Here is a 144179-nt window from a genome sequence, read left to right as displayed (position 1 = left end):
GTTCAAAATTAACATGGCAGAATAATGCATTTCTATTTACTTATTTCTTCATTATGTATGATTAGACAGGCATAAAAGAGTTCATGGAAGAAACAATTATTCATGTAAAGGTATTATCCATAGGAAATTCTCTTGAACAATCTTTATTTTTCTCTTTTGATAAGGTTTATCTTTCAAGATTATTTGATTAAGAGGACAGAAATTGTTCTTTGTTGAGCCTTGTGTTACCTCAGATAAAGCACTCTAACATATAGGTCAAAAGACTGCCAGCCATTTTGATTTGAGGGGACTTTTAAGGCCATTGGATTTAATTCATTTATTTCAGCTTCCTTGGAGTTGCAATCATTTCTACAAGTGATTCATAAATCAACAAGCAGAACACATTGAAACCAAGGTTTGTAGGTTATAAGAATGGCATTTCCAAAGTTCCTGCTTTTTACCTGCATCATAGTCATTGTTGGGCAAGGAAATACACCTATATCATCATGAGAAATAAAGTGAATTATGAGAAAAAAGATTACAGATGCAATTCAGTAACATGCTGATGCAGTCGCTCATTTGGAGTATATCTTCATCCTATATTTGATGATTTCTTTTTGAATAGTCAGATCATAATGCACTTTGCCCAGATTTCTTAGGTGTTTTTCTGACAATTCAAATCTAACATGTCTGAAACAAAATCTGGAAAAAATATGCTCTTTTAGATGCAAGACCCAAGTTGAAATCTCACTTCATTTATACATAAGCCAGCTTTGGGTTAGTTAATAGATTTGAAAACTTAGCTCAAATGAGAATATTAACAAATATAGCTCAAAGGGCTGTCATGAGAATTAATAAGACCCAATATGTAGAATTGCACAGTGCTGGCTATGTTTGCATTCAAGAAATAATAGCTCCCTTCACTTCCATTTTCTACACTTGACCAAGTTGTTCATCCATTCTCAGTGGAAAAAAATTTGAATTAATTCCAGAATTGAGGAATAACCCTTACAGCCTCCCTTCTCCTCACTCTCCTATATCAATCGATTCACAGAGATCTGTTTTCCTGCCTCGTATGATTTCTTGATTTAGTCTTCTTTTCTCTATCTCCAGTGTCACTAAAGAACCATCTTCCAAGTGAACATTTCACTAATCATTAACTGATCTACCCACGTCTACTTTTATTACTTCCTCCTGCCTATCCATTTTGGGGGCTTATTTTGGTATTAGTTTTCTAACTTCAAAAAATGTTAGCTCAATAAATATTAGCCATTTTTCTTTTCTAATAAATGCTGTAAAATTATATCTATTACTTTAACCACAAGCCACATGTTTTGATATGAACTGTTTATTGAGTTCTAAATATTTCTAATTTTCATTATGATTTCATCTAGACATATGAGCTATTTGGATGTATGTTTCTTACTTTCCAAACATACAGAGTTTATTTAACTATCTTTTTGTCATTCTTTCCAACTTAATTTTATTGATTCCAGAAAAAAATGTCTGTGGTCCCTTTTCTTTGAAATATGTCTTGTTTTATCATCCAGTCTGCAGTCTGTTTTTGTAAGTGTTCTATGTAGGCTAGACAAAACAAATGTATATCCTGTTGTTTTGTGGTTCCATGTTCTATATGTTGTGTCTGTTAAATTTAGCTTATTATTTTATTCAGATCTTCTTTACCTCACTGATTTTTATCTGCTCAATCTATCAGTTTGTTAGGAAAATATACAATTATATACTCAACATACAAAGAGGAAAAATTCACAGAACAGGGGAAATAAATATGTGTGTAAAAATCTTCCCCTGTTTTAAGTGACTACATTTTTAAAATAGTTAATTCTTCCTGGTGAATTGAACTTGCAATTTTTATTGTTATCATCTTTATTTCTATGAATATCTTTGCCTCCAAGCCCATGTTATCTAATACTTACATAATCTTTTAATAGTTTTCTTTTGGTTAATATTTGACTAAAATATCATTTTTCATTCTTTTACTTTTAACCTTTTTGTATCCTTATCTTTTTTCTTATCTTTTAAATGGTTTTTGTGTGTGTGTGTATATATGTATGTAGAACTTATATCTAGGTTTTGTTTTTATATTATTTAATCTATATTTTTTTTTGGTTTTCAACTGGGGAATTTAAGTTATTCATATTTTTTGTAATTACTGATATGTTTTGCTTTATAGGTACCATATAATTTTATGTTGTTATTTGTTCTGTCTTTTCTGTGTTTTATTCCCTTTTGTCACTAGTTTTCCTTTGGACTGATTGAATTATTATTATTATTTTTTTTTCCCAAGTCATTATGCTGTACATCTTTTTTTTTTTTTTTAATTTTTTGTTTATTACAGTAACATTGGTTTATGACATTGTAAAAATTTCAGGTGTACATCATTGTATTAGTATTTTGGTGGTGAACATGATGAATTATTTTTTTTATATTTTCCTTCACTAGTTTGGAAGTTTTATACCTTTTTTTTTTACTCTGAAGAGGCTAGCATATGAATTATTACATGCATCTTAACTTTTCAAAAGCTAAAATTAATCAATGTCCTACTAGCTTCCTAAACAATACAAGAATTCAGAACACTTTAATTCCGTTTAAACCCACTCTCAAATCTCTTTCCTTCTAAGTGAAGTACACCCTTTAGAACTTCCTTTAGTGAGGGTCTGCTGTAACAAGCTCTAAGCTATGTTATATTTGTCCGAAAAGGTCTTTACTGTGCCCTCATTTTTGAAAGATATTTTCACTGTGTATCAACTTTTAAAATAATTTTCATTGAAATATGACATACATGCAGATGATTAATATTTATAAGTATTCAGTTTGGTGAATTATCACAAACTGAACCCTCCTGAGTAACCACTACTCAGATTAAGACAGAGAACATTGTGGAGCCCCCTAATGACCTTCCCTTCTCCCTTCTCCTTTCTCCCAGAGGTAACTTCTATCCTGATATCTAACACCATAGATTAGTGATACCTGTTTTCAAACTTTATATAAATAATTTTATACAGTATGTATTCTTTGGTTTCTACCTTATTTTGATCAACATTATGTTGGTGAAATTCATCCATGTGTGTAGCAGTAATTTTGTCATTTTCATTGTTTACAGTATTCCATTGTATGAATATACCAGAAATTATCCTTTCTATGGTCGATAGACATTTGGATTGTTCTAGTTTGAGACTATTCCAAATAATACTGCATGACAGGCTTGTACATGTTCTTTTGTGTATGTATACTGCTCCGTTGGTTATATACCTAGGAGTGGAATTGCTTGGGCGTAAACTATGTGCATGTTCTGCAATTTAATAGATTCTGCCAGTTTCCCAAAGTGTTAGCACCAGTTTGTACTCCCGCTGACAAGATGTGACAGTTTCATGTCCTTGCCAACGCTTGAAATTGTCAGTCTCCTTAATTTTTGGTATTCTGATGGTTATGTAGTGGTATCACATTGTGGTTTTCGTTTACATTTCCCTGATGACTAATCTTTTTCTTTTTTTATTGAAGAAAAATCTTGCCGCATAGAGGATTTACTTTGCTTCTGTCAGGCAATTATAGTTGCGACAGATTGTTTCAACTTAATTAGGGATTAAAACTGTTTACAAGCTGGGCTTCAGGGTTTGTATTTGTTTCTAATTTACCCCTATTCCCAGAGCGTAGCCTTTTGGGAGGTCCAACTGACAGCCTGGAGTATTTATCAGGCCCCAAACTCCTTCCAGCGCTGAGCTCTATTTTTCCTCCAGCCCTATTAGACCACTGAAGGCTCTGCTCATCTTCTCAGTCTCTAAGCATCTGCTTCCAAATCAGTAAATGCCTCAGTGAGAAGTGACAGCGAGTGTCAAGATCACTTCTCTGTGCTTGGTGCCTTAATTCCTTGCTGCCTGGGTAGGTCTCTAATGCCTTCAAATAGATTTTTGTTTTGCTTTGTATTTTGTTCACCCTTTCTAGCCGTTTGTGGAAGAAATATTGATTTACAAGCTGATTTGCAATTACCCAAAACATCTGGTAAAATATTTCAGATTGCTATTTTCTTTCAACACATTGAAGATTTTATTTCACTGTATCTTCGCTCCCATTGTATTGCTAAGTCAATTCTCAATTGAACTACTATCGTTCGAAAAACTATTATTTTGTAAACTTTTAATATATTATCCTTATATTTGGTGTTCAGTACTTTCATTATGAGTGCCTAAATATGGACTTGTTTTTATCCTGTCAGGGAATTATTGAACTTTTTGGATTTGAGAATTGGTGTGTTCTATGAGATTTGGAAAATTCTCAGAAATTATTGCTTCAAATATTGCCTCCATCCTATTCCTTTTCTGGGAGTCTGGATTGATATATATTGGGCTTTCTTAATCTATTTTCCATGTATGTTAATCTCTCTTTCATATTTTTCATATATTTGGCTTTTTTGCTACGTTGTATATTTCTTTTCCTGATGTGTTTTCCAGTTCACAAATTCCTTAGATTTGTCCAAGCTGTTGTTAAAATCATCTATTGATTATTTTAAATATTAGTTATTGATTTTTTTCTTGAATTCTACTTGATACTTTAAATTTTTTCTAGCTCATTTTAGTTTCATGTTCTCTGCATTGATATTTATGTTTGGTTTTTATTACCTTAAATATAGTAAACATAACTATTATATATTCTCTGCTGGTCTGTTTCAACTGTTTATTCTTTCTGCTGGTTTTCACTCATGATGCTTCGTTTTATTTAACACTTAGTGATTTATTTTTATCATAATTTTACTGTGAGCTGCTCATTTTCCTTGTAAGTTCATTTGTGGGAATTCTTTGATGCCTAGGATAAAGGCAATTTCCTTCACTACAGATTTGCTTTACTTCTCTGGCAGCTAGAGGCACTACCTGTGTGGGACCACTTTAACTAAACTCACCACATAATGTATTTTGCTTTACCCGCACAGTGTAAATTTTTTTTTTTTTGTGAGGAAGATCAGCCCTGAGCTAACATCCATGCTAATCCTCCTCTTTTTGCTGAGGAAGACCGGCTCTGAGCTAACATCTATTGCCAATCCTCCTCCTTTTATTTTCCCCAAAGCCCCAGTAGATAGTTGTATGTCATAGTTGCACATCCTTCTAGTTGCTGTATGTGGGACACCGCTTCAGCATGGCTGGAGAAGTGGTGCATCGGTGCACGCCCGGGATCCGAACCCGGGCCGCCAGTAGCAGAGCGCGTGCACTTAACCGCTAAGCCCCGGGGCCGGCCCCGCAGTGTAAATTTGAGGTGCAAATCCATGAGACAGCCAGCTTATGTCACACTTCATAGTGGTGTTCTCCTCTTTCGCTCAGTGCCATGGTTGAAACAGGCAGTTTTCCTTGAAAAGAGTTGGATTAGGAGGTGATGAGTTTATTTCTAATTCACTCTAATACTGAGAGTGTGACTTTTGAGGTCCCAGCTTTATGAAGGTAGTGTCTCTTGTTATCTTCCTTACTTTGGTTGGCCCTGGACTGTGTCTTATTTTGCCTGTACTGAAAAAGAACAAAGAACGAAGCTCAAGTTCTGTAGGTTTAGCTCGACTCGGGCCAAAAGCTGGTTTTTGTGTTTGTTTACCTACCTGGGTTCCTGACTTCATGTGGATTTGACCTCAATGTTCCATATTCCTTCTGATTGATTGATGACTTTTATATTTTATCTAGCCCTTTTAGTTGTTTTTAGTGGAAAGTTTAGTTTGGTTACTAAGTCTATCAAAACTAGACATGGAAAGTCCCTCCAAACTAGTTTCTATTGGCAGCCATATGATCTGTTTTGTTTTGTTTTTTAATTTGTTACGTTAAATCAAACCTGAAAACCCTTTAATGGATTTCTGTTTCCCTTAGGATAAAGTTAAAATGTTTACTTGGCTCACAAAGCCCTGCATGATCTACTTTCCTGACACTTCAGTGTCATCCCATGCCACATTATCCCTTGACATTCTGTTCTTTAGTCAAACTGCTCTTTTTACAGATCCTTGCATGCCTGTTCAAACAGTTGGTGATTTTGATTGTGATTTTTTCTCTGAATTTAAGAATTTCTGTTTTCCTTTTGGTAGGTGCTGGTTATGTGATTGTGATAAAGTATGCAACATGCCACTAAGTGTGGTGTCCCTCAACTTGACTTCTAGGAGTGTGTGATCCCTACCTCTCCAAGAGTCAGAACCTACCTAGGGGTTCTGTGCTCCTCCCACGCCTGTGCCTATGCAGAGCTGTAACCTATGAGCTAATGTTGCTGCTCCCCATTGCTCAGCTTAAGTCAGGAAGGGCAAGGAGCCAACTTGTCCACCTACTTTGAACACAGTGACCATGTTAATAATCCTAACCATTGTACAAGGGCCTCCCTCTGTTTATTGTACCTCTTGGTGCTGTTGTGGAGAAGAAAATGGATTCTGGGAAAAAACTCAGTCTTACTTTTTTCCTCCATATGCTTTGGACCATCTTTCCCTATTTTCCGAGTAAATCTGATTACTTTTATTATTACTACTTTTAGGAATTTCTCAAATATCATCTGTGATGGTTAATTTTATGTGTCAACTTGGCTATACCAAAGTACCAAGATATTTGGTCAAATATTCTAGAAGTTTCTGTGAAGGTGTTTTTCAGATGAGATTATGAGTAAAGAAGATTACCCTCCATTATATGAGTGGATCTCATCCAATCATTTGAAGGCCTTGATGGAAAAAGACTGACATTTCCTAAAAAAGAGGGAATTCCGCCAGCAGACTTGCCTTCAAACTTGAACTACAGCATCAACTCTTCCTGAGTCTCCAGCCTATTGATCTACTCTGCAGATTTTGGACTTGCCAGCCTCCACAACCACATGAGGCAATTCCTTATAATAAATCTCTCTCTGTGTACATAAGTGTGTGTGTTGGTGTGTGTGTGTATACACATACATACATCATACATCCTATTGGTTATGTTTCTTTAGAAAACCTTGACTAATAATACATCATCCCACTTAGTGGCATCCATTCTTGTTTGTTATAGTTTTATTCTTCTTTCTTTTTTTATTGACAAATAAAATTGTATATATTTAAAGTGTACACTGTGATGATTTGATACATGTATACATTGTGAAATGATTACCACAATCAAGTTAATTAACACATCCATCACTTCACATAGTTACCTTTTTGTGTGTGTGTGTGTATGTGTGGTGAGAATGCTCAAGATATACTTTCTTAGCAAATTTCAAGTATAAAATACAGTATTGTTAACTATAGTCACCATGCTCTACATTAGATCTCCAGAACTTATTCATCTTACAACTCAAAGTTAGTACCCTTTAACAAATATCTCCTCATTTCCCCCACCTCCTAGCCCCTGGCAACCAATGTTGTACTTTCTGCTTCTATGAATTTGACTTTTTTAGATTCCACATATGAATGAGATCATACAGAATTTGCCTTTTTTTGTGTCTGGCTTATTTCACTTAGTATAATGATCTTAAGTTTCATCCATGTTGTTGCAAATGGCAAGATTTCCTTCTTATTATGGTTGAATAATATTCCATTGTGTGTGTGTGTGTGTGTGTGTATCACATTTTCTTTATCCATTCATCTGTTGACAGACACATTGTTTCCATATCTTGGCTGTTGGGAATACTGATGCAATGAATATGGGAGTGCAGACACTTCCTTGGAGATACTAATTTCATTTCCTTCAGATATATACCCAGAAATGGGATTGCTGGATGATATGGTAGTTCTATTTTTAATTTTCTGAGGAACCTCCGTACTGTTCTCCATAGTGGCTGCACAAATTTACATTCCCACCAATGGTGTACAAGAGCTCCCTTTTCTCCACTCTTTACCAACACTTTTTACCTCTTTTCTCTTTTTACCTCTCTTGATAATAGCCATCCTAACAGATATTGGGTGATATCTCATTGTGGTTTTGATTTACTTTTCCCTGATGATTGGTGATCTGAGCACCTTTTCATGTAACTGTGGCATTAGTATGTCTTCTTTGGAAAAATATCTATTCATGTCCTTTGCTCATTTTAAAATTGGATTATTTATTTTTTGCTATTTAGTTATATGAGTTCTTTATACATTTTAGACATTACCTGCTTATTTGATATATGATTTGCATATATTTTCTCCCATTCTGTTGGTCACCACTTCATTTTGTTCATTGTTTCTTTTGCTGTGCAGAAGCTTTTTATTTTGATGCAGTCCTACTTGTTTATTTTTGCCTTTGTCACCTGTGCTTTTAGTGTCGTGGCCAAACAATTGCTGCCAAGACCAATAAAGAAGTCTTCAGTATTCTTTTATAAATAATTAAATCTATGCTTTACAGGCATTCATTCCCTGTCATTAATCCATTTGCCATTCTGGATGATTTTTCTTCCCTCTGGATTCACAGTTTTACAAGTCCTCTCACTTTGAGGTTGCATACTGACTTTTCTCCCTGTTTGGTGGAGTCTTCTTGTGAAAGGTAGGCTAGAAGAGTATGAAAAATCCACTTAGCTCTCCATGTAAGCTTCCAATCTAAGTGTATCTGTGGAAATATTCACTTGTCTTTTCAGACTAGCCACAAATCAGTTGCTACTTTCAATGCTATGCTATCACAAAGCCAACGCACAGTACTCACACAGCCTGGTTTCCTTCTTGTGCTGATTAAATACAAAATGACTATCAGAGTTTCTAGCCTGCCCCAAACTTGAAATGTGATAGACAAGAACACAGTGGACTTTTTTCAAATTGCTATACTGGTGACAGCATGATTTTTCTTCTAAGGGAAAGAATGATTCTTATTCCATTTGTTTTAGTGAAGCTAACAGAGAGTAAGTTAGCACAACAGTCTCTTGCTAAGATTGAGTGATAAATGGTAAGAAAAATGTTTAGACTATACACAGGTGGATTATAAAATAAAAAATATGCCCTTGCTCTGGTTTTTTCAAAAAAAGGAATACCTAGAAGAAAAGATTCTTCTTTAAAGTAAAATAATAACTAAAAGGAAACATTTTCTTTAAATTGAGAAAAAAGTAAAAGAAATTAATTCAACAAACATTTATTAAGTGTTTCTCAAGTGCTAGGCATCACACTAAGCACTGAGAATACCAAAATAACAAAATCCAATCTCTGTCCTCAAAAAGCTTATGGCCCATCAAAGGAGACATGACACTTAATTTCTTTTCACTTGGTACATGTACACTCAGATATGTAAATGAAAAATGAGGAAATGCAGAAGAAAGAGAGTTCATCTTTATTTGTTGAGATGGGGTCCAGAAGGATGTTCCAGAAGATGTTATATCTGAGCTACAATTGAAAGGCTGAATTGGAGTTCATCCAGTTGCTATGGTGGGGCATATATAGTGGTTGAACCAGCATTTCAGGCAAAAAAATAGATATGTGCAAAGGCTCAGAATCATGAAATAGCCTGGTGCCCTCAGGAATTTAGAAACAGGTTGATACCTTTAGAGTATAGACCCTCAAGAGGACCAGGTTGAGGGACAAGAGACTCATTGGTGACACAGGCAGGAGGGATCAAGTCATGATGAGTTTTATGTTTCAAGATAGAAGCTTAAATTTTATTTTTAGGACTATGATTCAAATCTTGGCTGCATATTTATCACCTGGGGGAGCTTTTAAAAAATTCTATATCACATTTCCAAAGATTTTCATTTAGTTTGTATGAGATAGGGCATGGGCACAAGTATTTTTTAAAAGCTCCCCAGTGTTTTTGTTTATTTGCTTGTTTTATTTTGCTTTGTTTTTGTTTTAATGAGCAGCCAGGATTGAGAACCACTGCTTTAGAAACTGGTTAATCAATAAAGAGTAGGAAAATATATACTTACATGTGTATTTTCGACAATTCATTCTGGCTGGAGAGTTGAAGAGAGAATTTGAGTTCAGGGGTGATGTCTGAAAACAAGGGGAACAACTCTATAATCAGCTACTAATCCATGCCCATTTCTTTTTAGTGGAAAGAACATGTACTTCAGGCCTAGTTCATTGTGTTAGCAATTTCACTATGGACAGACACTTACCCTCTCTGGCCTCAGTTTCTCCATCTGTAGAACTGGGAATCTAGTAATATCCATCTAACAGCATTGTTATGAAATCACATATGTGAGAGCAATGGTTAAGTGTGAATCATTTCCTGGGTCAAAGCAGTATACAAGTTGAAGTTGACAATGTTCTTGATTGCCCAACATCCATTACATCCATCAATGTAGAGAGATGGTTTCTTTTCTTCCACTAGACCCTGTTATTTCTGGAAGTGACTCCTGGAACTGCTACAGCCGTTTTGCTACTGAGAGGAAAAGGTATAAAGAGCCTGTGTACTTGAAGACGTTGATGAGGATGAAGGGGCCAACTCGGGAGCCCATATTACTTCTGGGTTTATTGTTATGTGAGATAATACATTTCCTTATTGTTTCGCCAATTTGGATAGGGCATCTTGCAGCAAAAAGATGTGCAAACTATGGATCGAAAACTAAGAGTATTCATGAAGCAAGTACTCAACTTGTTGAAAGCAGACTTAATTTTATCTTGAGCTTGAACAGTTTGGACTGAATGAAAACAGACCTGAGGAGTCTGCCTTGAATCTAATTTTTACTTACTAAGGATAGAAAATTGATTCCAGTTAGATGGGAGAAGTTCCAGGACTACAATATGGCATTAAGAACGCATGGGAAAAGCTGTGAAATCCATTTAATCCTAGGCCCCTGGAGCCAATATGGCTTTACTTTTCTGAGTTCCTTGGTATCCTTGGAATACCAGCCTCCAGGGAAATAATATGACATAATGCAAAGCACAACTTTTGGGGGATCACTGACTTAGTTTGACTCTATTTCTTTCTATGTGACCTCTGACAGGTTACTTAATCTCTCTCAGCCTCATTTTCCTTAACTTTAACGTAAAGAAAATACTAACTACCTCAAAGAGTCTTCTGTGAATATTAAATGAGGCATTATAAATTACTTAGTACAGTACATGATACATAATAATAATAATAACAGCTTCGGTGGGCAATATCCATTTGTTGAATACTTAAATGGAGAGAGAGGAGCCATGTTTGGCAGTGGTGGCTCCACTAGGGTTGTTCCAGACTAAAACTAATGTCGAAAACTTTGTCTAAACAGACTTAGTCCCAGGAAGAGATGGTAGGGAGCATGAGCTGTCTTTTCTTTTTTTAAAAATTGTGGGTAGCTTAAATATAGGAGCACCTCTTTATTCAGTGTAGAATTTCTACAGGGAGCTTGAGAATTCCACTATTTATATAAAAAACAGAAATTACAGTAAGCAGTGTGATAACTTCAGGCAGGAAAATATTGGTATATACTTAAAATGCATGAATGATTACCTTTCAGCTTGATTTTTGGCCTCTTTCCTTAGACTAGCAGTGTAAATTTCAGGAATTAAGGAGTTACCTTATAGTGATTAATGTGCCACATGCTTAAAATATGTTCAGACTCTGAGAATTCAGACACAGAAAGATGAGATTTCCCTGGGAAAATGGAACATAATTTTCTTTAGGATAGATGACAAAACTGTACAATTTGGAAGGATGTTAGCACAGAAAATTGAAAGAAATATAAAATAAGAATACTCTTTGGAGTAAGAAAAGATGTTTCGATCTAAGTACTATTACTTAGAGATTAGGCTAGATGATAAATCTTTCAAGAAGGGATGAAATTGAGCTCCAAGTCAAAATGAAGCAAAGTTTCATGAACAGAAGAGTCTGGAATGAGGGAGATCGATGAACTGTTAAGAGGAAAAGGTCAACGTAGCGGATTTAAGGAATGAGCTTCTTCCTTTCAGGATTATTCCCAACCTTCTTTTTCACTGTCATCACAAATCTAATCTGGTCAAAATCCTGACTCAATTTAACTCCTGGGTCATGCTATTCAGCCAACTCTATAAAAATTCTCAAATTACATTAGAATTGTCCTCAGAGCTCTGCCACTGCCTGGCTGTGGACATGGCACTGCATAAACTCTATCCAGCTTCTGCTGAATGTGTTTTCAACTGTACTCTGTAGCATAATCTCACTGTATAAAATGAAAGAAACTGATGTGGTGTTTTGTCTTTCAAATACAAAGCAAATAAAAAATACAAGAATTAGAAAATATGTATTTGGTAAACAATTTAATGATTATATTATGAGGTTTTTTTTACTGCTCTCCTATTAAAAATAATATTTTCCTTGTTGGCATAAAGTTCAGGCATCCTTTAGTAGAACAATTATACACTGTAGAATAATAACATTTTCAACTGATGATAAGAAGTATGCTGTGGTGAAGATGAGTATCTGTTGAATGACTTTGTATAAAAAGAAGCCTAGGGTGGTGAACATGATGTAATCAATGCAGAAATAGAAGTATAATGATGTATGCCTGAAATGTATACAATGTTACAAACTAATGTTACTACAATAAAAAATTAATTAAAATAAAAAAAGAAGCCTATATGATTTAGCTAATGCATTTTTTAAAATATAGGTATTTTATGAACTCACAAGTAATACAGATGAGACATTCCTGTAATCCCCAAAATTGTATATCTAGTTCAACCCCATCATTTTACTGATGAGGAAGAAGACTCAGAGAATAAATACTCAAACAGGATCATACAGATCCTGAGTGAATCAATGGCCCACATTTTCTTTCTCTTTTTTTTTTTTGTGAATATATCTATTTATTTATTTTTTAATTTTTTGTTTATTGCAGTAACATTGGTTTATAACATTGTATAAATTTCAGGTGTACATCATTATTCTTCTATTTCTGCATAGATTACATCCTGTTCACCACCCCAATACTAATTACAACCCATCACCACACCCATGTGCTCAATTATCACTTTCACCCTCCTCCCTCCCCCCTTCCCCTCTGGTAACCACCAATCCAATCTCTGTCTCTATGTGTTTGTTTATTGTTGTTATTATCTACTACTTAATGAAGGAAATCATACAGTATTTGACCTTCTCGCTCTGACTTATTTCACTTTACATAATACCCTCAATGTCCATCCATGTTGTCACAAATGGCTGGGATAGATCATCCAAACAGAAGATCAATAAGGAAACATTGGCCTTAAATGACACACTAGAACAGATGGACCTAGTAGATATATACAGAGCATTCCATCCAAAAACTGAAGAATACACGTTCTTTTCAAATGCACAGGAAACGGCCCACATTTTCTAATGCTTAAAAAACCTTTCCAAAATTTTACAGTAGTTATACAAATGTGTCCGGTTATTTCCTAGAAGCAAGCTAGGCATTTAGCTTAAGAACTAACTTTATTTCATTAAGTTCATCTCTATCCAAAAGGAAGGTTTTATCCAAATTTTGTTTTAGATTTAAAACATTAGATAATGTTTTATCTAAATTTAGATCAGTGATTTTGAGAAGAGAAAATAGGATCAAAATTTAGGTGAGTTCTTGAAATATCATCAGTAGTTCTTAATCTTTGACTGAACCCAGCTAAGTTTAACAGACACAAAATTAAGCTTACCTTTTCTAGAATTCTACCATCAGGGAATTATTATTTTGTGAGTTATTGGACTATTCTCCAAAAATGGAAATGTCTTTGGGAGGTATTAAGTAGAATCTCAGTTAGTTATTTATATCTCAGTGTGATGTATTTTAATGATCCATTTCCCCACTCCTACCCCAACATCAACCATAAGCTAAAATTATCTTTTCTTTTGGGGAAAGAGATTTGATAGTAATGTGGCCATTAGGGATGGATGATTGTAGATTATTGAAAATTGCCCAGTAATGTCATATTTGAGCCAGTAGCTGAGAGTAATCACAGAGTAGATAGGGGAATTGGGGCACATGGACAGGAGGAAAGAACTTCAGGAAGAGGAAAGGGACAGCTTGGTCTCCTTTACAAGTTTACAAAAATGGTCCTTAATCCCCTCATTCTAATAAATTAGACCCCAATGTTCCTTCTAAGCCATACTGGTGAATAGTTGCTCAACACCAAAACATTCCAGTATCAACACTCATTTCCCTAGACTAAGTGTCAGCTGTGGCAAAGCCCTAGTGGGCTGAACAGAAGCATCTTCAAGGGCTCAGGCCAGGTCTTGGAGATGAAGGGCCTCCTTCAGGGAATTGAGTGAGGAGTCAAGACAACTTATCTCATCCTACTTGCCCTCTGGCATCTTCAGGGGAAACTGATGTGGCAGATGGCACTGGAGACCTTTCCTCTCTGAAACCCAACCTTGAGACAAGAACCAGGTGTCCTGACACGAGGTTCATGTGAAGATATCCTCATCTAGTCTGTTCAATGAAGAAGGGGAAGAAGGCTATACGATACATTTTTCTCTCCCCTAGCTTCTATTTCCAAACCACCGCTCAGTCTCCTTCCCCAAATGCTATTCTCTCAGACTACCCACAATCCCTTTGGATTTCCTCTAAATGCACCAAGCTCTTTTCTTCCTCAGGGCCTGGAACCCATTGGCTCCTCCACCTGAATTGCTCTTTCTCCAGCCCTTTGCAGGACTTGCTCTTTCGAGGCTGAAATATCATTTTCCCTGACTGCCTTATTTAGAAAATGTCTTCTCATTATTTTCTTTCTCAGCCCTCTTTTAATTGTTTAAATGCCTTAAAAAAAATAATTCCAAGTTCTAATGTTTTCTTGTTTATTCTCTGGCTGTCTCTCACTAGAAGGAAAGCTACCTGTACAGTAGGCTATGTCTACTATAAGCTATACTACTATTTCTGTCATACCTGCCACATGATTGAATTTCTTAAAGCACAGATGCTCTGTTGGTTAAGTGTTTGTTAGTTAAGAGTTAAGTGGTGTAGTTCTCAGCTCTGGAAAGGGCCAGGCCGCCACCATGCTGTGAAAGATTGAGGGCAGGATTATAGACTTGCCTTGACAGAGGGGTGGGCAGGATGCCCCATCACAGCATGAGGTGGGGGGAAGCTGGAAGCAGTGCTGTCAGTAGGAGGACACTATTTCCTATTTTCTTTAGGAAAGAGCTTTACCTCCTCTCCAACGTTTGCTCATTTGCACAAGCCCTTTGTTCAGGCTCCAGAATTTTGTACTGTGTGGAGTGAGAAACTTTAGTCCGAAAAATAGAGGAAAACATGGTTTGGTTAGATGTTACCTGCTGATTGTTATGTCCATAAAAAACAAACAAACCAGAAACCTTGTATAGCCTGTGTGAAACCAGAAATTTTAAAGATTGCTATCTCAAGAGTATAATCTCCTTGAAGGAAGGTATTCTGCCTCATTTATCTCTATAGCATAAAGCCCTAGACAAAAATTAAAAGGTGATCCATTGTTTAAAAATACTAACTGCTTCTAAATACTAACTGCTAATACTAACTTACTGAAATACCAAAGTTAACTGAATACTAACTGCTCCCTCCGGTGTGAGAAGGTTGCCAAGAATACTCTTAATAGCTGGAGTTATAACCCGAGGGAGAAGATGTTAGTAAAATTTAGGTATAGCTGACATGACTATTCCTAAGGTGATAGCCATTTCTAGCTCCCTACTTTTCATTTTTCTCTGGTCTCCCAGCGTTGAAATTGAATAATCATGGGGAATAAAGGTGAGGGAGGGGAGTGGGTGGAACAATTTACCAAATGCTTGCTATATAGCAAACCCAGATCTATATGCATTCCCTCGAGTATGTAGTACGGATTACATGAAATAGTCTACAATGTAGTTATTATTTTTACTGTTACATAGAGGAATAAATAGAGATACAAAGTGGTTACGTTAACTTGCTTATAATCCCTAAGCTAGAAAGTGGCAAGCCTGAAATTTGAGATGAAGTCAGGTGTGTTTGACTTAGAAACAAGTTCTATTTCCGTTACAAGACGCTATCAGTGAAATAATCTGAGAAACTAAAGAAATCACTCACATGTTAGTAGCACCCTGGGGCTCCCCTCCATGACAGTTTCCCTTTTAAAAGAGAAGGACAGATTTTTGGGAGGAGAATCCTTCTGTGTCTATAAAATGGCACTCACACGATCCTTACATAGGCCGGCCCTCAAGCTACATCATTTCTTTTCAACCACTCTTATTTTATATCTTATTTCCCTTAGCGGTTGGTCATCCAACATTTCCACTGCCTGGTGGTTTTGCAGAATCACTGTAGCACTCAAAAAGCAGTACTATCCAATTTCTTGAAATGCTATTAAATAGCGTTAGTTTGAGTTCTTTCTGCAAATACAAACCTTGACTAAAGCTCCAAGTTTGTTTTTACCATATGACTGCCCAGGATAAGCATGCCAGATGTTGTCCCAGCCTTTGCTGTTTCCTCTTTGAGGTTCAGAGTGACAAACTCACTATTAATCCAGGCTGGCAAAGCCCATATCAAGGTGTTTTGTTTGAAACTTAACTCTGTGACAAAATAATATGTAACTCTAATTGAATTTCTAAAAAGATCAGAGCATAAAAATAGACACACTCTTTTAAATTCAGTTTTGAAAAACATCTCTTAAAAGCCACTCCACTCCACAGCACTACCGTAAGTTCAAAATGCACCACATCCTGTTATAACAGGGACAAATCCTAAATTCTAAATATTTTCATTTCCACATCCTTTGTCTGTCTCTTTTCACAAAGGTCTTCTGAGGTAAGTGTTGTCATACCCTTTAAATGAGTGACGTAACTGAGGCAAAGCAAGATGAAGTAACAGCTCAATTCCAGAACAAGGACTTATATGAATCTAGGTAATCTGGAGCAGGAGAGCCCAGGGGTGGAGAATGCAGACGTTGGAATCAGACAGAGCTACATTTGAATCATGCCTCCATTATTTATTAGATGTCAAACAGTGGGCACGTTTCTTAACCACTTCATGCTTTGGTTGCAATAGGGATAATAATTATACCTATTTCAAAGGATTATGTGAGGATTAAAAAAGCCATTATGTATGGGATTATTAATTATTATTACTAATCTGTCACCAAGTTCATCATTCTTTCCAGTTCATTTCAGCTGCATGTGAACAGTCTTGCAGCAGAAGGTAGCTTCAGTCCAGCTGCTAGCAAGAGAATATCTTGCTATTTCCCAGGGTGCCTGGTGCAGACTTCTCTATTGTTACTGTAGAAAACATTGACAAGGAACAGCACTGTTTTTCTCCAAAACTGCATCTCAAAATGAGAATGGTATTTGGTTCTATCTTTAAGCTTAGAACACGGTGAACACAACTTCCAGTACCGATGATATAAAAGCGAGGCATTAGGTCCTCACTGACTGCTAAGAATGGTATATATTCCTTAAGCATGCAAGCCCCACTGTAAGTATCACAATACTTACAAATACCTCCTTCCAAAGGAGTAAATGCTCAACCATGGGCAATTGTGGGCACTGTGCATACAGAAAAAGGAAACTAGGCTTCTTTATAACAGCTGCCATGAGAAGCAAGAAGTCACAATCATGGGTCCGGCAGATAGCAGGGACCAGACCTGAAGCAGTGTCTGGCACAGTGGGAAGAGCACAAGCTTGTGGAAGGTCCGTGAGGAAGGAAGAAGGAGACATTTTTAAGGCACCTGCAGCAAGGCAAGAGCTGGAGGGCTGGGGGAAAAGGAGGCTGGGGTGGTGGTGGAGAGTCAAGACCTGAACACTCAGGTGACACCTGTGCAGGAGTGGGTAGCTGCCTTTTAGCTTGTGTATGGCTCCTGTCTCAAATATCTCAAACGCTTCTCAGACTCACAGAGCAGTCCCAGAGTGGTAAGACTTCCAGGCCTCTGTGTGGGCTGCTTCCAAAACCAGGAAGAATGCAGCAGACTTGCCAAGAGATGAGCTGCCCTTGCCTGAAAGCGGGAGAGAACAGTTCTTTATTCTTTCTTTCTCCCACAGCAAAATGAAAGTACACCAAAGGCCATGGAGACCAGTTCTGCAGGACGATGTGACCTTTCATGTTCAAGCCTGGGCCAAGAAATGGGGCAGAATCTGCCACTTAAGCTGTATATCCAGTTTGGGAAATTATTTTGCATTCAGATTTCTAGAAAATGCTGTGTTGCACACTTGTGTATTTTTTTTCAAGCTTCTCCTTGTTTAAGATTTAAATAATGCAAACATTTGGATATGAGACAAAGGGACAGATTTTGAAAGATGAAATTTAAAGGACAGTGTTCCTTTGTTTAATAATTTAGTATTTTCTTCAATGACCTGTTAACAAACATATGTAGAATTAGGTTTAATTCCTCTCCCTAATTCCATTTTTATGTCAAAACTAAAGATGGCTAAATCTTTCTAGAGGATGTAATGTATTTAGGTTAATGTAATGACTTTGGTCAAATGTTGATTTTGGTAATAGTGACTCCATTTATGTCAAAATGAATCTTAATAGGACAATGCCTAAATTAAAATTTTGACCAAAGTAAACAATTACATTAAAAATAATTAAGGCTATCATTCTATTTGCTATAAACGTAACTCAAGATAAAGAAGAGAGAGAATCCCAAACACTAAAGATAGACCATTTCATTCTTTCATTCTGCATTGCCAAGAATGTTCTGTATTGATATAAATAGTATAATTCTTCCTTTGGAAATTGCTCTAAAGATGAAGTCTGTCATGGCGGTCTTACTTTATTTCCAAGAGGAACTTAAAAAACATTTTTCAGGGGCTGGCCTGGTGGCGCAAGCGGTTAAGTGCGCGCGCTCCTCTACGGCGGCCTGGGGTCCGCCCGTTCGGATCCCGGGCGCGCACTAATGCACCGCTTGTTAAACCATGCTGTGGCGGTGTCCCATATAAAGTGGAGGAAGATGGGCACGGATGTTAGCCCAGGGCCAGTCTTCCTCAAGCAAAAAGAGGAGGATTGTCAGATGTTAGCTCAGGGCTGATCTTCCTCACTAAAAACAAAACAAACAAACAAACAAAAAACATTATTCACACGTTGATGTAGCCATGTTATCACAGACATTGTAAGTTGTAATGAAATGCTTACATTGCTAATGGGCATCTCTCCCTTGCTGCATGCAGGAAGTTTACCTGGGCACACTGATAGACAAGCTGCGATTTCTGCATGGGTTACTTATGCAGCAACTGGAGTGGGACATCCAAGAAAAGATTCAGAGGATGGAAATTAGAAATATAGGAACATCAAAACCACCAATAAAGCAGCTGAACACGCTCACAGCATGTCTTGTGTTGCCAGTTAGCTTTTGCTAAATTTCAAATCTTTCCAAAGCCACCCTACATCAGCATTCAGATTCCACAAGGGCTTCCCAAGACCGATACGGGCCAAGAACTATGTCAGGCATGCTTTCATATTTCCTCAAATGTAATTCTCACCACAAGCCTTTAGCATAGGCTTCATTCCCATCATAACCCAACTGAGGATTGGGTTCTGGCTCTCTCACTTTTGAGTCATGTAATCTTGTACAGGCCAATTGACCTGTCTTAGACAAGGGTTTGGTTTTGTTTTGCTTTGTTTTGTTTTCCTTACCCCTTTGTACTGTAAAATCTCAGGCAGATATAAGCAGTGCTTCTCAAACTGGGGTGATTTTACCCCACAGAGGACATTTGGCAGTGTCTGGAGACATTTTTGATTGTCACAACAATGAGGATGCTACTGGCATCTGTGGGTAAGGCCGAGGATGCTGCCAAACAACATATAATGCACAGGGAAGCCCCCACAACAAAGAAATGTCCAGCCCAAAATGTTTATGATGCTGATATTGAGAAACTCTGGATGAAAGGTAGAAATTAGGTGGCTAAGTCATGAAACAGTAAGTCTTAAATTAGCAGTAGCTCGTGGTAAAAAAAAGAGAAGCGTTTTTAAACTGCTTATCTCTTTCAACTCATCCATTCTTTTGACAATCCAAAGATATTTGGGGGAGAGAGCAGTGAACACAGAGTTCTATTTATTCAATATTTATAAACATTGGTTGTGTGCCAAATACTATCCATGAGGACATGAAAATAAATAAGACATGGTTTCTGTCCTTAGAAGTTCAGTTTCAAATGAAGGGAGGCTGGCTGAAAATCCAATCATTTTTATGTAACGTGTAAGTGCTGTGAGAGAGTCTCACATGGAAGGTCAAGGAACCCTGTCTGGGGCAGTAGTGAAGGCTTTTAGTTATGAAAATTAAAAAAAAAAAACATTTTGAATATTTAGGAATTCTGACTACCAAATTGGACTTGAGATTTTATTGTATGCTGGTAGAATCTCAGTCTATTGGATTTTTAATGTGCTTAGTCATTATGTACTTTCAAATATGCTTTTAAAAGCCCAAATTCATTTCAAATTCATTCATTTATCAAGCATGGGCAAACTAAAAGATGTTCTCTACTGTCTTTGTGAATAGGGTCGTAAGTCTGAATTAATAGTCTTTCTCTGTGGAAAATGGCCATCCCAATGTCACCTACACCATCCAAGTTCTTAGAATTCTGATAATGCATTCACCACAGGCCTTTTTAATGAAAATTATGAGTCACGATCTGTTTATTCACATCTTTTCATTTCCTTAGCAATTTTTACATCTAGATAATTTTTTTTGTAACCTTTTGTACCGTCTAGGTAACAACATCCAGAAAATAAATCAGTATCTCTTCAGTGTTATTTGAGAATAAATATGTGTTGAGTGAACGAATAAATAGTTCACAGAATATCTATTTTGTGATAGATGTTATGCTAGGTACTGGGGCTATGAAGACAATTAAGGGAAAGAGACAAGTGACGGAATAAATATGATCAGTTTGCTGTGTTCAATTCCCATCCCTTCCTTCATCCACTCAATCACCAATCATGTTGATTCTGCTCAGCATCTTTAGAATCTGTGCACATCTCTTTAACTTCACTGTCACTACCCCAGTCAAAGCCATCAACATCCTTCTTTGGTGTCTTGCAATAGCTTCTTAACAATCTGCCAACATTCTCTCTGGCTACACAATAAGGAATGGCCAGGATGGAGGGTGGGAGTGATCTCGTATATGGGACTGTAATCACTTCACTCCTCTACTTAAAAACGTTTAATGGCTACCGAGGCCTTTCATGAGAAATTTACTCTTAGAAAACCTAAACAGATCAATAATCTTGCAAGAAATCAAAAAGTTATCAAAGTAACCTAACACAAGGTAGATAATTTATATTTCTGTATGGATTCATCCATCTCGTTTAGCTATTCAAAATTGTTTGTATATTTCTCAAGGTACTCTTAATAATTTCTGATAGAATCCATTTTTTCTTTTAGTGTTCAATTTTTGTCTTTGTGCCTTCTTTCTTTCTTTCTTGATTAGGTTACCTGGTGTCCTACCTATTTTATTGTCTGTACCTTTAAAGCACATCACACTTGTATTAGGGATCCTTCTGTTTTTCTCTTTTCTAACTCATTAGTTTCTAAGATGCTGTCATTACTTCCTTTCTTCTTATTAATTAGATTCATTTTGTTGTTCTTTTCTGGCTTCTTTAGCTGAATACTTACATCACTAAAATTATGTAAACAGTTTTTAAACTTTCTTCTGGTCATAGATTTAGTCATATTTAGTAGATTTTTATATATAGTATATTCATTATTGTGTCTTACATATTCTGAAATTTTTTTTTTATTTCTTTGAAACAGTTACTTAAAAGAGTCTTTTTAAAATGAAATTGATGGGAATTTTTTATTTGTCTTTATACTTTTCTTTGGAATTATTTTTCTATTGTGTTGCATTTGTGTCACTTAATTTCTAGTCTGGAAAATTGATCAAGTTTTTTTAGTGTCTTAATTTTGTTCAATTTTTGTGGAACGTTCCATGGGCACTTAACCATCAGTCTGATGAAAAGAAAGTCTATTTTGTTAAGAGACGTTAAGTTATGGTAATGAAGAGAAGCTGTAGTAGTTGTAAGCTTATGAGAGGATTGTAAAAATGATGTCTCAGAGGAATATTCAACATTTAAAATTTCTGGGTGGAACAATTTCAGACAAGACTAAGTTCTAATGTATAACCATGGGAGTAGTTAGTGATGGACGAGACGACAAGAAGGTACTAAAGTCAGATGTGTGAGCCTCAAGTAGCAATGGAATTATACCATGAAAACATCATTGAGGAATTAGGAGGATGCTGGCTACACTTCTGACCTTCGGACCTTCTTTTATATAAAATTTAAGAGAATAAGCAGACCTCTTATTCTCTTCAGAGGAAGTTTGTCTGAAGAGGTCTTCAGAGGAAGTTGTATCCACTAGGGACAGCTATGATTTAGCTAGGTCAAGGAGGTTTAGAGAAAGTTCTTTAAAAATAGTGAGTATATAGATAAGATTGGTTCTACATCCCTGTTTGGCCAGGACAGACCCAGTTCAAATTCTGTTGCCTGGTTTAATTATTTTTTCTTTTCACTCTCAAAAGTGTCTTAGTTTGGAAAATAAATTATATGGTCACCCTAGAAAAAGGGGATATTGTTTTTGAAATCCATACAAAATCATAAAGGATTCAATGTAAATATTGGGAAAAGGAGAAAGATGGGAATAATGATCAAGGGATAGGAGGCACAGAATGGTTTGGGAATAAGAATTTTCCCTTGTCTCCAATTTTAAAGTGAAAGTTAAAGCCAATAGATGGTAACTCCTTAAACACTCTCCCACCAGACTCACACAGTTATGGAATCTACACTTGTATCCTTCCTCTTTCTGGCCCATTAAATAAAGAGGCACTGCCTTCCTGCTAAGGATAAGCTCTCCATCTGTACTTCCGCGTATCCTCTTATTGCCACAGGTATCTTGCTTTCCTGCTTTACCCATCTCTCCACCTCCTCAACTTGTGGCTCATCAGCATTTAAATATGCTTAAACGTCTCCAATCTTAACAATAATAACCTCTCTCCAAAATAATAAACTTCCAGCTACTATACTGTGGTTTTCTACACCTATTATCACTTCTTCTTCACCTTCCATTCACTCATCAACCCTCTGTAATCTGGCCCAGTTTCTTCAGCTCCATTGAAACTATACTTTTCAAGGTCACCAATGATTTCCTTTTTGCTAAATCCAAAGTCGTTTTTACATTCAAATGTTACGTGATCATAGACTGAAAGTGCTGAGCACTCTTTCTGCCTTCTTGAAACCATTGCTTCCCTTGGGAACAGCACATCCCCTGATGTTCTTCCTAATTCTCTCACACTCCTTGTTAGAGTTTCCTTGTCAGTTGCTTTTTCGCTGTCCACCCTTTCAGTACTGGTGTGCATTAGAGTTCTGTCAAGGTACCTCTTACTTTCTCACTCTTCCTGGTTACTCCTATCCATGTCAATTGTTTTAACTATTATATATAAGCTGATGACCCTAATGTGTCTATCTCCCACCCAAATCCTGCTCTTCTCTCCTGAAGTCCAGATCAGTGTAGACAGCTGCTTACTGAGTATCATCTTTCATTTGACTTTCCCACAAATACCACATATCAGCATGTTTACAACTAAAATCATTGTCTTGTCCTCAAACATGCTATTTCCCATGTTCCTCATCTACGTGAATGGCACTGCCATCCACTCAGTTGCTCAAGCTGGAAAAATGGAAGTTATTCTGACCACTCCCACTCCCCTACTCCCAATATTCTGTTAATTTCAAAGGACTTTACTTCAATTCGCTTTTCAAAATTCATCTACTTGTCTCTATTTCCACTGACACTGCTCCACCTTCTAACTGATCTGCCTCCTTATATCTTGATTTCCAAACCTCTCTCCTCCTGCCACGTGTGCACACACAGACATATTCCCCCACAACCCATTCTCCATATTGTGCCAAGTGATCTCTCTAAACGTTTTCAGACCACCCTCTTCCTTAAAAAAATTTGATGTCTCCTCATTGCCCTGAGGAAAACTTAAAATTCTTATAACTAACTACTTAGAGTGTCTCATTTGGTGGTGTATAATCTTGAAATGGTTTTAATTTTCCCCGTTCACTGCTGGTCGTCAGTATTGACTCTCCCTACCCTGCTCAGAGGCAGGGTCCTTCACGACATATTGGGCAGATTCTTTAACAACCAGGTCACTTTTGTCTGTGAAAAGTCTATTGAGTTTAAAACTCCAATCTCCTAGTAGACATTAATCTAACCTCCTCCTCTGTTCCTTGTGTTAGTCAGGTGCGTGGAGTAGGAGGAATCCCCTTTCTTGACCTTTGACCTTGGGTGGGACTGGGAGAAGCATGACCTGCCTCCGAGACACTTCCTTTTCCTCTCTTTTTAAAGTTCTAACTCCCAAACTATGCCAAGGCAGAGCAGGGGCAGGCTGCATTTGTCCTTCCCTACACTGTGCTGGTGGTGGCTGCCATCTTCTCCCTGTGATTGTTGCTGCTTCTCTGGCTGACACTGACTTAGCCCTTCTTCATTTTCTGGCTTCTACTTTGTTTTTGGATTTTCGTTTTGGCAGAGAAGAGACACTACTCCATCCTTTAGTTTTGGTTTCCTTCTTCTTTCACCACTTTTTCCTACATTCTCCTCCTCTTGACTCTCTCCCATCTTTTATTTGGAGAGTAGTTGGTAGGAGTCAGCCATGGGGATAATTTGTTGTCTGCAGAATAGGCCTCTTCAGGGTGTGCACAGACTTCTCCAGAATGCCACTTCAACGTCAGGCAGGTCTTAAGAGCAGCTACACAGTACCAGGGAGGAGGTGATGCCATGAAAATGGGCCACTCAGATCTCTTGCTGAAGGGAACATAATTGATTGGTGGCCTCAGCTGCTGCCCTTCTGAGCAGCATGCTAGGACCATGCTTCCCATGGGTTCCTTCCAGCTAACAAATGAGCACGGCCAGGGAACTAATGCAGGGCTATTCCAGCAAAACACAAGACTCCTTTAATAGGTGACTTTGCTTGAGAACTTCCAATTGGCTGACATTTTCATAGAATCATGCGGCAGTCTGACACTCTTACTACTTAATCCCCTTTACTTTCTCCTTGCCTTCACAGGTTTAAGACCTGTATCATAGACTAAATTCTCTCCCTGCCTTCTCTAGTGTCTTCCCTTTAACTCTTACTTGATGTCTCCCCCAGTAAATCAAATTCCATCTTGACATCTGCTTTTCTCATAGGAACTGGATTAACACAAGTGGAGCCTGAGGTGATTTAAGAAAAAGGCAATCAGATGGCAGTTTGGGACTGGCTTACTTATTGTCCAGTGACCAAGGAAGATACTGTCCCGAGTGGTACATGGTGAATGGGTGGTCTCTGGCATAAGGTGGCATCTCAGATGCTAAAGATTTTACAGGTAGTGACTTGGAGAAACTCCTCAGTGGAGGGGAACGTCATTGCAGGTACAATGATTCAAGCTTCTGAAAGACATGGAAGTACAATACCTGTAGGACAGTGGAGTTGGTCAGAGACCGCTAAGCTATACTGACACTCTGCAGATGGATAATAAAAAAAAAATGAGGGCCTTCAACAAGCATTTAAAAGTTAAGTGTGAGAGCCAGAAGGCTTCTTTAGAGCTTATCTCCTGCAGTGGAAAAGCTGACACAGCTGAGTAGCTGACTGGAGATCTGTATGTTCAAGTCAGAGCTCCTAAGATGTTTAAATGTTGAGCGAGCTTGGAAAAGGTTGAGAAAACTTGGGACCCTGAAAAATGGGATGAGAGCATCTGGATGGATATCCTGAGAATGTTGGCTCTGCACACACACCCTAGCGCCCTTGATAATCCTCAGATTTTGCACCAGTCAGCTCCCTTCGCTAGTAAGAAAGAACTAACACTTCCCCTGTACTGGAAGATGCAGCAGACACTTCTTCCTAACAAGGCAAGAGGTACCCCCCTCAAGAGCTACCCCTACCTCATCTCCTGCATTCCAGACTGATAGCCAGCTGAAGATATCCTGGGCCTCATAAGGGAAGGAAGAGATTATATAGTGAGAGGAGCTATAAAAACTAGCCAGCCTATATCAGTATTGGATTTTGAGGGCTTTTGATCAGTGGTGCTGGAATGTAAGAGTGGATAAGCAAGAATTCATTGACTTGGGGGAACTTTCTCAAGACATTGAATTTAACACCCTGGCAAGGACCCTAGATGAGGCAAACTCACTACTAGGGTGGCTGTTGGAAGTCCAGAAGAAGTGACGGCCCAGTTTGAGTCAAGTGTAAATGCTCAAGTTACCCTGGAAGACAGTAAAGGGAGGAATAAAGAGGCTGAAGGATGTGTACGTGCCAGCATGGATATATTATGTGAGGTCAGAAGATCCAGCAGAGGATTCTGTTTCACAGGAAGGTCCAGGGGACACACCATTCACCAAGGCCATCAATAATGCACTGATGACAGGCACAGCAGAATCACTAAAAAGTTTAGTGGTTGCTCTCCGCTGCAGACCATGGCTGACAGCGGGAGAGGCAGTCACAGAGCTGACAGAGCTGGGCTTGTTAGTATCCCTGGGGATGATGGAGCCTTGAAGTATTCGAGGTTAGGTGGCAGCACTTAACTGCCAGAAGCCAGAAGACCATAATTACCATAATAACTGGCAGGGACAGAGGGCAGCCAAGGGGGCTTGATCTGCAGGGAGTTTTGGAGATGGTTAATTGAGCATATCATTCCTAGGAGCAAAATAGATGGCAGCCAAAAAGGGTGCTATAAAAATCTACAGCCAGAAAAGGGAGGAATAGAGGAGGAGGCTGAGAACAGTTACTCCAACAAAAAGTCTAGATTCTTTGCTCAGTTCCCAGACCTAAGAAAAATTTCACATGTGGAACTGATTGGCATAGCTCATCCTGGGAGGGATGGTGCCACCATTAAATGCCTAAAGGATGGAAGGGTAGTGGTCCCTATTATATCTCTATTTAATTCTCCAGTCTGGCCTCTACAGAAATAAGATGGATCCTGGAGATAGACTGCAGAGTGCCACAAGCTCAGCTGAGTAGAGACCTCATCACATCAATCCATTACACTGATGACAACAGGTTGGTCAGACAGGACAAGAAAGAGATGGCTAATACAGTGGAGACACATGTACTCCAGAGGGGGGGAGATAAACCCTATGAAGATTCAGGGACCTGCCATTTCAGTGACATTTTTAGGAGTCTAGGGCCAGGAGTACACTGAGATATCCCTTCCAAAGTATAAGACAAATTGCTGCGTCTTGCATCTCCTGCCGCAAAGAAGGAAGCACAGTGCCTGGTAGGCCTTTTGGGGTCTAGAGGCAACACATTCCACCATAGGAGTGCTGATTTGTCCCAAGGGCCAGGTGACATAGAAGACTGCCAGCTTTGAGAGAGGCTTAGAGCAGCAGGTCCAGGCTACAGTGTAAGCAGCTCTGCCCATTGGGTCATACAATCCAGCTGACTCTGTGGGTGGTGCAATCTGGCCAGTGGTGGGAAAGGATTCACAGATGTGGAGCTTGAGGTGAACCCCAGTAGAAGAATCACAATTCAGGCCCTTGGCATTCTGGAGCAAGGCTATGGCTTCTACAGCAGAGAATTAATTACACAGCTTTGGAGAAATAGCTCTCGGTATGAAACACTTGACCATGGGATGCCGAGTGACCAGGCACCCCAAATTGCCCAACAGGAGTTGGGTTCTATCAGAGCTACCAAATAATAAAGTTGGACAGGCGACACTTGCTGAGGCTGGGACAGTGCAATGACTGAGCACAGTGGGGCTAACTGCAGGTCCATTCTTCTGAGGAACGGGACCCCTTCAATAGGCAGCTTTGGCTGGAGCTCCCCATTGCCTGGCCTGAACATTCCATAGAGCTGCACTGCAGTCCGCTGCAGGCAGTCTTCTCCCACCCACTGCCCTGTTTTCCTTTCCTTCACATGTACCTTCTCAACTTCCCTCCCCTTTATTCTTACAGATATTTCCTCCAATACATCTCTTGCACATCTAATCCCAACTCAAGTCTGCTTTTAGGAGGGTCCGAACTAATATGGAGGAGCCTTTTGGTACTAGTCATGAGGAAAAAGCCAGTAAGAGTAAAAAACTCTCTAAAGACTTGTTTCTCTTGAGAAATCTTTTTTCCCTGGATATTTTCCCCAAACCTCTGGTAAACAACTTCAAGTAATGCGTTGTTTGTCCCCAAGCTATCCCTATACTTGTAGACTAAGAATTCTATTTCCCAAGGCTACCCACCTCCACAGCAGTGTTATAAATTATAACCCTGACCACAGCAGGGATTGAAGAATGTGAGCTCCAAATCAGGCCTCCCAGGCCAGAGGGCTCTCATTTTATCCTCCGGGCTCCCATTCCAAATCAGCTTTGACTGGTGATCATTAAAACAAAAGGATGCTTGCTGATCTTAATCTTGTGTGGTCTCTCCCTCCCTTTACTTTTATTCTTAATAGTGTTGTAGGTGGTCCATTGGGGAGCCACAAGGCCTGTTCCCATATATGGCCCACCCTAGACGAATCACTGTGTGGTTCTGATAAGGTTTCAGGATCCACCCTGCCCAGGGCTTTTGTGATCTGACAGAAAGAGCCCCCTTGAGGTTTGATGGAAATACCAAGAAGTGAGAGCCCCCCGCTGTGCCAATCAACTTCCATTTGAGCTGAAATTAGCAATCACTTCCACCAAGTGCACCCTCACTTGTAAGCAAGGAATCACCTGACTGGTATTGACAGCCTTCATCACAGTATCTGGGAGGCTCTGAGGGCATGGATTTATACAATATTCTTCAGCACCCCTCCCCACCCGCGAGTAGTTGTGTACCATGTTAATTTGCTATATGAGGTGCATGTTCTTTTGTGCACCCAAAATGTGTATCATCAAACACCGATTCCTTGAGATGTCAATAACTGCTCTGCAAAAATGGTTCCATGATATTAACTTAATTAAACAAGGAGGTGGCTCTAGCGTTATGGTGCCATGTAAGCAAACCAAAATCTAAGCCCACATGTAAATACCTCAAGGACAACCAAGTACAGTAGCTAACTAGGCTTTAAGTTAGAGCCAATCAAATAATTTTTTTTTTGCTTCCTCACTTTCTCTGTATAAGTCTTTCTCCTAGCTTCTGTTGCAGCACTCCTAACCACTTCAGTTTGCCACTGCCCAATTCAAATTGATTTTTGCTCAAACAAGCTCTTAAAATTTGTACTATGTCTCAGTTTATCTTTCAACAATGGCTAAATAAATTCTGAAAATGCTGGACTGAAAAAATATGTAAAGGAATACAAAAAAACTAAAACATTTGACTTTAGGACTTCTCAGAGTCTTTAACATGCCTAAGAACGTCGTGAATGTTCAAGAGGAAAACAGAGTATATAACATTTCTCGAAATTATTTACCACAAAAGCCTTGGAGTCCATCCTGATTTCTGCAGGGTAACTTTCCACAAGTAGTGCCTCAGGGACTGGCATGTGCACAATTCAAGACTGAGTGAGGAAAAGGCTCTAGGGTGCTGTCCTCTGTCTAATAAGTCACAACGTGAGGTTCCAGTCTCAAGTGGAATGAGACTGATCCCTGTCATCCCTCTCCATGGAGCTTTCTGCAGCCAGAGCCATCAAGACTGGGAACAACTTGATTTTAAAGTCCTGGGTGTGTCTCTGGTAACATGAGAATGTTTAACTCTAGTCTTTGACTTCAACTTGAAACATTGCCAGATCCAGACTTTGAGGTGTAGAGTTCATTATTTTAGTCCCTTTTTTCCCAGATTCACCTGGGTCCCATCTGAAAACAAGCTGATGGTAGCTGAGAAAAACAAGTCACAGTTTGAATTCATTTGGCAAGGAAGGGTAATGGATTACTGTGTGCCCCTGAATATCTCTTTTGGCAACACTAAACCTCTAAGCTTTCGCTAAATAAACTGCCCCTGTTTATGTGACACACCGTAATAGCCATGAGTCTACACCACCCTTCTGTTTGAAGGCCTCTTAACTTGTGGTTTGATTTCAAACCTATTGCACATCTTCATCCAAAGTTTAGCAAAGCCCTCCAGGAGGTATATACATTCAGAGGCCTCCTGGTAAGTGCTGTGGTCTAAACATCACTTGGATTGCCTTAGAGCGAACATCTTTACCAATTCTTCTCCGGAGTGAGGGACTCACCTCCACGTAAATGAGCATGACAGACCCAAGTAGAGAAGACAGCCTAAATCAAATGGAGAAGATTTAAGTGCTTGACAGATACTCACGGCAAATCCCAGGGATCTAGGATTTGGGAGGAGTGCCCTTGTAGGAGCATTTGTTGTTGGTTTTCCTATAGTCTTGAAGCTCAGTCTGACAGTTGGCTATAACTTATAGCTCAGGATGACTAGCCTCAGGAGACTGCCCAAGAATGTAAAGGGAATTGCTGCCGCACAGTGGAATATTCAGTTGTTACATGCAATTCCTTAAAAGTAATCTCCATAAACTTTTTTCATGTAACATTGAGGATTTATTTCAATATTTGTTTATATTTATGTATTTATTACTCACTTCCTTCCACTAAGGATCTGAGGGCATGGATTTATTCCAAGAATATGAGATTTTTGCAGACACAGAGTTCTTTTCCATCCCTACGTTGCCTATTCTGCATCAGTGCCCTAAAAGTGCATGGCATTGCCACTCCTACAGCAATAGGACATCACAACTTTCCTCTTTCCGCTTTGCCAATTTCCTTTTCTGGAGAAGTGTCAGGTGTTGATAAAGTTAGTTTGTACATCATGATCCACAAAATGGAGGCCGCTCCAGTGGCCCGGCCCAGGTCACAAATCTAAACCTAAGTCAGCCTGCGCTTACCGGAAACAGCTGTCAAGGAAGCCTAACCAACACCAATCACAATCCTGCAACTCAGATGTAGCAAGCTCACCTTACCCTGGAAAACAGGACCTGCTGCCTTATCAGGAAATCCCCACCTCCTGGCCAATCGTGCCCTGTTTCAGCGTTGCCTCTTCTAACAGTCCATAAAACTCGCTCTTGCCCAAAATCCCTCAGGAGGAGTGCTCCGCGGCTTTCCTCCTCCGCTGTGGGGCTCTGTACTCCCCCAGGCCATGGATTGTTTTCCCTTGAATAATCGACATCATACTTGTTACTCAATTGTTTTATTTTGTCATTGCACAGTTTATACGAGGTGACCTGTTTGTTGAGGAATAACAGGCAGGCAGGGGCAGGGCCTGTAAAATGAGGGTTGTGGAAAGTGTCCTCAAGAAGGGATTAGGGGACATGAGGACAGATTTAATGAGCATATTAGGAACAACTGGAAGACGTCAGGAAACCCTGTGTATTTGACTGTCTAAGTATCCGAATTAATTACGTGCATTCACCTTGTGGCTTAACTACATGGAGCTTTGACAATGCCCTTCTCCTAAGGGAAACATAGGCACTTCCGGCATCCAAAAGACAAGAACACTCTAGGTAAATACATTTTCCAGGATCTTCTTTTTTTTTTTTCTTTTATGTCTAAAGGAAATAAAATGAAGATCACAGACCATTTTGTAGGAGAAAAAAGATAATGAAATGAAGTTGGATGCACTGACCCTAATGGTACCCTCCTGGGGACTTGAGTGGAGCAGCTAGAAGGCAGATAGCCAGAGCAAGGAGGCTTAGCCCTTGGCATCACAGAGGGGCATGCTGGAAGGAATCTAACCTATGTAGATGAGACAGTCCTTTCACCCATCAGCTCTTTTCTAATCAATTTACAGGAGGGAAAAATTAGGATCATGTGCTGGAAAGCAATTTGCGTCCTTAGTATGGTATTCTTATTTCCACGAACTGTGCAGTTTTCTACAATTCTCCTTATGCTACAGCAATAGAGTAAATTGCTCCCTTATCTGTACCGCATCTTGTAGATCTGTTATCACAATTACCACCCCATTTGGTTACTTGTCTGCCTTCTGTATTGACTACTCCTGGAGGCACAGGCAGCCGGCCATATTCCTCTCACTTCCTCAGTGGCTAGCACAGGGCCAAGTGTTTCATAAGAGCTCTGATGACGTTTGTTAGACTTAATTGAACCGAAGGTGGCCACAGTGGGAGTGGAGAGGGGAGAGAGAGAGGTGTAAAACCTACTTTCTTTTCATACTCAGAAGGAAATTAAGGACAGAGTTCTTAGAATAATTAAGCTTCATTTTCCCACCTGCAGCCAGAAATCTGTTAACTTGGGTTCAAGTTTTTGCAGACATACAAGCATTAACCACATACCCTACCTCCTTTGTGGCTCAGACTGAAAACTGAGGCTCTGTCTCCACAGTTCACAGCCTGAACAAGCCTGTCTGGGTTTGTACCAGCTCCTCATCCTTGTCAGACAGAAAAATAGATACATGACCTATAGCTGTCACAAATTATAGTGCTCATGCTCCCCAGAATAGTACAAGCTGTTCTTTCTTTTCTCAACAGTCGATCAACCTAGATGTGGAAAACCCATTAGGGCATTTTTGCTTTGCTCCCCTGCCTCTCTCATCCTCTCATTGCGTCCCTGCAAGAAGGCTCTGGGCCTAACTATTTCTTTTTCTAAGTTAATGAAGGTGGGGACAGCCACTGCTACTGATGGGAGGCGATTACACACATGAGCAGATTTTATCATTAATCTCTCCCACTTAAACTGTTCCATACTCAGTTTTCCAGGCTCAGTTTCATCTGTTACTCCTAATTAGAGCCAGCTCCTACTTACTCAATTCATCAGGTATTTATGAAGCATCTACCGTGAGCGTAAGTCTGTGTCTGTCGCCACTGGCGGGAAAAGAACCAATCTACATGTCGCCCGTGCTTGAGCCTCACCATGATCTCTACTGATACGCGGAAGCGGGACAGCTCTGGACCAGGGCATGAGGAGTAGCTGGGGAAGGCGGTGATCACCTTGTTACTGTGGTGGGTGTTTAAGCAGAGATTTCACTCATTCACTCATTCATTCATTCAACTAGTAGTTATCAAGTGCTCACTGTGAACAGAAGTCCCTATATTCTCCACTGTTTTACTCCCATGTCCAGTAAGGGGGCTGGATTGGGGTTTAGAGTTGGTGGTGAGTGGGGTTGGGGAAGGGCGTTAGAGATCGTTCTCTCTCAAAGTTTAAACTCTAGGACTCTCCTGACAGAACCGGGCAAAGCTGATTAATCACAGACTAATCCTCTCTGCCTAAAAGAGGAAATTAAAGTTATTCCAAGAAAGACAACGTGAGCTATTGTTTTCCTCCTGGATCTCATTTAGTAATTTTAAAATATTTTCTAGTGTATTAAAAAAGTCCTTCGAAGACCATTTCAAAGATGTCAAGTTATCTGTATCCATAAAGCTCAGCTGCCTATTTGCTTAAAGGAAAATTTTCTTACTAATCTCCTGAATTTCTTGGAAAGCAGAGGCAGAGGCCTATATCCTCAGAAGTTTGGGGACCTCTCTCCTGGACCTATTCCTTTAGGCCAGCTGGGCAGGCATCCCAGCAGTGCATTACCTCATGTGCAGAGAGGGGCAATGGCACCCTCTAGTGGCTGACTTGTCTCAAGATGCTTTTTGTTCCTACCCTTGAAAGACAACTTGTTCTTCTTTACCTAACTTCTCTGCGGATGGGCAAGAGCAACTTGACCTGACTTTGATGATTGCTTCAACACTCTTCCTCTCAGAGATAGTATCTTCTTTCATCATTATATAAATGCACGCATAAAGTAGCGGCCTTGCCACTGAAAGAGCTGGGATTAGAATCCTGGTCTCGAGCAAGAATAATGGTTGCTCCTTCTTTTCTCTAAACCTCAATATCGGGACTGCTGTGAGGATTAAAATAAGCACATGTGTAAGATATCACATGAGGCATGCCCAGAGAAAGATAGTACACGTTAAGAAAGTGTTCTCCAAGGGGACTGCTCACCTGTTTTTTCTTACTCTGGGCATCAGAAATTCTAGTCAAATGGGATCCAAATACATGAAAATAACCAGAGGCGCACAGTGGTTCTTAACAAATATTTTGGTCATCTTTATAAAGTATTGAGTTAAATGCTCTGCAAGGAGAATTAAACAAAACTTACTCTATACACTTATCAGGACTTTCTGTGTGTATCTTTGATCTTCCTAAAGGGCTGGGGTTTGTTTTAACCCACAGGATAAGCAAATGGAAGGGATTTCAGATTGGACGAGCAGTGAAACTACGAGTCTCATCTGAACAGACCATGCTTTGTATGTTAGCTTCATGTTTTGGGACCTTTGGAAATAACCAAAATAAGTATTTTGTCTTTGTTAACTCTGGACATGGCAGTGCACAGCGGGAGCTCTCTCTGTGACCTGGGATTCTGCAGACCTCTACTGTCACAACTCCCCTGAGGAGCCAGTGTTCTTGACAGGCTGTGACAGTGTGTGGAGTGGGAACTGAAGTGGGAGCTGAAAATATATTCTTCCATTTGTGCAAAACTATCACACACCCTGTGCAACACCATTCAACGTGTGCAGACCACCCTCCGTCCACAAAAGCGACGACAGCTTGGGCATTTTAACTCCGACACCTTCCAATTCACTGTAGTTTTAAAATAGACTTGTATTTCATTCCTGATTCTACCACATCCTCGCTGTATGGCTTTGGGCAAATTAATTGATCTAACTGAGCTTGAATGTTCTTATTTCTGATAAAACAGTAGTATCTACTTCATAGGGTTGTCATGAAGGTTACACGTGATAATGCAGATAGAGACCTAGCATAGGATCTGGCATTTGTGTGTGTTTAATGGATAACAACTATTTTTGATTAATATTTCTAAATCTTCTACAAGTAATAAGGATTTTTAAATGATAAAAATTTTAAATGATAGAATAAAGATGTTATCATTAAAAAAAACTTCCTAATTTTAGATGTGCTTCATGTTATATTTGAACACATTTATTCGAAAAACCCAAATACCACAGCACAGTCCCACTCGTTCCTTAGGAATATAATATAATGGAAAAGTTTGTGTGTGGCCTTTGGCCTGGCAGGCTGTTCCAGAAGCTGGAACACACGCTGCTGCTTGGAGCCAGGCCAGCCAACGGAAGAACTGCGCGCGTCCCCCCTTCTCTGCCACTGAGTGGCGCTAGACAGTGACTCCGGGAATATGGCTCTTACTGGCCCTGCTTGCTTCAGAGTTACGAAGTGCATTTCTATGCCCTGAAATGGTGGCTCAAGTTAGTCAATTTCAAGAAGAAAGAAAATGAGATTTTTTATTTCTCTCGCTCTTTTATTTTTGATCAATTCTACTCTTGGCCTATAATTCCTGAGGCAAGCATTATGCTGCTTTTATTGTCATTTTTGTGACACTATGCTGTCATTATTGTCATTGATAGAAATGGGGAGAGAATCTTCCTGCTAATCACCAGGCAGCTTGGTATCTGTCACGTCTACCAGCTTCTGGTAGGTATTTAGAAAACCCTGAGGCTGGTTCCAGTTTCTTGGCATGTTAGGGGCAAAATAGTCCATGTCAAGGAAATTATGGGGAAAGGATGGGGGGAAAGAGGAGAGAGAAAGATTCAGCTAGAAGCTTGCAGGAATGAGGAGGGAGTAGGGGAGTGAACGCTGTGATCAGAGTGTAAAGAGGGATGTGACTGATACAGCTCAGTTCCTGCAGGTGTCAAGAGTGAAGGTCTGCAGAGAACATCAGCATGTGGGTCTTTGACCCACCCAGTTCTGATGCTCCCAACATCTCCACACCAAACTGCCATTCAGGTGATGATGGCAACACAAGATGAAGAAAGACAGGGCTCAGCTTCTAGAAATGAGCATAAGATGTTGGCCCCAGACAGATTACTAGAGAACAATGTTGCTTGCTTTCACTGACTTCAACATCCTGCTATGGTTTCCGATTCCACTCAGAGTAAAGCCTAGCCTTCTGTGGTCTTCAAGGATCTCCAAGACGTGGCTAGCTTGTTTCTTGTCTGATCTCATCTCCTCTTGCTCGACCTCCCATCGCCCTTCCTCCAATCCCACTCTCCTCCTCACTCTTCCTCAAACACACCAGGCATGCTCCTGCCTCAACATCTTTGTATTCAGGTTCACCCTACCTAGAATGTTCTCCTCACAGATGTCTGTAGCTCCCTCCCTTACCTCCTTCAGTTCTTTCCTCGCGAGGCCTTTTCTGGCCACTCTATTTAAAATTGCAACTCCCTCACCTCTTTATTTTTCTTCATAGCACATATCACCTTTTAACACACTATATCCTTCACTTATTTATTTTGTTTATAGTCTACTTTCTTCTCCCTGAATGTAAGTTCAGTGAGGAGGCAAGGTTTTCTCTGTGGTCGTCATCACCCAGAACAGTGCCTCGCACACATTAGGATTCAGTGCAAATTCGTGTACAACAAATAAATGTTGGACTTGCTGTTCTCAGCACCTCCTCTCTGGTGGGGCACAGAAATCCCTGGAGCCGTAAGTCCTGAGCACAAGGGCTCACTCAGACCTATCAAGGTGGGGTTCTAATCCAGTGGGGTTTGGGAATGCCAATGTGTTTAAGACTCAGCAACAGAGCCCATCCAGTCTGTGGGGTGGTAACCCAGTTGACTTTGAGGAATAGGTGTAGGATCGCGGTTGCCAATGATTAAGCCCCTGTCATCAGGACCCCGGGGGTGTCAGAAAATAAAGCCCAGGATGAAGTATCCCCATCTGAGAGGGCAGCCATATGTTGAAGGCAACATATGTGTGAAGTTTGGAGGCAAAACTCAGGATCCAGGTTACCCAAAGACTATAGACAAGATTAGGGTGTGTGCGCCTGGATGTGGCTCTGGACCATTCCCCTCTCCCAACTCCCTGGCAGAAGTCAGCTCATCTCTCAGCCTGGTCTTGATTGCCCCAGATACACATCCTAAGGCTTGTCCCGGGATTATCTTACAGGCACAGATGGCATCTCAAAATTGAGTTGAGTGTCCGGGAAAAACTCGAGGTAGATGTCAGAGGATTGTATCATCCAATTTCTGACAGAGACGTTCAGTCGTAAGATCCTTAAAGGCCAAGTGCTTCTTGTACATGTTCTTATTTCATCCTCAAGCTGACCTCATCAGAGAGGCATTTTTAAACAACTGAGGAAAATGAAACTCAGAAAAGTTCACCGTTGGTCCAAACTCACAGAGGAGGTGGTAAGTGGCAGCGAGGGGTTCCTTGCAGTTCTGTCTCTGAAGCTATGTATGTTCTCTGAGCCACATTGCCACAAAACATCAGTGCCAGCAGGCTGGGGCCCTTCCTGCCTGGTTCCTCACCAGTCTGCCTGAACTGTGTCAATGTGACCTCCCAGGTCCAGATAGAACACCATGTGGTTTGGCCAGGAGCCAGGCATAATGGGAACAAAAAGAGCCCAGGTGGATGTAATGTACAGCATGGTGACTATAGTTAACAATACTGTATTGTATATTTGAAAGTTGCTAAGAGAGTAGCTCTTAAAAGTTCTCATCACGATTAAAAAAAATGTGTAACTATGTAAGGTGATGGATGTTGACTAGGCTTATTGTGGTGACCATTTCACAATATATGCATATGTCAAATTATTATGTTGTACACCTGAAACTAATATAATGTTATATGTCAACTATATCTCAATAATTAAAAAAAAAAAAATAAAGGAGGAATTCTGAAAGGAAAAAGCCCAAGTGGTCATAGGACTCCACAGACCCACAGAATATTTCCTTCCAAGAAACCCGTCAAAGGCTGGGTTGATTTTTGCTCTCTACCCATTAGTTGTAAATGAGATTTTGGTAGAAGATAGTCTTAATTATTCTAAGCAAATGACAACCCTTAAGGGGTGGAATGCGATCACTTGAATTCTATCGCTGGGCTTGTGTGCAGGGAGGCTGCCTTGCTCTGTGGAGCAATTTTAAAACACTTTAAAGACATCATTTTTTTGGACTTCACTATAACGTCAAGATGTCAAGTGTACAGAAAGATTACTCCCCCCTCCCCCACCGCCCCGCTTATAATCAAGGAAACCGAGGTAGCAGAGATAAAGGCTGCTTCCTGCTGCCTCTTTCACCCCAGCAATTCCTATCATGCAGTGTCAGCCAGGCAGACCTCTTCTCATCTCTAATCTCTCTCCCGGTGTGGATGAAAGGAGATACCCAGAAGACTGGGCCCAGAATAAAGTCCTCACAAAGTGAAAAAAAAAAAAAAAAGAGCCCAAGTCAAGCAAGATGTGTGTGTTCTTTCTGTCAGTCTATGGGTGGATCCTATGGTGGCCAGACAGAGATGGCTTCCCCGAGCATTAGAGATCATGTCCTTAACTCGGCTTTGATGCTGACTGAGGCTGGAGAAGGTTACTGAGACACTCACGTCAGTGTTTGACCAGCAAGTCTTGAAATGGTCTCCCTCAGTTTTCTCTGCCTGGGGCCTGTTCTGTGTTTCTTCACCCAGGATGTGGCTGCCAGCACTACTGGGGTGGCAAGTGGCACCAAACACAGAATTCATCCAACAAATGTATTCATTCAGCAAATATTTTTTCAGCACCCAGTATCTGCGGGGAATTCTGAAAGTGCCTGTGAAATGAATCCTTGGGTTATGGGTCTCTAAGGGTCATGAGAAGTCTTTTTTGATGGTGTTAAGATCATGACTAATGTGAACTCAGGCCATGGAAGGGAAAATTAGTCATTGGTGTTCCTCTACGCGTTTTATTGAGGCTGCCCTTGGCTCTTGCCTTCCCCACAGCTATCTATTACATTTCTGCTACACTTTAGGCCAGGGACACTGCTATGGTGTTCTTGGTTGTAAAGTGGCCTAATTGAATGGCCCCATATTCTGGGTTTTTTCTTAGACCCACCCTCATCTAAAGTTACCAATTCTAGGTCTCATTCTTTAGAGGTCTGGATAAATTCATTCAGGTTAACGTTCATAATTGGTTAATGTATTACCCTTATTAAAGTTACTTTTCAAAGGAACATATTGTACCTCCACTAAAAGGAATGGCAATTGGTGGACAATTTGAAGGGCCTAGCTGCCTCAGGAGGTATGTTTGTCCAGGATGTATGTGTAACTTCCAAAACATATCATTTAGTTTAATGGAGTGAGCAGCCACCTGTGGAATAGCCTGTTTCTAGAGGGTACAGACATCACCTGGTGTAACCCCAAGTGACCCAGATGCTCCTTGATTTCCAGAGGATCCCATCCATCTCCTCTGCAGACTCAAAAACAGATATGATCTTTCAAATTTCCAAAGTTCCATGAGAAACCAAATAGCGTTTTAGAATTCTGAAGTCATCTATGGTTACAAAGAGCTCAGTCCTTGGCACTGTACGTCGGGTGTGTGATGGACTCTGTTGGTGCTTCTCCAGATGCCAGCTGGCCCCTTTACAGCATATCCCTCCCTGATGTTAGCGTGCTTTTGCTTCTAAGTGCCTGCACCAGCCGCTCTTTCTGGAGGGCTGCCCTCAGGCTACAGGAGCCGTTGCTGAAAGTGACTGGGAGTTCGCATCCCCCTGGGGCAGCCCTGGGCCAACGACTGACGTGCGAGGGGCATGAAAGTCCAGCTCAGGGGCAGAACTTCAGAACTCCTCCGCTGGATCAGACTGAAGGGACCTCAGCAGGATTTTGCCTGCATCGCGCAGCTGTTGGGCTTTCTCCTTCCCTGTCCTGCTGCCCCCAGCTCTGCATCAGTTTTTCCTGGGCCTGGGAGCACTTTCTGCATAAATCACTTGCACGTCCTCATTCCAGGGCTCCTTCTGGGGAACTCTATTTAAGACAGGGTTCGTGAAAACAAGCAACATGCCAAGCAACACACATATTTCTGACACCGTCGTCCCCAGGGCGTGAAAGCAACCATGCTTCTTCAGCCCGAGTGCAGGCTTCTTCGAAATGTGCTACTTCCAACCAGAAGCCTCTTTGACCTGAAATACACATGGCCTTCCCTCCCCCCACTTTAATGCTCTTCCTGGGGGCTTTCACAGCATTTAACGTGCTGCATGTCTGACTAAGAATTCCTTGAGGGCAGAAACTGTGTCTTTATTATTGTTTGAATTTTAGGTGAAATGATTGAATAAACCACGTATTGCTGAGCACCCACAAAGTCCCAGGAGCTCCTCTGGGCGTGGAGATGCGTACAAGTCATTGGATGAAAAGCGGTATTGATACCTCTTGTAAAGCACACTGAGTACTGCATTATTTTAATTTTCTGATAATGCAGTTGGTATTACTATTTTTGCAATTTTCATGATATTTTGTAAAATACTGGCAGGTGCACTCCTGGCCCCTGCATGGAGGAGGAGGATGACTGGGATGATGAGGATTATCTCCTTGGTTACTGTCAGCTGCAGATAGGTTACAGTCAATGTCTAGATTCTCTCTCTAAACTGGGCATTAGTGAATTGGGGGAAAAATCATTATTCTCCCATAATGTCACAACCTCAGCCCAGATTGCTTAGAGGAGAAAGTTTAAATAAAAAATGTACGCATCCTGTGACTTATTAAATGCTTTTACCAACCACAAACAATATTTCAGGACTTGTGATTCATCCTGAGGGATGGCCATTCCAAAGGGTGTAAAGGGCCTTAACTGCTCCTCACACCAAAGTGTTCTTTATAAAGCCTCCCTGAGCTCTTAAACCATCAGCTGGATGTCATCGATTTAAGAGAGAAAAGCTGAAATGTACCCCAGGGTCAGACCTACTGAGCTGGGGGTCTGTGAGGGAAGGCAATGAGGTCCAGAATGGACGGCATCAGGCAGATGCAACAAGCTGAGACTGTCTGTTTGCGTCCTCCTCACTAGAGAGGCTAAGTGCTGAATGAATAATGACAGCAGCCAAGGGTTAACCGTATCCTGTTAGCCAATCACGAAAGATGACCAGATCACGCGTCTGAGGCAACTCGATAGGCCAGACCCATAAATGAATTCACAAGAAAAAGCTGGCATGCAATTAATTCATTACTTCCTACTACTTCTTGAGCCAAAGGATAACTTTCTTATTAAATAAAAGTATGAAGTGAATGAGTCTAGTTGCTAACCCTCCAAGAGGGAGATGGAAATCAGTCAGGAACTACCCACTGACCAGACAATGGCAGCATTTTCTTACATGGGTTTGGTACGTCCTCTGAGAAATACAATGAAACCACCAACTGTAGCCGGTAAACTAAACCTAACATTGAGTCCAGGCTTCATTTTCTCCTTGGTGGATGTTGAAGAATTTCTTCTAAAGCACTGTAAGGCTATGTAGGATGAATAAATTAAAATAGGCTTCATGAGACTAGCTTGCATTAATTAGGTCTGTTGCTTATAAATCAACTACCTACATTCTGTTTTTAGTACTGCTACTGGCAATAGCACCCAGTACATTGCAATGAATATAATAGGCTTTAAATAAAAGTTTTATGACTGGGATCTAACATGGTACCTGCTCTAAGCCATCTTATGATACTGTTATAACATGACACAAAATTATTACAATAAAAAATAACGTGCCTTGAAATTTTCCCAAATATTGTTCCAATATAATTCATTTTTATCAAGGATGGCAAATATGTGGCATGAGGGCCAACCTCCAATGTCCATGGCAAGCATAATTAATTGTCTTTATGTCATTTTTTCCTATGGGAAATCGTAAGGGGCCTCAGAATCCTTCTTAGCACAATGCTCCAGACACTACGTACCTGCTGATCAGAGAAACATGAGTTGAAACCTAAATTTCATTAGATTTTGTGAGGTTTAAGAGGGGGTGATTTAAGATAGGATGGAAAGGGGAATTTGAAAGCCACATCCTTTTTCTAAAATTGCTAACATTAACTGAATGCTTATATGTGCCAAGTAATGTTTTCTGAACCTAAGATGTATTAACTCATTTCATCCTCACAAAAACTCTATGTAGGAGATGATGTTAGTTTTTTTTATCATAGAAATGGGAAAATGAGGCCCAGAGAGGTTAAGAAACTTAGTGAAAAATGCACAGCAGGTAATTGTCAGAGTTGGGATTCAAACCCTCATGATCTGGCTCTAGATCCCATACTCTGAACTACCAGGCTGAAAAGAATTCAGTAGAAGAGGTAGATTACATACAGAGACTAGAAAAACGTTGAAATCATTGAAATTTAAAAAAAAGAAAGAAAAAAAGGACAAGTGAGAAAAGAAATAAAAACAAAATCCATATTTGTAACCATAATTTTTTTTCTAGGATCATAACTATGCTTTGAAAAATGTCTGATCATATATATATTACATGCATATATTATGTATGCATTATATGGTTATATATTATATATCATGACAAACTATATATATGTATATGTGTGTATATATATTCTTCTACATATTAACAAACAGTAGCAACAATATGACAACATGTTAACATTATTCTGAAGTACAGATTTCCCCTGCTATTCAAAGGATCGCTTAACTCCACTTCGCTTTTATGAAAGGCCTACATTAGTACCTGTTTTTGCTAACTAAAAGAAATATGAAGAGGATTTTCACTTTTACAAAAAAACACAAAAAGTGAAAACAGCATTCAGCGTTTGTTTCGTAGTGAGGCTTTACAGGTGCACCACGCACCCCGCCAGTGTGAGTGACGCCACCAAGCTCCTTCCCTGGGAACTACACTCAGCATCAAGCCGCCATAGCTTTGACCCATGTCTGTAAGCATCAGTGCTTTATCTCCATTTATTCGGTAAGTTATTTTCGGGGTCTGGGAATGCTCAAAAAATTTTCCCATATAAATTAATGCTAATTGCTTCTTTGCTTTATGCCATTTCGGCTTACAAAAGGTTTCATAGGAACACTCTACTTTCAGATAGTGGGGGTAACCTGTATAAAGTAACACTAAAATTTGACCTTTTCCAATTATTCTGAGAGATAGTCCATTTTCTGAAGAAGAGTGAAGGGTAAATGTCAGATGGCTGAATCACAGAATACTGAAAAGGTTAAGGCAAAAGCAGAGTATTGCCATAGTTCTTTTAGTCTGAGACATAATAAGTAAACTTACTTTATTCTGAGAGTGTTCTTATGGTGCTGTGAAAGTCCATTTTGATGGACAATGATTAGGACAAAAATTCAGGGCAGTGAAGTTCAAGACTTGCTTCCCGAATGTCATCATCAAGGTTTTCTCTAACGATTTAGAGAAAAAAACATCATAATGTTCTGTGCATTTCCTAGAGGACGTGCCTATCTGTCTACCCTTTACACACTGTTCCTGCAGTTTATCAGTGGACAATGACAAAAGCCTATGGCTTGCAGGGTGGGAGTTAGAAAAAGAATAAAGGTGAAAAATTCTTAGATTCTGTACATACCAATTTTTCTCCTGTTTTTTACTTCAATGTCCTAGATAACATTATACTTATGGAGTACTACAACTGTTATGAATATGTGATCTCCCTACCATTGAATAAGATGGCTATTCGATATGCCATTTTCATGAGAGTTTGAAAAACATGAATCAATATCCCTATGATCCACTTATACTGGATAAATTGATTATCCATCAAATGGCACTAATATATTAAAAAAAACCAAAGTGTCATATAGTTGGTCAGTGTCTCTAGCTATTTACTCAGATGTACAAAAATCTCTGCAAAAATTTACTGCAAAATGAAAACTTTTCGTGGCTTGTGAATAGGTGTTATCATCAAATTCATCCTGGGGACATGTCTTAAAAAGTGTCTGTGGAAACTTTTATGGCTGTAGCTGTAAAAATAAAGAAGAAAATTCAAGCAATCCTTCTAATGATTCAAGAAAAAATAATACATTTGACTTAATTACCCAGGTCTTTCAGAGAGTTCATGGTGTCTTTCTCACCTCAGCTAGTCACATATAAAAGTAAAGACACAGACCACGAGTCAATGTTTTGTACAATAACAGATGGTTAGCTGACTTTTCAACTTCCATCCATGATAAGATGCTGGGCTGCACTCCTACACAACCTTTGATGAACTTGCTCACTTGGGAAGCTAATTAGATAAGTTTCCTGAGTACAACACAAAAGGTCTGGGTCAGAAATTTACATCCTTTTCTGCTTCTCCAGTGATACAACCTACACACTCTGCATCAAAGGGCAGAGATTCTGACTACAGCGTAGAAATTCGTATCCAGCACTATTCAACAGCTGCGAGGACCACGGGCATGACTCTCATAAACCCTGCCTGGCTCACCATGATGAAGGAAGGTTTCAGAGTGAAGAAGGAGGCTGTATCTGCTTGTTAGAGAATCAGATCAGATGCAGCCAATACTTAAATGTGCCACATGGGAAAACATCTCTTCCTTGGCCTGAAGTGGAAAATCCGTCCTGAGAGTGATTCTCTTAGGGGACTCGTTGGTCAGTCTGCCAGGTTGGCAAATACTGCCATTAGTCTCTCCATTTTAATTGAAATTTGGTTTGTTTTTATTATTCACATGGTGATAAGATTCTTTTATACTGGAACAGTCCTGGATAGATGGGATTGACTACCCAAATAAAGTCAATCTGTTCTCACCAGTCACAGCCATTGAATTATTGTTTCTCTCTGAAGACATCCTGTGGTGCCCCACACTCGTGCTCAGCTCTTGGCCTTGCTCACACTGTCCCCACCTCTTAATATACAGCCCCATCTTTTATTCTTTTTTAAATCTACAAACCTTTTGAAGCCAAATCTCTTTATCAATTAATGCTATTACCTGTCTTTGGACTGGGTATGTAATGGAACTGAGGGCTTTCAGGTATGGCCCATTTTTCCTCACCTAGCGATTGAAATATAAGTTTCACATTGAGACAACCACACTCTAGTATAGTCGGTCAAGCCCACAGGTAAGTGTGAGGCCTCTGCGGGGAGGCAGGCCTGGGTTTTGTTCCTGGCTTGGACACTCTCTGTACAAGCTACTTAGCCTCTAGAAGCCTCAGTTTTCTCATTTCTAAAATGAGGATAATAATAGTATTTACCTCATATAGTTGTTGTAAGCATTAAGTTAGATTAAATTTGATAACTCATGGAAAGCATTTCTTCACAGTGCCTGGCACACAGTCGGTGCTCGGCAAGTGCTTCTTATAGTTGTATTAAGTCCCATTTCTTTACTTGAGTACAAGCTCCTTGAGGTCAGACACTCATTTGCTATTCCTTTCAATCCCTGGCAAAGTTTTAAGCAGACATTATTTGCTGGTAATTCATTTTATATGCGTAGTAAAATCATACTGAATTTGTGTTCTTTTTCAGTTTCAGAGTAATGAGAACAGCAAAGAGTAAAACTAAGCATTGATGTACAAAAACAGGGACTTCCTCATGTTCATTGCTGGTGGTTCTGCCATGAGGAGCGAACAGGGCTTGGCCCTTGGGGAGCAGCTGTGTGGTCAGTGTCAGACATCACTGATGTGTCCTTTTTATGCACCCAAACCTCCAGAAAGCACCAAATCTGAGAGGAGAAATACGACAGAGAGAAAGCACAGTTTAGATAAATACATTTCAACTTACTAGTCACTTTATTTTAAAAGGTTAAGCTGACTGCAACGTGAATATAGGATTCCAAGCCAGTGGCCTTGAGCCTTACGAAAGATGGTCATGCTTAATGACCACCCTCTGACAATATACCTTTAATTAAGCTCTTGTTGGAATTTTTAAAGCCCTTCTTAAAATATACTTTATTTCTCTTTTCGTCTTCCAATGAAAAGGAAATTAGAAGAGGTGCCAATTTGGCTGCACTTTGATGAAAATCTGCTGACTTCAGGACATATTAACTTTGAACAATAAGAAGTGGCACTTGATGGTAATGCCTTTTACTGGGGAACCCATAGTCACGCCTGTGATATTTCCCAACACTTATATCTTGTCAAGTCAACCCATCTTAAAAGACATTGAGGAATCTGAATATCTTTTCTAGAGTCTTCTGGAGTCAAGCCCATTGGCTGTCCCAGAGCCCTCCTTAGCATAGAGGCCAAACTCTTGCATGGCACAGCACACAAGCTTTGTGGATGTTAGGTTATATTAATTTGTTGATAGTGTATTTGGTATGAGGTTAAGTTTTACAACTTTTAATTCAAATATCGTCACAAAACATTTGAAAACAGACCTTTGCTGTGTCACTAAATAACTTCTCAATAAATAATAGCCACAAATATAAAATCACTGAATGTAAAATTTCAGCTGTATTTTCTGACCTGGTTACATAAAGGTTCTTGGATTTAAATTACATCAAAGTTGGGACTAACCAGATTTTCTGTGACCATTTTATCTTTAAAAGAAGTTAAAAATTTGCTTTTGAAGCCTCTCTTTATTGAATTTAAAGCAGCACTTCCAGTTAATGTCCAGCATCATTTAAATGTTGTCAGTCTTTGAGTAGTTGGACGGATGAACCTTCATTTCTCTCTTTTAGTTGTTTTAGGTCTTGCCTCACATCATCAGCAAGTCCTAACCACCTCCTGGGGAGTGCTCATGAATGCAAATTCCTGTTTCATATATTCTGAGAGGATGGTAGAACTTATCTACAATTCCAGGTAAGTATTAGCAAGTTCCCTCAACACTTTTTTTCCTTTACATTCAATGCCAAATGTGGGAATTTCCCTGTAATTGCCTTCAAAAATGGCACAAAATTATGCTATAATTGAACCAAATAACCACAATTATTTATGGCCTTGATACTTCTCCAATAAAGGGTTCTTATTTGGTCAATAATTTTTCAGTCACAATAAAAAATTATAACAAGGAGCTTCTGAGTGTCAATACCGGCTGCAAAAGAAAATAGGGCAAGCATTTCACACGCATGTGTGCATGTGCGTGTACGCGCGCACACACACACAACTGAACCATGTTTCCAGGATTCAGTGGAGGAAGCACTTTTTCACTGTTAGGTGTAACATTTTCAAAGAGATGAATCAGAAAATTTAGGAAAGATTTAACTTCACTTTGCAGGGACATTACCAATTGTATTCTGGGGGTGCTAAGCAGGGCACATGATTAAACAGCATTCTGTAAATGGCCATAGATTGTTTTTCTCTAGATTTCAGGGGTGGGAAGTCACCATCAGGGGAAATACCACAGTATGGCATGTTTGCCCCTGCCAGCTGAGATGATTCCCAGGCAGATACTACATGACAACCACATCAGCACAACAGTTATACTCAAGAAAGCAGTTTATAAAACAAGCACCAAACAACTGGGCGTAATTTTCATCATAATCTGAAACCTTTAGCTAAACAATGAAATTTAATCACCAAAAATATTAAATATCAGGGTTCTGGATGATAGGGTGACCCAAGTCATCTTTGAACTTTTTCTTATTTAAAAGGTGGTCACATCGGCACTTAAAAAAATAAATCGAAAAATAATATGGCTTCAAGTGGACAAATAAATATGGATTATTAAGGAAGTCTTTGCATTATCTATTGCTTTCCTCTCGATTTGGTTCCATTGATAATTTCTCCCCAAGTTTTCTAATAAGTTGTGCTAGGTCTTCTGAATTCTGAGTTTTTTCTTCAAGGAGTTCATAGCGGAGACTTGATATGTCCTGTTTAATTTCCTTCAGTTCCCCTTTTGGAAAACAAGAGTGATAAGAAGTTAACTGTAAATACGTAATGCACAGAAACTAGTGACACAGGGATAGACTGAAATCTGTCCTAATTCCACACACATCTGTATTTTGAATCCTTTCAAAGGAAATAACTTCCTCACGGAGAGCCTTTCTATTTTCTCAGCTAAGTATTTTGGTTAATGAAAAGATTATAGAGAAAAATTATAACAAAAGTCCTTTTAAAGTAAGTTAAAGGGAAATGTTGGTAGCAAATGTTGCCTGGGTTGGGAACAACAACCCCTCACTTTTCCCAACCACTTCCTCCTCATTCCAAGCCCCCCACAAAAACAATAGTTACTTATCTAGCAAGTGGCATCTGCCCCCAACCGTGGAGAAATAGCCTATTTCCCCAGTATTTAACAGTATTGATGGTTGGTGAGATCCTGTCTTCTCTTCCCCTTGAAGCTCACCCTTCCCATGCCCATCTCTCCCACTCTCCCTCAGCTCTGCATCGGGCCCCACGGCCTAGCTCACACTCAGGGGCCGACTTGTCCCCGTGTTCAACTCACCTTCATTCACTTCGTCACACTCCTTATCTATCTGGGCTTTGAGTACATATCTTTTAATGAGCCTCTTCATTATTTTCTACACAGAGAAAGGAGAAATCTATCTCAGTTTTTGTTCATGACAAATCTCTCATTTGGAATAAGTTTCTAGTCTTTCTCCCTTTAGTAAGTACTTTAGAAGTGATGGCTATCAAAGATTAAGATGAATCATCTGGCAGGGAACGCACACTATCTCCAGATTTTTACAGCAATTTTCACATCACTGGGCTAATGACTCAAAAGCTAATTCTTGAGAAAAGAATAAATTTAGAGCAAACATTTAATCCTTGATGTTCATTGCTTGTGTTTTATTTGAAAAGTATTAGAGCAAGACCCAGCCTTTCAGTTGGGCAGATTAGAGGTGTGCAGAACTGCACGTGGAAATGGAAAATTAAGCAAATGTACACTCGTTTATGTTTTTTCACCTCTTACCAAAATATGTAGCCAGTTTTGATTTTATACTTGCTAATAATTTAGGAATGGCTAATTTCAATGTAATAAAGTTTCTCCAGTACCTGGGCTTCTACCATGAGGATGCTGCTTTTACTATATACCATTCATGAAAGTAGGAGGTTCAGCATGTGTGCAGGAAGTCCTGGGTGGATATACAGCTAAACCAAACAGACTACCTAAGCCCCAAATTCAAGAACTTATTCTAAGGAAATATTTGGGTACATAGATAAGTATATTCATAGTAGTACTACTTGTAATAGCAGAAAAAATAAACTCGCAAATGTCCATCCTTAGGGGATTATTTTAACAAATTATATATGTGTACAAAGGAATACTACATATCCATTAAATTTAATATGAATATATGTTTTGTAGAATGAAAAACTATTACTCATTATATAAGTATTATTGACTCATTTATATAACATATACATTTATATAATATTAAAATATATGTAAAACTAGACATATACATATAATCATCTGGCAGAATATTCGCCAAAAGTAAGTAGTCTTTATTTCTCATTGATGGGATTTGAGGTGACTTCTACTCTCTTTATGTTTTTGTAAGGATAGACTTTTAAAAAATGAACGTGTAGACTCTAAAGCTCCATGCCGAGACTCGATCTATTTTGTTTACTTAAGTATCTCCAGCACTTAGAAAGTGCCTAGCACATAGTAGTTACTCAATAAATATTTATTGAATTAATATATTATTTTGATACTGAGAAAAATATCATAATAGTTCATTTTCATTTTAAAAAATTGCGTAGTTTGAGATTCTGAACATTGCAAACAACTAGCCTTATTTCTTAAAAAATTTGTGCTTACCTGATACTGTCTTGGAGGATTACTGAAACTATTTAACTGGAAATCTTCTGAGCTCCTTATACTTGATTGTTTACTGTGCCCAAGCTGTAATGTGAAAAAAATTAGAAATCCTTATTTAGTTTTTCTTTTAAATAATGTGATGAGATTTATTTGTTACATATATAAACTATAGTCTCATATATATATAAATAATCTTATCTATATGTATAGTGCAATTTTAACTTAATTTGCTTAATTTTCTGTCTTCCAAGACAAATCATAGGCACTTTAGGTGTGCTCAGTCTCTCAACGGCTGTTAGCAGTTGTCGGAGAGTCTCTTAGACCTCGTGGCTATCAATCATGCTGTCATGAGAGTCATGCTTTAACCTTCCCACAGATACATCTACGTTAGAGGAAGAGGCAAACGAGTTGGGAAAAGAATAGTGGTGATCTTAGAAGTCCACTGATGATGGATCAACAGCCCAGCATGATTAACTACAACATCCATGCCTGTAGCAGGGTCTGTCGGGGATCCTGAAGAAACACCAGCAAAAGACTTTGCTGTGAGATAGAATTCAGTGCCAAGAAAGCACTACTTAATCCATTCGAATTTTACGATCTGTATAGTATCCCATTTGGGCAGTACTTTTCAAATAATATATTTGCTTGAACAGGCAAATAACAAAGAACTAAAGCAATCTGCAACAAAGGTGGTAATATACCATACTAATATGTTAAGAGGATGATTAAAAAATTCTTTAAGACATTTTCTAAAGGGAAAAAGTAGTTTTACAGAGAAACAAGTAGGAGAATCTGGGTGAAACAACGCAATTCCAAATTTGTACGTTTTTGGTGCACAACTGTTTTCTAGGGGATGAGAAACTTTAAGACTGTCTTCAAAGACAGCCATGGGTTATATTTCCCAGTGACATCTAACTTGCTACAAGTAAAGCTCAATTAAAATTCTTAACTCAAAAGTTAATTCTTCAGTGCTTTCATACTTTAAATGGCCACATGCTGATTTATAACAGCTAGGTACACATTCATCCATTGAACAAATATGTATTGAGTATTCTCTATATGTAAGGTGCTGTGCTATATTCAATGAACACAAACAATTATGGTCTAGCTGGGTCATAATAATAGGAAAAATATGGAAAGGCTGATAAGATCCATAAAAAACAATGTACAATTTTGAAAATATTGTTTAGATAGCATCCTTTTTCATGTAACTATTTCCCTTTTTCTTTTACCCTCTCTAAAAATGTCAGCAAAATATCCATATTGTTTTACTTTATGTTGACTTTAAAAACCATTAAGACAAAAGTATACAATCGACCAAATTAACCAAAGAGAGGCAGCTTGGGTTCTCAAGAGGAGCACTTGATGGAAACCTGCAGACTAAAGTCTGGCTCTGCCACAAGTTAGCTGTGGAATGTGAGGTAAGAGGCTGAAACTTTCTACAATCTCTTCTGACAATGAAGGGAGTGGTCTAGTTGACCTCTAGAGTCCTTCAAGTTCTACTAATTTATGAATTCGTGAAACGAATGCAAACTTCAACATATTTTTAATTTAATTTTAATATTTAATTTATTTTTAAATATAATTATTCATTTATTTTTATAATGATATAATTATTCCTGGCTTTAAAACTATGATTTATGCCTAAAGGACATCATCAAATGTGGTGACCAGGTTCAAGCTCACTTGCATCCCCCGGTTTTTACGATAAAGCATGGAGGGTGAGGACAGGTTCATAATCAAAGGGAAAGGATCCAGACAAAGGGAATCTTTGTGCATCACGCCTTTGATTTATTAACTATCTATTCATGAACTTACAGCATCATGGTTGCAAATCATCAATCTGACGTCTCCTTCTTTCATTAGTACAACCTATGGTGTTTATGGAAATAGGAAAGTGGAAATTTATGCTTCTTTGGGGTTTTTTTGAAAGCAAATGAGTGGCCCTTAATACTCAATATGCCAGTCATCCCCAATTAAGGCAGCTCCTTAGCACACCATGCCTATGGAAATAATCCTTTTCTTATTGAAACTTAATGTCATACAGGCCTTCTTTCATTCACTCTTTTCTAATTTAAGGCCTTTGTGTTTGCTGTTCCCACTTCCTGAAATCCTCTTTTCCTGGCACATTACCTGGCTGACTTGCTCTGTCTGATCCTTTGGATTTTAGCTTAAAACATAAGCTCCTCAGAGAAGATTTCCCTGCCTACCCTGCGAAAAATAGATCTTGATCACGTTAGGCCTTCTCTTTCCTTCAGAATGTGCTTCACGATTGACAACTATTTTATTCACTAGCTTGGTTACATGTTTATTGTCTACATTCTCTAGGCTCTACAGAAGGAGGGACTCTGCTTAGTTCATCTCAGTGTCCCTGGTGCCAACATTGCCTGGCATATGACAAGCGCTCAAAAATTGTTGGTTGGTGAAATGAGTAAAGTAAGAAGAGCTTCTGGTCACTAATGGACTGCATTTGGTTTCTGGACACCTTGCTATAAAAGACGTGTACAATATAGGTTCATAAACCAGTTGGTTGCAGCTCAACTGCACGGTAAAGATACATCTGAAACATGGGGAATTGGTTTGAAGCCATGAGGCAGATGCCTTACAAAGTAACACAGTGAATGGCACAGAAGAGGTAACAGTTTCAGGAAAGCCAGAGAATGGTATTCTGTTAATTTGAGAATGGGTATGATTGTGGATTTTTCAGAGTAGATCTTGAAGTGTCAATGAACACAGCTACAGAGTGTTCATACAGTTTCAGCACAACATGCAGCTCTCCCCTGCGTGCACTCAGTGCATAGAGTGCAGGGTCTCTCAGTCACAACATTTTTGACACTTTGGGCTAGATAATTCTTTACTGTGGGGAGATTTTTGTGCATTGTAGAATGTTTAGCAGCATCCATGGCCTCTACCTACTAGAGGCCAATAAGAGCTCCCCTCTCTTGTGTGACAACCAAAAATATCTCCAAGTATTACACATGCACCCTGGGGATGCTGGAGAGGTTGGGCAAAATCACCCCTAGTTAAGAACCACTGGTATAGTTAAATGATATATGACTAAACTGTTGTAAATTCATTTGGATTATTTTTATGTGACTAGTTCTGCTCTAAATCTGAAATATGAATTTGGATGCAAATATAATATTTTTTTCAGAAAATTTCTAATCAGTTCTTAATACATAGTAGGTATTCAATAAATACATGTTAAAAATTAAATACAAGAAATAGTACATAATGTACAGTAGTACATAAGGACTATTAAACTTACCCAATGATGCAAAGAAGCATTATTACCACTTGGTGGCAGAAAATTCTAATATATAATTGTTCCCATGTACAGCTACTAAAATAGACTGGAAATTCAAGGGAATTCAATTTGCAATATGAATAGTATTTAAACCTTAGGGATTTGGGTATTTATAGATCGTAATGACACGTATATTGTGATGGGAATGGGAAGGGGGAGCTGGTTGAATGGAGGCAGGATGGACCGGGTATCAGTTTTGCTCCTGACTAATGTGCTAATATACACTCTCTGTTCTGAAGGAACCATTGCCTAACGTTTTTTTTTTTACCTGCTCCCACATTTCCTGCATTCTTCATGTTTTCTCTTTTTCATTTCCTAGTAGTTAGTTTATTAGGATTTCTTACCCCATTATAGCTTCATTGTAGGGTTAGAGTGAGGAACACTAAACAACTTGTTTGTTATTCATTAAGAGGAACAAATAAGCTTCAGTCTTGGGAATTTATGTTATTTATATTGTTGGACATAGCAACAGTTCTGGGAGTCTCCATTCCTTCCAAGCATTAAACGGCCTGAGGCAAGGAACAAAGCAATGAACTGAGAAGGTATAGGCAATATATATATTCATTCTGCAGGAAATGCAGATATCAAATGAAGCCATGTGGTACAGTGCTTGTAAACTTCATGCTTTGAAATCAAGTAGATGTGGATTTGAATTCTGGCTCTGTCACTCTGAAATGGGACTTACAGTAAGTCATTTCACCTCTACTATCCTCAGGTTACTCATGTATAAAATAGGGAAAATAAAATTACCTACCTTCTAGAGCTCATGTGAGGATTAAAGAGATAAGATATGTAGAATACATAGTTGGACATACAGCAGGCGTACTACAAGTGTCAATAACTGTTATTACTGTACAGAAGGATAAAGATCTACTATGTGGCTTTAGGCTTATTTCATGGCTAGTTTTAATCTAGTCTATTTATTCTGGAGATACTTTGACAAATATTGCTTTTTACTGATGTGTCCAAGCTCATGACTAAGTCATTCAGGGAATGGAGTATTCAGTGATTCCCACACCCAGATGAGCATTAGACTACCCTAAAGTCTTATTAAAATATACATTTCCAGGATCCATTGCCAGAGATTTTAACTCAATAGAGCTGGAGAAGAGGATTGAGAATTTGTACAAAATCACCTGGAGAAGTGGCCCTGGGGACAGTGACGAATTGGAATCACTACTTTATGTAATTGTTTCATCAGATGATTAAAAAGATAGTCTCCGACCTAATTAAAAGCTAAAGGATATAGTTCCTGGATATGTAATTGGTTAAAAAAAATCTCCATGTCTCACTCAATTCAGTGCAGAACAGACCAAAAATAATGAAATAATATGTCTGTTACTGGCTTACTATATAGGGTGCAAAAACCTGCTCTAAAACTGACAACTTAAAAGTGATCTGTTCTGGAGCTGGAATAGAGCAGTTATTCAAGAAGTTACTTGGCATTTTCAGATTTACACATGTAATACAGTATGGCACATTGACTCAATTTATGTTATCCTTTCAGACTGTAAATCTGAAAAGCTAACGCTAGCAACCATCAAAGTCAGTGACCTTCAGAGCTGAAGGATATGATCGCAGATAATAAATAGGTCTGCTTACTTTGTTTCAAAAAGTACTTTTATATGGCTTATCCTACCAATTTGTACAGAATACCTGGAGCAGATGTGAAGGAAGGTGTGTGCAACCCAACCACTTTAACCTTCAAGGAGTCAGAGAGAAGACTCAAATGAAATAGAAATTTAACTGTGTTGTTTTAGACATAGACTTTATGAAAAAGAATGAGCAAAAGCCATGTGAATTGAGTAAGGAATAACAAACCATGAGAGTTTTTTTCTCCATATCAGGGCCAAACGTGTCCCAGGAGGAGTCTATCTCAGTAACAATAGGCAAAAATGATTGGAAATATAAATAGTTGCTTTAAAAAGCATTTTCTCAGGAATATAGTTAATACATTAAGCAATATAAACCAATGTTACCGCAGTAAAAAAAAAAAAATCAAAACAAAACCAAAATACATTAAGCGAAAGCAAGCTGTGTGAAATGTGCCTCAATTTTTGATCATCACAAGCTTACATGGCAAGGAAAATAGACACTCTGTTGATTTGGTCCTCTAGGAATCAAATGCCAAGACAAAGTTAGAAGGATGAGATGTATTCAGAATTATGCCTATGAAGGATAACAATGAGTGGAATCAAGAGAAGGCAGAAAAAGCTTCCAGACTGTGAGGCTCGGCTCACTTGTCAAAGAGGGAAAGCTAAGATGATTGTGTGAGAAAGTCAGCCAGCCCAATGGGGAGTTCCAGTGCAAAGACTGCCCAGAGAGGGGTCCTGCGCTGGCAAGAAATGCCCATAACCTAAAGAGCATCGCCATGGCAGAAAAGCTGAGGGGGATCCCAACAGTGCTGTGGCAGAAAGCTGTCAGCTGACCACACTCCTTGAAGCAGGCTGTCTCTTGAAAGCAGATACGAGAAGGCCGCCATAATAAACAATTACACAGAAAGGTCTCTAGATGGTTAAACTGACATTGGAATCAACATTTTATTGATCCACAACTAGAGTCAGATAACTACAGGCTTAGTATTGCTCTTAGTTTGTTTAATCTAGGATTAAAATATGTGCTATTGAAAAAGCGTAAGGTAATCCAAGCCTTGTTTAAATGATATAGAATGTATTTTTCAGATGATTAAAACAAATATTAATTCTCTACATTTTCGGAAAAACTACAAAGAAAATTAAATTATTTGATTTGAGAGATACTATGGTTTCTGTCATTAAGAAAAAAAGGAATTTTGATTCTCCTTGAATTTTTCTCATATTTGTCCAATATTTATTGTTATCATGCATTCATCATAGTTTCAGCACAAGTAGTTTCTTACTGGAAAACTATAAAATTCAACTTACACTGACCTACTTTTGCAGAATTTTTATTGAGTTATTTATAACCGATAACAAAAAAAGCCGCTTCTCTAAACAAGTACTTTACATTTGTATGGTGTTTGTAATTTACAAAGCATCAATTTAATCCTCCCAACAATCTGTGTAAGGGCTGTACAACTTGATCATCCGTATTTTACAGAGGAGGAGATTGAGGTTCAAAGAAGTTCAATGAATTGCTAAAGGGGCAGTGATGAGATGAGATCCCAATCTTCTGAGTACTTAGTTCAATGCTCTTACTATATCAACACTATATCAATACTATATCAATAGTATTCCTATTTTGTTGGGGGAGGAACATACTTAGCTTAAAAACAAAACAAAATAGCATCCTTCCTTGTCATTTGTGTCCCATGGGGTGGCCCTGTAGCATAGTGCTGGCTAATGAGATCTAATAACAGAAATTGTTGGGCGGACTTCTGAGAGTGGTGGCAGATTCAGCTAGCATGCCCACTTTTCCTTCACTCTCCTTCCTTCTTCATACCTGAAAAGTGGGTGTAATGGCTGGAGATGCAGCTGTCATCTTGCATCTGACTATGACAAAAAATCCAGGTGAATCACAGAGACTCACCCCTGACAACAGTCCTCTACTGCCTAACTCTGGAGAGATTAATGAGAGGGGAAAAACAACTGTCTTGTTTAAAACACCGTGAATAGTTTTTTTATTATGTGCAACTGAAAGCAAGTCTTACCTGATACACTGCCCTTCTCCTAATTAATTTATTTATAATTTCCCTTAGCAACAAGCATTTATTGCATCCCTACTATGTGCAAGCTGCACCTCATCATTGGGGATTTTGCCACTCCAAATAAGGGAGCTGATGCATCTCCAGGGCACAGTGCTCGTTATGAACCGTGCTGACTACAATAGCTATTGAATTCTCAAGGTGCCTTTTTTTGACAGCTTCTTGATTGCAAATAAGGAGGCTCTGCTAGGTGTGTATACTCTCCACCTGAGCTGCTGAGTTAAGTTAATCATCTCTAACAGGTCCCTGATGAATTCCTCTATTATTTTAATTTTTCCTTCTTTACATGACTATTCATATATTCCATCACCCATAAGCACTCAAAAACATGTTTAATATCTGTCTTAAATATACACATAATTCTTTTTGCTGTTAATTGGATACAGGCTTATTTCCACCTCTCAATAACAGATTCTTTGAGCATTGTTAAGATAGTTAAATTCTTTAATGTGTCTATTACCTATTTCTTGAAATTGCTTCTGAACATCTGTCCTCTTCTCTGAAAAGATAAGCCTGATAATATGCATGATTTCTTATTTTCAAATATGATCTTACCTGTTTTTTGTCAAGTGATAATTTTGAAAGATTTTCATGACTTCCCAAAATTCCAAATTTCTTTTCTTCATTTCTCTTTTAAAGAGAGAGTAAAATGAGTACCATTGCTAATTGTACATTTGGAATTGTAAAAACAATTTCACTCTTTCTTTATTCTACATTTTAAAGGCCATCTGGTCTAATTCTCCAGCAAGTTTCAATAAGAGAAACATACTCTTATTGGGTTCTTCCCATTGGTAGGCACTTAGACATTTCCTTTGCACACTGAATTGCCTCAGGTTGCACTTCTAATTAGACCTGTAAACTACGCTCTTAACATTAAGTAAAGTGAGGAAAATTTTTGCTACTCAACCCACTGAGTTCTATAAGTTATACATCTGGAAGAATGGTGTAGATGGTATATTTTTATAAAATTCCTACACAAAATAATCATAATAACTACATTTATAGAGGACTTTAGTATTCTCAAAGTACATTTACCTATTTATTTGATCTGATCTTCATGGTATAGATATACTTTTTATTCCCATATTACAGTTGAGGAAATTAGAGCTGAGAGAGTTTATTACTTATTCGAGAACCCCAAGTCGTAAGTGGCAAACACAGCGGGAACTAGAATATTTCCCTTGTATTCAATAATAGAATCTTATAACTGCAAGGAAGCTTTACAATCATTTGGTTCAACTGCCCACCCAGCGTAGGAAGATCTTCTATAAATTTCTAATGTTGGTCATCCAGCGTTTATTGATTACTTGCAGTGATGGGGAGCTCACTACTTCATAAGACAGCCCACCACTTTCTTGGGCAGATTTTGTTACAAATTTGTTTTTACATAGAACTAAAATTGAACTATTTGCAACTTTTACCCATTGCCTCTCTTCCTTTTTTTGAAGAGACAAAAAACAAGTGTGCTCCCTAGCCAAAAGTGGGAATTCTAAAGATATTCATCTTATTCCCCTTTGATCTTCCTCTTCAAATGAAACAGCTAGCTTCTCCAATTCCCTATCATACGACACTGTATCCACACTGTCCCCTTCCTGGCCCTCCCCTCTGAATGCATCTAGTCTCTCAATGACCCTCTTGGATGTAGAATTCTCCACCCAGCAGAGTACCTTGCATAGAGTAACCACCCCCCCCACACACACACAGTTATATACAACATTCCACATACACTCTAAACTTTTCTGAACATACTGCGATCATCCTACTACCTCATCTAAGCACTATACCTCTTTTATGGTTTCTTGAGATTGCATTGCCTCATGAGATTGTTGTTTCCAATCAGTACCCTTAGATCTTTCCTTCTTGAACTACTTAATGCCAAACCTAGTCTCCCATATTGCATGTGAGCAATTGATTTCTGAACTTTTTAATGTAAAAGTTACTTAAAAGTCTTTCAAATTCCCCCAAGTCATAATCAGCTACTGATGCTTTACCTAGCTGTGTAAATTGAAGGTGAGGGACGGGTAGCCACAACAGTGAAAATGGGGCCATTCAGAATAGCTCTTCCTTTCAGTACCCACTTCAGATAATGTAATACATTATTTTAGTTACACTTCATGAATTTTTCTTATATTCTTTTAAGTAGGAGACGTCCAATGTGCTCCTGCTAGACAGACACAAGCCAAAGGACTGTGTTCAGCTAAATGACTGCATTTGAGAATGGATGGACATGTTATCACAGACTGCTTCTTTTTAAAGGGATGTGGTACAGTGATTATAATGGTTGCAGCATCTAAAAATATAATTATAAATATTAAGTCAAATTACCTTGTTCATCTCTGCATCTTCCTGGAAACCTTTTTTATGACTCTGGAACAGCTCAGAAATCCACTTTTTAAGCCTCAGTAAGAGATAAAACAGGGACTTTGGACTTGGCACCAGGTTGAAGGGAACAGGAAGAGTTCTTCCCTCCTCAAAGTAGGAAAACCAAAGCTTGGCCCTTGCAAATTTCCATTCCACATCAGCATCATCCTATACAAACACACGTGACAGTTCAGCAAGCAAATGCATAAACAGAGTTACTGCGATGCTTCTAAGATGGTGTGGCTAGATGGATGTAATGATGTCTGCAAACACTCTCAGACCCCAAAGACCACTCCAAGATTTTTTCAAAATGTTAAGGTTCTATTCACACACCCTTTCCTAATCTGTCTAAAATTTTATAAGGCTTATAGAACTATAGATCTCAAAACTTCCGTATGTTTATAAATACACTGAAAGATACAAGTGTATTTTCCTACATTCTGAAAAACACTATGAAAAATTATTCACTCTTTTATTCTGCACTAGATCACTAATTTGATTAATTCGGGACACAGACCAAGATTTCTGGAATAAAAATTACACCATCACTCTAAATTTCAGAAAGTGTCACTTTTGAACACCACTCAGAAAAGATTTGGAGAATAGTGGTATTCCTAAGCAATAATTTTTTTGAATAAAATATAAATTCATGCTGATAATAGTATTTCTAAAGTGTTTTTTTTTTTAAAAATAACAATCACGAATCAGACATTTCTCTTCCTTACGCCTTACTATCCCACTACACCCACTGATGTTGCATTTGGAAGAAAAACATTAAAATTTTCTAGATTTCTAGTCAAACAAGTATACAAAACAGGGAAAGAACAGAGGGAAAGTAGTCTATATTTTCACCACCACTGCTGAGTTGATCCCTGGAATAGTTAAAACATGTAGGTACAGAGTATATAAACATATAGAGATTGTACCTCAATTTCCTGGAATGAACTGTTGATCATTGCAATTAACATATTTAGCAAAACAATGACCATTGTAACATTATAGACTCCATAAAGAACATAACCGATATTTTCAATGAATTTGTGATTATAGTTGATGACCACTGACTTCACTTCGGACAGTCCAAATATAGCCCAGAACAGTGTCTTAAAACTCTCCTCCACCCTGGGGAAAAATAAAGAGAGAAAGGAAATAATAAAGTGTATAAATAAATGACAATGGTACCATAATAAAAGTGAGTTGATTTAGTGTCCTTGCAAATTATTAGATATTCATGAGAAAATTCTTTACTTCCCTGAACCTCAGTTTTCTCTTCTGGAAATGGCTACAATAAATACTTCTTTCCAGGATTGTTTCAAGGATGAGGTAATATTGTACATATGAAGCAGAAAGCTCAATATCTGGGACATAATAAGCACTCAGTAAGTGCTATTAACATAACTACATAACCGCAGATGTTAACATTTAAATAACCCATAACTTTGGCAATGAAAGTTTTAAACGTATTACTTAGTAAAAATAATATGTTAGAGTCCTTTTGGGTCTCCTGCTCATTTATACTTCCACTCATATCCAATAAATAGATAATAATAGTATGTGTCTTAAGGAAAACATGACAATATAAACATAGCCAATGTTACCAAAATCACTGACATATCTTAGGTAGGAATTTCAATGCTTTAGGCATAATTATTGACCAAAGCTAAGCCCTTCTGCTTAACCCAGGTGGTTTCATTTCTCTGATAAACTGAACTTTACAGGAATATGGATAACAATAGGTTATGCTTCAGTCGATGCTTCTCATTGTAACACTGAAGACCTAATATTTGAGTAATCTATTCCAAACATACTTTATAAAAGAACACGTATCCATGACGAACATAAGTCAAAACTCCTGTCACTATTGATAACTCGGATATTCTCAATGATAAGATCCAATGACTTGAATTAGAAAAGCAGCTGTTCTCACGGCCCGTGCCCCAGAAGTCTCTAGGAAGCAGAAGGGCACAGATGCTGAAGTCAATGGACAAACGGTTACGTCCTGACTTTTCCACACACTAGCAGCTAGGCAGCATTCAGCAAGTTACTTAACTTTTCTGAACTTCAGCTTCCTCTTTTTGTGAAATAGAGATAATAAAATGATGCATGTGAGGTATTTACTGCAATATCTGTCTCTAAAAATGTTAGCTATTATTGCTTAATATTAGGAAGGTGCCTCCAATTTTGAGTTCTTCCTACTCATTTTAAAATCCTCTCATTTTGCTAAAGAGGAAGTGGAGATGAACTTTTTACCCAAACATGATTTATCCCATGGACATATATGAATATTGTTAAGCTAACATTTATTTAATCTGCAATCTCTGTGATCAAAACATCTGAGAGCACGTACGTGGTGAAGGCTTCATTTTGTTTTGCACCAATGTAGTAGGAGTAGAGGTTGAACATTCCGATCATAAAGGCCACAAACACCATGATGAATATGACCATGAACTTGAAGATGTCTTTCACTGTTCTTCCCAGTGATATCTGCAGAGGTCCAAAGCTTTCATTTGCTGGTAAAATATAAGCTATTCTAGAGAAACTTAAAACTACAGCAATTGCATAAAGACCTTCAGATATAATTTGAGGATCAGAGGGGTCCCACTTTATCCTGGCTAGGAAAAAGGAAAGACAAGAGTTATGGTGAGTTTAAGTTGTTTATTTAGGTAACTTCTTTTTTGGGAAAGAAATATAATTATATTAGCAATCTAGTTCCCGATGGAAGTCTCTGATCTTAAAGGGCTTCTTTAAGTGTCAGCTATATTTGAACGTCTGAATTTATTGAGAAAATGGCCCTCTTGGTTTGCTGGTAATTTTTCATAAGGGTATAAGGGTATAGTATAATGATTAGGAGCTCAAACTATAGAGTCAGTATATGCAAAAATTCCAGTATTTGTGTGTGTGTGTGTGTGTGTATTCAACTGGAAAAACTGGTACAGATTACTTAACTTCTCTTAGCTTTTTATTTTCCTGTCTTTAAAAATGAGATAATATCACTCCTACCTCTCTCATCTGTTGTGAGAATTCAATAAGCCAACATACATTCAGTTTAGAAAGTGCTTGGCACTAAATAAATGGTAGCATTTATTATTTAATCTTAAACTGTAATTACACTATAATGTAATTTTGGGCTTGTGGAATACTTATAGTTATTTAAACTTACTAAAGTAATTTTTATTGGTCACCTAAGTATATTTTTATCATAAAAATGTAGCAATTATTCACTTATGAATTTTCCTGGCATATTTATATCAGGTCATCAAAAACCCAATTAAGAAACCATTAATGAAGAAAAATGCAAAACAATGTGTAAGAAAGAGGAAAAATATGATTATAAATTTGTATTTGCTTATTTGCTGAAAAGTGGAATTAGGAAAGGATGCAAGAAACTAATGAAAGCAGTTTCCTTTTTTAGAGTGCTTTGAATACAAGTACAAAATATAAATAGATAGCTTTGACTTTTAAAAATTCTGTTTATTGAAAAATTTGTTGAACATTAAAATAAATATTAAAAATTAATAATAAAAAAGAAATGCCTATATGATATAGCCAATACACTCATAGAGATGCCAACTGAATGTTAACTGATTTCTTATTAGAGGGTTTGAAATAAGTATTCAAAGGGAATCTATTTTCTCCACTCCAAGATTCTACAAGGAGGGATTTTCCCTAAGCAAGTAACCGAACTATTTCCATTCCTTAGTCAGTTTCCTACTGAGGAGGTGGAATGACTTAGCTGATTGCTAAATTGGGAAGTATAACTGAGCATACTTGGTTAGGCTCTGCCCTCTTTTTCCTGAGAATTCTCCTCTGGTCCCCCATGGAGCAATCTCATATGATCAGGCACTTGCTGCCATACCCATCTGGGGAAAACTGCCCTGTCCACTGCTGTCTTAAAATTGGAGGATAAGTCTGCCTAATTCTGGTGTTCAATGTTACAGAGCCCATTGGCTAATAGATTCAGAACTGTCTCATCCACCCTGAACTTTATCAATATTAGAGATGATGATCTGGCCTCCATATTAGCTTTTTGTTTTATTTCTCATCTAGTTCAAAGCCTGGGTGAGAAAAAATGGTGTTATTTATCAAGGCCTTCCAGAAACTCCAACAACTTCCTTGCTTTCAAATAGTTTGTATGTCTTAGATGGAAACAATACTCAAATGTGTACTATTTTTAATAGACAAGAGAGAAAAAATAAATCCAAGATATAAGAGGCTTTCTCAATGGAGTTTTGTAGTTAGCTAATTGATCCAGGAGATCAAGTGCAATGATTTTTGTGATTAAGAGAGGTTTCCAGCCAGTAAAAAAACCAAAGGAAGAGGCAGAAAGCATGCCTCTTCAGATACAGATACTCTGAAGAAGCTGGAAACTAACCAACAATTATATGAGAACTGAGTAGTAACCAAACTACTACTGACATGTACTTTTACTAGAAATTTCTTCGTTTTTATTAACTTATTGACTGTGTGCTGTAAACTCACCCAAATTGTAGTATTTCACATTGTCTCCCAATGTGACTTTTGTCAAGTCCTTCAAAGTATCATTTGCATCAATGATGCTCTGGGCTTTGGAAGCATGCCAAAATGCCATGAATCTTGCAATGAAAGATGCTGCAAAGATCGCTAACATACCAAAATCAAGCATATTCCACAACTCAAACAAGTATTCTTTGGGGCCTTCAGTCCAAATTTCTTTACATTCAGCCCATATCATGCCTGCATTGGAAAAAGGTTAAAATATCAATGCAATTTCATTCCATCCTTAGCTCTTCAATAAAACAAAATATTCAAAAGGTCTCAGTGTGACACTCAAAACTCTTCAAAATTTGGCCCCATCCCACCCATCTAGCCATAATTCCCATGTCTCCACAAATCCCACAGTCCAGAAATATCAGTGCATTATCTGAAAGCAATTTGAAAAAGTTCATTAAGAGTCTTCAAAAAACAAACATTCTTTGATCCATTAATTCTATACATAAAAAATATATTTAAAAGACGTTCATTGTAGGATTCTTTATAATAACCAAAACACACACATGCACCCACACTCACACACTCAAAATAGAAGTAATCATGGGACTTCCACAGATGGAGTATTATGCAGCCATTTAATATAATATTTTAATTACCATGGGGTAGTGGCCAGGACAATGTACGTCACAGACTTCCAACTACAGGAATTTAATTAGCTGTGGGCCTTAGCTAGCACATTCTGAAACCTATTGCCACTTTTGCCCAAAGGCCATGCTTCCCATGGGCTGCTGCCAGCCAATGACTGAGGGCACCCCTTCTTGGGAGACATGGGACTCCTCTAATGGCCTACTGTGGCTCACGGATTTCCTGATGGCCTTGCAGAACTTTCCTTAGACTACATGGAGATCTAGGATGCTTCTACCTAACTCTCCTTCCCTCCATCCTTTCCTCAGGGTCAGACTTGCATCCCAGTGTGACAGCCCTTGCAACCTTCTTCAGCTCCCTACCCATTTTTTCTCACATGAAATTTCCCTTAATAAAATTGTTTTACATTTAATCCTGTCTTTAAACGTGCTTCTTGGAGGAGCTGGACTAACACACATTGGAAAATGTTTGTCATCAATATTTAAACATGTTAAGAGCCAGCCCTAATGGTCTAGTGGTTAAAGTTCGGTGCACTCCACTTCAGTAGCCTGGATTCAGTTCCTGGGCAAGGAACCCCTGACACCACTCATCTGTCAATAGCCATGCTGTGGTGGTGCCTCACACAGGAGAACTAGAAGGACTTACAACTAGGATACACAACTATGTACTGGGACTTTGGGGAGGAAAAAAAGAAAGAGAGGAAAATTGGCAACAGGTGTTAGTTCAGGGTGAATCTTTCCCAGCAAAAAAAAAACAAAAACACATTTAAAACAAACAAACAAAAAAAACCATGTTAAGTAAAACAGTTAAAACTGTTACGTATTCTACAACTTTATGTTTAAAACAAGACTAGTAAAAGACTAGAAGCAATTATAGGAACATATTAATAGTAATTGTCTCTTGATGGAATTATTAATAATATTGCATATTCTCTCTAAAATTTAGTGCAATATTTAGGAGCATAGGTTTTGGGATCAGACTGCCATGGATTTGAGACCTTGTTCTTCCACTTATCAGCTATGTAATCTTTAGCAAGTTACTTCAACTTTCTAAAACTCATTTTGTAAAATGGGGATGACACTAGTTTGTTCCTACTTCATAGGATTGTCATAAGATAGTAAAATAATATAGGTAAAATTCACAGCACAGTATCTGGCACTTGGGGAAAAAAACGACTAACATTTACTGAGCACTTACTATTTTAAGTTTTCTATGATTAGCACACACTTTTTTTTTTTTCTTCTTTGTAAGGAAGATTAGCCCTGAGATAACATCCATTGCCAATCCTCCTCTTTTTGCTGGAGAAGATTTGCCCTGGGCTAACATCTGTGCCCATCTTCCCCTACCTTACATGGGACGCCGCCACAGCATGGCTTGACAAGTGGTGCGTCAGTGCGCACCCAGGTTCTGAACCCCAGAACCCCAGGCCGCCGAAGCAGAGCACGTTAACTTAACTGCTAAGCCACCGGGCAGGCCCAACATATTTTCTTTCTTAATTTGAAGAATCATACTTTACTAAAGAGAAGTTACTTTACCCCTATTACCTTTAAGACACCCTACTCTCTGACATCCTGCCTTCTCCTAGAGCCATCTGGAGAAATACAATCCAAACTCCAACAATCAATCAAAACCTACCTCCAACCAAGAAGCTTTTCATAGTCCCCTAGTTGAAATTAATCTTTTCCCTTTCCCCCAGTGATCACCTGCCCCAAATTCTCACATTTGTCATGAACCTCTATCACGGAACCTGCCACATGATGGCTGTGGAGCTCTGCAGGGATTAAGAAAATGCCATAGTCTATGCTCTCCAGCAGCTTACCATGTGCTTTTCTCAAAACCGGCATTCAATGCAGCACAGAGGATGTGATCTTAAGAGAAGACAACCTCATTATTTATTTTCAATTACTCCAAGTTAAGAAGACACTAGGATGGAACTCATATATATTTTAGTGGATCAAATTTAAAACAGGAAATACTGCTTGTGTACACTCACACATGCACACACCCATACACACGCAAACCACGAGCAGGGGTGAAAAAGTCTGAAGGCAGCCTTCTTTTTGCGGTCCCTGGGTTCCTGCCAGCCTCCTCAACAGGAGACAAGGATAGCTTAGAGTAACTGAAGCATGGGCTGAAAGGGACATTTAAACTCATGTCGTATAGTCCAGTTGTTTCCAAAGCTGCCTTTCCTTCCTCCCGCTTCTCCTCCATCTTATTCTCTCCCTCGCTTTAAGAAGTAGAATTCTTGGTAAAAACGATATCTTAACAAAGCTTAAAAACAAAACAAGTACAGTGGACTATTCTGTCTGAAAGAAGAGCTCCTGCCTTATTTCCCTGAGGCTCCCCAGGAGCTGCCAAGCTTAGTTTGAAATCCCCCATCTAGTCCAACTTCTCTCGCAAGCAAGGGACTTCTCCACGGGGATCAAGCCTCTGCTTGAATGCGTCTGGAGATGAGGTGCTTACTGCTTCTGAAGGCTGCTCACCCCGTTGTTGAGTTTTCAGGAAGTACCCCTTTAGTGTGGATCCAATGGTGCTAATTCTGCCCTCTAGAGCAGTACAGCATGAGTCTGCTCCCTCTGCCTTTACATTTCTTAAAACAACATAAAACAAAACAAAAACACCTGTGTGCTCATTAAATCTACTCTTCTCCAGCAGAGGCAGGTTAACCACGGAGCTAATGAAACTTAAGCTTCAAGACGCCTTATTTGCCCAGGCTTCTTCAAGGGCCCTGTTTTGTCTTCTTTTTCTGTAAATGGGGTCCTACAAATAAACAAACTACAGGATCCACAATCCTTGGGTTCCACCCCCCACCCCATCCTCCAGAGTGAGCTTCCCTAGTCCCCTCAAGTGCTGTCCTGTGGAGGGCCACTCACTCTTCTGGCTGCTTTCCTTGGGTTGCTCCCTATTGGCCCATTGCCTGCATGCGGCACCTACAGCCATGCACAGTCCTGAGGACGTGGACTAGCCAGTGCATGGAACAGTGGGGTAATTACAGCCCTTGACTGCAGTCTCTCCTTTTGTGGAAGAGTCAACCAGGAATTGCATTTGCTTCCTCAGCAGCTCACACTGGACATTAAGTTAAGAGTTCTCCTTGGGACCTCTTCACGTGAAGTGTCATCAAGCCTGTCTCCCTTCTCTGTGTTCCCGCTACACCTTCTCTCGTTGGTCTGAGCTCACCATTCAGCCTTGTCAAGATCTCCTGGAACGTCAATTCCGTCATTCAGCCTTTCAACTTTTTGTCAACTAAAAATTAGATAATTTTCTTTCTGTGACGAATATTGTGAGTCTTTTCTCTCAAACCAACAAGCGTCTGACCTAAGTAGGCCACTTCTTATTAATATTTCCAGAAGTACAACAACTTACTTTCAAGAATAACTTCAAAAAGAAAAATAAATACCAGTGTCAGAAACTGAACCAGGCGTCTAACATATGCCGTAAAGTATTAGCTGTCTGTTCTGAGTCATTGTTTTTGCTTTAAACAAACACTGTGAGGTAATCTCTGAATCTCAAATACAAAGTTTAGTGGACCAATAGTTCCACGGAAAATGTTTTTATTCATAAAATTAAAAGTTAATGTAATATTTTTGGTTTAGGTTTCTAAGTGAAAAAGGAAAACTTCTAATGTTTATTAAGAACATAGTATGAGGAGAGTGAATTATGTTTGATAAAGAATAAAGTGAACATTCATCATATCTAATCTCCTTCACAAAATTTAATGTTTTCAAAGTTTCATCTTGAACTAAAGAGAGGTGACTTCATCATCATGGCAGCATGAAAGGATCCTTTTGTCTATCTCCTTCAATCTATAGTGAGTAAAGCATTGATAACCCAATAAAGGCTACATTGCCTAACACACCAGGATGCCAGAGACATCCACACATAGGTACATATGAAGGTGGGTAGATTGGAGCACATAGAGGAGGCAAACTGGGGCAACAGTGAAAGTGGTTCCTAGCATTCTGGCCCCCGAGCTGTGGCAGCTGAGCCAGCCACCCTCAGCCCCAGAACCTGGTGGGCAGCAGCAGAGGTGCCCATGTGACTCTGGCTTCGCAGCCACTCTGGCACCTGAGGCCATGGGGAATGGAGATGCAGCGGAGGCAGAATCCCACAATCCTAGGCTCTGGCTGCAGCTCAGAGCCTGGTAGCAGCAGTAGAAGGGCACGTACAACTTGGACCTCCCAAACACAGTGGCACCTGCAGCCACAAGGAAAGGGGCAACAGCAGAGGCAGTGCCCCATGAAACCACTCCCTCTTCTTTGTCCCCCTCCCCACTCCATGACAGCAAGGCTTCCAACCGAGGTGATCCTGGACGGTGCAGAGGTGTTAGCCATCCCTGTACCTCAGGCAGGGAAGCCAGCTACTGCAGCTATACCAGTAACAATAAGACATCAGTGACCCCCAGAGGCTCGGGCACAGGGGATGAGAGTACCCTGTGACACCCCTAATAGAGGTAGTGGAGGGTAGAACACACGGATCCTCAAATACAGCCAGAGGCAGCTCAGGTAAGAGAAACAAAAACTAGTGCTATAGACCACCTACTGAAAAACAAAGGAAAGCCTTCTAATCTCCAGTAGGTTGAATAGTCAGAATCAAAGCTATACCTAAATAAGAAAAGTATTTGCTATGACACGTGTACCAGCAGAAGAACAACTCACCAAGCACCACGAAAAACCATGGTAACATGGCATCACAAAAAGAAAATCAACAATTCTCCAGAAACCAAACATCAAGTCATGGAAGATTGCGATCTAACTGATAGATAATGCAAAATAGCTGTTATGAAGAAACTCAGTGAGCTACAAGAAAACTCAGAGAGGCAGTTCAAAGAACTCACGAATAAAATCATTAAACTAAGGAGTCATATCTTGCTTAATATGTTTCAGTAGGAAATACCACTTCTAAATAAAAGTAACATATGAACTCTCAGTGATGAGGTTAATAATAATCATAATTATATGAAATTTATTGGACACTTCCTATGTGCCAAGACCTGTATTATGTACTTTGGATACACTAATACACAAAACACTATGGCACATGAGCACTTAGTTTAACAAGATAAATGCAGTGTCCAAATGATTGTTTGTTCTTATTTTAAATCAAGTATTCAAAGTGAAATATAATTTATTTCTTATAGTTTTTCAGTGTTAGGTAAATATCAATTAAACTAGAAAGAGTGGAAAATTAAAGTCCTCTTCTTTATTTAAGGCTTATCATTACTTTAATGATGCTATCCACGTGTTAGCCACTGTCCATATTTCTCCTTGGTACATATCCAAGAAATGAAGTGATTCAGAAGTTTTAAGTAACTCTCAACACTGTTGAATTACCTCATAAGCATTTAAAATTATCATATGGTAATTTGTATAGGGCTTCATAATATTTCAATTGATCATCCTATGGGGCCCCAGTGTGAAGAAGCCAAGAAGACATCCCCTGCCCTAGAAGTGAAATAAAACTGACTGTAGATGCTTCTCCAGATCACTGGCAGAGAACCAAGCTTAGGGACTACTAAAGGTTTTGTGTAAAGATTCCTTGAGTCCTCTTCTCTTTACACTCTTCACATAACCACCCTAGGTGATCTCATGCATAGTCAGGGCCTTAAGTACCATCTGGGAAATGAAGATTGCTGAAACTTTATCCACATCTCAGGGTTCCTTCAGGGGTTCTATTGTCTGTTATTTAGCAGACATCTTCACTTGGAAATCCCGTGGGCACTTCAAAGTCAATCAGAACCCACACTTCATTAACAGCTTTCCATTCTCCAGACCCAAGCATGATCTTCCTTCTATATTCTCCCTCTTAGAGTTACCACCTAGTAATCCAAGACAGAATTCCCAGCTCTCCCTTTCCATGTACAATAAATCACCAAGTTCTCTGAAGAGTATCTTTTAAGAAGCTCTCAAGTCCTTTCCCCCATCCCCTGAGTTCTTGTCCTTATCCTCCTCACAGGGATCACTTCAATTGTCTCTCAGTCTCCAGACTCACTCCTCCGCTAAGCCTCCCTTTACCTCACAACCCTGTGAGCTTTCTAAAATGTGACCGGATCACATCACCAACAGCTGAAAACCATCCTCTAGCCATCTCACCACCCTTATCTCCCATTACACACATCCACAAATGCACCTGCGCTCCAGCTGGGTCTAACTCTTAATAACATTGCAAGTGTGCCAGCTGTTGTCCTAATTCCACACCATTGCATCTAATGTTTCCACACCTTGTAGTGTTCTTACTGCCCATAAACACTCGGTCTGGTTAACATTTCCTTATCTTCAAAGTCTCCGATTGAAGGTACACTCCAGGGAGGCCTTCTCTGCCCCTTCCACTCAGATTTAGATGCCCAATTGGTGTATGTTCATAACACTCTAACAGCTCCTCGATTATAGTATTTGTCATATAGCTTTAATTACTGATTTACTCACTGACCTACTCCCTAGACTTAACCTCCTTGACTGCAAGGCCTGTGTCTCATTCACCTCAGTATCCTCATTACCTAACAAAGGTACTTAATAGCTATTGTATTTATTCATTCATAAATATCCAATTGAAATATCGTTCTCACTTGCATTATATTTAATGACAAGCCACATGTATGATTGATTCCAAAGACAAATAGTGTAGCAGTTAAGACTGCATTCCCTCTGTTTCACTTCCCATCTGGAAAATCTAAAGCAAATTGCTTAATCCTCACATAATGCTGCAAGGTAGATGTCATTATTATGTTAAGTGTTATTATTATGTTAGATTAGAAAACAGGCACAGAGAGTGTGTGATTTGATGTACGTAAAGTGCTTTGAACAGGTCCTGGTACACAATAAATGTTCAGTAAACACGAGTGTCTATTAGCTTCAGTTCCTATTAAATTTCAGCATAACATCATGTGGTTGTTTTGAAGCTTGAAGTCACAGCTCTCCCACAAGATGAATGGCAGTTTTTCGTCACTGGCAGAGTATGATTAATACGATCATGTTCATTTTCTTCCTGGCTGTTTCTTGGAAATTCAAAAAGCACATAGCACGTGAGAAGACTATGGCACCGGTAATGAACCCAAGATAACTGTGCTTTAAAAACACACAAAAATATCACGGTGTGTAGTGCATTGTATCATGCTGTATACATTTGTATAATGATGTGCGAAGGAATCAGTGTCATTCAGTCCAACTGCTAAGGCTGCAAAAATAAATGATGACGGAAAATCAGTCTTTACCTATTACCCAGGATATAATGAGCATCTCCATCCACGAGAAGCAGGATGTTTTCATCCTGAACAGCTGTTTTGCATTATCTGTGCTGGTTTCATTAGGAAGGAGTTTGGTGCCTTCAAATCTGTCAGCTGCATTCATGACTAGTAGTCCCAGAAAAATGGTGAAGGAGGCTGCGTGTGCTACGAACTTCATGAATGGTCCACGCATTATCTTCCCCATCTGCCACAACACACACCAAAAGAAAATCTTAACTTTGTTTTGTACACTTTGCAAAACACACATGCATATACACAAGAATAAACATCTGTGTACTACAACGTGCTCCTAAGATAATTATGTATATTTATATAACTAATGACGGAGTAATAACTCTTTATGCTGTTAAAAAAATTTTGGTCACATTCCTCATCTACCTATGCTGATGTTCTTGATTGATAATTAAATAAATTACCTTTTCTATTAAATGATATTTAAGTTCCTAAATATTATATTACATTGACAAAATAACATCTTATTAATAATGACAAAAGGCAGAGCATAGTATCAACGTTATTCATAAAAAGCAAACTAATTTAGCAGGCATGAAGTATTGAGGAAGCAGCAATGATAATATCAAAGTGAGTTTACTTTGCAACGTATAAATCCTTGGTTGATATTTGCCCATACGTATATTTCATTGACATAGGTGCAAGTCAGGCCTCAAGTGATCTTGTTATGCTGCTGATGTTGTAAATGGAGTAACATCATGAGTACCAAGAAGAGAACTCCCAACTGAGGACAAGACAGCAGGCAGTTCCCATAACGTATTGGAACGATGTCCTGGAATGACACTGGATTTCAAGTCCAACATTTTTAGGTTTGAGTTCCAGTTTCATTCCCTCATTAGCTGAGTGGCAATGAGTGAATTTCCTAAATTATGGGAAAATCAGATTCTTCATAGGGAATATGGAGACAATAAAAGCTCTCATGTCTCTACAGTACAGGATTCATTTCTGCTCGAGATGCATGAATCCTAGCTGGGGCAGAGGGAGGGTATGTGTCCAGGATGTGTCTCAAGGGTTCTGTGCATCCCCTGAAATGGTAAGCAAAACTCAGTATGTGTGTGCAGGATTTCTTCTTAGGAAAGGGCCCATAGCTTTCAACAGCTTTTCAAATGAGTTGATTATTATAGAAAAATTTCTAAATTAATAATCATACCACTGACACTTAGCCTGTACTTAGATGTACCAAATACTGTTTTAAGTGTATTACTCTGTTAACTTATGTAATCATTACAACAATCCAAAGGAGTAGGTGCTACTAAAATGCCCATTTTACAGATGAAGAAACTAAGGAAGTGAGGTCCAGAAACTCACTTAAAGGTCACATAGCTCATAAGTAGTAGAGGTGGAATTTGAACCAGGCATTCTTATTTCAGAGTTAATGCTTCTATTTAGTTTACAAAACAATTTCATATTTTCTCATTAAAGTACCTATGCATGTAAATTCTTAGAGCAATCGAAGAAAGTTCTTCTAAGATTTAAAAAAGTTAAATGCTGTAATGGAAGAAATGCGATCAATGTTCTCTGTTCCCATAAACTTTGTCTATATGGTTTTCAAAATCATAAAAGTTAGAGCTGGAATGAATCATATAGTTTAGTTCCTTCTCTCTTGATCTTTAGAATCTTAGGCTGGGAGATTATCAGAACATGTGTGTGTGTGTATCTATCTATCTATCTATCTATCTATCTATCTATCTATCTATCTATCTATCTCAATCTATCATCTATCTATCTATCCATCTATCCATCTGTCTATCATCTATCCAGTTTTAAGCCAATGGATCCATATAGTTAGATATATTGCAAAGCCAATCCAAAGTTACTTTGTAAAAATCTGCTGTAAAAATGATGCCTAAAAACCATACTTCCATAAGAATGCTCATTAGATGCTCATTAGATTCAGAGTATTTTTTGTTTGTGTTTTTTTAGATCCTGTTTAAATAGAACTAAATCTGCTGTAAAAATCATGTCTAAAGACCATATTTTCATAAGAATGCTCATTAGATTGAATCAAAGAGTATTTTTTGTGGTTTTTTAGATCCTGTTTAAATAGAACCCTCAAATCAAATGAGGGAAAGGTAAAACATGTGGGAGACAAAGTAAGTTTAATTTTCTTTTGCCTGTTGTCCTTAGCTATGTTTTTTAAAAAATATGGACTGTTAGAAAATGAACATTAATGCATCTTTAATTTTTTTGCCGTGGTATGATGCATATACAATTTTAATTCTACAATGTTTTAAATATGATTTATTTTAACCATGTATTATAGCAAATGAAAATTTATTGCAAGATTCAATATCTTCCTTGTGGAAAAAGCTATTATTATAAATCTTAAATCACTTTTTAATAATTCTTAATTTATTTGACTGTTGTGGAAAACTGGGATTGGGGCAATGCCTGGTAGTAGTGAAATCCATGGAAAACTTTTTTATTTCCCACCTTGTTCCAGAAAGAATCAGAGGTGACCTTCAAAATACAAAATTACCAAAAACACAAGAGAGCACAAATTAAAATAGGAGAAGGAGAAGAAGAATAGAAAAAGTTGGGAATTTAGAATGGGGTTGAGAATAAAGCTACCCACATTGGAGTGGGCCACAGATCTGAGATCCCTGGACCTGGAGTTTAGCTGTGTTTAACTGTGTGCTGGACACATCTCAAGTCAATGCTTGTGACCCAGGGCAGGGTGTCTGATCTGTGTCTCACACCTGACCTGCTTGCCTTCCTTCTTCAGTGAGTTACTGGCCCTTATGTAATATTACAACTTCTTTATTTTATTCAGAAAGGAAAGAGGAGAATCAAACCAGGCATTTTTGTTGCTTATTAAACATTCTAGTGTAAAGAAAAAAAATCAGGCAAATAAACAAACAAACAAAAAAATAAAAAAATCTTGGTTGTCAGGAAACTAAAATGGTGTCTTTGGATATTCACAGCCTCTATTTCTTATTACAAATCATCGAGAGTTGTGTTTCTCTTTAAACTAGGGGAGATTTTGGCACCATTCAACAGCTTTTAGGAATTAAAGGGAGTTATACATTTTAGTAAAATGTGTCATCTATATATTCTGGAATGTAAACAAATTTCTAAAAAAATAACTATCAAGAAGAAGACTTATTAATTGAACAAGGTGAGCAATTGATGTAGCTGGCAAATTATTGAGGGAAAGCATTAAAAGAAATATTTACGTTTAAATATTATATGTCATACTCTTTTCAAGTATTTATTGATGATCAAATATCTAAGTAACAAATACCAATGGAAATAGAAAAAGTTGAAACTAGCTTAAACTAAAATAATTTAAAATCAGAGCATGACCTATTTTTATTGTAACGAACATAAAATATATTTGGATTACGGTGGAAAAAGAGCACAAGTAAGAACAAAAGAAGTTTCTGAAAGGAGAAGCGAGCAGATTTTAGGAGAGAAAACCAACTTTAAACACAAACAGGGACTCTGTCAAGGTGCATAGGCCTGCAATTTGATCTCACTTAATTTTCATGGATGTGTTAGAAAATTTTAAATATTTAAAACAGTATTTTAAATAAAGTGTCAATATAGCTTGAGCAATCTCCACCCATAAAAAAAAAAATTAATTCTGTAACCTGTAATGATGTTTATGTTCATTGCTAAAGAGAAAAATTGTAAAATAAGATTTTATCATCACGTTTCAAAGACTAAGTAACAGTAAAATAGATTTTATTTTATTTTATTTTTATTTTTATTTTTTTTGTGAGGAAGGTCAGCCCTGAGCTAACATCCGTGCCGATCTTCCTCTTTTTTGCTGAGGAAGACCGGCTCTGAGCTAACATCAAAATAGATTTTAGATATGAAAAAAAATACCTTGACAGTGTCCTTTTAATTTGATGATTTGCCTCAGTGTTCATAAATGAGGATGGAAAACAGATGCCAGAAAGAAACATGGCCAGGGAAGAAGAAATAGTGAAGGAAATCAGGTTAATTAGGATTCAATCAAAATTTAAGAAATGTGTAACTCATAGAACTGCCAAAAATAGTCTCTGTCAAAACCCCAAACATTCTGGAAGGCATTACGCTTTTGAACTCACTGGATATGGCAAAAGACAATTATTCAGTTTAGAAAAGATATTATAATTTAACTGATCACAGAGTGATAACGAGGATAACTCAGAAACTCCCTTCCCCTCCTTTAACTCAGCTTAAATCTCTGAAGAGTCAGGAAATGTGAGTAGAAGCAGAATACACACTACATACACAGATGTAGTCTATGTTCCAGTAAGGACAATTTAGAATTTGTTTTCAAAGTGAAATGTGTCATCTTTATGAAAAATGTAAAAAAAGAAAAATTATAACTTTCTAGAAGAAAATCTGTGCTATAAATGTCTAATTCTAGTAAATCTCACTATTTGCATTTTATTTTCCTTATTTATATTTTATTTGTAAGAGATCAATTTTAGGAGGAAAAAACAATCTAGAATGATAGATTTTACCCTCATGAGAAAATGCCCAGTATCTAGCAATTCCTATCATTATCACTAGAAGTAATTATGAAGTTTCCACTGTGTAAAAGGTTTTGCACCAGCTTTCTACCATAAGCGACTTAAAAACATCCCTATAAGGCTAAAGTACCACATATGTGACTAAGTAATAAGAAGACAGTATGTTGGTAATGGCGATATATATGTTTGCACCTATGTGTTTGAAAATGAGTCATGCCCATGTTTAAGAGCAGCAAGTGATTCAACTGACATTTCTACATAGCACATAAATAGATGGTCCAGCACACATTTTAGCCACATAGCTTTAGAATTATTTCAGTCTGACCGTCAGAGTTGAAACTTAAACAGTTCCAGAAACGTGTCTTCAAAAACATGAAGAATAAGATTGTTGGCAATGCAAGACAGACAAATATCTGGGCCTGTTAACAGAATGACAGGTCAACATTTTTCAAACTTGTTCTGTCACACTAATGAAAGGCTAGGTCCATTTAAACATATTTTTTCAAATATTATTTGGTGACAAAGCCTGGGCAGATGGATTCTGCTACGAAAACAGGTTTGCTATCCTGTTACAGTGCACTCTGGCCCTGACATAAATATTCTTCACTGAAACAAGCATTACATTAGTATTTACATGATTGTCCTTTGTTTAAATTAAGATTTATGTGGTCAAATTAGCAAAATAAATACAAAACAAAAACTTTCATCTCAAACTTTGCCAGAAGAGGAAGAAAGAGAGGAAAAAATGTTCATCTTTTAGGATGATATTTGAAATATCTGCTTAATGCATACTACAACCTCATTAAAATATATAAAAATATACGTGTGGACATGTCTAGAGAGAAGAAACGGAAATAAGCTAACATAGTGACTAGATTTCCTTTTACACATTAATAGTGGTGCTATTACAGGTGAATTTTCTCTTCTTTCCATTTTTTTTCTTTATTTCCTACAGCAAATATATGTTATTTTTGTAATATTAAAACAATAATATTATTTAAACTCAACTCTGACTTCCCTGAAATTGGAAATAGAATTTTTCCTGCTTCGCTGACTCTGATATACACAACTAGCCATACTTCTAGGAGATAATAGAAGTCCAGGCTTCACAGACATACCTTACTGCACGGAGCAAGCCAGTAAATGAGAGCCAGGAAGGGCAGTCCGATGGCAACAGCGAGGACCACGAGAAACTTGACTGCCATGGTCTGCTGCCGCAAACCGGAGAGGTTCTCGTACCAGATGGACAGAAGCTGCTGTTGACAGTTTGGATGAGCTACAAACTAGCAAGGAAGTGACAAAACATTTAACAGCTTGATTAAAGAAAGGTTCAGCATAAACTATTTTCTTGAGTTCTGATATTTTGTTCTGTGCTTTCCCATCAAAAATACTGTTAGAATTAAAGAACAAAAAACTTCTTGACAGGCATCAAGCAAGATGGTAGAGGTTCTAATACATATTATATAAATTCAAAGATTCCAATTTATCAAACTTTTCCTTTATGAGTAAGGGGCTTTCTTTCAAAGCAAAGAAACATCTTTGAAGTTTGATATTATAAAAATATTCATCAATGTTTTACACAAGGACTTTGATGATTATATGTTTTTTTTTCCTTCTAGCAAGAGTGATATAAAGATCCTGCTAGCCCAGATGTCTAAATACTTTTTCTAAAAAGTATACCACCTTTCCTGCACTGACCTAACATGCTAAACTTATTTTATACTAAATTCTCATTTATATATGGGTCTATTTCTGGACTGCCTATTCTAATCCATTGATATCTCTTTTTATTCCTATGTCATAAACTCTTTCAATTAAGAAAACTTTATAATTAAATTTTACTTTTTATTTTTCAGAATTTTTTTATTCTCATATATTAATTTTTTACAAATGAACCCTACATACGACAGAGAGCAGCGTTATTTAATATATAAAAAGCAACAACCTAAAATATAAATTGGTAAAGAATATTAAAAGGTTAGATAAAGAACAGTTTACATAAAGGAACTACAAATGAGTCTTAAGGTTGGTTAAACTCAACAAGGTACGATGTTTATCTTCTCAAAATGGTGATGTTTAATAATACCCATTGAGAGTGGAAGAAATAAGCCCTCTCATACACTGTTGGTGTATGTGTAAACTGGCGCACCTTTTCTGAAGGGGAAATTAGCAAATGTTTTGAAGTTAAAAAATAAAAATTTGCCATATTAATTCCACATCTAGGAATTTTGTCTACAGATAAAACTCATGCAAGTAAGCAAGCTATATAAACAAGTATGTTTACTGTAGCATCTTGTAATAACAAAAACCTAAAGAAAATAGTGAAACCCTTAAATAGTAAACAGATTAAATAAACATAATGATATAACAATGCAGACTTTGCAAAGATGAAGTGAATGTTTATTTACTGATATGTGAAGATATCCAAGATATAAATTTGTGGAGAGAAATATAATAGTGATTAACTACTCTCCAGAAGAATTGAGAACATAGAAAGGGGGTATGCCTATACTGTTTGAAAACTTACCATAAGCATATATTACTTTTATTATAAGACCCAGCTTTAAAAACTGTTTTTTTTTTAAGATATATAACCTAAGAAAGCAGTCATGGTTGGGGAGGTGGGTACCGCATGAAGACAGAGACTAAAATATTCCACAAATAAAGCTACAGTTGGAGGAGATTCAAATGCACTAGAGAAGGAATTGGCAGATATCAACAGATGGGCAAATGGAGTTGGGTCTTAAATAATGATGTTTCTGTCATATAACAAATGCCTTATAATCTGGGTGCACGTAGTCATTGTTATGTCATTAGTTAAGTAAAGGAAAGTGACAATCGATGCATAAACAAGTCTAGATTTTAAAGACTGGCATTCAGTGTAGGTTAAAGGCCTTACAACTAGGCTCTTATGAATCATTAGAAAATCTGCCTAGTGCGACTGTTAATTGGAAAAACCCAGCTTAATCTAACTATGCCAACCCTTCATCCTCATTTAGCACCAATAAAAACAGAAATAACGTAAACGGGGCTTCACATCTGACCTTACTTTTTTTACTTCATATTTAATGGCAAGTTTTAAACGGCTGAGATTTGGACGACCGTGATCTCCACCACTGTGGCGTGTGTCAACATCCCCATTCAGAATGGCCTCTACTTCTTCAGTGTTTCTGCACAGATCAAGAAGTCCAACGACAAAATCTTTGCACTGCATTGACAGTTTTTTGTAGTCATTCTAGGAAAGACAAAGCAAAACAAAAAAACCAATCATGTAGAAATAGCTCATTTTACTATGCTACTCAGTGGAATTTATCAGTGATTTGACAGTTTCTAGCAAAAACAAAGAGAAAAATTCTATTTTTAGGTTTACTGTTCTTGGGCATGTTTTAATTGCTGGGTGATTTCTGAAACATCTTAGCACCATAAAGATTTTCTTCATATCCTAGAAAAGCAAATTCGTCTATAGCATAATCAAAGCTATTAAAAAGTAGTGTACTGTGCCAAACTCACCTGTTAATTCAGGAGAAATATAAAATAAGCAACTTTTCCCACTACTTTGCGTTCAGCATATCTCTTATGTTCATAACTTCATCAGCTAGGCACATAATATACATTTTATAGATTCTTTGGAAGACTTTGTAAACTGTGTTGGTTAACTTGAGAAACAGGACATTTGGAGCAGTTCCAGAGAAAAGCAAACACATATCACTTATTTAATAAATTGTTATTGAGGAACTTTATGTGACAAGTACAGGATCAAAAGGCGAAATCTAATATAAAGTCTGCAAATTGAGTTTCTTCTCTTTGGAGAAGAGAATGCTTTCATTGTAATTTATCACTGATGACCTAGTATTATGCTGGGAAGATTTAGAGAGTGTAGATCATATTCAAACACCAAAAACTCATGTCCAACTTATAGACAGCATGTATTCACATCTTCATTCAGGTCTTTCTAATATTTCCCTCCTCTTTATTCTCTTACATTGAAATAAAACCATTTATAATGTTCATCAAGAAAACCTATTAGCTAGAGTTTGTTGCATTGCAAGTGGATTATATTATCCCATTTAATCCTCACAGTCATCTTGCTCTGTTAGGTTAAATGATGTGTCCAAGATCATGCAGCCACTAAGTCTCAAAATCAGGCTTTAAACCTAATTCTGTTTGGCCTGAAACTCTTTGCCTTTAAGAATTATGCCACTTACTCTTTTCTTTGTAGAATGCTTTTCTATTTTGATCTTGAAGAACTGGGAGGCAAGCAGGGCAAATACTATTCCCATTTTGCACATGAAAAAACTAAGGTTCCCTGAGGTCACACAGCTTCAGTGGTTGAGTTTATTCGTGTAGCCAGCTTTGTAGATTCAAAGTTAATTGTCTCCTCCATCCTGAAGCGACCGGTGTGTTATAGGATGAAAAGATCTCTTGGAAAGATCAAGAGAGGAAGGTATTGGAGAAATATGATTGGCTCTGGATGTCAGTCAATAAGGTCATATTTGGGGGAAGTTTATATGGAAAATAGCTTTGTCCTGGGTATGTATAAAGCACACCTGCATGGGCTCCTGTCTGGAAATCACGCCAAGTGACCTTTCAATACAGTTTAGTAACTTCTAAACAGGCTACACTTTGCTAACTGCAGATCCAAACAGATTCTATAAAAGCAAATTGATAAAACAAATTATATCTTAGCTGATAATGGCCCAAATTACTTCTAAACAGCTATCTGGTCAGACAGCATAAGCAGAGTCACAAGGAAACAGCTCTACCTCTTTCATGAAATAGTCAATTAGAGTGGGGACAAACTGAGACATGGAAGTGCATGTGTTGTGCATGTCCACTATACTAGAGTGCAGTGTTAGCAGCCTGGGCTCTTAGAGCTAGACATGCCTGTCATCAAATCCCAGCTCTTCCATTTTTCAGCCATGTGATCTTAAATAAGTTAAAACCACTCTATGAGGTCAGTGCTATTATTACTCTCACCTTGCAGATGAGAGAACTGAGGCTTAGTGAAATTAAATGTGTTCAACGATCACACGTGCAAAGTACAAAGCATGGTGCTAAGCATTTAGCAAGCATTCAATAAAACATAAGTATTTTATTTTATATCATCAAAGGCAAGATCTGAAAACAGTCCATTTCTTGACATTCATAAGAACCCATGGAGCTATGACAAAATTTAATGCACCTAGACTCTCTTGTATGTAGCCCTCCATTCTAAATGTATCCTTAGTACTTTTAAAGACAAAAATGTAATGGTCAAAATCAGTGCTCCCTAGAATTCTAAAAAGGCTCATAGTGAAAATAGATATTTAAAAAGAGAATATGATCCTTCAAGTGTGGGGTAGCACTTTTTAGTAGAAACTACACGGACTGAAAAAGTAAAGCGCAGGAGCTTTGTGCTGTTTAATACCTTGTTTTCAATCCACTGCTAATTCTCAGAACATATTCTCAAGCGAGAAAAAAAAAAATCCATTTTTTAAAAGAAGAAAGAATAAAACTCTGCTTTCAGAAATACATGCTTTTTTTTTCACCTTGGGAGTCCATTTACAAATGTTTTCATAGTTTAAGTTCTCTCAAATTAACAAGTAAATTCACTTAAAATGAAATGTCGGCAGTATAGTTCATTAGCCAGACGCAGCTCTGTGATTTTGGTTCCTTGAAAGGAAAAGTGAAGCTGGTGGGTTGATTTAATTCTGGGTCATGTCTTTGGGTCACACACCCACACTGTACATTATAAATTAGAAGTGGATGCTCGCCTATTAACCTTTGAGTTGAAAAGAGATGACTGATAGTGAGCTAATAGAACAGAGTTTAGAGACTACGAAACATAAAAACGTCACTGTTAAAATTATCCTTTCAGAGGGTTATCTTAGTTGGATTTTACATAGTAAAAGAGATGTTATGGTCTATAATTTTAATGTCCAGCTCTTCTTTCTATATAAAGAATGAGGTTTGCTTCATAGACATTAACAGGGTGGGGAAAAATACATGCCTTAATTCTCACTAAGTGACTGTGTGGGCTTTGGAGAGCAGTAGACCTGGGTTTGAAATAAGGTGCGACCAATTAAAGCTGCATGACTTTGGGCAAATAACTTAATCCCTTAAAGCCTCAAAATCCTCATCTGTAAAATGGGGATAATACGAAGACCTACTTTCTAGGTTTGTTGTGAAGATTATCGGTGCAAGATAACCAATGCCAACTTCCTGGCATAGGGTAGTGCTGAATCAACAGTATTTATTATTATCATTTTTTTCATTATTTCATAAACAATATCCAAGTGTTCTCAGTCCCTCATCACAAAGTTGGGCTAACAAATATAAAGACATGTTGGGATTCCTGGGTATCATCTGAACAGATATTGGAAATAAAACAATTATTTACTCATGCATTCTTTCAACAAATATTCTATGCACCAATTCTGTGACACACACCACAGTCTTTGATGGGAGTTATGTAAAATGAGATTACAGACTTGAAGATTAAGGTAAGTATAGAATATTATTATCTATATAGTGATGAATTAGCCAACCATGCTTCTTGGGGCCACATGTAACTCTAGGGCTTTCCTTTTCTTCAGAATAATTGTCACCAAATAATTGTCACATTCATCATTGAGCTCTGTCACAGCTGATGTGATGATTAGCAAGTGTTTATACAGCACCTACTATGTGGGGTCATGAGGGACATAAAAGTTAATCAGACACTACCCTAGAGACAAGATACAATGAGATGAGACACAATTTCAAACAAGAACTGAAGAAAAACTTTTTCCTAGATATGTCAGATGCTACTGACTTTTCTGTTGATTGTTGCCGTCAGCAGTGGCTACTTATTTAACTTAAAAAGCAATGTTTGATAACGAGCTTTTATTCTTCCCTTTGCACAGAAATTCTCAGGTCCCATTAAAGCTGGGAAGCTTGAAGAGCAGCAATGAAGGTAAACATGCAGGTGGTTCAGGGCCCTGCGGCCTCTTATGATGCAAGTTGCTGTACTGAACTTCCTTCCCTAACTGTTGACTTGCCTTCAATCTAAAATTCTGCCAAAATGCGATTTTCTCTGCCCATCTATTTCAGACTCCGATAGGAAATTCAAGGCACGAACACACTCATTCATGCATTTTACTGCATTTATTTATTTACGTATCTTTCTCTCTTGAACAGACTCAAATGTCCTTCAGAACAAGAACTGTAGCTTACTCATCTTTGAGTCCTCACATCTTAGCACGGTGTGTAGCACATAGTAGGTAATCAAAAGTTTTGTTGAATGATGTAAGAAAGGAACATGGTTGGTACAAAACATAACTGGATTTTAATTCTTGCTCTGCTACTTAACTATGTGATCTTGGAAAGGTTAATTTATTTTCTGGCCTTCTGCTAATTTCTCCTAATTACAGAGAACTTAAATGATGCTATATCATAAAGTTAGAGTGTAAATTACCTAGAATAATTCATAAAGCTCAACAAAGGTACATTTCCTCCTTCCTCTTTGATCTAGATCCCAGCCTTGTGCTTCTGATGCAGTGATTTGGTCTTGCAGACTATGTAGCTTGTACCCTTTGTCACCCTGATAACATCACACTGCCTTTCTGCCAACAAAAACTACCTTTCACCTAAGTCAGTCTCTTGGACGATATTTCCCTTTCAAACAATGCCAGACATTTTTGAACACCAGAACATAGCAACGGTTTAAAAACAGCACGGCGTAGTTTCTCTACATTCCCCTTTCTCAAAGTCAACAGCAGAGGCATCTGAGGGCCATGTGCATGTTTAGGCACAGACACCTAGGAAGACACAAAGGATCTGGAAAAGCTCCAGAAAAGCTACTTATCCAGAATGACAGGGAAGAGGACAATCTCTGATGTATAAAAGAGGTGATTTTAGGGTAATTAAAGGAAACATTGTTTGTTACCACAAACAACCTAAAGTATAAATAGGTTCATAAAAGGGTTTAGGGATGTAAGACATAGGTACTCATTGAAATACTAAAAGGAAATTAGAAATTTGGGAGAGTGCATTTGCTAACAAAACCATCCCTCGTATTGATCCTCCAGTCTTTAAGATCATTCATCCTTATCTGAGCTTAGTCTTGAGTCAGGAGAGAAGCCAGGAGTTACACTCTCCTTCACCAGTATCAAAAACAGTCAAACTCCAGGTTTTCTTTTTTTTTTTAATTTTGTGTTTGTTGCCAAAATTAGGCTTAGCTCAAGTTTAAGTATAAGATGGCTGAGGTCTCATGCCACCAAAGCAAATAAATTGTTGATAAAAATTCAATATAAAAATTGAATTTGAATGGGTGAAAAACTTTTGAATCTGATTTCTTCCCATTCTCTTTAAAGACCTGCAATTCCTCAGGCCTATTGGTTTTATGTTTGTTGCTGTGGCTCTATCTAATTGTCAGATTTCTCTGCTATGGTCTGGTTGTCATCCTGGCATGAAGCCAACTACAGACCTGGTGATATGGGTAATAAATGCAATTTATTTGATTTAGAAATATCAAGGCACAAGACTAAAATTGCCTGAGGAACTCAGTAGCAACTCCTCTGGCCTCTTTTGTTAATGGACTATGGGCTATTTTATGGGTGGGGAGAATTTGGGAGGAGCTTAGAGGAGCTACATACTGGAGCTTACAAAACCTTTGTGAAAGTTCTCATCCTCTGAGTCTCATAAAACAGCTGCCTTCAAACAAAATATGTGAAGACTTTCCAAGGGGCCATAGAACATTGATAGTTTTAAGGCAATCAATTTCCAGATCCTCAACTTTCCTAAAACTGATTTCCTTGAAAACATATCTCTTGCCCCTCTGCAAAATAATTCCCGACTCTCACCTACCTGTGTAGAAACAATAGGGAATCCTCCTTTAACGATTAATCCACGTACCATAGACCCCGGGACGTTCCTGAATTTCCCTGCCCTAATACATATTTCTGATGAAGATGAAGCTTAGTGATAGAAATACAACACGTTAGTTCAATGTTGGGATGTTCTGAATTTAGATGTATGGTGCAGTATGGTGATAGGACTAACGATAATTTTTGTTTAATGTACTTTGCCCCTTCCTTCTCCAACAATTGTCAAAGAATGCATCCTTCTTGAATGAGAGTCCAGTGAGAAGATGGCAAAGAAGGCATCAGTAGGGAATAGGGAGCAAAAGAATTTGAAGACCGTGAGCAGAGAGGATTCCTTGTGGCCACTACAATCTCTCAAGTCCCTGTGAGGCAGCCCAGGTCTGACCTGGTCCAGCCTCTGTGATCTCTGTTCCCTGAGACTCTAAGGGACTTGACTACTAAAAACAAGATTAGAAGGATATGTACTGGTGTATTTGCAGTGTATCAATGTTTATTTCTTGGTGGCAAAATTAGGAATGATTTTTTTTTTAATTTTCTTCATTTTTATTTTCTAACATGACCATAAATTCTTTTAAAACAAGAAAAAAGGAAGTTATTTTTGAAGAGTAGAAGCAGCAGACCTAGCAAGAAAGCTCACCAGAGTTCCCAGTTTCTCTAGTCCTGCCAAGTTCCGTCTTGTTGTAAACTGAGGCTGGGACTCTGGGAACTGGTTTAGTGTGACAGTACCCGTGGGTGGGGGGAGCGTGTGGTTTCCCTAAGAGTTTACACACAAGGGCAATGCGCTCACCCTCAAATGAGGCTGTTCTTACCTCTGTGGACCAAACTAGTCTTGGCGAATAGAATATCTGTTTCAGTGCTTGATATCTAGAGAGGAAAAAAAGTATAATGCTTTTCTGTTTTGTGTTTGCAAAAGGTTTAAAAAAAAGGCCAAGCACTGCCCTTTCTCCTTGTGCAATGCAAAGGCTTTCCAAGTCAGGTTTCTTATTAGAAAAAATGCTGACTTCCAAGTTCTAGGATATACTTTTTAAAATGTTTTTTTAATTTCTACTTTCTTTCAACAGTAAACTAATTTTTGAAAATGAGGTCTTTCCTCTACCATTAGATTATAAACTAACTGAGGGCAGGATTACTGATTAATTGTCTTTGTGTTTTGTACACCTCCACCCCCATTCTCAGCTCTCCCCAAATACAGTATTTGGTGCAAAACATGGGCTCAAAAGATGTACACAAGTGAATGAATGAATGAATAAAGAATGTAATATTCTTCAGTGGTTTACACAAAGTGCATAAACAAAGATTCAATAATGGAAACAGAAATGTTGAAACTTAAGCAGTGAAATTCCATAAAAATTAAATATAAATTTAAAAAATAATCAACATCAATGAGTTGTCAAAGAGACTGTTTTAATTTGCATATGGCAAAGTTCTCTGAATCACTGAGTCCTGGGAGTTAAGTGAAAAGTGGGAAAGTATGAGACAGGGTTGTAAAGATCATTTGCTTGTCCAGCACTCTCAACGACCAGGTGGCTAGAGGTAAAGCACCTTCCTCCATCCTGGGAGCAGTTGGAGGGTTCCAGTCACTATTTACCCTCTCCTCCGTGCCTGGATAGATAGGACCTGAGGATAGATGGACACATGATGTGCCATACTGGGCTGTAACAGTGTTTTTTCAGTGATAGCTGCACCAAGAAACTGCACAGGAGAGTGTAAAGACAAGCTTTCTCATGGCATATAGAATAGAGAAAACAAAACCAATATTTATCTTTGCAAAACACTGCACTTGATGAATCAGACCTGATTCCAAGCAGCATATAGCTGAGTGAGGGAGAAAAGCACATCATAAATAACAATAAGGCAGGGCAGAACGTGATGAGGGGTATAAGACAGGTCAGATAACCTGTGGAGGGAGTTTAGAGGTATGGGTGTGTATGACCTGGGGCTAGGAATCTGAGCTTTCATCCTTTCCAAATGCAGCACAAACCACGCAGGCAACGGCAGCATCTGCCATATCTCTCCACATACTTTTCATTAAAAGACTGCTCAAAGTTCCTTCTAAGTGACTACTTATTACATATCTACGAGTGTTTGCTTTTGCTGTTATCTTGGCCTAAAATACCTTTTCCTCATTTTCTGCCTCCCCAAATCCTACTCATTCTGCTACATATAGCTGAAATGCCTTCTTACACGTGACTTCTCCGAAACCTAAACTGAATTAAATACTGCTTTCTCTGAACTTCTACAGCACATGGCTTACAGCTCTAGCTAGTAATTTCATTCTTCTTTATATCATAGTTAGTTATGTATGCATCTGTCTATCAGGTCAAGCTGTGACTTCCTTCAGTTTATTCATCTTTCTGACCTCAAGAGCATCTGTCAACATGCTCTGAATATGGAACCAGTGTTTTATAGGAGAAAGAACCTGGGTTTTAAAGTGCAGCCTACCTGGATTCTGATCCCAGCTCTGTCATTTACCAGTTGTTGATCTTAGGCCTTACTTAACCTTGCTATACCTTCATTTCTCCATCTGAAAAGGAACTAACATCTTCTCAAGGTTGGGATAAGGATTAGACATAATAAATATAAAATGTCTAGTATATAGTAGAAGATATCTAAATTGCAGTGATCATAAATTTTACTACATACAATTACAACAAAGAGCTTGTTGAAAAAACATATAAAATTTCCTCCTGTCCACAGTAACTAGTACAGCACTGAACACATTGTGGAAGCTTGTGAATACCTTGACTTTGACTTGTGGAGGGTGAAGTTTCTATTGTTAAAGACCTACCTTGAACTCTTTCTCAATGTTGGCCAGCACTGCCAGCTCATTGCTAAGTTCTAAAGCTGTCATCACTGGATCTTCACTAGACAATGACAGGTAAGCTGGACTTGCCAGGCCTTTATACGCATTAATCCTAGATCTGGAGTGGCTAAAGGAGTCATGCTTCTGTTTCTGGTTACATTCACTACACTTGCAGAAATAATCATGGGGCCGTTCAATCCGAGCACCCTTCCGCAAGAGGGTGTGCACAATTTCATATTCCTGGCAGTGCGCAGCCAGAATGATTGGAGTCACATCATGGGAGAACCGTGTCCCATCTTCATCATAGGCATAAAAATCATCTTGCTGGAGTTCAGACTGGCTGGGGCTGGTTGCTAACCTCTTGCCTTCAGCAAAAGCTGGATGACTGAGAATGGCTTCCACAATCCGAACATAACCTTTACTAATAGCTAGGAGCAAGGCATCCCCAACACGAGAGAGGTTTTCTTTCTTGAGAAGAAGTTCTGTAATTTCTAGATGCTCGTTGGCCACTGCCAATTGCAGGGCATTCTGGCCCATGTAATCCACACAGTTAACGTTGAGTGAGAGACATTCTTCTAACATCTTCCTCACCACAGGGACATTGCCATATTCAGCTGCATCTAGAAAGCGTTCCTCCTCAGCAGATAAGCTTGTTGAGCGATCATTAAACATGTATGCTGGTCCTCGATTAGCTAACCTTCTCCCCTTCTCACGGAGAATTGTCTGCCGCCGGTGGGCCAGTCTGTTGTCAGCACTCCGGCTGTAATAAAACAGAGAGATTGTGAACAAATCATATTAAGAGGATTTTAGTGTGCCAAATGACCTGCCATTCATCTAATGCAATCCTCAACTGTATTAGATGTTGTCTCATTGTCTCTAGACCAACTATAATATAAAATGAAGATGTATTTACTTGTTAATGGATTCAAAGAACTTTTCCTTTAAGAAAGGCAGACATTTTGCAGATTTTAACATTCTAATTTGGAGTGGAGACACTGGCAATTCTCATAATCTCTCTTTTCCATTCACATAGAGATTAATATGTATGTTTCAATCACAGATGGTATAGACATAAGAAAGACCCATAATCAGTCACCAATATAATATAGAGTGTGAAAATATAAAAAAAAAAGTAGAGGAAATAGCAAATCTATTCAAGTCAACACATATTTATCAAGTCCCTCCTATGCCAGGGCCAGGCACTGTATAAGGTTCAGGAAAACCAATGATGAAAAAAAGTAGAAAATTTTCTGCCCTTGTAAATCTTATATACTAAAGGGAGAAATTGGGAATTAGCACAAGGCCTAGTTATCAACTGTCATAAAAAACCTGTAGCAGGGGTATCTAACCTAGTTTCTGGGAGAAAGTTACATGCTAAAAATGGAAGAATGAGGAATCAGGTGAGACTACATTTTGGGAGAATGAGACAGGGGTTGGGTGCAGGTAGAGAGCTTTCTCCAGCAGAGGGATCAACTAGATGCTATAGCATAGGTTTCATTAACAGGAACAATTAATGCTTGGACTCTGTTAGGTATTGTTCTAAAAATCATTGGAAACTTGAGAAAATTGTGATCAAGGTGGCAAGTGGGAAGGAATGCGTCTGTGATGGAGATGGTGGTCAAAGAGGTGGCCAACATTCAATGCTGGCCTTCGATCTGTGATAAGAAGAGAAAGTGATTCATCCTCTGATCAAAATATGTATAATGGGGAATTTTTCCTTATTGATTCATAACTTTATGTCTTAAGGTCTTTTTGATCTTGAAGGGCTCAAACCTTATCGCTATCACTAAATGTTCTTTATAAATGTTCTAAGAGCCAACTCTCTTTAAAGACTGTCACAAACTTCCCAGTATGAAGAGAATTTAAATAGATCCAAAGACCCCATAAGACATCCTGCCCTCCAATGTGGCCAGGCCTAGAGAACCTAAATCTCTTTCCCTACTAGCCCTTATCCGTCTTGTTACCAAATTTCCAGGCAATGTTGTCTACGGCAGTGTAATGCCCAAAGAAGTTAGCAAAATGTCAGCAACTCAGAAATAGATTATGGTTCTCCAAGAAGCTGGAAGAGTATGCTGCCATATTCACACATGTTTTTCATTGATTTTCATTCAACAGTGAATCCTTTAGCCATCCAAGCTCTCTTCAAAACCAAACAGGCAGATGTTTTATAAAAGAGATAACTTTGTAAACTTAAAAAATGATGTCAAGGGCCAATGGCCAAACATACATTATAATACTAATAATTTCTAAGGTGGATCTCTAGATAATGTCTATGTAACTTTTATTAGGTAATAAGGGAATGATTTCTACAAGCATTTTGTTTTCTATAGCTATTGTTTTGTTTTCAATTCCATTTTTAATTTTATCAAAGTTATGCATGTACATATTTTAAGGATTCTATAAGCTTGTTACAAGAAACAGTACTCCCTTGTTCTTCATTTTCCCCATTTCCTGATCCCCAGAGGCAATAAATTTCAACCATTGTAGCTGATTGTTTTATAATTTAAATCCTTATATTCATATAACTTGGTAATATTACTATTTCTTGATTTTCCAAGTTTGGCATTATCTGTGGACTTCTCATTACAAAAGTAGAGGATTTAGCTCACTTTCACAGTCTCTCACCACACTTTCACACCTTTCTTATACACATACACACCCACATGGACACACACAAACATGCTTCATAGTCCCTTATGGGTCCAGTATAGTTATATCATAACTTTTGTTAGATAACTATTTACATTATGACAATGCAAGTGCTAGTCATAGGAATGACAAGTAGTAACTCTGGTGTCTTTTCTGGTATGGCTTCTCTATATCCTGAAACTCAGTTGTTAAAAATTCTTTTTCTGGAGTAAAAAGGCACATGTGTACAGTGATGGATGGTAATTAGTCTTTGGGTGGTGAACATAGAAACTGAACTATAAGGATGTACACTTGAAATTTATATAATGTTATAAACCAATGTTATCTCAATAAAAAAATAATAATAAAATTTAAAAAATTCTCTTTCTTTATTCATATGCTTAATGCTCCATGTACTTATGACTAATCCAACAAAACTCTCTTGTTCAATGTAAACCTTCTTTTAATACACCCAACACACTATGGGCTTTTTCAATTTTGGCTTCTTGAAGAATCTCTTCTTAGCTAATCAGGACCAGTTGCTGTCTAGACTTGATGAAATATGTCGTCTTTGAATCTTCCTTTTAGCATCATCCCAAGGATTCTCTTTGCTTTGCTTTTGTGTTGGGTTCCTTATCATCTATATCCCAGATCCTCTTCTTTTTTGCTTTACCCTCATGTTCTAGTACAGCACATCCTACAGTAGCTGACTGAGACGGCATGCATAGGAGGTAAATTTCTTGAGATTTTGCAGGTCTAAAAATGACTTTGTACTGTCTCCAATCTTAATTGGTAGTTTGGCTGGGTAGAGAATTCTAGGTTGACAATAATTTTGAAAGCCTTGTTCTGTCAGATTTTGTTTTTTATAGTTGCTATTGAGAAATATAGTTCTGGATATTCTCTTTGTCTCTGGTGCCTTAAAATTACATTTTTTTTAAAGAAGGAATCTCTTTTCCTCCATAGTTCTGGGGACTCAATAAACCTTTTAATCTGGAAAAACGTGTCCTTTTCTGAGAAATATTTTTGACTTATTTCTTTGATAATCTTGTTTCCTGCTTTCTGTGTTGTTTCTGCAACTCCTTTTTGGATGTTGGACATTCTGGAATTAACCTTTAATTTTCTTATCTTGTCTCTTCTATTTTCCAATTATTTATAATTTTGCATTACACTCTGGGATATTTCTTTAGCTTTATGCTCTAATATATCTTTTGAATTTATTTTCTGCTATTATGCTTTTAATTTTCAAGAACATCTTTTTGTTTGTCAAATGTTTCTTTTTATAACACCTTTTCTGCTTTCAAAAACACATATCTTCCCTTATCTAATTCTGGAGATATTAGTGATAAAGACTCTATGCAGATCAGAACACTTCAGAGAATTTACTCTTAAGTTGCTTTATTATGTTTGTGTGCTTTGTTCTCTATATTTTATACGAGAGTTTTTCCTCAAATTGCTAGTGATCCTTAATGGATATTCTTTTCCATTTTTAAAATAAATATTAATTCTAATGTCTTTTCTAAGAGACTGTAACTTCCCCTCATAAGAATTAGCCAGAATATAATGTTTGTTTTGGCCAAAGGTGATTCTTAGAAGTGAGCTTTTAGAAGAGCAGCAGTATTTCTGAGTTAACAGGATGGATGAGGTAGAAGAGACGAGAGGTCATCAAGGTTTGTTACATGAGCAACCATCCATCATCTTCCTTCCAAAATTCTGAGCCCTCTTCCCTTCTCTCCGACACTTTTCTGGCTTCTAATAACCTCTTAGCCTTTCACTTCTTCTCTTGTCTTCTGTATATATTCCTTTCCATAGTTTCTGTTGTAGACAAGAGAAAGTTCAATGATTGGGGGATAGGAGGTGTCTGCTGAACGTGGATAATGTTTTGAAAAATAAAAACTGTAAGATTAAAGGAGAAAAGAGCTAGGATCAGGGGATTTATAAAAATGAGATGAAAGTACCAGGAGTGAGAACTTGCAAGAAAAGTTCTCATGTATCTAAAAAAAAAAAAAAAAGACAAAAAATAGTACCAAGTACCAAAAGACCATGAACCAAGCCTCTTTTTTGTTCTTTTTCTTCCATAAGAATGGGAGAAATAATTATTCTAATCTATGTCACAGGATTATTTCCAGGGTCAACTGAAATTATGAATGTGGAAAGCACTTAAATTTGGGTTTCATTGTTTTTTACAGCCACAGGAATATGCATTTATATGAACAAGAAATTTTCAGCTGTTATTCAATTAGAAGGCCTGTGAAAAGGCAAAGATTGCAATGGTAATTGATGTAAATGGTTTTTGTCTTTTTGCAGAAAGAAAAAATATAATCAGTAACTTTACTCATATCTCAACTTGTACTCTGGTTTCCAAAGTTTTATTTGTTTATATAACACCTCTAAATTTACATTGAGGTAGAATAAGCTTGAGTTGTGACATCTTTAACTCTAAAATTTTAAGATAATGATTTTAACGCCTATTTATTTGAATAATGGTAAGTTCCATTTTAGCAAGCCACTAGTCCTAAGGATATATCCTATTTCCTTCTAAACTATCATGGCTTTCAAACCTATAACTTCCATCCTTTGAAGGAACAGCAAAGACATTTCCATAACAGTCTTTTCTTTAGTTTTAAAGCATTTCCTGTCTCTGTCATTGCCACCACAAATATTAATCATATGCAGTGGCGTAAATTTCAGATATGTTTGTACAAAAAAAGCTGGATTATCTCATCTCTTTAGCACTCTGTCAACAGAAAAGCCAGATACAGAATGTTTATAGAGCCGTTTGAGATTGCTTTAGGAAGATAACTATTGCAAGCACAATGAAGGCAGTACTCCTTGCCCGGGTAATGAGATAAAGGGAAAGCTGCTTTGCATGCTGACAGAACAAAATGCATGCTTTGCTGCCTCCTTATCTTCCCTAACTGCAGTTTAAAGAACAAAAGGTTCTATGTATATTAATTTGTCACAAGTGGTGTTGCTTAATCACTGACTTTCAAATGCAAAAGCAAAATGTGTAAAACAACTTTTTAGGTAACAAACATTTGAAGCCTTTCAAGAAAGATACTAGATATTGCTAGATTATATTACCTCTCTGAGAATGGATTTTATAAGGCTATATGGTAGAAATGTGCATTAATTGCAAATGTAAACTAGAAAAATTATCTACTAGAAAGAGGAACAACAGCCCAAAGCACTATGGCAACAGAAGTGATATTTTCATTCCAGCTAAAGGGTTCACTTTTGCAAGGTCAGCTCTTCTATTTAAGAAAAATATTTATCAAGAATTTTGCTTCATCCATTTAGCCATATTTAGCATGGTTAAGCGTTTAGTAAACTATATTTTCATGTCTGTATTTTTAAAATTTGTTTTATCACACTATATAAACCAGTACTAGGAAGGAGTGTAACTAGCCACTGCCCCCTTGGTACTCAAATATTGATTAGGTCATGAAAAATAGGTCATGAGTTTTCACATACCTTATTTTCCCAATTCTTTTTGCTGGCAAAATAGTGTCTGTTGTCCCAGATAGTGAGAGATGGAATAATCCATCTCTATTGAAAGTGCCAGCAACGAAAATTAGCTTCTAAGTTGAATTGGACTGTCTGCTTGAGTCCAGAGCACGTGCAGTAATTTCCTCTACTTCCTGTTCAACTATGATGCACTTTCACCAAATGGAACTGTGGCTCCACAAACTAAGCTCCATATTAAGTATCTAGCATTTTATTTTTTGCTTCAAAATCCTTGAAAATACTTGAATTAAACCACAATTCTACTAAAGCAGAAGTGTTAAAAATGTAAATGGCGTGTAACTATTCCAGGAAGCACGGAAGAGCCACAGAGTAGATTTTTAGATTCCTCCTCAGAAGGTAAAAATAAAGGAAATTCCAGAATATATATTTTAAAATGTGCACAATTTTCCATGGGAAAAATTGGACTTGGGTATTTAGAGTTTAACAATCAACACAACTAGCAATTTTGCAGATTACTTTAGGAGGATGAATGATAAAAGCAGTTTTATTTTAATTTTATAACAATGAGATGGTTTTTACTTTGTCTACTTAATCTCTGGCCACACACCCCTGGTCGTTCCTCTGGGGTTGAGGGAGCAGTAAACAATCAGAGTGGTTTTCTTTCATCCCATGAGAGCAAGGACTATATTGCCTCATTCACCACCGGATTCCCAGTGCTTGGCAGAAAGGCACACAGTAAGCACTTTGTTCATAACTGTCGAATGCATGAATGTCTCTTGTCAAAGGAATAGAGTTCAAAGCCTATTTGTTCCCTGTTAAACCAACAGCGAATCACTAGGATATACAACCCTACAAGCAAAAAAGGAACAAAAAGTATAGGTTAAACCACAGTGTGTCCTGGTGTATATACAATATTTTATATTCACTTCAAATAAGCAGCAAACTTGATAGGGAATGAGGAGATTGAAAGGCATATATATTTTATGGCATCCTTGTGACTTGTCATTGATCCAGAACTGGAGATTTTCTTGTCCTTAAAGGCAGAACGAATATTCTCCCATCTTTCCTGCTCTCTGCCTACCCTTTACATCGCACACAGAGCATAACCACCTATCTTCAGAATGCATTACCAAATCCCTTTAACTTCCAGATAGTTTTCAAGATAGCAATTCTTTATTTTGATTCAGTTAGCTTCGGTTTGCCCCATGGACTCCTCTCATTTCATCAAATACTAGCTTTCTGTTTGATCAGTCACACTACATCACACCACTGCCTTATTACTCACCCAGCGAAATGACAGAAGCCCGAACTGTTTGTCACTTTTAGCTGGGAGCCAGCAAAAGAGTGACTGAAAAATGTCTTGTGCATGTTACATATTTTTTGTTTGTTTATTTTTATCACCAATTGATGTCTTGTTTGTAAAATTTAGAGAACTATGTGAGAGAATGAAAACATGAATAGATAATAGAACAGTTATAGAAATTTGGCTTTTTATAAAACAACTAATTCTGAAATGTCATTGTTTCTTTTCAGCCTCCAGTTTGTGGTTTAATTTATTTCATGTGTCATGTCTTCCTTCTTTACAACGCTCTTGGGTAGAGCTCTGGGCACATGCATTTATTTGATCTATTTTGATAGAGTACTTTTGGGAATATTAAAAAGTTTACGTGTAATACAATCAAAATATATCCCAATTATCTCATCAAAGAAAAAGTTTTAAACCCTTTGCTTCTATTATCAAAAGCTGTCACAGTCCTGTGTATTACACAAGCATATTTTCCCATTCCACAAATAACCTCTGTATAAGAGATTCCAGGCAGGAAAAAGACAGCATACTTAAATTGGGTAATCTGAGGAATTTAATGAAGAGATTCTAGGAATGTGTGGGCAGGAGTTAGGGAAACCCAACATGGCGCCATGCAGTACCCAGGTCTAGGACAGTGTAGGCTTAGGCCTGAAGGAGCATAAGGAGGGAGCAGTTACTACAAGTTAAACAGGGTAACTGTAAGACAAGGGCCACTTGACAGAGTTTCTGACCTTTGGTAGAGGGTAGCAGCCAATTCTCAAGAAGAGAGCCAGGGGAATTGACACCCCAACCTCATTCTCCTGCCATCTGATGTCCTATAGGTGCCTTCCATGGGCTGTACCCAACCCAAAGCCTGGGGACAAAAGAGCCCCATTGATGCCGTCCACACAGGTCTGCATTGAAGCCATCCCCCCCGGCAGAGAACAGCATATAAAGGGTTGAGAGTGGACCAGAAGAGCCAAGCCAACAACACCCAGCACACACTTTGTAAGTGAATTTGACTTTGCCATGATTAACTCCTTCAGAAATCACTGAAGAAAACATATGCACAGAGAAAATGGTAAGTGGATAATTTTTTATTATGAGTCACTGATGCATCATCAGTTCTCACCTTTCTGAGCTTATTTTTCCCTTCTATAAGCTATCTGTCAGGAAAGACACCCACATTCAATTTCAGGCAGTCCATTATCTTAAAAAATGAGCCTTTAACTAAGATTCACCCATCTGCATTTTAAGTTGTTGTTCATATGAGGCTTAGGACGAACAACTCTGATTCTGAGGGTGAGAAGGAGGGCAATGTGATGTCATACAAACTTTAGAATTATTGAAATCGTGTGTTCAGCACAAGCTGAAGCTGCTGACTGCCAGAGACAACAGTGCTAAAGAAATGGACTTCAGCAATAGGTCTGGAACATGCTCTCAATCTCTACCACAAAGGCTACATCCAACTGCTCCCAGTGCAGGTTGAAGCCTGGCATGTCTTAGAGAGTACAAATGTAGGGAAAGAGAAGGTTAGATGATGCAATGCATAGTTTAATTTATTTAGAAATAAAAATTGTGGAATGCCTTTCTTTGCTGTTGGGGTATGATTTTAGATACCACAATCAAACCTCACATCCACCATCAGGTTCTTAACAGTTCATTCATTCATTCATTCATCAGTTCAAATATTTATAGTTCCAGGCACTGTGCTAGGCACATGGAGATACAGCACAGAAAGACATTTAAGGTATGGCAGAAAAGAGAGAAGTGAACAAAAGATTACTGGGTGATGAATATTATAAAAGGGAAGGTGTGATGTACTATATAAACGAATAACAAGTAGTTTTCAATTCAGTCTATGGGTCAGAGAAAGAGATCTCTTCCGAAGAGATGTCACTTATTCTAAGAATGAGAGAGAAGTTAGCAGAGGGGAGGGAGAGGAGAAGCAGCCCTCCAGGCGTAGAGAACCACACTCGCGTAAGTCAGTAGTCCAGAGAAAACACAAATATGTCCGTTATAGCTGGAATGCACAGGAGTTCCCTCCCCCAAGGGACTTCTGATTCCTGCCTCAGTTTAACTGACAGTTGAGACCTCAGGGTTAGAAGCTGGGGTATGGGTTCCACTGCTGTCCTCAGTTCAGCACTTAGAACTTATACCTTAGGGTCGAAAGGTAAAAATTTAGGTAACTCCCTAAGAGCTATGGATTCTAATTTAGGAGATTCAAGCTTCAGAACTCCAGTATTGGGTCTCCAGCTCAAGGGGTTTTGTTCTGAGCCCTTTGGAGCTAATATAATTCAAAGTCCCAAGTACAGAAAAATTAAGGACAAATTTAGGGTTGCTGAAAACTGAGTCCTTAGGGATCTGGACTTGAGGCAACGCTGGGGAGCCATACAAAATATCAGGAAGAACATAGCTTTGAAGAAAGACAAGCATTATTGGAAATTCTGACTCTGCCAATTACTAGCTGTGTCATCTCTCTGAGCCTCAGATTCCTTAGCTATAAAATAGGCGAGTGAAGCAGAGGAAGGGATAGCAATTACTTTACAAGGTTACTAAGAAATTGGCGATTTGTGAAATTCAGCTTAAGGTAATTCGATGCTTTGCTTAATAAATAAGAAGGAAGCTAAATAGCCATTAAATAGCTTCTCTTTCCCCAATGCATCTCTTACTTTGTACCATGTGCCCAAAACAACAGATTCACCCTTCCTTGTTCTTTTTCTTGCTCTGTACATCAACATGGCTAAAAAGGCATTTTCATTGCCTTAGTATTTTTTTTAATCTGCAGCATATTCTGTGCTTCAGACTTGGTAGCACTGTTCTTAAACTGTATTCCACTCTTTTCTCTTTATCCTTTGATGGTGCATTTCCCCTTCCCTTCTTGTATGCATGTGCTCTTAAAACCTGAACTCATCTTCATATTCCAGTGTCAAGTACAAGGCCAGGCACAAAATGTCTTATGAACCTGCAAATGAATAAGTAACAGAAAGAAAAGAGTATGACAAGAAAAGTGAATGAGAGTGTCCTGTTTCTTCATATTTTTTAGGAGTTTCCAAAACTATTTTTATTCCATATCAAGAACATATTTTTTACTATTCAGTTATTTAGAATGTCACTTATCATCAATAACCAAATGTGCAACAACCATACTACACAAACTACCTCTGCCATCAGAGAGTTAAATTTTGAAAAGAAGTGTATCCTGTATTTATCAAGTAAGGGTGACTCTTCATAATGTTCCTGCACCGTTCAGGCAGCTGAGGAGAAGGCAGACAGACCACTCTGTAGATGTAACCACATTTTGTTCACTTCCCACAAAATGACAGTTTATTCATTTAGGATTTCTCCTACCAGAATGATGTAATCTAATTAATAACACACTGGTTTTTAGATCAGGATCTGTGGGAATAAAAGAATTTTATATCTGAATATGAAAACGGTCACAAGACTAAATCTACCAATTTTACATACTAGCTTGATACAACTAAAGATCTTCCAATAATACACAATGCCCTCTTTTAAATGGGCTGACACCTTTGAAATGTAGGGCAAAGGGTTAGAAAGCATCAGAAGTCATAAATGTTGCCCAATGACTTGCAAAATTCATCTCTATTCTATAACCTTGTGCTTTATACCATTCCTAGCATTATAATGTCAGACACTTTTAAGCTACACAATTTTTTTCCTCATCCTCTGCCCAAATTCTTAACTTTTTCTTAAACACCCCAGATTCATAGCAGTTAAGAGCACAGATGCTGGAGGAACCAGACATGGATTCAAGTTCTGGCCTGGCCGTTTGTTGATGTTCTAGCTTCCACCTAAACAAGGATTATAATATTCCTGTTTCACAGGGTTGGTGGGAGGGTTACAATATTGTGTGTATTTTATTTGGAAAATATTACTTATAGCTCTGGCATAATACTAAGTGCTCTACAGGTCTTAACTTAATTAATCTTCTTAACAACCTTATGCAGTAGGTACTCTTATCATTCTCATTAAGGTAAAGATAATGTAAAGCATTTACTGCTTGATAATAGTAAGTGATCTATAAACAGTCTTAATTGTTATTATTCCACAGTATTTTAAAGCATTTTTACTCCTCATAAACTCAGATATACTTATCCACCCTCAGTAAAAATGAAATACGGCCATTTGGTAGAGTTTGATTTTGAGCATAGTAATTGTGTCAAGTAAATTCTAAGTTCACCATATACTTACCCTTATTTTTCTAGCTTTAGAAATAAAACTATTGGATAAACCCTTACGAACAGATATATTATGTTAACTTAATATGGCTAGAACTGGGAGGATGGGGGCTGACAGTAACTAAAGGTTTACTACGTGCCAGTCACTTAATCGATGTCATTTTATTTAATTTCCACTGCAGTTGGTGAAGTTCGCTGTTATTTCCACTTCACACATGAAGACACGTTTTGGGGATTGATCCAAAACAGAGATGGTATACATAAAGAAAAGCGTTGTTGTTGTTATTATTTTTTAATAAAGCTGAAAAAAGCTAAGGTTGAATATCCGGAAAAACAAAATGAAACTCTCTACAACACCTAGGACCAGTTATGATATATAGAAAACTCTTAAGTTCGCACTTATAATAAATAGTAAAGCAAGATTGTAAACTTAGGTTTGCAGATGTTATATTTCGTTTTTAAATCTTATTTTCATTATTGTGAAACATACATGCTGAAGAGAGCTACGATTTTAAGTTTAATAATAAAATTAACACCATTTACATCCCCCATCTAAGACCTAGATCACTGATAACTTTGAAGACCTCTGTGTGCCCCTTTTGAATTACTATCTCCCCTGCCCTCCAACAAGTGACCACTACAACACTACCTGGCTTTTGTGTCAAACATTCCCTTAACTTCATTTTTATAGCTTTTCCATCTTTGTATGCCTTAAACAATATAAATTAGTTTGGAAAAAGTAAATATTGAGTACCAACCCTGCAGAATAAGGAAAGGGAACTACTGGCACTTTTACACTATTGGAGGAAAGCTCCCGTAATAAGATAGGCAGAGCGGAGTCTGTGGTTCATCGTCTGGCTCCGGCTTCCCTGAGAGTTTACAAGGGTCCTTGTGGGTTAGGCAGCGGCTGACCACGACTGAGTCCTGGGAAACCCAGGGCTCACCAGAACTGCAACATCTGGCCAGGCTTCTGCTGCTCTTGACTCTGCTACAAAGGAGTAGATCAAGGCAAATCACCTCAGAGGGGAGAGGGGACTCACCCCTCTTCTACTATTCCCTAATGCCTTTAGAAGTAATATTATCAGTCAAGGTCTTTTGCCCCATTTTCTCATTTCTCTATATTTTTAAAGACCAATTTCACAAAAACAAAACACTGAATTGCCCTGAAAGCTACATAGTGTGACTAGCCATAGTAGCCAGAAAGCCACCAAATGTAGAGCCAAGGATGGAATGCATCTACTTCCATCTGCAGCTATATTCAACTTTTGGGGGTGTGGTCAGTGAGCTTCTATTTAAAATGGGATTTTTAAGGCAGCTTGAGCTACGAAAGTTACATGACTTCCCTGAAGTAAGGTGAAAAGGAAAACACAAATCAGTGAAACCACAGCTTTGATACAACATGAAGCAAACTAGCTGACTAACCCCTGGAGGCTTTCATATCATATGAACAAAAAACAAGGTTCTATTTTTCCACAGAGAAGTTGTTCTTTTTTTAAATTTTTTTGTGAGGAAGATTAGCCCTGAGCTAACATCCGATGCCAATCCTCCTCTTTTTGCTGAGGAAGATTGACCCTGGGCTAACATCCATGCCTATCTTCCTCTATTTTATATGGGAGGCCGCTACAGCATGGCTTGATAAGAGGTGCATCAGTGCACGCCTGGGATCCGAACCTGCGAACCCAGGGCCGCCGAAGCAGAGCTCACGCACTTAACCGCTCCACCACCGGGCCGGCCCACAGAGAAGTTATTCTTATCGTACCCTTCTTCTTTCATGGTAAAAGTGAGCTCAGTCCCTTTAGATGTGTAACTCAAACTATTTTTTTTATTAACTGCATTATATTGCTGTGCTAGTAAGTTTAACATTGAGAACTCTGCCCAAGGTTCACATTTCCTCCATGCATCCTACTCTGTGATTCTTTATTACTGCCATTAGTCACTGAGTGAATATTAGTTACTTAAATGTCTGAATGCATGGGATACATTTCTGCATCACTTCCACTTTATCCACCAAGGCAATAATAATAGAACCACAGACTAGAAATGTCAGCAGGGCACTTAGAAATTGTCTCTTTCAACTTTCTCACTTTTCAGGTACCTGCCGTAAGTTCTTCTAGAAGAAGGAACGTGTAAAAATTATTTTTTAATTATATAGTTACTTTCTACATGAGGAAACTGAGACCCCAAGTAACTTATCCAATTTTAAATAGCTGCTTATAACCCTGAACTGTTGACTCATGTTCTTTCCAAGATACTATTACCTTAAAATAAATTAGTTATTTAAAAGTAAATTAGTTTCTGGTTCTGTCAAGAGGGATTTTTTTATGATGAAGATCAAATTTAACAAACAACATATTGTTCCCCAAATATTCTCTTAGCTGGTGTTAAATGTACTCCCCTTAGATTGTGGCCAGATAAAAGTAGAAGAATTGACCTAGGTCAAAAGATTGATTGGGTCTACCTTTCTCAGCTCTTAGCTGAAGCCCAGAATAGTACTACAAACCATGAGTAGATCCGGCCATGGATGTTACTATGGCACTTAGCCAATTGGATGAGCCAGATGTTTACCACCAGTTTAACTCACAGAAAAGCATCCTTTACCCTCTCTGGTCTTCAGTTTCCTTGTCTTGAAAGTAATCTCTAAGGGCCATTCTGGTTAATACAATATTTGATTCTGTTTCTTTATTTTAAGTAAGTGGAATATTTAACTTTATTTTCAACAGTTTTGAGGATGGAGACTAAGCTAAATAATTTAAAGTCAGGTGAGAGCTCAGAACAACATTCTACAATACGATGTTTTCTCCAAAATCTGCTTCTCTAATCTTGTTCCCCATCTCAGTTAAAGGCACTCCAATCTTCTAGTTATTCAGGAAAAAAAAAAATCCTGGTGGCATCCTTGACTTCTTTCTTCCTTTGATACTCCCAAAACTTTTACTTAGGAAATCCTCCTAACTGTACCTTAAAATGAACCCAGACTCTAAGCAGCTCTTGCTCCCACCCTAGTCCAGGCCATATCATCTAGATCATTGCTACAGTCTCCAACTTGCTTTAATTGCCTCCTTGCAAATTCCACCCCCCATGAAAGTCTATTCTTACCTTAGCAGTCAGACTAATACTTTTAAAACATTAGTCAGATCATGTCACCTCTCATCTCAAAACCCTACAATGGCTTCCTATCTCAAAACAAAGGCAGAGTCCTTATCATGACCTGCAAGGCCTGGCACAATCTGACCCTGTATTGGTTCTCTGTATTGGACCCAACCTCACTCATTCACCTCCTTGCTCTTCCTTTATATACCAAGCATGCTTGTGCTTTTGTACTTCCTCTACCCTTTACCTGGACACTCTGCCCCCGATATCTGAATACGCACCCCCAATTCCTTCAGGTCTTCATTTAAAAGTCACCTTCTCTTGAGACCTTTCCTGGTTACTAGTTAAAAGTAAAATCTCAACCTCTAATACTCCAAGTCTCCATTCCTGCTTGTTTTTTTTCATCTTACCGCACATCACTAACATTTATATGTTTTACTTATTTGTCTTGTTTATTGTCTGTCTTTCTCACAAGAACGTAGATTCTATGAAGGCACAGGATTTTCTTCCCAATGTATTCCCAAGGTACAGAGTAAGTTCTCAGTAAATGTCTGTCAAATGTGTGAAAGCATGCATAGATATAACCTGGATTGACTGCCTATAAGGAATTGTTAGGTGTAGCTTCAGTGCCAGCATTATATAACAGAGTATTTTGAGATCAATAAAATCCATAAAGATCTATCAGGTTGGAACTTAAAAAAAAAATAGAAAGCACAAATTACCAACGCCAAAAATTAAAGAGGTGACATCATGTTACCTCTTTAACATGTCCTTTTAGATGTTAAAAGGACAATAGGGGATAAGTCAGAGGGAGAAGGTCAAATACCTTATGATCTCACTCATTAAATATAATGACAACAACAAACGAACACATAGAGACAGAGATTGGATTGGTGGTCACCAGAGGGGAAGGGGGGAGGGAGGAGGGCAAAAGGGATAATTCGGCACACGTGTGTGGTGATGGATTGTAATTAGTATTTGGGTGGTGAACATGAGAACATGATGTAATCTATGCAGAAATAGAAGTATAATGATGTACACCTGAAATTTATACAATGTTATAAACCAATGTTACCACAATAAACAAAAAATAAAAATAAATAAATAAATAAATAAAAGGACAATAGGGGAATATAATGGACTACTTTACGCCCATAAATTTCACGACCTGGATTAGCAAAAGATTTTTAGATATGACCCAATAGCATGATCCATGAATTTAAAAAATTGGTAAATTGGGCTTCATCAAAATGAAAAACTTTTACTTTTTGAAAGACACTGTTAACAGAATTAAAAGATAAGCCACACACTGCGAGAAAATGTTTGCAAATCACCTACTTAATAAAAAGACTTATATCTAGAATATATAAAGAACTTTCAGAACTCAATAATAAGAATCCAATAAAAGAAGACAAAAAAAAAATAAAACAAAGAATCTAATTAAACATAAGCAAAGATTTTGTCAGATACTTCACCAAAAATAAATATAGATGACAAATAAGCATAGGAAAAGATGCTCAATACTATTAGCCATTAAAGAAATGCAAATGATAACTTCTATAAGATACCACTGCATACCTATTAGAATGGTTAAAATTAAAAAGAATGATTATACCATGTTTTGGTGAGGATGCAGGACAACTGGAACATTTTTCTGTTCCTTTTTTCATTGTACAAGATTCCTAGTTTCCATGGCATCCTCTCCTGTCAGTTTGCAAAGTTCAGACACTTTAGTGGATTGTTGGCTGTCCTGGTCGTAGGAGTTGGGGTTGTTTATCCTCCAATGTTTTGGTTTATCTATTGTCTTTTTCCTTTTTGCTTCTTTTTCTCTTTCACTGCCTACTAGCCAAAAGGCACTATTCACTTCTTTTTTGTCTTTCCCCCTAGAAGGTACACATTTTGAAGAATGCTCTTTCAAACCATGCATATATCCTTAAGTCCTTTCCCTGTCATTCATGCTCAGATCAACCAGGGCAGCTTTATTAGTATTCTTCAGGCTTAGAGTTGGCTTTGTCCTTCCGGCAGCAGTTTTAGATCAACCTGAGGCTATCCACTAGCTTTCTTCTCTCTCTTCCTCTAGTAGCTTTTCTTGGTCTGTCCTTGCTTGCTCCAAAGCAGGCCAGGGTGAAGAAGGTGGGGTAGGTAGCAGGATGAGAGATCTGGTGTTAGAATTTGGTAGGTTTTTCCTTTTTCTGCTTACATTTTGAAGTTGGGTCATTCTTTCACTTCAAGTTATACCATAGACGTGGTTTCTGTGAAGTTTTATTTACACTTTCTTTTTTTGTAGTGTTTGTAAGATGTATTAGAAGACTGCAAGCTATTGCCACTGTCTTCTATTATCTGGAATTTTCTGTTCTTTTGTCATGAAACATTTTAAATCAATAGCAGTAGAAATAAAACACAGATTACACTACTCTTTGGAGATTAACTCTGTGATGAAACCAATTTCAATCTTCAGTGGAGAGTAAAAAAGCAAAAATTCTATATTTTCCCTTAGGTTAAACACGAGTTCATTTTACAGATATTTATTCTTGGCTGAAATTGAAGAGAACAGATTGAAAAAGACTAAACCATTTCAGTGGTTCTATATTTGAGATAAAAATGTACCTAGTCACTACTCAAATACTCTGCTCTATTTGCAATGATCATTTAAGGCATGTACATGTGAGTAGAAAATAGAGTTGCTTAAAATTTTTCTAACGTTGTATAAAAAGATTAAGAATGGATATGCCATGTGAAATTTTCTGCACCTCCCTTGTCAACATTTGAGGAAAACATTCTTTCCTCTCTTAATTCTCTCATCCCTGTATTCCTTTGAGGTTTTAAAATTATAATGGCTGTTAATTTGGGAGGTATCCCTCTAAAATGGACAGGCTTTGTCTTTGCCAAAGTCAACACAGGATTATTCAATGATAGCCAGCTGCCTGCCTTTCATTGGTTCATTAGCATTCCTCCAATCTTCAAGTAGCCTCTCATCCATAGTAGTTTTTGTCTTCACTGTAGTCTTACTTTTACAGATTTGGGATTGTAGGCCCATCATGGCCACTCAAGGTAAATTTCCCAACATATGGAGAGACAGGGGCTTTAACATATGCCAGGCCTTTTTTATCCCTTACATCTGAATGTGTTTAAGTCAAAATGTAATTCTACCATCAAATGTAATTATACCATACTGCAAGAGTTTTCATTTCAAGACTGGGTCTTTCATTTCAATATTCCCCATTTCTCAAAATGGTAAGTATCAGATAGTATGATATGGTTGTACACAGTGTTATATATATAATCTTTATCTATAAAATCAAGCAAAATTTGATAACAATGATTATTTATGGGTGAGTGGTAGAACTTCCTACAGTGTGCCTGCAATATTTTTTATTTAATTTTTAAATTTTTTAATAAGAGATCCAGAATTTTAATGACATTTTTGCCTGAAAAGAATATCTTTATTTTATTTTAATTTTTAATAAAAATTGTATATATTTAGGGGCACAACATGATGATTTGATACACATAGTGAAATGATTACTAGAGTCAAGCTAATTAACATATCCATTTACCCACATAGGTACCTTTTTTGTGTGTGAGATAAGAGCACCTTACAAATCCACTCTCCTAGCAAATTTACGGTATTCAATGCAGTATTAGGAACTATAGTCATCATGCTGTACATTAGCTCTCTAGACTTATTCATCCTACGTAACTGCAACTTTGTACCCTTTGACCAACATCTCCCCATTTCTCCCACCTCCCTGTCCCTGGTAACCACCTCTCTACTGTCTGCCTCTATATATTCAACTTTGTTAGATTCCACTTATAAGTGAGATCAGCTTGTGATACTTTTCAAATTATTTATTTTTCTTTGATACAAAATGAAAACATCTGCTTCATTCACTTTACAATTATTTCTCACTTTCTATTCCTTAGAAATACATATGCAACTATTAAGTCTCATTACCTCACTTAAAGTAGCCACTGCTTTAAGTAGAAATCTTAAAGGAGTTCTTAAAGAGATGAAAAAGTGTAAAAGTCTAGTGCCCAATTATGTTAGCCACTGATTTTTGTATAACCATGGAAGAAACGATTGAACAAAATGAAGTTAAACATCTCAGGGTAATAATGTTTTTGGAACAAACACATAATGATCGCTAGTACATCCCTTGCCTTGGGAAGGCAGTGTGGTAGAACATTTTGGCTTTGGAGTTAGATGGAATTTGGTTTGAATCCCAGATTTGCAACTTACTAAATGAGTGATCCTGAGCAATAACTTAATCTCTCTTAGCTTTGGTTTCACCACCTGTGAAAGAGGAACAAGCATATCAACTTCGCAGGTTTGTTTTAATAAGTAGGAAAAAAATTTCAAATAGCACACACAGCAAGGATGCTCAATCTTAGAATATTCAGGATTTGGTGATTGCTTAAATGGGAAGGAGGAGGTAAAGGGAAGAGAGTAGGATGACACTTGTATTTCTGATGAAATGCTCTGATATCTGAGCTGAGACCTTAAGGATGAGTATGAATTAACTACATAAAGGTGCAGTAAGGGGGAAGAGAATGTTCTAGAAAGAGGGAGTGCGTGAACGAAGGGCAGAAGGTGTGCAAGAACACAACACGTTCTTGGAACGCAAGGTAGTTTAGTATGCCTCAAGGGTTAAGTGCAGCAGGGTAACTAGAGATTAGGATGGGAGGAAAATGGCAGCACAATCATGAAAGACCATTTAAATTATAGTGAAATGTTTGGACTTTATCCTGAGGGTGAGGTGGAGACACTGAAATCTTCTAAATCAGTTTTGAAGTGGAGAGGAGCAAGGGGCAAGAGGCAGGACAACCAGTTAGGATCATATGGTAAAAGCTGGATTCCCAACAAAGGCAGCCTAAAGTAAGGTAGCAAGAATGGGGACTAAGGAACACATCAGGAAAGCCTTCTCTGACTTCCGAAGTTGGGGCAGCTCCTTCTCTCCTGTGCTCCATAGCTCTTTGTGTTCACTATCCTCATTGCAGGGTATATTTTCATCACACGGTAGATTTAAGTCCCAAGAGGACAAGAATTGTGTCTTATGTCCAGTCCCTCACACAATTTCTGGCACATGGAAAGTGTTCAATATATATGCATTAATGAAAGAGTATAAATATGAATCTCTCTCTCCTGCTATGAGACTCTCCTTTCAACAATGACCACTTGGTGGTAATGTAGACACCTCTAAATAATGGAATTGTTTCCTCCAACTGAAAGAAGACCACCATTATCCCCATAAAAGTTTTGAGTGCTAATTGCTATGTGAAATTGTATTAAATACTGAACATTAAGTTAACTATGGTATATTTTCTGCACTTAGAAGCTTATATGTAAAATACATATTTTTAACTTAAAAAAAATAAGTTGCTTATATTTTACTTTCTCTTTCCCATTTTAAAATCAAGATCAATAGCTAGTTATTTTTTACTGAGTGGACTTTTCTAGGTGTGTTATTCCTAAATTGTCTCCTTGTTTGCATATGCAACTTTTTTAGAATTTTCTGAATATGAAAAGATGATTTAATTAAATAGGTTCAGCTTCCAAAATATAGGGAATATATTTTTAAAAGTATAACTGACTAGGTCATGTTTCTAATGAGTTATACTATTCATTGTACATATAAATGCTGAAGGGATGACCAAGGCTACATTTCAAAACATATTGTATAGGTACAGGTTGTGCAGTATTTTATAAAGCATAGTACTGACACTGGAGGAGGAAATATGGCTGGCAATATAAGAATAATTTTAATTATTTATAAATTTTTCAGGAATAAAAATAACTTCTTTTTTTTTTTCATTTGATGAAAAAAAATTTTTTTCCTCTGAAATTTGCACTTCCCCTGATAAGGCCAAATGGGGTTTCTGGGTTTTGCAAGACTCTGTTGAATTACTACCTCTAAGTCTTGGTTAAATAAGTTTTCACCAATTACTCTCAAGTTTGAAAAACAACACCTGAAACCACTATATTCAATTAAGATAGAAGTCCCTAGGACACCAAAAAAATTCAGAAAGCAAAGTCTTTTGGCTTTGTTTAATCATTTTATGCCCATAAATGTATAATCATTTGTATAATGATTTGTATAATGATACAAATCATTTGTAAAATGATTTGTATAATCATTTATGCAATGATCGGACTGAGCAAGCAAGTGTTCTTATATAACATTGAGGGAAAACATGGATTTCACAATTCACATTTTTGCATGACAGAGTCTCAATACTATGTATCAGGTTAACAGGAGACTACATGCATTTGTGAAGTGAGGTGTGTATATGTATAAGTAGATGTGTATTTGTGATACCTTATCTAATTATTTTCATAGACACTTTGCAGCTTTTATAAGAACAATGGTGCACAATTTGAAATTTATTAGTTAACCAACTTCATGAATTATTTATTTACAAAAGGATATGTTTTTGTGTTGGAGAGGATGTGGAGAGAAGGGAACTCGCATACACTGCTGGTGGGAGTGCAAACTGGTGCAGCCACTATAGAAAACAGTATGGAGATTCCTCAAAAAATCAAGGATAGAACTACCATATGATCCAGCTATTCCACTGTTGGGTATTTAGCCAAAAAACTTGAAAACACCAATTTGTAAAGGTACATGCACCCCCGTGTTCATTGCAGCATTATTCACAATAGTCAAGACTTGGAAGCAACCTAAGTGCCCATCAAGGGACGAATGGATAAAGAAGATGTGGTATATATGCACAACGGAATACTACTCAGCCATAAGAAATAATGAAATCCAGCCATTTGTGACAACATGGATGGACATTGAGGGTATAATGCAAAGTGAAATAAGTCAGAGGGAGAAGGTCAAATACCATATGATTTCCTTCATTAGGTAGTAGATAATAACAACAATAAACAAGCACATAGGGACAGAGATTGGATTGGCGGTTGCCAGAGGGGAAGGGGGGAGGGAGGAGGGTGAAAGGGATAATTCGGTACATGTGTGTGGTGATGGGTTGTAATTAGTATTTTGGTGGTGAACATCATGTAATCTGTGCAGAAATAGAAGTATAATGATGTACACCTGAAATTTTTACAATGTTATAAACCAATGTTACTGCAATAAACAAAAAATTATTAAAAAAAAAAAAAGGATATGTTTTAAAATGAAGTAACTACTGTTAAGTTGTTTTTAGTTCTTTGTTCAAATTACTGTCACCCTAAATTCTTTCTGGAATGCAACGGAGTACAAAATATTTTTATCTATATCTGTCTTTATATCCATATCTATAGCCAGATGTATACCTATCTATTTGAATAAATAAATTTATGTTACATTTATGTGTTTTTTATTATTTTAAGCATGTGTGACAGACAAGGTAATAGTCAGACTAAAGGAGTATTATCCAACTATTAGATCCTGAGATACCGACATGGAAAGATGTCTACCACATATGACCTGCAAACACAATGCAGATCATAAAGTAGTGTGTGCAATATGAGCTTATTTGCTAATATGAGCTTATTATGAAAGGCTTTGGTTAAAAATTGTCTTTAAAATGCAGATATTACCTTAGAGTGTTGTTCGCCTCTATATCACATGAGGAACACATTATAAAGAGCTGCTTAGCTTGGCACTAGGCACACATTAAACACTCAACAAATGCTATTATTATTATTTTATTATTGTTGTTATATTAACTTTCATATGTAGTTTGTTTTCTCTTATCATAGAAGTCTATAGGGATTTAGGACCTGCAATGGGGTGCTTTCTTAGCCTGTGCATATTAGAAAAATATACATAAAAAATAAACACACTTAGGAGTGTGAGGTCATAAGTACATGTGCCAATAAAAATTCTTTGAGCCAAACAGAATTTTGACAGACTGAGAAAGTTCTTAGATATTTTCTGGAAGGCTAAGTTGACCTAAGAGTGTATATGCAGCAATAATTTATAAAAATAACACCACAGGCCAATTGGTGTCTGTAATCACGAAAATATTAATGACTCTTTCCAAGCCACACATCCTGGAAAATTCCAACTAATGAATGAACAGCCCTATTAGCAAGCAGGAGGCATGAACCATGGACAGGCACTGTTTTCTCCCTTTTAATTACTAACGAACTGAATTTCAGTGGAAAGTAAGGAATAATAAGTACATTTTCTAAGGAATGGCCATGTACTATAAACACTTACACTTGTAGATCCACAAGACTTCATTTTGTGACACAAAGGTTTATAGATCAAAAGGTTAGAAAAAGCTTCAAACTTCCTGACAAGCCTAGAAAGATCAGGAAAGATTAAAGGAGTTCACATACTGCTGATGACGGGAGTAGGATAATGCACAAACAGTCTATTAACCAGAGAGGATGGAGCCACACAGAGGAAATGGAAATCTAGGCTAAATACCAGGGCGGCATCCTGGCCATGAGAGCCCTGCCTGTGGAGCACTCTCCTAAGGGAACCCGCAGATGCTGCTGCTTTATTAAAGAAATTACATGGCCTAGGTAAAAGCATGAGTGTGCGCTGAGCAGTCTTTTGTCTTTAACTAGGTCCTCTGACATACATGGTGTTTTAAAAATTGTTTGTCTTAATGCAGAATCATCTGAAGGCAAAGTAAAACAATGCTGAAGATTGGGCAGAATAGATTGTTCTATAGAACTGGATAATCTCAGAATTAGGAGGGATCTTAGAAAACACGTTTATTTATGAAATACTTAGATACCACTTACTCTATACATGCCAGGTACAATTCTAAATATTATTTTATAAATAATAACTCAATCCTCATAACAACCTTATGAGGTACATACTATTAGTATCTCCACTGTACAGATGGGAAAACTGAGGAACAAAAGCATAAGTAACTTGCTCTTGGTCACACAGTTCCTAAGTGGCAAAGCAGGGATTTGCCTCAGGAAGTCTGGCCCCAGAGTCTGCACCCTTCACCTCTTTAATGCATTGGCTTTTATCTAGGTAGGCACTCAGCGTTACTTTTTCTAGAAATGAAAGGCTGTGACCACTTATGGGCAACAGGCATAGTCTCTATTCTAAGAAATATTTCTATTCACGATTTTGATTCTAAGAATATCTGTTTGGTTCTATCGAAGGAAGATTATTTGCCAATAACTCTTCCTGAATCCCATGAGTATGATGAACGAAGAGGACGTAATTTGAGGCTTTTTGTATGCAACACAATTTTACCGTCTGCTATATTTCCAACTAATCTAAATATGCAGGCCCAAATCAGCAATTTTTCCACATCTGTTCCCACTCCCAGGCATTCGGTATTGACATTTTTATGGTTTTCCTTTTTTCCTCCCCTATAACCAATCAAGTTCATTCTCTCTTCTCCCCATTCTGCCTGCTCCACTGCAGTTCAAACTCTTATCACCCAGATTATTGCAGAAGTGTCCTAAGTGTTCTCTTCATCTCCCTTCTGTCTGTTTTAGCCATAGCAGAGATGCACCGGTCAGGGAGACTTTGGAGAGAGACGGTTCTGCAGGTTGGATGTGAGGCAAGCTGTATCCTAAGATAGAGGCAGAGTTGGATGTACAGGGACTAAAATCAGACCAATCACTCGTGGTGCTAAGTAAAAGCAAGGTCAGAGGTCAGAGCAAGCAACAACACTGTACAGTTGAACCCAGGGCACATTTGTCCTGAAGCTAAGAAGCTCAACCTCCAGAGCCTCTCCCTTGGGCAGGCCCCTTTCAAGGCCTTCCAAGGTCCGTTACAAGGGACTCTAGTAAGTTTGTATTCATAATTTTATATTCTGTTTTTTTTAAGAGGGCCCTTCAAATTATATAAGCATCAGGCCCAACCAAGCCTAGATCTTCTCCTGGTTGAAACTATGGTTTTAATCATATCTTCAAGGTAGAATTTGGTTAAGCTATATGGAAAGTTGGAAATCAGATGAAACGCATCTTTTGTATCCTACAGGCTGCCATCCACCACCTTTGAGGAATTCTTACTTTGTTTCATAAATTATTGAGGCTAACATGAGTTTGAGGTAGACCTTCTCTCTATAAAAGATCTTCTCCCCCACCTCTATGCCTGCTAGATTCCTTGATGCTAGGCTCCACATGCCTATCTGGAAGCTTCCACTCCATCTAACCCAGGAGGCTGCTCATTTGTACTAAGTCTCTGCAGTCAGGAAGTTCCCTCAGGTCCTGTCCCCTGCTGGTGTTTGGATTCTGCACTCAGCCCCAACTCCCTTTCACTTCTTATGTAATCTGTGCCATTGCCCATGCTCAAGTTATCATTACAAGATAAAACAGTAAGGATTTAGTGTCAAGTTATTTAAACCACCTTATCCAAAAAAAATTTTTTAAAAATTCACTTAGAGTTACACTTGGACAATGCCAAGGAAGTTAAAAAAAATAGGTAGCCAAATAATACTATAGGCAAAAGATCAATAACGCCATACATTCCTAATCTAGTTGAAGGGAAGATTAAATAACAACCGATATACATTTAGCAAGAGATGGCTCACATCTCTTTAACACATCCACTTCACAGCAAAGTGAAATTTTAATCCTGTGTGATTTTTCAGAAATTAAAACAATGAATAGTTTATTAGAAAATCCTGACTTGCGCACCAGAAACCATGTACAGATGTGCAGTTCACACATCGCTATAAGATTTACGTGAGAAAATAAACACATAAAAATCACGTGGGGTGCCAAAGCAATTAAGAAATGTATAGTAACATAAAAGAAGAGTTCAAAAGTCTCTAGAATGTTCAGAAGTAACACGTCCTGTTTAATTTATATTTGCAGTCAACTTAGTTACTAGCCAAATAATCCATTCACTTTATTTTGTTTTTTACTTTAACCTTTGTTATTGAAAGTCTTCATAAAAGAAATTTATGCACTCTCATACCAAGACAATTAAATACATTTTTTTTCATGACTTGGAACTTCAGAGGGTCGTTGTTTTGAACATTTGTGTTCACCCCAAATACAGAAAATGTAGAAAACTGGGCTGACTCCGGGATATGACTTGGCAGTTTTGTTTACATTTTATTAAAATCCTTGATTATAGAATTTTTCCCCACTGTGGTTTGACTAGCCTGTTAAAAGAAGAGCATAAAAGCATTATTAACTGGGGGTACTAATTATTCAGCTTTTATTATATTTAGAAGTTAGAATGGAAAGAATGAAATATTTTGCAGATAAATTAAATGAACTTCCTGGAAAAGTTTTAGTTAAAAAAGTTGATAGCCAGATTAATGACTGTGAAATGTGAGAATATCCTAGAAATAATATTCCTATAAATATAAAATAGATGACATCATACTTGGTTTTAATAAATGCAAAGATTAGAGAAAGGAAGATAGCAGACTTTTTTATGCCCCAATCTTATCTATTTAGACAGTCATTCCCTTATCCATTCAATAAATATTTAATTAGTATTTGCTATGTGCTAGGAAATGGGGATAATATGGGAAATAAGTTTCTCTCTTCACAGAACTTCCACATTAATGGGAAAAATTGGCATTGAAAATGTAATTACAAGTGCTCAGAGAGTTACGAAGAACTGCAGGGTGCTATGCACTTGGGGGGTATATTCTCTAGTCTAGGATAGGGATCAGGAAAATCTTCCTGGAGAAGGTGATATTTAAGCTGAAACCTGAATGAAGAATAAGATGTAATAGTCAGAGGAGAATGCATTATAGGAAGAGAAAACAATTAATGTGATGGCCCTTAAGACCCTGGCAAGAGCCAAAAGAAGCCCAGGAGGGCTGGAGAATCAGAGAGCTGGAAGCAGAATGGTGCCCCATAGGGGTCAAACCTTAGCCAGAGGCCATATCCTTCTTAAGACTCTGAGGGGCCACTGATGAGTTCAAAACATGGAGTGGTGCGATCACATTTGTTTTATAGAGATCACTTTCAATGTGAGGAATGGATTGGCGGGTGGCAAGGACAGATGCAAGGAGACCAGTTAGGAGACTATTGCAGTACTCTAGTGAGAGACAATGGCGCCACTAGGATGGAGAGGAGTGGATGGATTTGAGAAATACTTGAAAGGTAGAACTGAGAGGATTTGCAGACTAACTGACTGTTCAGAGTGAAGAGGAGGAAGGAGTTAAGAATTTTAAGGGATAAGTATGCTCATCAAGCCTCTGTACTGAACATCCGGAGTTATAGTGGTACCATCTACACTTGCAGAAGTAGGACTTTGGGATAAAATAGTGCAGTCATTGAGTGTCATTTCATTTAGAAAATCTTTTAAGATAATTTTATATTTTAAGGTAAAATTATACTGATACTTTCAATTCAAATCCAAATTCAGGACTAGAGAGTTTTTCACTTAACCTCTCATATTATATCTATATCTCTTTTCATCTACACCAACAATTCTATGTCTCAAGGATACAAGGGATGACAGAATGTCCCATATATATTTATTTACTTTTTATCCCACATTACATATGTAACAGCCTCAGAATAACAATACTAATACTATTATCACCTACATAATTACTGGGAATGAATTAATTTTTTTTCTCTCTTTTTTTTTGCTTATGTGCTTTACATTCTCGCTCTAGTTTTTGGTAGTTGGACTATATTCTTTCTGAGCATATAGCCCTTACATACTATACTCTCCCCCCTTCAATATCACTTAGTCTGTGTTCTATAAGTAACTATACATTTAATGTTACCACATAGCATTATGTTGATGTTTCTCTAGTCATTTCGGTAGTCAGGAGAACACTCTCTAGAATCTTCTTCAGGAAGGAATCTTGGGAACTATTTCCTGAGTTCTTGTATGTTGTTCATAGTTTGTCTATACCCTTTATATTTGAAGGTCAGTTTGCTGAAAATAAAATCCTTGGTTAACATTTCTTTCTTTGAGTATCTTAAATATGTTACTCCACTTTCTACAAGCATAAAATATCACTGTCAAAAAAAGTCTGATGATAATCTAACTTTCTTTCCCTTATAAATCACTTCCTGGTTTTGCCTAGATGCCAAATTAGTTTTTTCTTTAAAGGGCAGTAATTTTACTAGAATATATCTTGATTTGGGTAATTCTGGGTTGATTTTCTTAGGTACTCAGTGTGCCATCAATATATAATTTCAAATATATACATATTTTTGTCAAGAAACAAAGGTTTTCTTGAGTTACTGTTGTTAGTGTTTTTTGTCTGTTTCTTTGCTTTGTTTTTAATTTTTTCCAGAGATCTCTATCACCTTTATGTTGAATTTTCATTGCCTAGTCTCAATGTTTTTAACTTTCTCTCTAATCCTTCTTTAAATTTCTTAATTTTTAAATATTTACTATGTTGTCCTTTTCTGTCTTCTGTTTCTCTTAAAGCCTTTTCTGTTGTATTTATTCTTTCCTGTGTTGAATTTTTTCTTTTATTTCTAATATCCCAGTTCTGTTACCTCCTTTCTGAATTTTTCTTATTCTGATGAATATTGTTCTTTCATATCTTGTATCATATTTTTGTCTTTTCACTTATTTTTGGTATAAAAGGCTATGTGTATACTTTTCTGTTGCCTATTTTTATGTGAAATTAGTTCCTTTGAACTTTCAGAAGGAGCCACAGTTCAGAGTAACTTTTCTAACATCACAGAGCTCCCTCTTCTGTCGTTTTTTTAAGCAACTTGCTTCCTGAGATTTCCAGGCTCTGTGCCCCTCCCCCAGTGGGGTAGGCCAAATGGTTCCCCAAAGATGTCTGCGCCCTAATTTCTGGAACTTGTAAATGTGTATGTTACATAGTAAAAGAGACTCTGCAGATGTAATCAGGTTAAGCACCATAATATAAAACTCAGGGAGATACCCTGGATTATTCATGTAAGCCCAATCTAATCACATGAGCCCTTAAAAGCAGAGAATTTTCTCTAGCTGGAGGCAGGAGAGATGAGGCAGAGGTGGAGAACAGAGAGATTCGAGACATGAAAAGGTCTTGACCCACATGAGAAGGCCACTGCTGCTGGCCTTGAAGATGAAGAGGGCCATGAACCAGAGAATGCTAGCAGGCTCTAGCAGCTGAGAATGAGCCTCAAAACAGATGCATGGAAATGGAGACCTCAGTCCTACAACCACATGGCACTGAGCTCTGCCATCAACCTGAATGAACATGGAAGTGGATTCTTCCTAGAATCTTCCAATAAGAGCCCAGTCAGCTGATACCTTGGTTTCAGACTCTGAACAGAGAACTAGCTGAGACCATTCAGAATTCTGACTAGCAGAAATGCAAAATAATATATTTATGTTGTTTTAAGTTACTAAATTTTTAGCAATGTTTTACAGTAGTAATTGAAAAGAAACACACCCACTTTTTCTCAATGGACTATTTTTTAGAACAGTTTTAGGTTCACAGAAAAATTGAGCAAAAAGTACAGAGATGTCCCAAATACCCCCTGGCCCCAGTCATGCATAGCCTCCTCTATTATCAACATCCCCCACCAGAATGGTACATTTCTTACAATAAACGAACCTACATTGACACATTATTATCACCCAAAGACCGTAGTTTACATTACGGTTCACTCTTGGTATTGTACATTCTACAAGAATAGACAAATGAATAATGACATGTATCCATCATTATAATATCATACTGAGCAGTTTCACTACCTATTAATCCCTCTCTACTCCCTAGCCCCTGGCAACCACTGATCTTTTTTACTGTCTCCATAGTTTTACCTTTTCCAGAATGTCATATAGCTGGAATCATACAGTATGTAGCCTTTTCAGATTGGCTTCTTTCACCTGGTAATATGCATTAAGATTCCTCCATGTCTTTTCACGGCTCCATCACTTTTATTTGAACCTTCTTTTTCCTTTCTCTTTGTCATCCTTACCATGCCCAATTTTGACTCCACACTTCTCTGTGAGGTCTTGTCCCAGAAAAGAGCTCTAAAGGCTCAGTTTTGAGATTTCACAGGGGGTAGACTGCTCTTGTGTTTAGGATTTACCTTATGTCCCTTGCACTCTGCTACTTAAATGAGCAAAACCCTCTCAGTTTCCGCTGCTGTTCTCAAATTGGCCGGACTTCCAGTAAATACCTATTGGCTGTTGTGAGCTAACTTATTCTCAGCTTCTCAGATGCCACATTGAACGGTCCTCTGCTTTCTGCAGTATAGACGCTGATACCAACAGGTCTGTGCTGTTTCTGGTTTATTCCATCAGCCTGCATTTTTGATATTTTTGGAAATACTTTTGTCACCAATTTTGTTGTAAATGTTGTCCATATGTTTTTGGTTTTGATAAATAGTTGCCTTGGTTGTTTATATGTGGGAATTTTAAGACATTTAAAAACTATGCTGCAAATACCTAGGAATAAATTCAACCAAAGAGGTGAAAGACCTGTATACTTTAAAATGCTGTTGAAAGAAATTGAAAAAGACACAAAGAAATGGCAAGATATTCTGTGTTCATGGATTGGAAGAATTAACATAGTTAAAATGTCCATACTTCCTAAACCAATCTACAGAGTCAAGAAAATCCCTATCAAAGTCCCAATGACATTTTTCACAGAAACAGAACAAAGAATCCTAAAATTTATATGAAACAACAAAAGTCCCTGAATAGCCAAAGCAATCTGAGAAAAAAGAACAAAGCTGGAGGTATCACACTCCCGGATTTGAAAATATACTACAAAGATATAGTAATCAATACAGAAAGGTACTGGCACACAACAGACACACAGATCAATGGAACAGAATTGAAAGCCCAGAAATAAACCCACACATCTATGGACAGCTAATTGTTGACACAGGAGCCAAGAACATAACATGGAGAAAGGAAAGTCTCTTTAATACATGGTGTTGGGAAAACTGGACAGCCACATGCAAAAAAAAAAAAAAAATGAAAGTTAGACCATTATCTTACGCCATACACAACAATTAACTTGACATGGACTAAAGACTTGAATGTAAGACCTGAAACCATAACACTCCTAGAAGAAAACACAGGCAGTATGCTCTTCAACATCGGCCTTAGCAGTATCTTTTTGAATATCATGTCATCCCAGGCAAGGGAAACAATAGAAAAAATAAACGAATGGGACTGCATCAAACTAAACAGCTTCTGCACAGCAAAGGAGACCATCAACAAAACAAAAAGACAATCTAACAATTGGGAGAAGATATTTGCAAATCACATATTCAATGAGGGGTTAATATCCAAAATACACAAAGAACTCATACAACTCAACAACAACAAAAAAACAACCCAAGTAAAAAATGGACAGAGGATCTGAACAGACATTTTTCCAAATAAGATATACAGATGGCTAACAGGCAAATAAAAAGATGTTCAACATCACTAATTATTAAGGAAATGCAAATCAAAACCACTATGAGATATCACCTCATGCCCGTCAGAATGGCTAAAATTAACAAGACAAGAAATAACAAGTATTGGAGAGGATGTGGAGAAAAGGGAACTCTCATACACTGCTGGTGGGAGTGCAAACTGGTGCAGCCACTATGGAAAACAGTATGGAGATTCCTCAAAAAATTAAGAATAGAACTACCATATGATCTAGCTATTCCACTTCTGGGTATTTATCCAAAGCACATGAAAACACGAATGAGTAAAGATACATACACCCCTGTGTTCATTGCAGCGTTATTCACAATAGCCAAGGTTTGGAAATAACATAAGTGCCCATCCACGGATAAATGGATAAAGAAGATGTGATAGATATACACAATGGAATACAACTCAGCCATAAAAAAACTGAAATCTTGCCATTTGCGATAACATGGATGGACCTTGAGGGCATTATGCTAAGCAAAATAAGTCAAATGGAGAAAGCCAAATACCATATGATTTCACTCATATGCAGAAGGTAAAACAACAACAACAGCAAAAACAAACAAACACAAAGACACAGAGAATAGATTGGTGGTTACCAGAGGGGAAGGGGGGAGGAGGGAGTGAGAAAGAGGTAAAAGGGCACATGTGTATGGTGAGGGATGGAAATCAGACTTTGGGTGGTAAACAACATTCAGTCTTCACAGAAATCGAAATACAATGATGTACACCTGAAATTTACATAATTTTATAAACAGGTTACCTCAATAAAAAGAATTTTTTAAAAAACTATGGCTCTGCTGTCACTATCTTCCCAGAATCCTGAGCCTAATCTAGACATACTTTTGAAAAATGGCTTGTATATATTATTCTTAAAAATTAGGCCATATTTCAATCACCCAAGGGCAGCTCCTCTTACAAAGAAATTTAGTAAGAAGTTTCTCCGTAGAAAGAGTCACTTAAGAATATATTTAACTATGTCCTAAGCTACCCATTTTATGAATTTGGGGTGTTTGCGAAGTGAGGTCCACCTATATATTACAGACTAGGTGCATCAATGCTGAGAAATTGGCAGGTGGTGAAGGCAACAGCCATTCGGAGTCAATCATGGAAGTTTCAATGGGATCATTTATTTTTGTTCTGTGATTAATTATAAATTTGAAATGCTAAATCATTTTTTAAGCCTCCAGTTATGTCAAAATATAGCAAGGAATTGAGTGAGTTATACAAGAAGATCAAAAAGTTATTCAAAACTTCTTTAGTTTCTCTTAGCACTGAGCAATGCATATGCGTAAAACTTTCTATTTTCTAAGAAATGCTGAAACAATTATCAGCAGTGGAAATGAGGCAACACCATGGGGTAGGCACATATAAGACTGCCTAAGGCCTCTGCTCTCCAGCTGCTGTGTAAAGGGTATGAGCAGATCAAGAGCAGATGAGGAAACAAAAACAATGCAGAGTCTGAGGAATAGTTTGAGAACTAAGTAGATTTAGGTACTCAAAGCAGTTATCTTTTTAATTTTCATTATTCTTAAATACATGAAAGAAAGGAAAGATGTAGTATTCTTCACAGTACATATTTTTTTAAAAATTTTTTATCATATGCATTTTTCCCAGGCTTATATAGTGTTAAATGCCCGCATTTATCATATATGTTTGGAGTATATTGGAATTCAATCTTGTTTAACTGTGTTGCCATATGTAAAAGTAACTGTGTTTCTCATAATCTATACAAGACAGAAAGCTTAGGCCAGAGGCGGGCTGAATGGATGGAATATGATGAGGGAATTCTTCACGCGCAATTTCTGATTAGGGGCTCCACTTATGCCTGCTTTTGCCAAGGACTGTGAAACACCTTGGAGGATGTTGGGCTGGAGAATGCCTTTTCCAATTGCCATTCAGTGCTGGAGAAAACCAGCATTATCCTATCACTATTCTCAATAATTTAAGAACTAAAGTTCAGAGCGTGTTAACATACATGCATGTTTAGCATTGTTAACGACAATGTGTTCTCAAATGGCCTACAGGGAGGACCTTAAGCAGAACTCCTCCAACTAGGAACCACTCACGTAGTTTCTATTATCTTGAAAAATATACCAAGTGTGGAAGTCTGGACTATCTGGAAATATCAGGCAACTCTTGGACAATTCAGATTGAGATCAGCAATCGTCAAGTCTAAAATGTTACTGGTAGACTGGTCGATGGATGCTCTATTGGAAAAGAAGACAGATCCCTAAATAAACTCTTAAAAGAACTGAAATTCGAACCATTATTTTATCTAGTTTATTGATTGTCTCTAGTGTCTAGTGTCTTGGTCTCTAATGTCTTGACTATCGTAATTCAAGGACACAATCAGCTGGGATACAAAGTCAAATAGAAGTGCAGAATCTGTTGGGCGCCTGCCTGGGGCACTCATTTAATAGGTAATAAATTAATACTGGAATCAATCATAAATAGGGTGCCAATTAACTCCTTATGACTGAAAAAATGTAAATTGGTCACTGTATACAGTTCCATTGATGAAGATAGTGCCCTTAAATGAAAACCTAAAAACTCTTCTTACTGAGACAGATCTAGTCTGTTGGGTAGTTTTGCAAGTTTGTCTTGTGTAAATACTGATTTCAACCGGCTGATAATCACTACTAAAGTCGACAGTGAAACCCAGCTGATATTCACAAACCAAATGATGCCTGTAATCATGAGTTTTACCTTGAGTGAGTGCTTCATTATCTAAAATTTAAATCCTTTATTATGAGTCCTAAAAAGTCACACTACTCAGAAAAGCACAAAACAAAACTAAAGAGAGAATAGTGTCTACTAAAAAGTAAAAATATTTGGGGCCGGTCCAGTGGCGCAAGTGGTTAAGTGCGTGCGCTCCGCTGCAGCGGCCCGGGGTTCGCCGGTTCAGATCCCGGGCGCGCACTGATGCACCGCTTGGCAAGCCATGCTGTGGCAGCGTCCTATAGAAAGTGGAGGAAGATAGGCACGGATGTTAGCTCAGGGCCCGTCTTCCTCAGCAGAAAAAAAAGAGGAGGATTGGCAGATGTTAGCTCAGGGCTGATCTTCCACACACACACACACACACACAAAAAGTAAAAATATTTTGCTATTGAGGCCAGTAAATAAAGTGTTTAACAAATTTTGAACAAGTCTCTATAGCTAGATTTATATAAGCTACCATTACGCTTAGTGAATGTGATATATGTATAATTATAAATGATTAGAAAAAGGAAATGAAAGATGATCCTAAATAGAATAACATGCTATGGACGTTAGACCTCAACATAAGAGATAAACAGATGAGAAGAAAACATTTAGAAGAAAACATATGAGAAAATCTTCGTGACTTTAGATTAGACAAAGATTTCTTAGATAGCCTGAAACCATTAAAACATTGATAAACTATACTTCATCAAAATTAAAAACTTTTGCTCTTTGATAGACACACATAAAATGGAAAGACAAACGACAGACAGGCAGAAAATATTTCCAAAACACATACGTGATAAAGACCTTGTATACAGAATATATAAAGAACTCTTGCAACTCAATAAGACAAACAATCCAAAAAAATGGACAAAAGATTTAAAAGATACATCAACAAAGTAAATATACAAATGGCCAATAGGCACCTGAAAAGAAGCTCAACCTAATTAATCATCAAATGGATAATTAAAAGGATTGACAATACCAGGTTTGTCAAGAGTGTGGAGGATCTGGAATTCACACATTGCTGCTAGGAATGTAAAACGATACAGCCACTTTGAAAAGCACTTTGGCAGTTTCTTGTAAAGTTAAACCTCCATGTACCCTATGACCCAGCAAGCCTACTCCAAGATAAATGAAAGCATATATTTACACAAATATCTATATGCAAATGTCCATAGCAACTTCACTCATAATCAAAAAAACCTGGAGCAGTTCAAATGTCCATTAACTGGTGAATGAACAAACAAATTATGGCATATCCACCCAATGAAATACTGCTCATCAATAAAAATGAATGAGCTATTGAGACATGCAATAACATGGATATACCTCAAAAACATTCTGCTGAGCTAAAGAAGCCAGAAACAAAACATATGTGTGATTCCATTTGTGTGACATTCTAGAAAAGGCAAAATTATAGGGACTAAAAATAGGTCAGTGGTTACAGGGAGTGGGATCAAGAGAGGGAAGTTCCTGCCAAGACATAAGTGAGAAATTTGGGGGTGACAAAGTGTTCTATATATTGATTTTGGTGGTGGTTTCATGACTACATACATTTGCCAAAACTTGCTGAACTGTATGCTTAAGAAGGGTGAATTTTATTGTATGTAATTTATAACTCAATAAAAGTTTTTCAAAATTTAGATTTGATGCCAACTAAATCACTGAGATCCTATAAAATGCTGTGGGAATTCACTTTGTTCAAATCTTGCTGTAAATTAACTCATATCCAATGAACCATACACAGTTATTTTCAATAAATGACATATTTAGACTTAAGAGATATATTTGATGGAAAGTCAAATTATTAGCTTATCTAGACCCCACACATCAATGTCCAATGCCATAAAGTAATATGGAAAGCAGATATTTGCCTAGTGATCTTCAAATTACTTGATACTTTTTGAACTTCTCAAGGAATGGAGTGAGGGCACCAGTAATCTGCTGTCTATAGAAAGTCCGTCCTATCAAATAGCATCTTAGGAATTCATGGGGTTTGATTCAGGAAGATCAGCTAGACCTTTTAAGTATGTGATTCCTATAAGAGTTATGATTCTAAATGAGACATAGGTCCGTACTAGTCTTTATACACATACACATCATGTATAAGTACCCGCAATATTGCCACCATATTTGAAAAAAACAAAATTGATATGTTTAAAAGGCATAGTGGTCTCTGATTTATAATCTATAAAATATCTTTCTTGAGATGTAGTGTCTAATAGTACGCCTGAGTCTTTTGACTGCTAAACCAACACTCTGTTAATCATACCACAGAGTCTGATGATGAAAACCAAGCAGCTGGATAAAGGACTCATCCAGCTTATTCATTCAGCACTCATTCAGCCCCAGTACATTTCTTATAGTTTAGCTAACATGTTATAAATTTTTCACCATTACTTAAAATAATGTTTAAGTAGATAATGGAGGCTTTTATCATTTTTTTCTTCCCTTAACTACTACATCTCTCCATTTGCCTTATTCTACTGAGATGGACTTTATTTTTTACATCAGCTACTAAATATAGGCATCAATTTTATCTGATCCATTTTCCCTTGTAGCATGCCTAGTGCCACCCAGTTTTCACACAGATGGGCCCTCCGTTTATTTGTTTGCCTGTGACTATCAGCTTGTTGGATTCTATGAATAGGGCAATAAAAAAGAGGAGAAAGTGAAGATAAATTGAGTTCAACAGGAAATAGAAAAGTGATGGATTTAGCATCACATTTTAGAACTCTTTATACTCAGACTCAGGTGATAAGGAGATAAAGGTAGCAACCTCAAAGATTTCAAGGAAACATAGAGGTTCCTCAGTAACAACTTATTGAATTAATACATGCACAAATTAATGAATGAGTGAATGAAGTGGCCAGAGAAACCTGAATTTGAACCCTTGCTCTTTTGCTTAGTATCTAAAATTGTGGGCAAGCTACTTAGCCTTTCTGAGCTTTGGTTTTTTCATTTACAAGATGGGAAGAGTAATACTTTGCAAAACTCATGTGAGGATTAGACATGACGTATATAAAGCATCTAGCACATCATTTGGGATTTTCAAAAAAGTAAAGTGCAGCTGCAGGAAAAGTTTTTGATAAAATTCAACTTCTATTTATGACTGAAAAAAAAAAAAAGGCAAACTCTCTTAGCAAACCAGGAATAGAAGGGAACTTAGTCTGACAAAATATAGCTATAAAAAACTAGGAAATGCAAAGAGCCAATCGTAGCTGAGAAACTCTTGAAGAAAAAGAACAAGTTAGAAAGACTTACCCTTTCAGATAATACTTATTGCAAGGCTTTTGAAATAAAGTGTAATATGGATATAGTAGTATAAAAACAGACCAAAAGAACAAAATAAAGTAGTATAAACAGACCTGTGGACGTTTTTTATATAGCAGGGATAATAGCACAGATTTTTGGAGAAAGAACAGAATTTTCAATAAGTGATGCTGAGAAAATTGGTTTTCTTTATTGAAAAAAAAAATTTTACCCCTACCTAACATAAACAAAAAGCAATCTTTGGTAGAAAAATGACCTAAATGAGAGAAACAAAACTAAAAGGATTTTGGAAGGAAAAAAATGTTCATAACCTCAGGGTAAGGAAGGATTTCTTAACCAGACACAAAAACTACCAATCATAAATGAAATTTTTACTAAACAAGATAGGTTAAATTTAAGAACTTATTTATTTATTTTGATGAGGAAGATTTGCCCTGGGCTAACATCCGTTCCCAATCTTTACTCTTTTTTTGCTTGAGGAAGATTAGCCCTGAGCTAACATCTGTGCCAATCTTCCTCTATTTTGTATGTGGGATGCCTCCACAGCATGGCTGATGAGTGGAGCAGGTCCTCGCCCGGGACCCAAACCTGCAAATCCTGCACCGCCAAAGTGGAGCGCGCAGAACTTTAACCACTTAGCCACGGGGCTGGCCCCCTAAGAACTTATTTTTATTTAAAAAAATAAGTAAAAGCCAGCTACAGAGTAGGTGAACATAACTGGAACATCTATAATCAAAAAAGCACTAGTGCCCAGAATAGTAAAAGAACTCCCATTAAGCAATATGGAAAAAGTAGGCAGCCTAATAGAAAAAAAGGGTAAAAACCTTGACCAGGTACTTAAAAAAAAGAGGATTACCAAACAGGCAATAGATACATGAAAAAATGCGCTCAACCTCTGTAGTCATCAAGGGAGATAAAATTAAATTACAATTCAATACCATTTCACTTCTACCAGATTTGCAAATATTAAGACATCTAAAATATCTGTTATGGGCTGAATTGTGCCCCTCTCCTCCAAATTCAAATGTTGAAGTTCTAACCCCTCATACCTCAGAATGTGACTTTATTTGGAAACAGAGTCTTTACAAAGGTAATCAAGTTAAAATGAGGCATTACGGTGGGCTTTCATCTGATATGACTGATGTCCTTATAAAAATGGTAAATTTGGACCCAGAGACACATACTGGGAGAAGACGGTCATCCACAAGCCAAGGAGAGAAGCCTGGAACAGATCCTTCCCTCACAGCCTTGAAAGGAACCAAGCCTGCTGACAATTTGATCTGACTTCTAGCCTCCAGATCTGTAAGACAATAACTTTCTGTTGTTTAAGCCACCCAGTTTGAGGTACTTTGTTACAGCAGCCCTAGCAGACTAATGCAATACCTAAGCCGTGTGTTGCTGAGGACGTAGAAGAGTTAGCAGTGGGATTTTCATGTGCTGTTAAGTGGAATATAAACCAGTTTGAAAAACAGTTTGGCATTATCTGGTAAGGTTGAAGATATGTCTATCCCAGGTCCTAACAATTCCACTCCTAGGTATGGACCCTAGAGTGGGCCTGCCCAACAGAACTTTCTGGAGTGATGGAAATGTTTTATAATTGGTGCTGTCCAATACTATTGCTGGTAGTCACATGTAGCTATTAAACACTTGAAATATGGCTAACACTATTGAGGGACTGAATTTTTAATTTTATTTAATCTTAACTAATTTAAATTTAAGTCGTCACTATCTAGTGCTTTCCATAGTTGACAGTGCAGCCTTATAGCAACTCAAATAAACATGCACCAAGATATACATATAAGAATGTGTATAGGGGCCGGCCCGGTGGCGCAAGCGGTTAAGTGCGCGCGCTCCGCTGCGGCGGCCCGGGGTTCGCTGGTTCGGATCCCGGGCGCGCACCGACGCACTGCTTGGTAAGCCATGTTGTGGCGGCGTCCCATATAAAGTGGAGGAAGATGGGCACAGATGTTAGCCCAGGGCCGTCTTCCTCAGCGAAAAAAAAAAAAAAAAAAAAAAGAGGAGGATTGGCGGATGTTAGCTCAGGGCTGATCTCCTCACAAAAAAAAAAAAAAAAAAAAAAAAGAATGTGTATAGCAGCATTGTTTATAATAGTCTAAATAGTCTAATAGTCTAAACCTAGGCTATTATGTCTACAAATATATATTTGTAGATATATACAAATATATCTACAAATATATATTTGTAGATATCCCTAGACTATTTGCAGATAACCTAGACTATTAAATCTACAAATATCTATCAATAATAGAATGGACAAATAAATTATGGTATATTTATACAATGGGATACCATACAGTAATGAAAATGAATGAACTAGAGCTAGCAGCAAATTGATGAATCTCAAAATTATAATGTGAGCAAATTAAGAAAAAAAGAAAAGAATACAAATGGCATGATCCATTTACATAAAGTTCAAACACAGTACATTATTTGGAGGATAAATACACAGGTGGTAAACAGAGAAATGGTCATTACAAAAGTCAGGTTAGAAAGAGGTCCATGGGAGTCTCCTGGGTTTTGGCAACGTTGCGTTTCTTGACCTTGGCATTGGTTACATGAGTTCATTTTACAATTATTATTTAAACTGTATATGCATGTTTTATTTATTTTTCTATGTATGCAATACGACTCTCAATAAAGAATGAGAACAAAAATATAGTTATTATCATTCCTCAAACATTAATTGTTTTTAATGTTGCCATTCTTTCACAAACACATGAAATTTACATACATGAAACCACAAAGATTTTTAGTAGAAATCCAAATCCTTACATTCTTTAATATATCCAAATTCTTCAATTTAAAGGCACAATCCAACGACCATATACAAGATACTCTCTTAAATAAAATAAAATAAAATAAAATCTAACCCCTAGATTAACCAATGTTCTCCGCTTGCAAGACCAACTTGCTGATGCTCTTAGCACGCTGAGTGCTTGTGGCTAGTGTACCTGGTACATCTGCTCCAACAGCTCAATAAAAATAGGTTACATACGTTTATTAATAGAATAGGAATGTAAAATGAGACGTCAATTCTATGAAGAGTAATTTGGATACTTAGGGAAGACTTGATAAGGGAGAGTCTATTAAGAAAAAAAAGAATGTTGTAACAATTAGATTGAGTGAAACAACTTTAAGATGGAAAATCATAAAAATCTAGAAGAATTCTATACTCAGATTTCTTTGGAGGAGTTTTTAACTTCTTACTCTACATTAAAAAAATTGATACTACAAATAAAAAATTATGCATTTTAGTGTGATTGATAGGATAAAAACATGAAGCACCAATCAGTGACCCTGAGTCTTGAATATGCTCAAGGAAAAACCTTGGCACTACATCAAAATATTGGTGAATCAATCTTAATGTATGTTTTAACTTAAAGTATAAGCTATTCATAATTCCCTGCTTCAATTCACTCCTCCAATTAGACTATTAACTACTGGTCCCACAAGGGTCAGTAATCACGCATTTACTGTATTCTCAGTAGATTAATAGAGGCAAGAGGCGAGCACTGGAAGTTTGGTTCAAAAAAACTCCCCCTAGACAGCAAAAGTTTCCAAAAGTCTTGTATAGACCTCTTGTCTCCATCTTCTCAAACTTATACTCTCCTCAACTTATTCTAATCAGGATTTTGTACTTATTATTCCGCTGAACACTTTTTATCAAGGTTGCTATTGACTTCTGTCTTGAAAATTCAACAGTCAATCCATCTATTCCCGTTGCGCTTTTGTCGCAGCATCAATGACACAAACAAGTACTTCCTCCTTCTTGAAAGATTTATTTTATCTAGGCTCTTGAGATGCCAAATTCTCCTGTTCTCCTATCTTACTAGCTTTTCCTTTTCAGTTCCTCCTCCTCTGCCTGACCTCTAAATGTTAGATTAACCAGGGCTCTTGTCCTGGTTTCCTTCTCTTCTGTATTTCCACTCGCTTCTTAGAAGAGTTCACCCATTATCTGGCATTAAAATTCAAATCAATATCCCCAGATCTGGCCTCATCCCTGAGTTTCAGACTTATTGATCCTAGGTTCTGATGCCTAATAGGCATCTAAAATTAAATATGACCAAAATAGTACTCTTATATTCTATTTTTTCCTGTTTCTCAGTCTTCCTTAACTCAGCAAATGGCTCCTCCATCCACCTTAGGCCAGAAATCTTGGAGTAGTCCTTAATCTCTGTCTTTTCCCTACATCTAATATCTATATATCAATAAGTTTCTTATTGGTTCGACTTCCAAAATATATTTGGAATCCAATACTTATCAGTGAGTCTGCTTCTAAAATCCTGGTCTAAGCCTCCATCACCAGGTCTCCTACAATAACACCCCAGCTGGTCTCTGCATCCATTCTTGTCCCCTACACAGAGGTCAAAATATTTTCTCACAATATAAAATCAGACTGTATATTTATTTTGGTAAAAGACAAACAAACTCTAATAGTTTCCTATTGCAATCAAGTAGTGTTAAACTCTTTCCAAGGCAGACCAGGAAAGAAAATCAAATATGTAACGACCGGTCTGATTATACATGGCTCACACTTCTCCCATCTTCTACTCTGCTCTGAAGACACTGGCTTTGTCAGCGACAATTGCTGTTCCTGGAATATGCCAGCCCCATTGCCCTTTCTGGGTCTCTCTATTCTCCCCTGAATGATCGTCTCTCCAGATCTACATATAGTTGCCTCAATCCCATCATGAGCTCTCTGATCCTCAGACAGTACTTCCTTGCACAGCCTAGCTAAAGCACCTCTCCATTCTATCATATTATATCCCACTGCACAATTTTATTTTCCTGAAATAATACTTAACCATTCTCTAAAATTACTTTGGTTGCTTAGCTTTTGTATTTGTCCAATTTCCCCCATTAAAGTGTAGGCTTCAAGGGCAGGAACTTGGATCTAAACACTGGGTTGCAATTGTGAGCATAAAAGTGTTGCCAAATAAATAAATAAATGATTGAATGAATAAATAAGAGAAGAGAAATAAAATAGTGTCTCAAGGCTGTGGTCCCAGGTGGAGAGACACCAAAGAAAGAGACTCACAAAGGCCTTGTACATCCAGTGTTCTCAATATCCCCAAAGTATCTTTATACCTAGGAGCTAGGTGGGCCCTAAGATTCCCAAGTGCTCATAAACATTAACATAGTAAAATTTTCCTTTTTGATATGGGAACTAACAAAGCAGCTCAAGTTCTCCAAAGTGTGCATTAGATGGACGGCACGGAACAAAAGCTCTGCTGCCAAGAACATTATTCAGGATTCTAGTACCTGATTTATAAATCCCCAAAACTTCCTTGTTTCAAACTTAGGAGAACTTATGGTCCCTACAGGTTGTGCCAAGCATACGTCCAGGGGACCATCAATTTCTGTTATATCTCAGTCATGTGTCTCTTCCTGTCTGTAATTTAGAAAGCAGTGAATTATCAGAAACCTTGTACAGAACACAGACAATCCTAACAGACAACCAGGTGGTAATCTTTCTGTGAGTGTTTCAGACTTGTGTCATAAGAGACTGCTCAAAAGCCAGACATACACTAACAAAGGGACACAGAGAAGGGAACAAGTATACACATAGTTATATTTCCTTTGGTCTCAGTAGGCACCATATGCTTCTAGCCTGCTGCCTTTCTCCTCCTACTCATTAATTTCCAATATTCAGGATTATACAGAAAACTAAAAGACACTAAAATGAGACTACTAGCCAATTCCAACACCGAAATGGAACTATGTCAATAAACATGCCACATTCAAGTATATTCACATATACTTCTCACATACAAACTATCTCTAGGAGATGCCAATTAGAACTTTAAGATTCCTCTGTTGGAAAACTGTTAGAAACAATCAACAACTACAGCAAAGTTGCAGGGTACAAAATCAATCTACAAAAATCAGTTGCATTTCTATATGCTAATAATGAACTAACAGAAAGAGAGCTCAAAAAGATAATACCATTTACAATTGCATCAAAAAGAATAAAATACCTAGGAATAAATCTTACCAAGGAGGTGAAGGACCTATACAATGAGAACTACAAGACATTATTGAGGGAAATCCACGATGACATAAAGAAATGGAAAGATATCCCATGCATGTGGATTGGAAAAATAAACATAGTTAAAATGTCTATATTACCTAAAGCAATCTACAGATTCAATGAAATCCCAATCAGAATCCCAATGACATTCTTCACAGAAATAGAAAAAAGAATACTAAAATTTATATGGGGCAACAAAAGACCCCGAATAGCTAAAGAAATCCTAAAGAAAAAGAACAAAGCAGGAGGCATCACAATTCCTGGCTTCAAAACATACTACAAAGCAATAGTAATCAAAACAGCATGGTACTGGTACAAAAACAGACACACAGATCAATGGAACAGAATTGAAAGCCCAGAAATAAAACCACCCATATACGGACAGCTAATTTTCGACAAAGGTGCTAAGAACATGCAATGGAGAAAGGAAAGTCTCTTCAACAAATGGTGTTGGGAAAACTGGACAGCCACATGCAAAAGAATGAAAGTGGACCATGTGCTATCGCCATTCACAAAAATTAACTCAAAATGGATCAAAGACCTGAAGGTGAGACCTGAAACTATAAAACTCATAGAAGAAAATATAGGCAACACACTATTTGACATTGGGTTTAAAGGAATCTTTTCGGATGACATGCCTACCCAGACTAGGGAAACTAAAGAAAAAATAAACAAGTGGGACTTTATCAGATTAAAGAGCTTTCATAAGACAAATGAAACCAGAATCAAGATGAACAAACAACCAACCAGCTGGGAGAGAATATTTGCAAAACATACATCTGACAAGGGGTTGATCTCCATAATATATAAAGAACTCACACAATTGAACAACAAAAAAACAAACAACCCGATCAAAAAATGGGCAGAGGAAATGAACAGACACTTCTCCAAGGAAGATATACAGATGGCCAATAGGCACATGAAAAGATGCTCAACATCACTAATCATCAGGGAAATGCAAATCAAAACAACACTAAGATACCACCTCACGCCCGTTAGAATGTGGAGAAACAGGAACCCTCATACACAGCTGGTGGGAATGCAAACTGGTGCAGCCTCTATGGAAAACAGTATGGTGATTCCTCAAAGAATTAAAAATAGAGATGCCCTATGATCCAGCCATCCCACTACTGGGAATCTATCCAACGCACCTGAAATCAACAATCCAAAGAGGCTTATGCACCCCTATGTTCATTGCAGCATTATTCACCATAGCCAAGAAGTGGAAGCAACCTAAGTGTCCCTCGACTGACGATTGGATTAAGAAAATGTGGTATATATATACAATGGAATACTACTCAGCCATAAAAAAAGACAAAATCGTCCCATTTGCAACAACATGGATGGGCCTGGAGCGTATTATGTTAAGTGAAATAAGCCAGAAAGAGAAAGACAAACACTGTATGATCTCACTCATATGTGGAATATAAACCAACACATGGACAGAGAAAACTGGACTGTGGTTACCCGGGCAGTGGGGGTGGGGGGTGGGCACAAGGGGTCAAGGGAGTCATATATGGGGTGATGGACAAACAAAAATGTACAACCCAAAATTTCACAATGTTAGAAACCATTAAAACATCAATAAAAAAAAAAAAAAAAAAACTTTAAGATTCCTTAAGCCTGTTTGGAGCATGGAAGTCTTGCCATGTACACTGAAGCTATTATTTCAGTGGGGCAAAAATAGGACTTCTATAAAACCAACCATAATCCAAGTGAACTTCAACAAAGTAGGCTTTTTGAAATATAGTTCTTGCCTTCCTTCTCTTTCTGTACTATACACCAGGCATTTAAAATTTACCACCTCCTTTAATCTTCCAAACAGCCTAAAAAAACAGGTATTATACTTATATCACAGATGAGAAAAGTGAGATTTAAAGATGTTAACTAGTTTTTCCAAGGATTTAACCGATTTAATCAAGCCATTTAAACAAAGTTAGATTGTAATTCTGTGTGATGGCAAAGCCCATACCCTTTCCACTGCAGGAGATGCTGCATCCATAAAAAATCATGCTTACTTATAAAAAGAAGACTGAGATGAAATAACTACTAAAAACTTTTTAGACATTATTTCCATACAATGGAATACAATGCAGCTACTAGGAAGAATGGAATAAATCTATAGTTAATAAAATGCAAGATTCTATAAAATACACATACTATTGAGTGAAAAAAATCACAGTATAGAAAAGCATGAAGAAATAATCCAGTTTTGCTTTGTAAAAAGAATACATATACATAAGGTTGCACATGGATAGACATTTTCTGAAAGGACACACAAAGAAATATCAGTGGGTAACTCTGGGGAGTAATGCTGAGAGTAGGACTTATGCGGAGAGGTTGAAATTTTCCCTTATTACCTTTCTATATTTTCTGATTGGCTTCATGCTCAAATATTAATATGATTTTTTATTAAAGGACAACCTAGTTGTCTTTTTTTTGTGTGTGTGTGAAGAAGATCAGCCCTGAGCTAACATCTATGTCAATCCTCCTCTTTTTGCTGAGGAAGACTGGCCCTGGGTTAACATCCGTGCCCATCTTCCTCCACTTTATATGGGACGTTGCCACAGCATGTCTTGACAAGGGGTGCATCGGTGCGCACCTGGGATCCGAACCCCGGGCCACCAGCAGCAGAGCACGCGCACTTAACCGCTATGCCATGGGACCGGCCCCCCTAGTTCTCTTAAAAAAGGATGATGTGATGTTCAGATCAGGAGAAAGGTCTACCAGTAGGAGGAACATAATGCTACATATGTCTGCTTTAATCACCTGAAATGATTAAAGAGCAGGTAAGATATAAAATTAAACACCTATGTTAGATGAACAGAACTCAAAGCCCAGAAATACACCTGATTTATTCAACAGTTTGATAAAAAAGAAGGATATATCATAAAATAAAGGAATTATTTATTGATCTTATGTGAGGATATTTTACTTCTTCCTTTCCAATTTTGATGCTTTTTATTTCTTTTTCGTGCCTGATTGTTCTGACTAGAACTTCCAGAACTATGTCAAATAGAAGTGGCAAGAGTGGGCACCCTTATCTTGTTCCTGATCTTAAAGGAAAAGCTTTCAGCTTTATACCATTCAGTATGATGTTACTGTGGGCTTGTCATATATGGCCTTTATTTTGTTGAGGTACGTTCTTTCTATACCTAATTTGTTGAGAGTCTTTATCATGAACAGATGTTCAATTTTATCAAATGCTTTTTCTGCATCTATTGAGATGATTATGTTTTTTATCTTTCATTTTGTTAATGTGGTGTATCGTATTTATTGATTTGCATATATAGGACCATCCTTGCATCCCAGGAATAAATCCCACTTGATCATGGTGTATGATCTTTTTAATGTGCTACTGACTCAGTTTGCTAATATTTTGTGGAGGATTTTTGCATCATTGTTCATCAGGGATATTGGCCAGTAATTTTCTTATCCTTGTCTGGCTTTGGTATCAGGGTAATTCAGCCTCAAAATATGAGTTGGGCAGTGTTTCTTCATCTTCAATTTTTTGGAAGAGTTTGAGAAGGATTGGTATCAGTTTTTCTTTAAATGTTTGGTAGAACTCACCAGTGAAGCCATGTAGTCCTGGACTTTTCTTTCTTGGGAGATTTTTGATTACTGAATCAATCTCCCTACTTGGTATTGGTATGTTCAGATTTTCAGTTTATTCATGATTCAGACTTGGTAGCTTGTATGTTTCTAGGAATTTATCCATTTCTTTCATATTATCCAACTTGCTGGCATGTAATTGTTCATAGTAGTGTCTTATGATCCTTTGTATTTTTATGGTATCTGTTGTAATCAAGCTAAACATGATCTTATATATATAAAGCTCTAAAGACTCCACCAAAAAAATGTTAGAACTAATAAATGAATTCAGTAAAGTTGCAGGATACAAAACCAATATACAAAAATCGGTTGCATTTCTATACACTAACAACAAACTACCTGTAAGAAATTAAGAAAAGAGAGAGGAAGTCAAGATGGCAGCGTAGGCAGACTCTGAACTCACCTCCTCCTGCGGACACAGTCAATTTACAACTACTCGTGGAAAAATTACCCCGAGACAGAACTGAAAACTGGATAAGAGGAACTCCTGCAACAACAGACAATCCTAGCTGAGGTGGAAGAGGCAGAAACTCCCTTCTGGAGAGAAAAAACGCTGCCTTCACAAGCCACAGGACCTCACGGCCACCCAGGAGCCACCCACAGCTATGCAGCCCTCCCTGGAGGAGCGGGGCCCGAGCCGGGGAGCAGCCCCGCTGTGGGCATTTGTGGACCCAGCACAATCGAGATGAGTGGCATAATATCTGACTTTGCCTGCTACTAAAGCGTTGAGGAGTACCCCCAGAAAAGCTGGTTCACAAAGACATTAAAACCGGCTCTTAAAGGGCCCACGCGCAAACTCACCGGTTTCAGAAAGCAACCTAAAATCACCAGAAAGAAAGGTGCATAGTGCTTCGGTGAAAAGAGACTCACCTAATAGGCCCTGAGTGCATCTCGGTGAGAGGTGAGACCTCTCCAGGGACTGGGACATTGGCGGCGGCCATTGTTGTGGCCTGGTGTGGGAGTGCTGACACAGACGCCATTGGAGTTCTCCCTGAGGCCTGCTAGCCCAGGGTGTGCCCCACCCACTAGAGCACCGATTTAATCCAGCTCAGCCAGGGCAGGCAGCCCACCCTAGAGACTGGCCCCACCCAACAACAAGCCCTCAGGCAACTTGTGGGCCTGCATAGATTGGTGACTGGATTCTCTGCAGCCTGGCAAGTGAGCCGACATCAGTGGGGCAGGGTGTGCACAAGGAGCAGGTGGAGAGTGTGGGGCAGTGGTGGAGTGTGTGGGGCTCCCGCTGTGGAGAGACTGGATCCACTTCAGGAGGTCGGGGCATGCACACAGGGCAGGACTGTGTTGACTGTGTGTGTGGTCCTGTGGGAGGCAGGGTTTGTCAGCTGCAGAAGACTGGTGCTTCTCAAAGACCCACATAGGAGGTTTGCCCCACCTTCAAAAGCCTGAAACAATTGGGTGCTCCCATGCCTGAGGCCAGCCCCACCCAGCTGCAATCCTCAGAGAGCTGACAAGAGACCTAAAGGCTGGAGGCTTATAGCAATTGTAAGGCCCTGAGCCTAACAACCTGCCACGCTGGGGGCCTACTCACTTAAAAGAAATACTGCAACACAAATGTGCTAGCAGAACTTGCAGCCAACTGTGCTGGGGCTCCCCACAGCTGATAAAGAGACTGAAGGGCTCACAACAACTACAAGCAGCTGAGCATTGCAACAGCTGGCCAGGAGCATAACTCGGCCTCCCTGGGTGCCTACAGGGAGAGCAAACAGGCCACAACAGAAGGACACACGTAGCCCACATAGGGGTCACCCCTGGAACATTGAGAACTGAGGGAAGCACACGGCAGGCCTCCTAAGCCATCACTTACATAAGGTCACCTATCCAAGAGCAGGAAACATAGCTGACCTACCTAATACGTAGACACAAGCACAGGGAAAGAGACAAAATGAGGAGGCAAAGGAATACATTCCAAGTAAGGGAACAGGACAAAACCCCAGAAAAGGAACTAAGTGAAACAGAAATGCGCAACCTACCCGACAGAGAGTTCAAACTAAGACTGTTAAGGATGTTCACTGATCTGGGGAGAAGAATAGATGAACTCAGTGAGAACGTCAACAAAGAAATGGAAGATATAAAAAAGAACCAATCAGAACTGAAGAATACAATACTGGAAATGAAAAATTCACTAGAGGGACTCAAAAGCAGAGTAGAGGATACAGAAGAACGGATCTGTGAGCTAGACGAAAGACTAGAAGAAATTACCCAAGCTGAACAGGTAAAAGAGAAAAGAATTAAAAAGAGTGAGGACAGTCTAAGGGACCTCTGGGACAACATCAAGCACAGTAACATCCGTGTTATAGGTGTCCCAGAAGGAGAAGAGCGAGACAAAGGGGCAGAGAATCTATTTCAAGAAATAATAGATGAAAACTTCCCTAACCTAAGGAAGGAAACAGACATCCAGGTACAGGAAGCACAGAGAGCCCCAAACAAGATAAACCCAAAGAGTCCCACACCAAGGCACATGATAATCAAAATGTCCAGAATTAAAGATAAAGAGAGAATCCTAAAAGCCGCAAGAGAAAGTCAAGTTACATACAAAGGAAACCCCTTAAGGCTATCAGCTGACTTCTCAGCAGAAACCTTACAGGCTAGAAGAGAATGGCATGATATATTTAAAGTGCTAAAAGGAAAAAACTTACAGCCAAGAATACTCTACCCAGCAAGGTTATCATTCAAAATGGAAGGAGAGATCAAAAATTTCCCAGACAAGCAAAAATTAAAGGAGTTTGTCACCAAGAAACCAGTGCTACAAGAAATGTTAAAGGGACTGATTTAAGGGGAAAAGAGAAGACCACAAACAGGAAAAATTATCTATTTCCATGATAAGAGGGTAATGGATACAAATGCACAAAAAAGAGGTTACATATGATATCAAAAACATACAAGGAGGGAGGAGGGGAGTTAAAGAGTAGAGCTTGCAGACAGAGGTCAAACTAAAGAGACCATCAATTCTGTATAGAAGAAGAAAGGAACAGAGAAGGACTACTAAAACACTGAGGAAAAAAATGTTAAAAAATGGCAGTAAGTACATACTTACCAATAGCTACTTTAAACGTCAATGGACTAAATGCTCCAATAAAAAGCGATAGGGTGGCTGATTGGATAAAAAAACAAGACCCATATATATCCTGCATACAAGAGACACACTTCAGACCTAAAGACACTCACAAACTGAAAGTGAAGGGATGGAAAAAGATACTCCATGCAAATGGCAATGAAAAGAAAGCTGGGGTAGCAGTACTCATATCAGACAAAATAGACTTTAAAACAAAAACTGTAAAAAGAGACAAAGAAGGGCATTACATAATGATCAGGGGAACATCCAACAAGAGGATATAACACTTGTAAATATCTACACACCCGATGTAGGTGCACCTAAATATATAAAGCAATTATCAACAGACATAAAAACAGAAATAGACAGTAACACAATAATAGTAGGGGACTTTAACACTCCACTTACACCAACGGATAGATCATCCAAACAGAAGATCAATAAGGAAACGTTGGCCTTAAATGACACACTAGAACAGATGGACCTAGTAGATATATACAGAGCATTCCATCCAAAAACCGAAGAATACACGTTCTTTTCAAATGCACATGGAACATTCTCCAGGAATGATCACATATTAGGCCACAAAACAAGTCTCCATGAATTTAAGAAGACTGAAATAATACCAAGCATCTTTTCTGACCACAACGGTATGAAACTAGAAATCAACTATAGGAAGAAAATCAGAAAAGCCACAAATACGTGGAGATTAAACAAAATGCTACTGAACAATGACTGGGTCAATGAAGAAATCAAAAATGAAATCATAAAATACCTGGAAACAAATGAAAATGAAAATATGACATGCCAGAATTTATGGATACAGCAAAAGTGGTTCTAAGAGGGAAGTTTATAGCAATACAGGCCTATCTCAAAAAACAAGAAAAATCTCAAATAAACAATGTAACAATGCACCTAAAGGAACTGGAAAAAGAAGAATAAACAAAGCCCCAAATCAGTAGAAGAAGGGAAATAATAAAAATCAGAGCAGAAATAAATGCAATAGAGACCAAAAAAAAATAGAAAAAATTAATAAAACCAAGAGCTGGTTCTTTGAAAAGATAAACATAATTGACAAACCTTTGGCTAGACTCACCAAGAAAAAAAGAGAGAAGGCACAAATAAGTAAAATCAGAAATGAAAGAGGAGAATTTACAACAGACACCTCAGAAATACAAAAGATTATAAGAGAATACTATGAAAAGCTATATGCCAACCAATTCGACAATCTGGAAGAAATGGATAAATTCTTAGAATCATACAACCTTCCAAAACTGGATCAAGAAGAAGTAGAGAATTTGAATAGACCAATCACCAGTACGGAGATTGAAACAGTAATCACAAACCTCCCCCAAAATAAAAGTCCAGGACCAGATGGCTTCCCTGGTAAATTCTACCAAACATTCAAAGAAGACTTAATACCTATCCTTCTCAAACTCTTCCAAAAAATTGAGGAGGGGGGGAAGCTCCCTAACTCATTCTATGAAGCTGACATTACCCTGATACCAAAACCAGACAAGGACAACAGAAAAAAAGAAAATTACAGGCCAATATCACTGATGAAGATCGATGCCAAAATCCTCAACAAAATACTAGCAAATCACATACAACAATACGTTTAAAAGATTATACGCCATGATCAAGTGGGATTTATTCCAGGTATGCAGGGATGGTTTAACATTCTCAAATCAATCAAGGTGATACACCACATTAATAAAATGAAGAATAAAAATCACATGATCATCTCAATAGATGCAGAGAAAGCATTTGACAAGATACAGCATGCATTTATGATAAAAACTCTCAATAAAATGGGTATAGAAGGAAAGTACCTCAACATAATAAAGACCATATATGACAATCCCACAGCTAATATCATCCTCAATGGTGAAAAACTGAAAGCTATCCCTCTGAGAACAGGAACCAGACAAGGATGCCCACTGTCGCCACTCCTATTTAACATAGTACTGGAAGTCCTAGCCAGAGCAATCAGGCAAGAGAAAGAAATAAAAGGGATCCAAATTGGAAAGGAAGAAGTGAAACTGTCACTATTTGCAGATGACATGATTTTATATATAGAAAACCCTAAAGAATCCACCAGAAAACTTTTAGAAGTAATAAACGAATATGGTAAAGTTGCAGGACACAAAATCAACATACAAAAATCAGTTGCATTTCTATACACTAACAACGAAGTAGCAGAAAGAGAAATTAAGAATACCATCCCATTTACAATTGCAACAAAAAGAATAACATACCTAGGAATAAACTTAACCAAAGAGGTGAAAGAGCTGTACACGGAAAACTATAAAACATTGCTGAAAGAAATTGAAGAAGACACAAAGAAATGGAAAGATATTCCGTGCTCTTGGATTGGAAGAATTAACATAGTTAAGATGTCCATACTTTCTAAAGCCATCTATAGATTCAATGCAATCCCTATCAAAGTTCCAACAACACTTTTCACAGAAATAGAACAAAGAATCCTAAAATTTATATGGAACAACAAAAGACCCCGAATAGCTAAAGGAATCCTGAGAAAAAAGAACAAAGCTGGAGGTATCACACTCCCTGATTTCAAAATATACTACAAAGCTATAGTAAACAAAACAGCATGGTGCTGGCACAAAAACAGAGATACAGATCAATGGAATAGAATCGAAGGCCCAGAAATAAACCCACACATCTATGGACAGCTAATCTTTGACAAAGGAGCCAAGAACATACAATGGAGAAAAGAAAGTCTCTTCAACAAATGGTGTTGGGAAAACTGGATAGCCACACGCAAAAAAATGAAAGTAGACCCTTACCTTACACCATACACAAAAATTAACTCCAAATGGATTAAAGACTTGAATGTAAGACCTGAAACTATGAAACGTCTAGAAGAAAACATAGGCAGTACGCTCTTTGACATCAGTCTTAGCAACATATTTTCAAGCACCATGTCTGACCGGGCAAGAGAAACAATAGAAAACATAAACAAATGGGACTACATCAAACTAAAAAGCTTCTGCACAGCAAAGGAAACCATCAACAAAATGAAAAGACAACCTAACAATTGGGAGAAGATATTTGCAAACCATACATCTGATAAGGGCTTAATCTCCAAAATATATAAAGAACTCATGCATCTCAACCTCAAAAAAACTACCAACTCAATTAAAAAATGGGCAAAAGACCTGAACAGACATTTCTCCAAAGAAGATATACAGATGGCCAACAGGCACATGAAAAGATGTTCAAAATCATTAACTATCAGGGAAATGCAAATCAAAAGTACAATGAGATATTACCTCATGCCCATCAGAATGGCTATAATTAACAAGACAGGAAACAACATGTGTTGGAGAGGATGTGGAGAGAAGGGACCTCTCATACACTGCTGGTGGGAGTGCAAACTGGTGCAGCCACTATGGAAAACAGTATGGAGATTCCTCAAAAAATCAAGGATAGAACTACCATATGATCCAGCTGTTCCACTGCTGGGTATTTAGCCAAAGAATTTGAAAACACCAACGCGTAAAGATACATGCACCCCTGTGTTCATTGCAGCGTTATTCACAATAGCCAAGACTTGGAAGCAACCTAAGTGCCCATCAAGGGACGAATGGATAAAGAAGATGTGAAATATATACACAATAGAATACTACTCAGCCATAAGAAATGATGAAATCCAGCCATTTTTGACAACATGGAGGGACATTGAGAGTATTATGCAAAGTGAAATAAGTCAGAGGGAGAAGATCAAATACCGTATGATTTCCTTCATTAAGTAGTAGATAATAACAACGATAAACAAACACATAGAGACAGAGATTGGATTGGTGGTTACCAGAGGGGAAGGGGGGAGGGAGGAGGGTAAAAGGGATAATTTGGCACATGTGTGTGGTGATGGGTTGTAATTAGTATTTGGGTGGTGAACATGATGTAATCTATGCAGAAATAGAAGTATAATGATGTACACCTGAAATTTATACAATGTTATAAACCAATGTTACTGCAATAAACAATAAAATTTAAAAAAAAGAAAGAAATTAAGAAAAGAAGCCCATTTACAGTATCATCAAAAGGAATAAAATACTTAGGAATAAATTTAAGCAAGGAGATGAAAGAGCTGTATACTGAAAACTATAAAACATTGATGAAAGAAACTGAAGGTGACACAAACTAAAAGATAGTCTGTGTTCATAGATTAGAAGAATTAATATTATTAAAATGTCTGTACTACTCAAAGTTATCTACAGATTCAATGCAATCCCTATCAAAATTCCCATGGAATTTTCCACAGAAATAGAAAAAACAATCCTAAAATTCATATGGAACCACCAAAGACCCCAAATTGCCAAAGCAATTTTGAGCAAGGAGAGCAAAGCTGGAGGCATCATGCTTCCTGATTTCAAACTATATTACAAAACTATGGTAATCAAAACAGTATGGCACTGGAATAAAAACAGGCACATAGATCAAAGGAACAGAATAGAGCCCCCAGAAATAAACCCATGATATATGGTCATCTAATTTTCAACAAAACAAGAACACACAATGGGGAAAGAATGGTTTCTTCAACAAATAGTGCTGGGAAAATTGGATGTTCACATGCAAAAGAATGAAATTGGACCGTTATCTTACACCACACACAAAATTAAATTCAAAATGGATTAAACACTTAAACATAAGACCTTAAACCATAAAATTCCTAGATGAAAACACAGGAGAAAAGCTCCCTGACATTGATCTTGACAATACATTTTGAGATCTGACACCAAAAGTACAGGCAACAAAAGCAAAAATAAACAAGTGAGACTACATCATACTAAAAAGTTTCTGTATAGTAGAGGAAACAATCAACAAAATGAAAAGGCAACCTACAGAATGGAAGAAAATATTTGCAAACCATCTATCTGATAAATGGTTAGTGTCCAAAATACATAAGGAACTCTTACAACTCAACAGCAAAAAAACAAATAACCTGATTAGAAAATGGGCAAAGGACCTGAATAGACATTTTTCCAAAGAAAACATACAAATGGCCAACAGGTATATAAAAAGATGCTCAACATTATTAATCATCAAGGAAATGTAAATCAAAACCATAATAAGATATCACCTCACACCTGTCAGGATCGCTATTATCAAAAAGTCAAAAGTTAACAGAGTTCATCAGGATGTGAAGAAAAGAGAACTCTTGTACATTGTTGATGGGAGTGAAAATTGGTATAGTCATTATGGAAATCAGTACGGAGGTTCCTTAAAAAATTAAAACTAGAACTACCATATAATCCAGCTATCCCACTTCTGGGTAAATGTCCAAAGGAAATAAAATCAGTATCTTGAATAGATACCTGCACTTACATGTTCATTGCAGCATTATTCACAATAGCCAAAATATGGAAATAACCTGAATGTCCAGCAACGGATGAATAGATAAAGAAATATATATATAATATATATATAACAGAATATTATTCAGCCTTAAAAAAGAAAAAATCCTGCCATTTGCAACAACATGGATAAAGCTTGAGGGCATAATGCTAAGTGAAATAAGTGAGAAACAGAAAAACAAAATGCATGATCTCACTAATATGTAGAATATATTAAGAAAAAAAGCTGAACTCATAGTAACAGAGAGTAGAATGGTGGTTTACCAGAGGCTGGAACACGGGGGAAAAGGGGAGACTAAAAAAAAAAGTAGAAAGGTGGTTGCCAGGGACTGGGGATAAGGAGTCATGGGAGTTATTGTTTAAATGGTACAGAGATTCAGTTTTGCAAGATGAAAAGAGTTCTAGAAATGGATGGTGGTGATGGTTGCATAACAGTATGAACGTAGTTAATACCACTGAACTGTACACTTAAAAATGTTTAAGATAATAAGTTTTATGTTATATGTATTTTACCATAATAATTTTTTTTAATTTTAAAAGAAATTGTGTGAGGATAATTAGTCAGCTATATGGAAAAATAATTATTTAGATTATTTATATCATATACTACACCATATAGCTAACCAAATTTATATGTGAATGAAATATTTATATGTGTTTTATTTAGTTAACTAAATAAAAACAAACCCAAGAAAATAGTAAAAAAGGCAATAAAAAGACACTCAGTATTTATCAGATCTTGTATTAGTCATTATAAACTTTGATGAGATAGAAGATGCCATAATGAAAAGAAAGTTTTAAGTGTTTATAATAAAATAATTTCCATAAAAAGAAAGCAGCAGAGAGAAAAACACTATAGGGAATAAGATAGCAAAGGGTTAGTTACTATATTTTGAAAAGAACTTATATAAAATTTTGAGGAAAATATTATGGCCCTCATAGATAAATAGTCAAAGTTCATGGAAACATAATTCACACAATAAAAATTTAATTAGCAAAGCAACACTCAGAAAAATAGTCAATCAACCAATAATTAAATAAATGCAAATAAAAACCAATATGAAGTATCATTTTTCATATACTAAATTAGCAGTATAAAGAATGATATCAAAAAAAGTATACAAGACTGAAGTGAAATTTATACCGTCTCTTTTTACTGATGACACAGAAATTGGAACTGTCTTTTTGGAAAGTAATTGAATAACGTGGTCTAAGAATCATGAAAATATATTCAGTTTTTGTGCTTTAGAAATTCTCCTTGTTAGAATTTAGTCTAAAAAAGATACTAAAGGAAAAAAATATACATGTAAGATGTTTTGGGCAACACTGTATAAGAACAAAAATTTAGAATCAACTTACACATGTCCAACAATAAGGAAATTATTAATCACCTAATAATTAATTCCTCAATAAAAAAGTTCCTCAATAGAATTTTATGTGGCTTTTAACATAATTATTGTAAAGAATATGTGTCACGTGTGAAAAAACAGGTATGATATTACATTGCATTTAAAAAGTCCGGAGATATATGCTATGATGTAAAATCATGCATATATATGGACAGGTACAAGAAGGTAACTGAAAGAAATATAACACGATTTGTTAGACTTCAGATGTATTGACACTTTTTTCCCTTAATTTTAATTTGATTTCTGTTAATGCTGTTATGAAAATATTTGTGCAACTAATGATAATAATTTTCATAACCCTAAAACACAGTGTAGCATTTTTTTTTTTTTTTGTGAGGAGATAGGCCCTGTGCTAACATCTGCCGATCCTCCTCTTTTTTCTTCTGCTGAAGAAGACTAGCCCTGGACTAACATCCATGCCCATCTTCCTCCACTTCATATGGGACGCCGCCACAGCATGGCTTGCCAAGCAGTGCGTCGGTGCGTGCCTGGGATTCGAACTGGCGAACCCCAGGCCGCCGCAGCGGAGTGCGTGCACTTAACCGCTTGGGCCACCGGGCCGGCCCCCAGTGTAGCATTTTTAAGCAAAAAAAAGGGAAAAAAGAAAAATTAATTTCAATTGCAAAATTTATAATATTAGTCTTAAGCACTAATAAATAGGGACAAAGGGCAGTTGAATAACTATTATCGTTTATATACAAATGTTTCTTAGAGACTTTGTAAGGTGACACATTGTAAAACACAAGCAGATTAAATAAAAAAAAATATGCTACATGCAGAGCAGTTGGTATAACCTTTCTACATTTGTAAAAATGTGTTCATTTCAAATGTGGCAGTTTTTAATATCCCACATTGATGTATTTCATTTTTATTTAAAAATTAAGTGCGTGATTATATGTTCATTAGGTTCACTTAATATTGTTGTGGGATAAGAGATGATTCCTATACT

General features: G+C 37.6%; 1 protein-coding gene across 1 annotated transcript; it reads right to left on the bottom strand.

Moving 5' to 3' along the window:
• Nucleotides 1-46592: 46592 nt before the first annotated feature.
• Nucleotides 46593-134373, bottom strand: TRPC6 (transient receptor potential cation channel subfamily C member 6). Its single transcript, XM_058545351.1, has 13 exons — nt 134238-134373; nt 86787-87561; nt 78205-78390; nt 76274-76438; nt 70645-70861; nt 62802-63035; nt 60670-60934; nt 59249-59444; nt 58287-58490; nt 56517-56591; nt 48973-49056; nt 47653-47728; nt 46593-47103 (listed from the first exon to the last, which is right to left on the bottom strand). The coding sequence occupies exons 1-13, from the start codon at nt 134345-134347 to the stop codon at nt 46952-46954; spliced, it is 2739 nt and encodes a 912-aa protein (XP_058401334.1). The 5' UTR covers nt 134348-134373; the 3' UTR covers nt 46593-46951.
• Between the last annotated feature and the right edge of the window lie 9806 nt (nt 134374-144179).

The sequence above is a fragment of the Diceros bicornis genome, chromosome 7, assembly GCF_020826845.1.
Source record: "Diceros bicornis minor isolate mBicDic1 chromosome 7, mDicBic1.mat.cur, whole genome shotgun sequence".
Taxonomy (NCBI): Eukaryota; Metazoa; Chordata; class Mammalia; order Perissodactyla; family Rhinocerotidae; genus Diceros; species Diceros bicornis.
The sequence above is the reverse complement of the archived record's forward strand: the minus strand, read 5'-3'. Positions and strand labels throughout refer to the sequence as shown.

What these genes read in the sequence shown, in the direction of transcription:
- TRPC6 (XM_058545351.1), bottom strand. Translation starts at nt 134,347, where the DNA reads ATGGCGTCTGTGTCAGCACTCCCACACCAGGCCACAACAATGGCCGCC. An exon ending in ACATTGAGAAAGAGTTCAAG is followed by an intron (nt 78,391 to 86,786) that starts GTAGGTCTTTAA and finishes TGTCTTTCCTAG; the next exon opens with AATGACTACAAAAAACTGTC. An exon ending in CATTATATCCTGGGTAATAG is followed by an intron (nt 63,036 to 70,644) that starts GTAAAGACTGAT and finishes TTTCCAATGCAG; the next exon opens with GCATGATATGGGCTGAATGT.